Source organism: Platalea leucorodia (assembly GCF_965183815.1).
Source record: "Platalea leucorodia genome assembly, chromosome: 17".
NCBI lineage: Eukaryota > Metazoa > Chordata > Aves > Pelecaniformes > Threskiornithidae > Platalea > Platalea leucorodia.
In genome coordinates, this window is record NC_138839.1 from 2,418,730 (window position 1) to 2,529,390 (window position 110,661).

The following is a 110,661-nucleotide window of genomic DNA, read 5'->3' on the forward strand; positions in this document are numbered from 1 at the left end:
ATCCTGCAAGATTCAGAATATTATTTGCACGATAAGCTGAGAAATTAGGTTTGAAGTCTTTCCTGTGTTTAAGCCTAAAAAGAAAAGTTTAGTAAGATACAGAAATGCCAAGTTTAGTCTTCCTACACACAGAAAACTAACAGTCTGTTTGGATCAGTGCAGATTGTTTTGTGCCGGCCTACAGAAGCTCCATGGGGAGCACATCCAGGTTAAAGAAAACATGTAAAACAGAGGTATATGATACAGATTTATACTGCCTTTCATTTTTTGTTCATACCTAAAAGAGCTCAATGACTAACAATATCAATAATAATGCTTTCTTTGAAATGTTCAGTCTTACCCACATTGGACTTTTGTATGTTCAGGATTCACCTGCAATTTATCCATATGTAATCTTTTTATGCTTCCCTTCCCTACTTGCTGCCTTGGATCATTGACATTTTTATCAGTTGCAAACAATTAGAAAGACACGTGGCATGATGGACTTAAGAAACTTCAGAATTGAATCTCTGATTCTTCCCCAGGTTGGCAAGGCAATTTTCAGCAAGTGAATTCTCCCTTCTTTCTTCCATAAAGTGGAAATGCACGAGAGGGCTTCCTTTGTTAGAGCTTTACATGGGGCCATGTAAAGAGCTGTGTATTACAAGAGGAAACAGTCTACTGGATCATGTTTAGCACTAGAAATAAGAGGACAGCTTTGTTGTGACCTACTGTGTTACCTACCTTAAGCAAGTTTTTGCGCCATGTTTTTATTCCTTCTCAAACCCATCATCAAAAGGAGCTACCCACTTAAATTGCCTCTGTGAAGAGAGACTCTTCTCACTCAGCAGCAAAACCAGTGAGGTCCCTAGAAGGGCTGGCTAGAAAAACTCAACAAGTTCACATAGATGCTTTGCCATTTTTGCCCATTACCCAATGCTTTTCCTTATATAATTGATTAATAAAGTCTCTGAAATTCTCCTGGAGATATGCCAGACCACAGACCCTGTTCTCATTTTATTTCAGTTCTAGGAAAAGCAAGCAAGAAAAAATTGCTTCTAAAAAGTTTCAGCTACTATTCCTGACATTTTGTTCCCACAGACATCTACCAATAACTGAGTGACCAGAAGGTCTGATTGCCTGGTTTTCAGAGGTGGGCGATGAGTTGAGTTTGTTTGCACTGGTCTCAGTCACCTCGGTGAACAGCTGTCCAGACCTTTTTTTAATGGATTTTGCTGCTGCACGTTTAAGCAAATAGGAATATGCACTGTTTGTGCAATTTCAAAATCTTATTTGAAAGCACTTCATATGCACTACAAACATTTCCTTATACCTCCATGTTTCCCTTCCTTTCCAGTGCTATGCACTGCAGTGCACTGGAACGCTGGCTTCCTAAGGCATCTGAAGTGCCTGTGAATCTGTCTAAACAAATACATGGGCAGATAATCTAAACCAGAGCATTCCCATCTGTTGAATCTCTCCAAAGCTGACATTTGGTAATGACCATCACCTCCTAAAGTGCAGACTGCACCTCCGACTGAAGACAGTGCCAAGCATATTCTAATTTTCATTTGCAATATTTAACTTGGAAAGGCTCGGTGACAACTGCAGAGTAGAAGTTAACAGCCAGTTAGAATCGCTATTAGCATGCCCGAAGGAGGGGGCAGGGAGGGAAATAAGACCAAGTTAGCTGTGGTTTGTGAGCAAGGGAGGTCGTCTCTGAAAAAAATAACATGATCCCAGTGGGATAAACAGTCCAGGAGATAAATCAGTAACCGGGCCAATCATGAAATACAGGTTCTGCAAATATTTCACAGAGTAATGGAAGGGGAGCTAAGGAGCAAAACTGTATTGCCTGGTTAGGTACAACATACTCAGAGGAGCATACAGTCTCTAGAAACATGACACTGGCACAGGGTTGGTGGTCAACTAACTCCAAGGGATTGCTAAACTGAACACAAATCAGCTAATGAAAGAGTTCACACAAAGTTATGCTTGTTATTGTGTTGTCAGCGGCTGAGCAAAGGCCTCTGCACCTCAGCAGAGGAGGTTGTGTTGCTGATGCTCTATAGTAAGTCGAAGGTTACCTGCTTTATCTTGTAGAATCGAATCTTGTGTTCACTAAACCCATGCTAATTGTCTTTCCTAACATTTGGATTTTTAAGATGATGTTTCACAGACACTGGATTTGGTATAACAAGTGATGCTATTTGAAAAGCATAACAATTTGCCTCAGATGTTCTCAACAATGGGCTCTGTTACTTAGCGCTCCCAGGTATCACTCACTAGAAATCTAAAGTGCAGAAAGAAATCCAGAAGGTCAACATAATCAGTAGGATTCTGAAAACTTTCTTCAAAAAGTAAGAGAACTTTGAAAACAGCACACACTCAAGCACATAAACGGATCATTTTCAATATACCTTTCATTACACTAAAAAGATTCAAAGACTCTCTCCTTCTTCTTTATTTTCTGCATGAAAAATGAGTCAGAGAACAGATAAAACCAGCACATTTTCATCATGAAGAGCTGCTCTGACTTGTAGTTTATATTAACTGACTCGGGGAAAGAAGGGGAAAATTTCCTAAAAACATAAGAAAGTAGTAACTGTTAAGTTCAGTATAAATAAGTAATCAGTTTAGTATTAAAAAATATCTAGAAATATTTAGGACACAGGCTTCAACATGTCACAAGTGGAATCATACAATCAACATAAGCTACCCATTTTTCCCCTATATTCCAGATACTGTGCATAGATCTGTATTACTAATTTAAACAAGTCTGAGCTTGTTCTGTGGGAGTGTTTCATGCCATGTGGCCACAACACATGTCCACAACATCAAGTTACCCACCTCTAAAACAGGATGGCTGAATGCAAAATGCCTTGTAGAAATGGGCTTTGGCTCACAACAGCTCTTGAACCACAATCAGAAACTGGGGAAGTGCTAGCTGGCCCAGCCAAAACCATGCAAAAGCTCTTTCAACAACCTGTCCGTGTACAGTGAAGTTTCAGAGCCCAGAACCCTTTCCCTGAACTGGTGATTTACCAGCATACCTGTAGCTTCTGATTTCTTTCTCTATTGCTTGCAGAAGTTTTAAGTTTGGAAGCCACTATGCATATTGGCCATTTCCTGTTGACACAAGCAGTCAGAAGAGGGGAAACATCTGTAGATGTTGCTGTAACTTAAAGCTAGTGCTACACAGCCTGGAAAGACAGAACTGCTTCTCCTGTGCTTTAGCTCAAGGGAAACCTCTGGTGCCACCCTGCTTGACGTGGCTTAGCTCAAAGCGGAGGACTAGGTCTAAACTGTCACAGACATCTTACAACATTCCACAAAATCTTTAAAAAAGTACTGGAAACAGAAAAAGTACCAATTTACTGAAAGAACAATGAAGTGGGTTCTACGAATGAAAGGCAAGGTAGAATATTTCCAGTTCTGAGTACTGAGGTTATTTACCAGCTCAATAAAGAAGCACCTGGTAGAATATAATGTATAAACTCCATCTAAGGATTTCAACAAGTCCTCCATCAGGGTTTCAAAGCACTTACAGAAGTTACACGGTACTGACAAACTGAGGCAAAAGAAAGAAATGAAGTCATTCTCTCAAAAACCATACTGGATAGAAGCGCAGATTTCCTGTGCTTTTAACCAGTCGTGAGCGCACTGCCTCATCAAGCCTACGCATGTGATGGAAACTCATCAGAATCAAGGATCATTATGCAAGAAAGGGGACAGAAGAATGGCAAGACACATTCATCCAGCAGCTCACTCAAGCCACAACTCAGAACAGGAAGTTTCACAGTCAGACTTTCAATTCCCACACCAAGTTAAATCAATCTAAATCAAATACATTTGAAAGAAAAGCTTTGAATGGAAAAAACAGTCTCTTTATGCCACCCACTACCAGAAAGATTATTGTTCTTGCTTCAAAACTATTTCTGATTTAAAAGCTACTTGAATTTAGAAATCCAGGGATTGGATTATTTTCTCTCTGTTTGAATTTCTACACAGGAAAACTGAGTAATTTGTACAGTTAGCTAAGCCAGGGGAAGAAAAAAAAAAAAAAAAAAAAAAAAAAAGCCAGGAGAAGGATGGCCACTACTGGATTAAAATAAATTTATGCTGATAGAATAACACTGTCAAAAATCACACAGGAACAAGCATTTTTAAAAAGTCTTAAATCAGACCTTACATTCCTTTTTTTTTTTCCTCCACTCTCAAAAGCTTACTTCTCTGATCCAAAATAATTTTGGGAGCAAGCCGTTGTATCTTGACATCAAAGGTTGTTGGTGATATTTTCAGCACAGGAATTGCTGGAATGTATCACATATAGTGTCCACCATCCTCTTCCTGACATTGGCCACGACTAGCTGCTTCACAGAAAAGTTTAAGACACTTCAAGAGGCACCAATCCAAAAAAGAAGTCCCTCCTTCACCACCAAGAGTTAAAAGGGTTCTCGTTTCCTCTCTGATGTTGCTGTATTTTGTTTTAAAGATCATTACTGTAACAAATCTGGGTGTTCTTGCTAGCCATACAAACATCCCATCATTTCTGAATCCTTCCACTCTCAACTGTATATCCAGCAGTACACAGTTAAATATATATATACACACACATATATAAATATATATATGTATGTATTTGTGCTTCATGGTACGTGTTACAAGCTCCACTCTGTGCTTCCACATAGAAAGGGAGCTGAAGCAGGAAGGGTCCACTTCTGCCCTCTCTTTTTTTCTGTGCATTTATTACCAGTGAAGGTTATCAGACATGACAGCCCTGGAGACTGAAGTCCTTTGTCTACACAAAAGGTCCAGTTCTGTCAGCAAGAGGGTGGGACTTCACTTTTACACTATTTCAACAGATGTTTCAATCAACAATGCCCTGAGAAACTTCCAAGAACCACCAGCAAAAGTCAAAGGAATGAGCAATATTAAGACCAACTAGTCAAGGTTCTCTCTGAGAACTCTTTCTGAGAACTACCAAGGAAACCAATTAAGACCAATTGCATTTGTCATTTAGGCTGGAACACATCTGAGACCATGTAACTGCTTATTTACGGGTCACTTAAAAATAACCCTATAGAAAACAACCATTAAGTTGCTACTAGCACATACTGGATTTGAAACAGCAATTAAAGTTTCTCATTTCATTAGCAAAGCAGTCTGTTAGCAAAGCACACCAGTCCTCACCGAAAGTAAGCTTACAAAAGTTAGGGTAGGAAAAGGATTACCAACATACATGTTAAAATGGCAACAAGATATGCTGTGCACTCTGCTCCCTAGAGTGATTTTATTATTATTTTTCCACTAGCAGCAATTCCACAAGTACACAGGAGTCAGAAAAAGAAATCGAATGGAAGCAGTTGTGAAACTGTCCCATCTACTTTTACCATCCACATGGAAAAACACAGAAAAAGAATAATAGGCATACACTGGGAAAAAAACAACCAACCAACCAAACAACTAGATTAAGTCCTTAAACTTCTTTTTTTCATAGTTTTTAAGGAGATAGAGTACATTCTGAATGTGTAAGTTCTCCAGAAGCACTGTCTCTTTAAAGTCGGAATGTGACTTTTTTTCACCCACAAGAAAAAGTGCAGTTTCCCAGGTTCTTACTGGAAAGTTTTCTTGGGAAAATATTCATTTCCAAAGCGTTGTTTTTACACTTTTGGTTCACTGGTTGTATGGCTCTTATAATGCTTTAATAGTGTTTTTACTTCACGAATGTTTGTAATGACTTAATCCATCCTATTTCCTACAGTATCTCCTTTTAAGGATAATTATATCAATATGCTTCTGACATTCTGGAATCCAAATAATTTCTTTTTTCTATAGTTTGTTCTCAGTCGGGTGATTCAAAACAAGACTTAATTGTACGTTCCTGGTCCTCACAATTTTCTGAAAAAGCTGCTGCACAATAAAACTCAATAAATGACCCAAAAAACACTGGAAACATGGATAGTTCTGCGGAGCATTTTCTTAAATTCTCACAGCTTTCTTTTCTAATAGGAGAGTTCAAGATTAGCTATAATCTGCTGCATTTTCCAAGACAAGAAACTCATGTATACCTTTTGTGTACACCTGCTGTAAGGAAGCTTTGTTTTTGTTTTTTTTCCTTAAAAAAAGCTGCAATGGGATGTGTTCTGTGACAGGCTAAAAATATATACCCATAATTAAATGCTCTTGCATATGGCATTTAATAAAGACCCTAACCGTATCTATTTACAACAGTAAACTATCCAAGAATCGAAGCAGATTGAATAAGCTTCCACAAGTCTTTCCCAAAGGCTACATGCGCTCTTCTGCAGAAGAGATACATTGCTCAACTCAATTCTTCCCAAACTTCTGCACTATGTTGCCACAGTCAAGCCTCAAAACTTTCCACAGATTCTTGGACCTCAGGAATTAAGATACTTTATGGTTCCACAGACTGGTTTGGGAACTACTAGTTTATCACTTCAGAGTTTAGCTCCTCCTGTCTACACTAAGGCAAAAATCAGGCCTCCTCTGCTGCCTTTTCTGATGCTCCATTTAATAATATAAGCTAGCAAAATAGCTTTAACAGGTCTGTTGCACTTGATCCTTATTTAAAACATTCTGACTTTAAATTTCTGTAAATTATTAAATTTAATGACAGTGATATCTAATCATGTCAAACAAGATCTGGTCTTTATCGCGTAAGGTACAACACTGCCAGTAAGCAGTCCTTCTGCTGATGAGTTTGCAAAGTATGGGAGCGATGTAGAGATGAAATGACTCACACAGAGTTAGTCAAAAGGCCAGCTTCAGGACTAGTGACAAAAGCAGGTTTCTCAAAGCAAAGATCAGACTCCATTGTACTTTTCTGTCTCCACATCAGATTAAAAGACAACATTACAGACTAACTAGAAACATCTGGCTTTAACACAGCACTAGCTTTTATAGCTACTTAGACTACGGAAACGTTCTAGGACAGTCAGAATTTTGGTAGGTCTAACATCTATTGTCCTCTCAAAGGTCCTTTGCTTAATACTGAGTGGGGGAAGCGGTAAAGCTGCTTCTTAGCTGTTTATAAAGGAAACCAGAAGATCCTCCGATAAGATGCTGTCTTCTTTCCTTCCTCTCACTGCATTCACTGTGCAACAGGGGAATTTTAGCCTTGTGTTCCCTGTCCCATACAGCAATCAAAGGCTCTAAAGGGGACCCCTCTAGCACACAAGATCAGACTATTACCCATTAAGTCTCTTGTTCTTTGTAACATTAGAGATGCTTCTATAACACATCCAATATGTATCTGGTGAAAATTGTCACCAGAATGTTTCAATCTCAAGCTCCCTCTTTCTGTAAAAAAATTACAGAAAGAAGCCAACTGACAGCACTTGACAACATGAAGCATGGTGCCAGAATGCAAACCGATAAAGTTTCTTCTTTTCGAATGTGACAAAACACTTATTTTAAGCATACTGAGACAATAAAGTGCTGATTAACAAGCAGCATGTTAATAAATAGAGAAGATGCCGAAGGTGTGCAGTCACAAGTATGAGAACAGCTCCACATAAACATACTGAAAGTTAGCTTTGAACTAACTCACCTTAATACCAGTAACAGAGTATCTTCAGCTACATGGAGGACTGACCCAGTGTCATGGACATATTTTTCTGAACTCATTAAGTGTAAATACATGTGTAAGGTTTATTTCTCAACTAGCTAGCTTATAGTTGTCTCAGATATATCTACACCATCTGTAGTCATGTCTTTGCTACCTTATCCTGGTACAAATGGGTATATTGAATCTTCAGGGATTGCTAGTGAGTGATTACTTAGCTAGAAATTACGATACTCTATTCGTAGATGGCCTAATCACACGTTAACACTGTGTTCTCAGAAATTAGTATAGACAAAGCTGAAAATACTACTCACCCACAGAGTCTAAAAATAAGCACCAAAATTTCCCCTCCTCGCATCTGTCTGATTTTTGTTTCCCCTCAGGTGATGACACCATTCTCCTTTCCGGCTCTCCTGAAATGCAGCATGTGCTCTGGGTCACAGACTGTTCCGGGGAACTTTTTTTTTTTTAATGTGGGGTTATAGTTTTGGGATGTACTGTGTGAGGCAAACCAAGGGTCTGTTTATTAGACCAGAATAAACAACAGAAGACACTGGTTTAACACGGCCTCCAAGAATCAGACCCCTAGAAACATATTTAAGTATATATAAATAAGATAGGAAGCATAGGCATAAGCATGATATGCACTAATTACAGTAAATGTGGCATTTTCAGCTGCACTACCATGAAGAAGTACACTCCTTCAGAGTATTTTTGGTATGACAGACTCTGTTTAGTTTAGCCCTGCAGCTCAGCCCATTTCAGACTTCCAAAAACAACCCAATTAAAATACCAGAAGCTTATTGAATATTGATTGCTTTAGACCATGCAATTTAATGCAGCCTTGTTTCATGCAAACACAGGAATTCTGAGAGCACAAGATCCTTAAAATCAGTAAAAAGGGTAATAATTTAACAGGAGCACTGCAGAAAATACTTGCAGTTCCCGCCAAGCAGACAAGCTTTCCAACAAGAGGAGAAACGGAGGGAAGTCCAAATGAAACTACCTGACAACGAGAAGTAACAATCCTAGTTTTGGGGCAGCTTCATACGTACTCCTGTAGTACTGATATGTCCTCATACATATACTTTATGAACTAATAAATTCTCCAAAAACGTCTTATGAGGCAAATACAACAAGCTTCCATCTCCCAGATGAAAAAAGTGAGGTCAGTAGGTGTGAATACAGATGGAGCTGATTCTAGGAGTGGGATGAAAAAACTGGAGTTCTGGCATTATGCTCCAGGCTTGCTACTTTTGTGGTATGAGAATTTGGTGAAGGGAAGGGAGAATAATCAGGTTTTCATTACACATTATGTATATATGCATGCAATCCCTGACATAACATGTCCCCAACCTGGTCTAAGACCTACCTCAGTGCACACAGTAGAACTCCTCATGCCTAGAGGACTGCAGCAGAAGTCCATGGTGGCGGTTCTCTGCATGGAGGGCACACCATAGGAATAATGTCATGCTGCCAGATGCATGCTCCATTACATTCTTCTAGTCCTGAAGGAAAAACACTTTAAATTCAGTAATATATAATATTCCTGTTAATGTGAGACAGGAGACTGGCAACATGCCACTAACAGAGCCAAGCAATGGAAAAAACAGAGAACTAGTACAGTCTCACAACGTGAGGCAGACAGACCTATTGTAAGCTGTCTCCATCCTTGGGGCTGGATGGTCCGGGCTGATTTACGAGCACAATATTTACAACTAACACACATGAAATACATTATGAGTAGAAATAAATCTCCCAACATGCACAGAGAACAGCTAAGATAAAAGAATGCATATGGTAAACTAGGTGAATGTTTGTCATTAGAAGTGTGGTACTAAAGCCAGAGCATGTCTTTGGGGCAAAGGAGACTGTATATTTGCACTCCTGTTTATCAATACTTTGGAAGATGCGAGCTATGACGCAAAGACTTCCAGAAAGATGTCCCATCTTTTTATTTTTTCTAGTGAATTCAAAGCTGATGAAAGACACTGTTGAAAGCCCTTGGGAGTAAAACGCTGCTTGAAAGGAAGATCAGTCTTATGCCTATGCAAAGACCCAGTGAACAACAGGCCAGAGTTCAGTTCTCAGGTCTTGCATTATCTCAGGCAATATCCTTAATTTTTGTGCACCTGTGTTCCATCTCATAAGCGGGTATAAGTATGAAATAAGATAAGAAAGGGCTACTTTATTCTGACTTACTGCATCACACGACAGGCCGTAGAAATTCCCTGAATTAATTCCTAAATTAAATCATCATTGAACAGATAAAACTCTTCAGAAAAACAACCATCCCTTACTAAATAATGTGACTAGGAAATGGGGATGTCAATTCTAGTTTCTCTGTAATTGAAAAAACAAAACCCACTCCCAAAAGAACCGATGACAATTTCCTGCTGATCACTCCTGTCTTTTGAACCCTGTACAGCCGACTACTCCAAGCAGGCTTCTCTAAATCTCATTTGGTTTTAGAGGGAACGTGAGGCAGCTATCACTTAAATGCATTTATATTTGATGTTTCTGCCTGCAAAGCTGCATTCATCATATCTCATCATGTCCAGCCAATCCAATTAGGCCAAAACCGCTTCTTATAAGGACCTGGATTCAGCTCTTCATTTGACACTAAGGTTTAACAGTGCCATTTTTTTGCAGCTCTTTGTGATGTTGACTCTTGCCTGGTGAGATCTGGATAGAAGCTAACCAACTCATTTTAGGCAGGGCACACGACAGCCACAGAGAGCTGTGAAGCTGCTACTTTTCCTCACAATCTTCTGATAAAGCATCTGATTCCAGTATGGTATGGCATACCAACAAAAAACAGGCTAATAATGGAACCAGTCTAGTACAAACCAGAGTGACTACTTCAGCTAACTAAACATACTTCCTGTCCTAAACCAGCATCCTAACACGTTGTTTCAGTTACTACACATCTCTCTCCGAGTACTTTCCACTGATGAATTGAAGGAACAGCAGAGTGGATTTGGGGAACGAGAGAGGTCATCTGGGGAAAATACTCCACAATCAGCCCAATTTTAAATTCACTCATGAAAAGAACAGTAGCATGAAGTTACGGTTTGATAGCAGTACTGCTCAGATGTGGCAGGAAAGTATCGTCTTTTTTTTCTTTAAGTAGTCTAAATTGATTTGATTTACAGATGCTGGGAGCTGTGAAGTGACAGCCAAGGAAGGCAAACACCTACTTTAGTATCTCTAACTAGGTGTCGCAGTTCTGTCATAACAAGATATATTCCAGGCAGAATGACCTTTCACATTGACAATGTCACAAGATAGTTTCAGTTCAGTGGATATAAGACAATGTAAATAAACCAAACTCAGCCTATGTCTGATACAATTAAATAACTGACATATGGAAAAAAAGAAACTACAGCTCTACTGTATTTTACTGTCAGGTCTCCTAAATTAGTCCCATTTTGTATTTCTTTTATCAAGTTAAGCACTGATGAAGGACAGAGGGAGAATGAATATGAAAAAGGAAAGCATTTAGGAAGGGTAGCAGAGACATACCGTGTATTTCCAAGACATTTCCATAATGCAACAAAATTATTGCACCGTTAGATTGGAACTAAAATACACTCCTCTCAGTGAAAAGATTTATACTTGCCTCCACAGCTTTGATTATACCTTCAGATTTACTAGATTTTCTTTCTAAAACACTAGCTAGTCCTTAAAAAAAATTGCAAAACTAACTAAACCTACTATCCACATTTGTTGAAACAATAAGTAAATACTCGTCTGTCGAATTACATTCTATTTTAAGTTGATTTTACACACCATTCTAGTTATGGATACCATCACACCACATTAACTACTATGGGTAATTCTGCCCCAGTTTTGCGGTTTCATGCCCCTAAACAAGACATGTGATCTTCTGTAATTACTACAGCTATTACTTATAGATTTTCTTTTTTTTTTGTGGAGCCCTTTAGTATGTTGGTTTCAAATGAAGGAATGATACACAGCAAACAGGAGGAACTCAAACTGCTATAGGCTATAATACCGTGAGACACGTTGAAAAAAAAACCAAAAAACAAAAAAACCCCAACATAACAACAAAAAAACACCAAGAAAGCAAGAAAGCAAGCAAGAAAGAAATATGAAAACCTCAAGCCATATTTGATCCTAAATTCAGAGCCAAAATCCTTTAAAGTATGGGGAGATTATACAACTCCCTCAGCAGAATTCTAGGCTGGGCCACAGAACCCACAGCTTCATGCCATCAAACCTAATCTTTGTTTGAGATCTGAAACATTCTCTCCAATAGTTTTCAGTCACATTGCAAAATTGTGAGAGGAAGATGAAAGGCAGATTCTCCCCGCCTCTCTTACACTAACCCCAGGGCCTAGAAACATCAGGACTTGATTTAACCAAACACACACTGGGCCAGAAAAATGATGAGTGATACTAGGACTTGACTTACACACGAAAGACTTCATCTGATTCACGGTTTTCCAACACAATCATTGGATCACCTCAAACCCTTGAGCTGATTGTGCCCAAATTAGATAGCCAGCCAAAAAGCATCCCCTTGCTGGCCAAAAGGACACCAAAGTCAGCAGAGTCTCCATCAGTCAAAACGCTTCCTCACTGAGGAAAAGCACACACATTACCAAATAAACAGCAACTTCACAGCTTCAAACAGGCAACATCTTCAAGAAGCTAAGCCCCTGGGGCCTCCTCCCTATAAAGCAGCTCATCCTTGCAGAGCTACTGCTCAGCTGAACTCCTCTCCACTCTGTCTCTCTTCCAGCAAATTTACTGTCTCAGTCTGTACCACATAAAGGCTGAACCAAGCTAAATCTGCTGGTTCCCAAACAGGCTCCTTAAGCCTCTAGCAAATCAAGAGTAGGGTATTTGTTTCTAAATCTCCAAAGGAGGATTAGGCAGGGAGATTATAATCCTAACCAGTCTCACACTCATTCTCAGTGAAGGAGAGATGCATTTTACTATCTGGAAATTACTAGCAGATGAACCCCTTTGTCTAAGGTTAGGATATCACAGATTACAGATGCTCGCTCCCTTGTTTCGTGGCTGCATAGGAAAAAAGTTTTCTTTCTGTGAAACAAAAGAGTGGATATAATTGTCTTAGTTCCAGTGACACTCTTCCTTTCCTTCGTCATCCTTTTTTGCTGGTACCATCTCTCAATAATTGTGTCTGATCTGAGGAAGAACTAGAGCAGTTGGGCTATCTTCTGAAAATTTCTCCCTTCATCTCCCTCTACTTAAGTGCCCCAAACAAAAAATAAGGTCAGTGAGAGACTTTTTCATATATGCTGTCCAACTTGCTTTGATCATAAACTCTGTATTTTACATGATGTTTACATATAAATCCTATCGTAATGACATCAGAGCCTCCAAATAGAATCTTAGCACAAATTAAAGTGGTAATGTTCAGAGAACCATTTATCTTTATACGACTGTAGGAGTTTCAGCAGTGCTGCTGTTATTTTTGAGGGGGAATTGTGCAGGCTTCTTGTCAATTTGGTTTAGGTTGCCTAAACGAAGCCAGATTACTCTTACCATCTCCAGCTGCTGCTGCTGCTGCTGCCTGCACACACTGCTTTCTCTACGTTTACTTTAATCCATTGGCCAAGAGCAAAACAATATTCCTTCGGTGCACCTCCTACGAATAGGGTATGGGAAGGAAAAAAAACCACAGAAGAAAGAAAACCATCACTTGCGGCATCTTTACATGTAATAGTAACAGTCTCTTGGTGCCATCATCAGCCATGGCATTTCATTCACGCACAACACTTGTGGGCACATCACATATGCTTTTCCATTCAATGTATTTTTAAATGTTTCCCAGGCAACTGTTTCAATACAATATGCCTCCCTGGCAACCTGGTACCCACAAATGCCATGCCAGTCTCCCCAGTCCTCTTTTTAGGTCTTCCCATCTTGGCATATAAATGTCACAAGGCTTGATTTTCCTTATACAGCCACACAGGTACCGATCTGTCCTTATACTTGAAAAGGGAAGGATGAATTGAAAAGATGAGTTGTGCACTGGACTCTGCAGATTAACAAATTCAGGCTCTGGTAAGCTACCAGAGAAAGCAGATTTCAAAGGCAATGACTTTTCATTGAAAACACTATGTCACCTACAACTAAAATTAGGAAGAACCTACAAAACTGTCTCCACTCAGCTGACCTCTCTGGAAACAGCAACGAGCCTGCACTTCTCAAACTGAAACTGCATGTCATCTTTATTCTCCTGACTATGCTAAAGGAAGTCTTACACAGCTTTCATAATTTTGTGGCTTGAACCGTAATACATCATGTTGATGAAAATAGTCAGACTTTCCCATTTCAGTACCGACAGTGATTAGCACTATACTGAGTGAGCCAATACGATTGAGTTACTCTTTCCCATGCTACATTTGCTGAAACTAGGCTGCAGAGGAGACATGCCGTAAAGTCCATTTGCTGCAGAAGCTTTCACCGATGCTCTACTATACACACTGCCATCTCCTGTGGCATCTTTGGAGACATTTTCCTTTATGACATTTAGCAGAATGGACACACTAATCCTTAAGTGAAGTCACAGACTATTTGACAAGGACAAAAAATTATCAACATATATGCCTAAACCAAGCACTGATTAGACAAAATAATTAAAACATAACAACGTTTCCATTTTCTAGCAAGGCACCATGTATTTTGAACATTTTTATCTGATACAGGAGCTATCACTACAGAACCAAAAACACTTCAGAAGGAATAAGACTATCGGCAAGCATCAGTCACCATCAAAAAAAAGTTTTAATAAAAACTGCATATGCTTTAGCCTCAAAGTGGTACATTCAAAAAAATAATAGCTCATGCATGCAATTACATCAGGCTCTGAGAGAAACATAGCAGAAACTATGGCATCTCTTCTTCATTGATTACTCCATAACAACAGCTGAAAATTACGATTTTTCCAGGCTATAAAATGCCTAGCACTCCAAATTCTACACCGGCAGCAAAAACCTCCTCCCTGTCTGTGAGTTGTTGTATCTGTAATAGAGACCCTGCATTACCAGGCTTTCTAATTCTTCCCAAATGCAGAAGCTCTCATTCAATGTTGCAGCTGTTGGGTAGGAAATCAGAAATAGCAGAAGGCGGATTAGTTGATAATGTACCAGTTCTTCCCCAGCAAATGCTGGCACCTGCGTTTTACACTCTCCTCTTTCCCTCAGCCCAGGAAAAGATCACTTGGTTTGTTTGGCAGGCAATTTATAGGCTTTAGTGATTGTGGAATTGCGAAAGGATTAGAATATGTTATAATAGCCCTTTCTTCCTGAGAGCAAAAGTTAAAACTGAGGCCCACTTTACAGCAAGAATCAGGGACCATGTAAGTAAAGATTAAGTGTGTGCAGCTTGATGAGACTCTACAGGGAATAGATAACTACACATGCTGGCACTCCATTTACAAGGAAATCCCTAAAGATAATCTGTAGAAGCATTCTGGCTTCCAAAAGCTCAAATCCCTTGACCACTGGCTCAAATCCAGTCAAGGCTGCTGATGATAAAGACTACTCTTTGCATTTCTATGAGAATTTTTTTCTAAGATCACAAACGATTCTAATTATTAAATTATGGAAGACCCAAAGTCAAGCAAGAAGTAATAGGATTTCCGTGTCAGTGGAAGAAACAGTAGATGCGATCATGTACAGCATGGCAGAATCAAGAACAGGCCCTCTTCTACACTTCACCTTCATGCTGTAAGTACATTATTAATTCTGGAAAGATGCAGATGAAAAATACTGAGTACACATAATGGACAAAGATCTAGAATGCCAGTTTCAAATCTACAGGTAGTTACAGAAGCAGACAGAGCAAGAGTGACAACATTCACTGACATGCCTGCCCTCGCAGGTTATAATGGGTATGCATTAAAGAGATAACAATTAAAAAAAAAAAAAAAAATCTTACAGCATCAAGTTTTCAGTTAAATCCACAAAATACAAAAACACCTACAAGCTAGAGTTGCTACAGAAGCAAGGTTTTTCCCTTTTGCTTTTTACAATCAGCAGCTGCAGTAATAATTTTCACTATTCTTTTTATTATATTCTTTCATCTGTGGCCCTTATTGCACAATAACCATTTTTATGCTCACCCATAATAAAGCTTTTGCAAATGCTATAATGCATGACTCACAGTACTAACAGTACCACACAGCAACACCTTCAGCATGAAAAACAGACTACACTTCTGATTGCTGTTTCAGAAGTCGTATCTAACAAAATAAATCTATTGGTACAATGCATGATTTAGGAGCAGAGGATTGTCAAAGTAGTATCCAAGGGGTCATAACACATATAAACCACTAACACATCACAGAACAAAAGAAAAAAACCCTGTGGCATAAACAATCATTAACATAGATGATACACCTAGAAGTAGGTACAGAGGCCTGCAGACATTAGCTCAATCTGATAGCTTTCACTGCCCCTCAGATTTTTTTAAAGCAAGTTTTTTATATTGTTTGCTGCCGCCAAGTGGCGATAATCAGTGCTGTGTCTTATAATTCATAGCAGTCATTAGGGCCAGCAAGTAAAAAACCCCAAAATGAAATACTTCTTGGTTTGTCTTCTTCAATTAGCATCAGGAGTTGTGAAATCAAATTTCTACATAGCTGATGCCCTCTTTCAATCTACACTTTTGCTTTATTTATATACACTTCCTCTTGCTATTCTTTGCTCTGTGTCTGCTGCCATCACCATCCTTCCTTCTACAGCAGGCCTAAAATCTTCCGATTCAAATTCGCCCCTTGCCTCTGTTCAGCTTACCTTGTTCCGCCCGGAACTTTTGGGAGAATGCCTCTCCCACCAAAGAGGGAAAGGAGGACCTATTTCCTGGAATCTCATTTCATCTCACTGGGAAACAGCTTCTAAATGGCAACAAAAATGAAAGGCAGAACACTCTTTGTAACCGTCCCGGTATTTCTTGGGTATTGAAGTAGCTGTAACAAATATTAATAGGGGAAAATGTTAGTCTGCATGACAGTGATAGGCTTTTCCATTGTCATTCCTTTCTTCCTGAACTTCATTCTCATTTTAATCTGCCTATCACATAGAAGAAATGCTAGCACTCTAGTATGACTATTGTTTTTTATTATTTTTATTTTTCAGCTGGACTATCTATTGCAGAAACGTACACAGTTCTCATTAGTAACCAAACACTTTACACTTCTAAGATTTTTATTCTCACACCGACAAAAAAGGAAACCCATTAACACTTTTTTTAATGTTATAAAATTAGCTATTACATATGGTAAAAGACAATACCTCACTACAGATATGGACTCACAGAAACACAAATTACCTGAATTAGCATAGAAAAGCTGTAAGCTGGTTTGAGCCTCCCAGATCTCTGGCTGCAGTCTAACTGGATCATCTTCAGCCTAGAACACCGTTGGAGGTGGCTCTCTGGCTGTACCTGTCACTTCTCAGGTTAAATCTACCAATCCAGTTCAGACGTGAATCTATGAACTCTGGTATCTGAATGCCATTTTCCTGGTTCAGATCTGTTCAAGACATGTAGAAACTCAGGTCAACTGTTACTGAATGCATTTTTGGTGCTCTGTGTGCCCAACACAATAATTCACAGGCATAACTTTTAATACAGTGCTGCAGTCAACACTGACATCTCCTTGTTAGTCTAAAGAGGGTGAAACAGTCCACAAGACATTCAGCACCGCAGAAACACAATTACAAAAAAGGAACATGAATTTGGATTAATCTTTTACCAATTATTAATAAATTGGTTTTACGAAAAAGAGTGCTCTGTACCTGCTCTCCCTCATAAACACGTTATCAGACAAACAGAATTTTTTATTTCCTTGTACAATTATTCTCATATTGATTGTGAACAATTAAATCAGCAGTTACCTTCTGATCCTTCTATCTACTCTTGGAGAATTATGAAGTATGTCATCATTTCTCTATTATGTCTGTTTTTGAAAAGGCTGCAGCCTGCTTAGTGTGTCTATCCATTTCAAAAATTACCAGTGATGGCTCCGCTCTAATAAGGGCTTTATTTCAAGTCACCCAGCAACATTCCTGCCAAAAAAGACAAACTGCATCACTTCAACAGATCCTTTCCTGAAAGAGATATTAGATCAAAGATGCACTCCCTATCTACTTCACTACTGGGACTAACAATCTTTGGCTTCAGCCTCACACTGCAGTGAACAGATCCTGGGTACGCGTACAAAAACCAGTTGAGCGACGACGAGAACTGAGCCCGCCGCCATTTTGTCCCACTCGACCAAAGCCCAGAACGTTCTGCGCGCCCCGGCGGGCCCAGCCCGAGGGCCACCCGATGGACCGCAGCGACCCTGCACCAACGGGGCTCGCTGCACTGCCACGGCGGCCGCTCCCCATCCAAGCCCCGCATACACCAAAACCCTAAAAATACGTAAAGTTTAAGGAGTATACGTAATACAAAAAGGACGGCTTTCGAGGCAGACAGGCCCCTAGCAGCTCAGGGCACTACGGGCCCCGTCCAGCTCAGGGCGGCGCTGACCGCAGCGGAGGGGCCGGGGAAGGGCGGGTTTCCCCTCAGGCCGCGGCCGGCGACCGCCCGCTGCCCTCCCGCCGCGCCGTTCGGCCAGGGCGGCTCTGAGGGGCGGAGCGGGAGCTGGCGGCGCCGCGGCCGGCCCGCCCAGAGGCGCTGCCCTGGCAGCGGGCCAGCCGGCAGGAGGAGGAGGAGGAGGAGGAGGAGGAGGAAGAGCCGGCGGCCCGCTCCGCCCGCGCCGTGCGCCGGGGAGGCGAGGCGAGCTCTGAGGCGGCGCCGTTCCCGCCCAGGCGCGCGCAGCACCGCCCCTCGGCGCCGCCCGCCCGGAGCGGCGCTGCAGGAGGAGGCCGCGGCGGGGCGGGCCCCGCGCCGCAGCCATGTCTGAGGAAGGAGCCGCCAAGCTGCGCCTGAAGCCCAGGAAGGCGCCGCCAGCCTGCAGCCGGGAGCCCAGCCCTGGCCGGGAGTCCCCCCGGCGGCGCCAGTGAGTCCGGGCCGGGTGGGGGAATGGCTCCCTCGGCGGGGCCGGAGCAGCGCCGCCTCAGCCGCCCCGAGCCTCCGCCCCGAGGCTTCCCCGCCGGGGCCCGGGCGGCCGCTGGAGGCCGGAGGGCCTCGCCCCAGGCGGGCCGGGGTCGGGGTCGGGCCGCAGCCGCTCCCGCCTGTGCCCGGCCCCTCAGACGAGGGACCGCCCTGCCCTCCCTCGGCGCCCGTGCCGTAAAAATGCCCCTGGGTCTTCAAACGCAGCTGCGGCCCGAAGCGTCGGTAGTCGCGCCCTGGCGCGTTGCTGATTGTGTTAAAGGCTACCTCGTAAAACACCGCCTGCAGCACCTTTACAAAAATGAGAAGGCAACTGCAAAACAAAGTGCACTGGGCCCTGCGCCTTCTGCATGCTCTTTGGCACAGGACGGGGCCCATGAGAAATGTTAATGTATGAAAATTAAGGTTTGTTTTCTTCAGAACAAGGCTCACAGAAGACCAGAAAAAATTCCTGTTTTTTCCAGCCCTCGGGTAAGGGAGGATTGAAGAAAGGTTGGGTGAAGAGGCAGTGAGTGGTTCAGTTCTTGTTTCAGCCTGTTAGGATGAGCAAGCGTGCCGTCAGCTGTGCCCCTTCCAAAAACAGGCTTCGAAAGGCCGACTGCTCTGCGTTTTGAGGGCTTGTAAGACTTCTCTCTAGTTTCTTCTCAGTGCAGCGTCATTCCTGGACAGTGACTCAAGAAAATGCATCAGTAAGGAGTGGGAACACTGGAAATAGTATTCTGACATTAACAATCTATCCTTCTCTTGAAATTGTCTTTATACAGCATTTCTAGTATAAAAACCTTTTAATGCTTACTTTGTAGTTAAACCTTCCTAATGACTTCCTTCCTAGGATGAATTCGATCCAGTTGTTCAGAAGGATAATCAGTAATTTCAAATGGCAGTATGGGAATGGCCAAGCATACGTGGGAACCAATGCAATTGCCATCCTCAGTGCAAACACTTCAATGATTTCTGTGCTCAGCAGGTGTCAAGTTGGGTATTTGAGAAGAAAAAACAGTGGCTACACTTAACTGTTCCACTTGGAAGTGAAGACAGTAATAAATACCTACATCTCATTTGTTACAAGTAGAAAGCATGGCTTTTAGACATTCTTTTAAAAAAATTGGATAATTTTTTGATAGCTCTACAAGTTACGTAAGTCCTGGTAGACTAAAAATTAGTTTACGGGCTAAATAGGGTCTCTGTGTTCTAGAAAAATCTTGCTGTAAGCTAGATGGAGGTTCGCCTGGTAAACAAATAGTATAAGCAGCTAAATCTTTTTTCCTCCACAGGCTGTCTTGCCTCTCTTTTAAACTCAAAAATCTGCATTTGCATACTTGCACCTACTGACAAATGCTTTTTACCTGCCTGTTTGTGGGTTGACACAGCAAAGTTGTCAAATATTATTCTTGATTTAGCACGTATAGTGCTACTCGATCGAGAGAAAATAGGTAAGAATGGAGTTTTATGTTGTACAAATGAAAAAGTTATACATATTTTAAATCATAAAATCCCTACCTTGTGCTTAGCTGTTAACAAAAGGAAAGGGGTCACCACAGTTAGCCATTGAACTGGGCTGAAAGAGGCTGATGCACTGTCAGCTGCTGGAAGTGTTTAATTTTAAAACTTTTGCTTTGCTAAATCACAGTTAAGGATAGCTACATTTTTTGAAACATCAGTGTTACAGGAGGAGTAAATCAAGTTAATTAAGAGGCAAACAATAGCAATGCAGAGTATTTTCTTCCCTCGCTCCCACCCTCAAACTATTGGACTGTCTCTCTCTTTACAGGACATTGGCTGACAGATGTTCCTGGTTTGAAAAAGAAGACTTAAATGAGTGTGAAAAAACATGGATTTTGTTACTGAAAGACATCAGTCAAGATTTACAATGCACAAGTGGGCAAACAGTGCCCAGTTTTCCAGAGTTCTTTGGAAAGGTAGCGTGCTGTATCCTCGTTGTTTGCGCTTTGTGTGCTGCTTACAATAGCGATGGTCTGAATGATGTTAGCAGGGGAAATAATCTGAAATAGCTTTTAAACAGATGTTGGTTTTCAGCTCTTTAGCCGCTACATGCAGTGGTGTGACTTAGCATTGTGTTGCAGGTAGCATAAGGACAACTTACGAGGGGCTTTTTTTTCAGTATGGTAAATTCTTTGGAACGTTTTGCTGAAAAGGGGTAACCTGTGTGAGTGACTGCTCATAAGCACTAGCATCTCCCTAACGGGATGGAGCTGGAAAAGGCAAACTAACGAGGTTAATTACACAGAAACAACCATTACAATGCTCCCATAGTGTTAGGCAGTGTCATAACACAAACACCACAGGCCTCCTAAAGTAGATTTTTTTTCCCCTGAACAGCAGTAGGTTGTTTTTATCATCCTTAGTCTCCACGGGTCATATTAAAAGAGTACCCTATTGTATCAATTTAGAAATGTTAAGGGAATACACATATTGCATAAACTCCAGGAAGTTCTTGATTGCTTTACAAGCGCTGGAGATGGATGTAAATAAAATGTTCTTTTTCTCAATGTAGTTTAGCCTTCTCAGTATTTGTAATATGTTCAGCCTTGGTTTTATGTATTGATTGAACTGCATTTGTTTGAAGACATTGTGTATGTGTGTGTGTGTCATAGAGTTCTGAGGAAGAGAGTCTACAAAAACAAGAAGTCTTTACAATTGGAATGAAAGACTTTCAGTGGGTATCATTCCCATCTTTTTGCAAAGAAAAATGTCTAAAACCAAAGGATCTTAGCTCCCATCAGCTAACACAGAGCCAGATCGACCATTTACATAAAGGATGGGGCCAAGCAGATAAACTGAAAAGTTTACCTTCTACAGCTGAGAAAACATGCTGCGTAACTATTAAAGATCACGCCAAAAATATGGTTGGGGAAGACACAAAAGGTATTTCAGAACTGGATGCAAGTCCTAAATCAGGTAAACCCACTCAACACAGAGGGTCTACACACCACTTGGCATCGTCGCAAAGCTCTGCAAAAGCTTTTAGCTTTCAACAGCACTGCAGAGGGACTGTACAGAACAGCAGGGAAAACAGAAAAGAAAATGATAGGGAAGAGCTTCAAATACAAACACATCAAGGGAATATTTCATTTGGGGAGGCCAGATATGTGCCTGCAGAAAAGAAGCCACCTCTTGCGAGTGTACCTGGAACTGAAAGCTGCAAGAAGACCGAAAATCAGAGTGAAGGATCTTCAACTCTTGACAGTTGTCCGATGTGTCTGATTCATTTTGGTGGAACGTAAGTTTGGGGTTTTTTTTTTAAGTAACTTCACAGTATACAAAACTCAAAATGGTTCGGGATGCATTCTCTGTATACAAAATAATGAAAATAGACAAAACTTCTACTGTAAAGTACTTTTTAAATGTCAGAATTACCTACTTGTAATTCAGTTTAGAAGTTCATAATTACTAGATTATACTGGTTGAAAAAGAAAGCCCAGTTTGAGCTCTCTGGTAAACCTTGCTAGTGTACGTGGAATTAGCATTTTTAAACACTTGAGTCTGAAAAGACTTTTTTGTGGCATTTGTATCGTAACCCAAAAACCATTCCAGTGCAGCATTCTTGATAGTTCAAAGCTAACTTTAGAGCTAGATGGATTAATCTCGTACCTGTCACTTTCTCTTCAAGATCTAGACTTTACTGTTGCAGCTATATTGGTACCTGTTCAGTAAGTACCTGGGTGCCTTTGGCTGAGCAACTGTGCGCTTCATTTTAGATTTAGCTTTCAAAGTATGGGCAAGATGGAAGGGAGCTTATTTTCCTTAGGCAAGCCCTGATCAGTGCAACTAAATGAGACTTCAGTCCTCTGTTGCTGTCAGGCTACCTTTATAAAAAAAAAAAAATTAAACCCTCCCAGCAATTGAATATCTACTCTACAGTAAGAATAATGTTGTCTCTTGAACTTAACACCACTTAATAGTATTTAGGCTGTCATAGTTGCTGGAAACATGGTTTTGAACAGGTCCTCAAACACTGTGAGATTTACTGGCTGCAACTTTGTTTTGTTTCATTTGGAGGCTGAACAAGGAGACAAAAGGATGGCTTCATTAATATTTACAAAATTGTTGTCATTATATCAAAATATTTAGACAGAAAAGCTAAACATACTTCAGGTCTTCAGTTCTGTGCTGCTGGTAACTCTGTGCTGATTAGGATTAGTTTCAATTGTTACAGAAGCCACTTTACAAAAAATTATTGTAATGAGGGCAGCGGGGAGGGTCACCTCACAGTCACAGAAATGGCCCTCCAAAAAAGGAAACTAAAAGCAGACATAGAAAGCATCCTTCCTCTATCAGAAATCTCTTGTATCCTCGAGTTGGAGCTGGATGTGGAATAAGGTAATGATTTTTCTATCCTGTACGAATAGCCTCGTGTTCCCAAGGATAGCATTACTTGTCCTGACCATATGGAGTGTGAGCGTCGTTTTCTAGTAAATGACATTATCAAACTATCTAGCAGTAGGTAACGGCAACTACAAGTGTTTGTGGCAGATCGGGGGAATGACTTACCCATTAAGCTACTAGAACACTTCTGCGATTGCTTAGGAAATGAGAGAGTGAAGGTGAAGAATAGTGTAAATAAAAGGATTTGACTTTGTTTCTCACTGCAGAAATTCTCTGTCTTTGCAGACTGTCACAACTGGATATTGATGGCCATCTTGCGAGGTGTCTGTCTGAAAGTGCAGACGATGTCATGTGGTAAATCCAGAAGAACAAACAGCAAAGGAACAAGGCCAAGGATGAACCTTTCTCAAAGGAAAAGGAAAAATGTGTCAAGGAAGCACGTCCTTGTCTCAAACTTGCGTAAGGATCACAAACCAACAACTCAATAGAAGGTCAAGTGCCACCTGCCTGTTTGGGGCCTTTTTATTTTAAATCCTCTCAAATGCATGTACAGTAGTTCTGGTTCTGAAAATGGTGCTATAGGATGTCCCAGAGACCCCCAGGGAAATCAGTCTTGGCACTCCTGCAATCTGGGTACTTCTGAAAAAACATACCATTGTAAATCCCTGAAGAACCTGTTTTGTCTGATGCACCATTGTTGTTCTGAATCTCTAAGTGTAGAAGAAAGCAGCTGAACAAAAGATAACTATTATTTAATCTAATCCAAAAGTTTACTGACCTCTTTTTCTTGTCAACAGGTAATCTGTGAAAATAAGATTAAAAAGTCACTCAAGCTTAGCATTTTCCACTACTTTAATATCTAAGTAAGAACTTACACGATTGTACAGTTGATTCTGTGAGTATATCTATGTTAAAAGAAAACACAACCCAGACCAAATAAAGGGGCTGTTTGGTTTTTTATCTTTCTGAAGGAACACAGCTGAATTCATAACCTGACTTTGTAGGTTTCTAAGTCAGTATCCGCTGGATCAACATGACTAGTCTCAAGGAACTAGGCTCCAGAAAGAACATTTCTCCTTCCAGTTTCACAGGATTTAATGCAGTCAGTCAGCCAGAACAGCTGCTTTTTCTCTCAGCTCCAACCCTCCCCCTTAGAAACCATCACTGTTTGAGAGTGAAGAACACCTGAGTTTGTTTTGGCTAGAAGATATTCAGAAGACTCATCTACTATTTTGGTAACTTCTTAATAGCAGCAGGTAAACACTTTGTAAGCTTGAGGAAAGCAACCTTTTCCATGAATGACAATAAATGACATTTAGTGATAGCTTAGCAACAACAAATGGAAGGGATGAAGTAACCCAGAGCAGGTTGTTCATTCCCCCCAAGTGCAGTTAATTGTGTACTGCTCAGGGTACCCTGTTCATGCAGCGCACCGTGGCTCCAGCCACGGCCTTCCAGCGCGAGGGAGTTTCCTGTCAAAGGGCTGTACGCGAGGGTAGTACAGTTGTGCCTGTTTCGGCTGTTTTGATCACAACTGCCTTCACATACTGTGAAGAGCGCGACTCAGATTAACAAACTTCAGTATCTGAATGGTTTTCTATCTCAGCAAACCCCTGCCCTGGACCTCAAAAACATACAGTTCAGGTGCGATCCAAAGATACAGAATAAACATAGAATACAGTATCAAAATACAGGAAGAATCCTATAGATTTAATTTACAATGGGGTCTCTTTAAAAAGCATAAGCTGGACATAGCTCAGTTTACTGATAAATAATAACAGTCTATTAACTTTTTCATTAAAGTCTTTAATAGATGTGCAAGAATATAAATGATCTTAGCTGTTATGGATTAGTATACCATCTTCTGCACAATTAAAACTGGTCAGCAAAGATCCCAACTAATTAATTATACAAAACTACAAGAACATATTTACTGTTTTACAATCATTAAATTAGCTAGAATTTTTATTTACTATTTCAAATAAGACAACTATATATCATTACCAGATCCATTTGTAATATATTAGGATTTTTTTTTTTCCAAACCACACATTTAATTACATCCTTCATTTTCTTTTATTTATAAAACAAGTACTTTATATAAAAAATTTCCCCTTCATCAGGAACAGAACATTATTCAAACACTTGCACATGAGCAACCAAACTTGTATCCAGCAAACTATTTGGCAACACAGCAACATTGTAAATGCCTGTAAAGTTTTAAATAAAATTGAGTAGTCTTTACAATGTTTGTTTAGCAAATGTGTCTTTCTGTTCTTCCTTCCCTCCCTCCCAAAATGTTCCGAAACCTAGAAAAAAGGTTAAAAAAAACCAACCCCAACCCACACTTCTAATATTTCCATTTAAAGTCCTATGCCCTGGCATGTCAAAGGACAGCTTAATCTGTCATATTTCCATTCATGAGCTGCCTGCAGTCACTCTGATAACTATTGATTAGTTTTATTACCAGGGGAGTTGAAAACACTGAAAGCAACATTATTCAGGGTAAATAAAGTAATTGCCAGGGAGAAGGGAAAAAAAGGAGTAATTAAAAAATGTCAGATTATGTTTAAAAGGTAAATGTTTCCTTTAGTAGATAATAAAGTATCTAAAGTCCAGGCATTTGAGGCAAGTACTTCTTACTGGTTAAATTATTTAATGCTGATTAAAACACATTTTGCTTAATATGAAAAGCTACAGTCCAACGGAGAGAAACCCACAACTTAAATCTGAATGGGATTAATATAACTAAATAACCACAGGTCTGCATAATTGTGGCTAATGAGGGGATACAAAATGTAGATTGTTAATCAATGATTAATTCAAAAATTTTAAACAATGTTTTGGCAGTCTCGTCCTAGCACCTCATGACTTGGATGTGAATCCGAAAGATGTCATGTTCAGCACCTAATGCAATGCTGTACCCTGAGAAAACCATATGTTAAATGTAAAGAAAGTGAGAGCGTTGCAATTTATCCTGCATTTTACACCAAATTAGGTGAGATGTCATGGCACAGGGTTTCTCATTTTTTCCTTCCCACATAGTTTTTTTTTCCTATCTCTACAGCCCACACAATATAGTGAAACCAAAACCTAGCAAAAAGAAATACTGCCTCTGCTGTTGTTACTCCGAGAGGCGGGTAAATCTTCACAAGCATCTGAAGGTTCAGATAGCAATGCACACTTACTAATTCTCAAATGCAGCAACATGAGCTTTTCTAAGCTGATAAATCGTTAACTTTTTTGATGTAATATATCCTTTCCCTGCCCCCCCCCCCTTTCCACGAGAAGGGATTTGATAGTTATCTTTTGCTTTATCCAATTTCTTAGGTATTCATTTTTCTTCCATAAAAAAAATTTACTACTTTGATGCAAATCATTTTACCAAAACATCCCATTCTCTTATGCAGAATGATTAGTTGTTAATATACATTGAGTAATTGTAAGCAGACAGTTTATCATAAGTAGGAGGTGTGCTTTATCAGGAAAATGTATTTTATATTATGGTAATTCTAGATTTACTATTTAAACTTTAAGGCTACGCTTTATTACGCTTTTGCTCTATTTCTGAATATTTGTATTGTTGATAAAAATACTTTTCAAAAATCTAATATACAACACAACATCATTGTAGGTGTAGGCACTGCTTAAGTAATTTCAGAAATCCTTTGTGTGCAAATTTAGTTTTCTTCAATCTATACATTTTGGTAAATTTGGAGCTTAAAACAACAGATTTTGAAACTAATACTGTAAAATCTAATTTGGAATTAATATTGCTGAGTCACTCTATTTCAAATTCTATAAAGATGCGAATGAACATTAGGCTGCAGCTGTGACCTGTATGTTTCCCATGTAAATGGTTACTTAGTATTAACAAGCAGAACTTACCAGGTTTAAGAATGTTCCAAATATGTAATAATTCTTCAATGCAGTTTATCCATTTAGGCACTTAAATCTTGTACCCAAATTTATGTTTTGATTGCTAATAAAACACAACTCCTTTTAAATACATCTGAGACGTTTAGACAGGTACCACTTGTGAAAAAAGGCATCAAAAATAAGCTTCAACACCACCGTAATATATTTTATTCTTCAGGATGTTACACTGTAATATTCTTCAATTGGTAGCTCATTGCATCAAATGTTTGTAGAAAGTGTGTAGATCTCAAAGTCGTTCAGAATCTCCTTTTCCAGGGATGCAATGAACGTTTCAGTCCTTCATGAAACAGGCACAAAATGCAAATTCCTTCATTAATGAAGCCAGTTGTGTCAGTGCCCAGAACTTAAGAATCACTAAGTGGCAGAAGACACCCACCAAAATCATTATTCTCTTCTTTGATTTTCAGCAGCAATTTTTTTTTTAATCATTGGTCTCCATCCAAAATCTTAACAGTTCCCCAGCCTCGCATGCATATACTGTAGTTAAGGATAAATTTAAAGGTCATTCACATTGTCCACAACGAAGATGTCATTCCTTCATACCGTTTCTTCTGTTGACAGCAACAATGGATTAATATATTCAAATCCTTCAAATTCTGACTGATCTATTCGCTTTATTATATCCCTGAAAAACAAATAAAAAGCATTTTTAGTTTTATCAATGGCAAATACTATTTTTGTCGCTGTACTTTTTCTTCAAATAGTAACAAAATACCTTACAGAAATGTATGCATACGAAGTTGTGCAGAAGCAACAAAAAATGGGGAGAAAAGTAAGTCTCTGAACACACAAATACTTAACACTGAAGCGATATGACTGGAAATTTTGAAACATCTGATAAAAAGTTTCTTCTGCCCTTCCAGTCAGGCAACGTGCATACTTAGAGGGCCCAAAAAGAAGCATATAATAAATGACTGTTGTTTTATAATACCAATTTACAAAGAAGATAAGACATTTTGCTGCCAGCAAGGGCTGCTAATGTTATATGTAAGATAAATACTATGAAAGAGTCAAGCACAAAGCTAATACTTTTTAAAAAATACATATTGTATGCACAGGAAATCCAAGGAAACACTTATAAATGGATGTATATAAGAGAGACAGAATTTCTTCTAAGATGTGTTGCTCAAAACTTCCCACTATAGGTGCGCATACACTCGTAGCGGTGATTCTGTCGCCAAGCAGAACCTGTAAAGCACAACTATGCCTTGCAATTCTGTGGTGTCACACAGAAACCATGACTGAAGCACTTCACACTTGGGTTTCCACTCAGCTATGCACTTCATATACGCTGGACTCTTGAGAAGGAGAGAATAGGTTGTGAACTATGGATATATAGGTAACACTTCTACAAAATTCAAGCTTGAGCACCTAGGCACACCAATATCCACAGCGAAATCTCCAAATACATGATTACATGAGGGCGAACAGCCGCTACCCCAGAGTGCAGCAAGAGAAAGACCCTGCAAGCGTGAATTTCGTGCCACTGGAGCAGGCTCAACAGATTGCTAGTTACAGCGTTCAGTTTCACAATCACAAATTTAATCAATGTAACATTTATTTGTACAAATAAAAACTCCCTGACCGACCAGCTAATCCTGAGGGCTGACCTCGGATTAGCAGGCACTTTATGAAAGAGGCTTTGAAATGGTATTGTCTTTCAGAGCAGTTTAGCTTTCTTGTATAGCAACAAAGAGGGAAAACTGATAGAGGCGCATAGGCTGGAATGTGACAGTCTCGTGCCTTTAATTATGAAAGCCTTTGGGTAGCATGCAGCAGCCTCTGCTTGCCAACATGGCATCCAACTATATGCAGTACTTCAGACAGTATCTAAGAAGGCAGAAATCATAAATCCATTATTAAAATCCCAGTTCCAAAAGCAACACTTTAGAATCAGCTTTATTAGTCATCTGATCAGACCCAAATACTCCCTCTAGAACACCATCCATCAGTAGCTTTACAGACTTCAGTTAGAAATTGTAAAGAATGCAAAGCACTGGAAATTCGTGAAACACTTTTTCTTCAAACATGAAACCAACGAACAGGACAACAGGCTGAAAGCATTTGGAAAAGAACGCATCACAGTTTTCAGCAGAGGACACCTAGGCAGATAAGGAAAACCAAACAGAGATAAATGAAATATACTGGCAAAATATAAGTGTATAACATGCAAGCAAATCTTTGCTGCTCTCACAGTAAAGCTCACCGAAAAATCCTAGCGGCACAGATTTCAGGATTCTGAGTCTTAGAACTCAAAATCTCCCTCGATTCATTTTACTTCTGTATCAAAGTGCTAAATAAGCAGCAGAAAGTTTCTTTGTATTTTTGACAGAATAGCACAAAAATTTCAAAACAAGACACACATTACTATGCTCTTTAACGAGAAACAATATTGTAAAGTTCTTAAAAAGGTGTATTCTAGGTGCCATCTGGCATTAGCGTCACACACTCAAGCCTTGAAAGAAAAATGCACCTTGGGAAAAAAAAAGCTCCCGCCCCCAACAGTTGCATCCCTGAGCAACGAGACGCTGCAATGCTCACACCGATGGGGTTCGCCCCCCCGCTCTGGTAACGCGTTCATCGTCAGACACATGCTAAAGGCTGCACACACAAATGAAGTCGGCCAGACTTTCTTCTCCGACATTTTCCCCCAGTGCATAGAGCTTCCTCTTCTTTTTCAAAAGCAAGTTAAACTTCCAATTTTAAATTTTTACGCTTCGGTAAACCCTCAGAACTGTGTACAATTATCCTCCTAAAGAGTTTGGGCAAGCTAAGTCTCCCATCTAACTCCCACACCTATAGCCTGTCTTCTTACATGCCACCTTGTATCTGAAGGAACTTTCTTCCTTTGTGTACAGCAATCACTCCTCAGCCTTCAAATTCCTTTATTAAAGCACGCTTTTTCATCATGCAAAATTTCCCCATAGCACATTTAAACAGCTTCCTGTAAGATTTTCCTGCTATCTCGAGCTTACCCCGAGACCCAAGGAGTTGTGCATCCGTTGTTTCTCCCGAGTACAGAAATGCAAGCTGCCTGGGTCAGGAATCAAACTTCCATCTCTTCTTTCAGTGCCAAGCACAAGCTCAACAGCAAATCAATGCTGCATTCTCAACTTTTATTAGAATTAGGCAGTCTCCTAATATATAACTATGGTAAGTTATGCAAGGTATGTAGGATACAAAGAATTTCAAATTTACTTTAACTTGACTATGTTCTAATGCTAAGTACATAGTCTCTTCTTAGTAATTTTCAAGTAATTTATAAATTCATTTCTTAATATGCAGTTGTATTTGAGGAAAAAGAAAAACATACTCATCATCTGGGGTTAGCTGCACAGGTTCGCTGGTGAACTGTGTATCAAAGTTATCCAAACCATAATCATCTGTGATCTGAGGCTGAAATGGAGGGGTTGCTTGCTTCTTTTCCAGCTAAGAAAAAAAAAAAATACAATGGGGGAGGGGAAAAATTAAAATATTGAATATTTACAAGATCCCCATAGAACATCAACATACATTGGCTCTAGAGTACATGCACAGAAAAGTCACTATATTGAGTTTAATATTGGTGGAAGACAAACACATTACATACAATCTGACACTAAGTTTTAGACTAGTAGCTTTTGACATTAAATGGTATATGCTCATCCCGCTTGTCCTATTGCTGTATTTTAAACACAAAACCTTGAATGATTAATCAGAAATTAATAAAATTTTAAGACTATAGAAAAAGCTGTTTCCCAAGTCTCTTGCCTATATTTTAAGAAAAAACATTGTTGCTATATACATCTGGCTCAACAGTTTTTAAACTGAGAACATACTCCAGAAGCTTCCCATTCAAGCCAGGATGCTTTCCCAGAATATAATTCATTTTTCCCTTTTATAAGCTCCTCTAAAGTTGCCTCTTGTAAAGGCAGCCTCTTAGATTACGTCAAATCAACAGAACCAGACTTGTTTGTTAATGTTAATACCAGCACAGAACAAAAGTAAGCAATATTTATGTCCTGATCAATCACTAGCCACATGGGTAAGCAATCACTAAAAGCAAGTAGTGCTAATCAACAAAATAGCTAAAGCAGCCCAGAATTTTATTCTGCAATTAAAATCTAACCAGGAATACATTCACATACAATATTTCCCGCTACAGGAACTAGAAATCCATATTTATCTTCCTCACCAGGGACAGTCAGTAAAACATAAGATTTTTTTTTTTTTTAAACTCAAACAATGCTGTTGCAGTCCTTAAGAGCCTTTTCTCACTTGCTGCACCAGCAGCACGTTCAACACTATCTATAGCTTTCTGATTAAGGCAAATCCCTACTACCCTCCGCAGTCATTCGATCGCTTTGATCACAGGTCTGAGAGATACAGGAGCTGGTGACAGATTAAGCGTTATTATTTGTTTAAATCCCTACCCATGGCAGTTCCAAAGAAGGTGCAAGAACAACTCCACCTTTTTAAGCTTCTTTTCAAGTAGTCATAGTTCCAGCCCAGTGGAAATCACAGACAGGAGTTTTAACTTTTGGAAGTTGGTGGAAGCCTGAGCAACGGATCCAGCTGATATACTGGAAACCAGTATATCAAAACCAGTCAATAATCATGTTTTGCCATTTTGCATGGCCAGCTAAGTTCTTGCCAGATAAATCACTTTTTACCACAAATGACAAGTAATACCACTATGTTTTCTATATGTTACATCTATCATATTACCGAGTCTCCCAGTTGAAATATTATAGAATATGAAGTATCTTAAATTACAATAAACCAATGGAGCTCTTGTAGAATTGATTAAGGATTATTCAAATGGATTCATACTTATCACATTTTTCCTGAAGTTACTAATTATACACTACTCACTTTTGTGAACAATCCTCTTTGTCATGACTTGCAATTTCACACTGCACCCTAATATAAATACCGTCTAACAAACCAAAGAAAGCTCTCTTCTGCTTCACAAAGCGAAAGAGGGAAGAAAAAAAAATCTGCAGTGCAACATACTACTTCAGTTGGTGCTTAAACTCGCGGGCTACTGACCAGCATTAGCGGCCTCTCTCCTGTCCAGTGTCTGGGGAACACCGAAACCCGTTCTTTTACGTGCTAAGCAGAGCACGCAACAGCCAAGTGACAGCCGCTGCTCAACCCCTTCGTACGAGCAAACAAGCTGCTTCAAAGCATTATATTCTGGAAAATCAGTCATAGGTAAACAATACTGCCTAACACCAAAGACAGGAACTTAAATAATAAAAACAGTGTGAACTGAACTGCATTGATAACACACAACCAAACAGCTAATTTTTCAAACACTTTTTAGTCCAATTAGAAATCCACGGCATTTCAAAGGCATTACGTTGCTTAACACAAATGATTTTAGTTAAGTTTGTTCTACAAACATCTGTGTGTTTTATGGAAAGATGGTTGACCAAATAGTAATGTCCATAGTTGTCAATATGCTGAGGTAATGCCTTATACTAAAAATCTGTAATTCAGGGTGGAATATGACAAAGGTAACAACCAATGCATTAACGCTAGAGAAGAATTATGTATGAAAAAGCATAGTGTTTTACAAAGCGTAAACTGTACCTTTAGGCATTTCTAATGCCTCACTAGTTAGAAACCGTAAGAAAACCAAAATGTCTCTGTGCTACAATAAGCAATGACAGAAAAATAGTAGAATTAAAAACAATTAATAGTATCTTTCATTCTAACGAATCATCATATTCACTAAGCATTTAAGAAGAAAATGTCATACACTGAAATTGAAAATTTGCGCACAAATTGACATTAAAAATTCATAGAATCATAGAATATCTCAAATTGGAAGGGAGCCATAAGGATCACTGTGTCCAAAATCACAAGCAACCAATTAAGTTCTCCTGAATACTCGAGATTTACTCGATACTGCATGGCCATTTGGCCTCAGAAAACCTATTTATTTAAAGAAGCTACTTCAATGACTTTGGACACTCACCTGGATTGGACTGAAATTAGTACTTTAGAAATAAGCAACCCTGAGTTCTGTCCTTGGCTTTCCCAAATCCCACACAATACTGACCGCAATACTGCCAGAGTGCTCACATCCAACATCCTACACCTCCTCCGCCTCCTCTCCCACGAGCACATGTCCTTCTCTGTGCTTTTTTTTTTTGTTGCTGTTTTTTTGGCTACTCAAGAAACATAGGTTGTTGACCACCAACTAAGACAAGTGTCCTGATTAGACAGATGCTTTTAAGAGACAGAACAGATAAAAGCTGAATTCCCCCGTCTTCCCCCACTAGGGAACCAAATTGGTCTCACCTACCAAGATGTTTCATGTGTCACATGAAACAATGTAGTGTCTGTGAGACCTCCCTGCCTTCAAAATAAGCAAAACCTGATGAAATGGCTCAAAACTTATTAGGGTCATAACTGGCCAATGCACACTACAGTGTGGAAGTCCCTCTTCCTTCACAATTATATTAACAATACCATTGCTGTAACATAAGCATTTGAAGGGAGTTCCAGTAAACCTTTCAAACGGAGGCTCCATTTGATTTAACGGAACCGAGGCTAGTTTTAACCTATACACAGCCACAGAAGCATCATCAATTTCCCTTTCACAACCTATAATCTTTCTTCCATAGCTCAATAAGGAATACTCAGAAGGTATCACCGGAAGTTTAGTTCCCAAGCCATATATAATGTCATATATTCCAAAGAGTAAGACACATGCATCGATACAGTAAAAGGCAGGAAGATAAAGCAGACATTTTCAACTTGCCATTCAAAAAGTTTAATTAAAAGAATTTTAAATGGCAAAATCCTACAAACCAACTGGCTTATATATTTACTTTCATACCAGTGAACTCTCAGGCGTAAACACCAAGTCTTAGGAATTTGGAGGATCAGGCACAATTGCAACACACTGACCTTGGGAGTACTGCGAGAAACATTAAGATTACCCAGAAAATTCACCTTTGTCTCCAAAATGTCAATGCTTATTATTTATTTTTTTAAATATTTGATTGAATCTCCTAATTTTTCTATTCAAAAATTCTGCCATTGACTCTCATGCTCCAAAATTATTTTAGGACCCAACTGTGGCACTTCTTGTTAGCCACACATCAGACTGAGAAAACGTAGTTTCATTAGAAACCCAACCTCGAAAGGATAACCAGCATGCTAGTTACAGAGCAAGGCATGGCAAATGATTAAACTGGCATTCAACATACCACCTCAATGACGATGCTGGCATGTATTGCCTCATAAAACATGCCTTTTTTATCAATTGTAGTTCTACTTTTTTATAATTATTTATAGGTGCTACTAAATTTTGTATATTTTGTAAAAAGAATGCAATTCTTGCAGCAACACTTCAAGAGCAGTTATTGAATGTTAAAGAAAGTGAAAATTTTAATTTGGCCCCAGATTGCCAATTCAGCAATTGTTATAATCATAGTTGTTATACATAATAGATAACCATATATTTTCACAATTCTTCTATTTATGACCATCTAAAATGCCAATTCTGCAAACCGTTTGCTTAATTAGTATGCTGCATTCATACAAAGTTCCTTTAATTTAAGGAAGCTCTGACTACGTACGCTAATCTTGAACCCATAAAGGGATTCAAGTCATTACTTTGCCTGTGGAAGAAAATGATAGAAAAGCCTGAGATAAGAATGCAAAAAAAATTGTGTGAATCCTGTTTTTCAGTGTTGGCACATCTCTCTCTCAACATCCTTTCTGAATAATGCTTATAACACACCTGTCAGCACTGCTATTTTGAGTGGAGCTTTCAAGCGACATGCTTTGCTTCCATAGTTGTTTGAAATGGTCTAACAAAATACTAGGGATTTCTTATGTATGATACAGTTAGTTTTTCCCATTTAATGTCAGTGAATTAAACATTAATTAGAAGAACAAAGGAAAACTTAAGGTAAATAAATCCAGGCTTCCAATACTAAGAGAGTGTGCTTGTCACTATTGTATGGCTTTTTTGCTCAATGTGTCACCTAAACAGAAATTACAGGACCTTAAAGAGGATCAGCATCCCACTGTTACAGGCTTTGTCCAGAAAAATCTCACAGAGCTATCAGAAGGGAGGTACGAAACTTCGCGCATGGGTCCCCTTGCAGTAGAGGGGGGGGAATGCTCAGGCAGAGCTGAAGGTGAGACAGCAGACGGAAGGAAGGACAGCTGTAAACTCTGGGTGACAGAATCACTCGGAGGCACCTGCGAATGCCTGGCGTAACTTACGACGGGTGATGTTCCTGTTCTTGCTGGAGGGAAGCCTTTGGCCAGAGCATAAAGGGACAAAGACGCCATAGCAACAGTTTATTTTTCTCCCCTCAAAAATCGGTGTGGCTTAAAGATATGAACACATACCCTCAACCAGAATACTTGTGTAACAGAGTTTACACTGTAATATTAAAGATGCTCAAACTTCCAGATAGGCCACAGACTATTTCACAAATATTGTCTAGAAACTTGCCTCTGCAAAATCAAGAGCTTAGCCTTCCCCAATTATAGCAAGTCAGACTATGTAACTACTAAGCTTAATAACTTTAAGATACTTCTTAAGTTCCTTGACAATTCAATATAAAACCTTAAATTTAACCTAGTGGAAAACTGTGGTTTTATGTATGGGCAGGAACAATGTTTTCAGGGAGAGTGAGAATAACATTTCAAATTATGTTTTGTAACTCATTCACCACTGAAAATTTTCCTTTTGGTAATGATACCAATAGGCATGCAATTGATTGAAGAATAAATTGCTAATTATTTCAGAATGAAGTTCTGGTTAAATGAATTCTTCCTGCCTTCTCTGAATTGTGGAGGTTTTTTTTTTTATCATAGGAAGTATAATCCACTTACATTCCCTGTGTTATATTAAGGAATTTATCACCACAGAAGTTTTTACTTAAAAACTGTGGTTAAAATAAAAAATGTGACAAAATTTTCTGACCATTACTTTTGAGCTATACATCTATACAATCTATATCAATATTCATACTACAGGGCATAAAATTGACCACTATGTGAATCAGAAGGAAGTTAGTTATCTGTATGAGAGACATGGTAGGCTAGGAGCGTTTGGAACCATTTTTACCTTCCTCTGAAGCTGCTGGTATTGGCTTTGCCAGAGACAGGCTATCAGACTCGATCATTATTCTGATCTGTTAGGGCCTACGTGGTACGTACAGTTTGGGTTAGCCTTGCTGGCCACTGGAGGTCACCGTTCCTCTAGAGAAATATCAGATAGAAAACCAACATTCACTAGGTCTCTTCCAAGGGAGTTTTGACACTAATGGAAAACTGAAAATCACAATCAGTTTTCATGCAACACATCCTCAGTGATAACAATAGTAAATGACAAAGCAACAAGCCTGTTTTAATATGTGGTTTTGTACGAAGACTGAACTTCCTTACAAAGTTTTGTTTTCGATAGTTTTAATGTAAAAATTAAAGTACGTTAATCAGGCTATTAGCCAGCCACTGGCTTTTGCTGGGAAAGCAGCACATAGTCTTCTCTTTGCTTCACAATTTTAGTACCAGTTGTAATTCTTAATTTTGGAACATTGTTTGCTATCTGCTCATGCAAAAGCAAACCCCAACTTTCTGTTAATGTTCATTACTGTGAAGCTGCCAGTAAGGCGAGATCCATTTTAAAGAAACGGTAGCTCTGCAGTTTGCACTGTGTCTGCATTCTCTTCCACTGACTAAAGCTAACCTGTCTCATCAGCCACGTCGAACATAACTCTTTCTTCTAAGATTTAAACAATTCACCACACTGCTTAGGTTTCCATTCATTTCCTACACTAGTATTTCCAGCAATCTGCCAGCAATTTCCAGACTTTTTCTACTTTTGAGCCAAATGCATACTAAGGCACCCTAGCAATAAAAAAAAAAAATCTCCTATAGATACACATCCTCACCCCCTCTTTTTTTTTTTTTAATAAATTAGTGAATTTCCAACACAGACACAGGTTAAAACTTCTCATTGGACATCTGTCTCGCCAAGTCACAATATTTACTTTGGTTTATGGAAAGTACTAAATTTTCTGCAGTGAGAAATTTCATATTTTCATGTTGGCATATTGAGCCTTCTTTGGTCCCAGTTCCGAGTACAGGAAATTCAATAACAAATTCAGAGATCATGAGGGTCATCAGGTATCACCGATAATGAACAGGTTACACAGCCAGATCATTCGGTAATCTCTCTTCTGAGGTGAGAAAGGAAAGGTACACTTTCAATTCAGACCCACATACTCTTTCAGTAACGCTTTTGTTACGCTTTCTGCTTTTATAGTATATATCTATTTTGCTACAAACCAAGAGTGATTAATCTGTCCCAGCATATGTGCTTTATTGTTCAGGGTGCCTAGGAAGAAAGACAACTCTGTAAGGAATCTAACCCTTTAATCTGTAGGGAGGTAACAGGGATTTTCCTGGATACACTTCAGAAAAGGCTGAACTCTCGTACTCCCTTATTTAGGCTGGTTTTTCCTACAGATCCAAATCATAGTCCTGCTTCCTTTCAAGAAATGGTATCTGCTTCGGTGCGGCCCAACAAATGTGGAACTGCCATGAAAGCACTTCCAACGCAGCAGTGGTTTTTCACTGCAGGCATAAGAGAGGTGGTGACAAGAAGATGGAGCAATTTCATACTTTTCTGCAGAGGACAGAAAACTAGCTTATTTTCCTATCATTACTTAAAGGAGTATTATCACAGGCAAGATCACCCCATTTGTACGATTTTACAGTTGTGAAAACACATTCAGTAAAATGTATACAAGATAAACAGCTGGCATAGATTTTAACCATAATTAAATTAAAAATAGCTCCAAAACCTTTTGATAAGCCACCTCAATTAGGGATCTAGCTCTCTGTCTCACTTCATTCCTGGCTTAAATTCCATCCTTACGGTATTCACATGTGGATCACTTTCATCATATCCTATCAGCAATTACAACAAATTCAGTAAAATACATTTTTACAGTGATTGATGGTACTTAAGCCATCTGCTTAACTGCAGTTCAGTGTTTTATTGTCCATTAAATGAAGAGATAGGAGATTAAAAAAATGTTGTTTAACTTCAGTAAAGAGACAAAGTTAGTAGGATAACTAAATTTCCAAATATAATAATACAGGGCAATAGTAATAACATTTCAAAAGCCCTCAAAGCTATAAGAAAATGTAATGTTTATGATGAGTAAATTTAAACAGTTTTGTTGTAATAAAAAGAGTAATGTATATTTTGTCAGAACTCCTGTAGAAGGAAGGATCTGGAAAGACATCTATGATCTTTGAATCTGATAAACTGATCCAAAACCTGCACACACACCCACACACACACCCACACACACCCCCAGTGTAAGTAAAGATCTTTTTGGTCCAGCCTTCTGAGTCTAGAGGTAGCGGTCTTAGGTAAGAGATGATGGTCAATTGCTATCCAACACCACCTCTGATGCGAAAAGCCTTGCTCCCTTTTCTAGATTTATTCCTGACCAGAGGCTGTTTGTCCTGTGAATTCATGGTGTACTCGGCCACCTTCTCCCTGTCTCCAACTTCTTCCCAGGTCTGGGTGGAACACACTGAAAAGAGGGATCTTCTACACCAAGATCTGCAAATTCTCTTAAAGGTCTTGCAGATCCTTCATACTCTTGCCTTGTCCCTGTCTAACGCTGACAAGTATTAAATTTCATGAATAACCTTTTGCAGACTTTTTCTGAAGAAGGTTCTCAGCTACAATGAGGAATGCACGACTCCTATCACGCCTGTACGTTACGAAGTTAACTGCCATTTGCAGAGGCCTCTGTGCTGCACACCAGTAACACCGACACCGAGCTACCAAGGCCCTGTGTCATTCACGTCCGTTCTCCCCAGAACGGGCCAAGTAAAACGGGCAAATTGCACATCTCCCAGAAAATCCTTTCGCCACCATTCAATGTGAGATTTTTCTTAATCTTCCTGGTCATTCTTACGGACTGTATATAAATTATTGTCACTTTCAAGATAAAATTGTTCAAAATGGAAACAGTAGATTTTTCCCACTTAAAACTGAAGTTTATACAAACTGTATTGGCTCCCAAATTCTTAGTTTGATGTATTTTATAGGTCGGTTTCATAGGAAAAAAGGGAAGGCCTCTGTGTGTTTCAAAACAATATTAACAACAAAAGCCAACTTTACACAAATAACAAAATTGTGTACTCAAAACAGAAATAAGTTACTATGGTAACATTTTCTGTAATAATTAATAAGAGAACTCTACAAATTCAACTACATTAAATGTTGTTGGAGAGAAATGTCAAAATACCTAACTAATATACATTACAAGCCAGGCAGACACCAATATAATTCGTGCTCTGCATTTGAAAACAGAAGTCCATAAATAATTCAGCCATTTAAGTTCTCTAACTTGGTGGATTACACCCAGGACTGAAAAATTCCCAGACAGATGCTTACTGCTGCAATACAAGAGTTAGCACAATATATTTACTTTTTGTCCTGAGGAACAGCATTTGTGTGCAATTAGAGGAGACTTATTTCTGATATCATAAGTCATAAATAAAAGTTGCAGTTGTAATTTAGATCTTAAGACTCAAATTTCTAGTTTAACCCTACAGAGTTGCAGAGGACATAAGACTGCAATAAGTAAAACTTGCAATTTAGGAATATAAGCATGCAAGTATGGGAAAGCTACTGATTAGATTTAGCAGGAAGGGAAACTCATGCCAGATTAACTACAACACATTTATAGAGAGTAAATAACTCACTTGAACTAGCCTTTAACCTGAAAGTCTCACCACCACAGCAGTGGAGAGAACAATCTGTCGTATAGTCAAATCTGTAGTATTACAGATACCAACATTCTAATTTTGGTATTTATCTTCAGTTAAAAAAAGCCAAAGCTACAATCTCCATAATCTAACTTAAAAAAAAAAAAAAAAAAACCAAACAGGTAAGCATAATGTAAGTGAAAAGTAGTTACCACTGACCAAAATGATTACTCACATTACCAACATGGGTAGGAAACCTGGTTTTAGGCCAGGACATCTCTCTACGCTTGGCACAAATTAAACAACAAAAAGGTGATCAATCACAGAAAACTCTTGCGTGCCAGGTTTAAGACAAGAGCCTGACGAGTACAGATGGAGATATGAGGAAATCGTGAAATTGTAACTGGGCAGTGAATCTCAATACATCAACATCCCATCAGCTATAAGGTCTTCGGAAGCATCGTGAAATGCAAGTTGTAAGGGAGACAAAACTAGCTCCTCCCAAACACGACTGGCAGCATGAAAGAAACAGCAAAATGAATATTTAAAAATTGATGTAGGGTGATAAGATTGTCACTACGAGTCAGTCGTAGCTATGCATTAACATTTCAACAGCAAGGCATTCAACTATGTTATACTCAGTAAAGCATAGCAGCACTCTTAAATAAACCATATAGTAAACTTGCAGCCTTTAACTTGAGAAAATAAGTGAAAAAAAAAAATGTTGGTACAGCTCAAGGAAAAAGCCTTACTGCTTCTTTACACAGCTAACAGTAGCCATGGCTTTCTAGTTCTTTTTTTAGCATATAATGGATAAATACCATAAAAACAGGCACTAGGATAAGAATAGACTTTGTGTACTGAAACAATAAAAAAAAAGTTTATCTTGGTACTTCCCTGAATGCTGTTAAGCCATATTATACACAGAGAGAGTAATATAAAACATTCTTAGCTGTGCCACACACAACTCAGATGACTAATGCTACAAAAAAAAAAAAATGTTTATATGTATTCACTTTACCATTATTTATTTTTCCATTTCACTCAAGCTTCACACAGAAAAAAGTTTTAGTCAGCATTAGACTCGTTTCCTTGTGTTTCAACTTGAAAAGATTTAGAAAAGCTTTTAAGATACATCTTTTCTACTCATCACCTGCATTTCAAAGAAAATTCTAATAATTAAATAAGCTTTCCAAATTTTTTTTCATTTTCTCCTGAATATATTTCCCAACACTCTTATTAGAAATTTAGCTTAAAATTTAGCTGACATTTTAGATCCTCCTGAACAGCATCGTCCTAATCATATTACAAAACAGCACAGGCAACCACCTAAGTCTTTCCATTAGGTTTGGGGTTTTTTTAAATAGATATTTAATATCGAAGCTTTCAGTCAAAAAAAGGTAAAAAAAAATTCAAATCAGCATAAACATTGACCAAGAAGTACCAAATGCAATTAAGAGTTTCTTACATGAATATACAAATTTAACAGTCTTCTCTCTAAAACAACTCTGCAAAACAGAAGAGAAACACTGCAGTACTTGACGCTTATGCTCTACCACAAACTCAAGCAAGCTGCATTATAGCACCAGCAGGTAGCCAACATAAAGAAAAATAACACTTGGGCTTAAGGGAGAACACAAACCAAGGGATGTCTGACAAAATTAAAGACAACCTTCACTATAGGAATAATTTTGTGAACACCAGGTATTTTAAAATACTGGCTCCTTACGTAGTGAATGTCTTCTCTGAAGAACGTTAACAAAGCAGCTCTGAACAGCAGGCTTCAAAGTAAAAATGTAATCGTGCAGTTTGCTCTCCTTCGCCGAGCCTCTTTCATGTTATTCCAGGCACTGCTGCCTGCCTGCTTCTACGCTTCCTGCAGGCTTCCTAGGACTATGAAAATACTATGTGCATATTTTTCCACTGTTCAACTAGGTATTAAAAAATGTAATGCTGATAAGGCAGTGTTCCTGACTTCATTGTTTTATTGCTCAAGTGTCAATAAATGTAACAATGTCATTTCTGTGATGGTTTTCTATGATGAAGACAGAAGTAGACACAACTACCAAGTAGCAGAAGCTTTTAAAAAGAAGCTACAATTTCAATAAAATTTTATGCCTGTAAAACCACTGAAATGCAAGTTATCTACTCCACCATGAACTAAAAACTTCCCTCACACCAGCAGTAATAAAGAAAACCTGAAAGTAATAATCAGAGAGTAATTTTAAACAACCACACTGCTTTCAAGCCACATCCTTAAAAAAAAGCACCTGATCCTACTGATGCCTGCTCATGTTACTGAACCCTGTTACCTACCTGAATAATCCTACTGATTTAAAAAATTGTATCATTCGTAAATCCAAGCTTTTTTGTTTTTTAAATGTTCTACAAGTACACTACAAATGCTTCATGTATCTGAAGCACCTCAGCTTCCACGGTTGTATCTAAACCGGTTTCAGGACACTTTACCCCGTCTGTTGGCTGTGTTCATCAACCACCAACCTTCCTGTCAAGGCAGAAAGGTTTCTAATCAACAAGAGAAATGAAGTTGCGGAATAGCATTCCAATATGCTGTCTTGGCCAGTCCACACTTCCTTTTTCAATGGAGCTCGAAATGTTTACTAACAGGACCACATGAAATGACCATCCAGAACAGTAAGGCACTGATTTCTGATACTGGCAATCTCTGCGGTCCTTCACGCTACAATTGCGGGCACACTGCGCAAATTTTATAGCAGCAGAACCCAGTGCGTGAATTCGCAGAATCTACAAACAGAAGCCAAAGAATAAGTGGTTCCACCAATGCTTTAATATGTTTTTTGAAATGTTTTCTAACATTCATCACATATGTTAAAAATGACACCCACAAGTTGTAACCTTTCTTAGAGTTTGGAAACAAGCCAGATTTTTGGTCATGAAATAAAGCTTGTTTCCATTACGTCATGTCACCTGGAGAAAGCAAAATATTTTTTACATTTATGGAATTGAATTTCACTGTTTTTAAGGAGGTTGTTACATAAACACACAATTAATAAACTAAAAGAATCTATTCCTTTTGAACACATAAAAACAGAAGTAATTTTTTTTACCAGATCCCAGTCTATGCTGCGGAAAAATGTATGAGACTTGATATCAGAAAATCCTGTCTGTGGCTGACAACCAAGCCTTTCTTTGGGATCCTGCGGAAGACACAGAAACTCGTATTATATACTCTAAGCCAGTTACAGTCCATGTTTGTCAAAAGCCCACATACATGACTCCAGCATTCCCTATTCCTACATAAACTGCTGCTAAGATACACATATTATGGCTATCAAGGGATTTTTGTTCTTTTTTTTTTTCATGAAGTTTGTTTCACATTTCATTTTTAAATAATATTTTACAACTTTGTAAAATAAAAAAAAAAATCTAGATTTACTTAGTCATGTATAATACATATCCTTCTTTTCTCCATTAAAAATTATAATGGTTCTACAGCTTTCAATCAGCTTAATTAAATGAGTAGTAAGTATTACAGAAAAGAGTTTATAAACAAGTCTATAGCTATTTTTCTCCACTAGGTGTAGGCTTTAAATCAAGTCTGTGCTGTGGAATTCCCTCAGTAAATTAGCAACTAAGAAGTAGGTTTTTTTAACATACAGGATACCAAGGTTTTATAGATATTCTTAATAGTAAGCAGATTAACTTCTTAACTGTATTGCTTTCAACAGGAAGCTCTGACTTCCAGATCTCAGATGCTAAAAATAAGAGAATGTTATTTACCTTGTTTAAAAATCCTTTTAACACATGGGAAGCCTTGACAGAAAGAAACCTTGGAATCCGGATTGGCTTCTCAAGAATAACTGTGACAGGTTTAAAAACAGCAATATTGTTTTTTGGTTTATGATGTTGACCATAATTTCAATACAAACACTATATTATTTAAATATGTTACCATTTGGAAAATGGGAAGAGAGAGTAATTATTTACAGTAATGCAAACAAAAGGAGGTACAGTAATTCAAGGCACTATTATATTGACATTTCAAGATTTCCTTAAAGAAATGTTAGCTTCATTATCTTTTTCTATTGTTTGTAGTATAGACAGCGAATAAAACTTTTTCAGTGTCCTCAGTATATGGAAAAGTGTGATTTTAAACAGTAATTGGTTTAATAACCACCTTGTCAAGACGACCCTGGCAGATTCTGTTACATAATTGCAGTAACTAGTTTAATGAATGGTTCTGCATATTAGGGAGTAGGCAACTTTGCAATTCCCCAAAGTGTTACAGAGTTTCTATTGTAATAAATATGGCAAGTATTACTGATTTTATTTAGAAAAATTCATACATCACTATTCCTGAAGGGTAAAACTATGAAAGAAAAAAAATAGTTATATTGATTTCATCAGAAGTAAAAAACAAAAAAATTAAAAGTTATCATCTGGAGCAAAACTAGGTTGATGTGTTTCTGTCAAGAAAGATCCTCCTATCCTCTCATGTAGCACTGAATTTTGAAATTCATTCTTGGCCTGTGGACTGCCTTCTAACAAAGATACTATTCCATACAATTGCTGTCTGTTATTTCTGAACTGTGGACATTTTTAAAAAAAAAAAAAAAAAAAAAAAAAAGTCTTGTCTGAAGAAGGTTTCCTAATACCAGACCATTTTATCTGAGTTCAACAAAATAAATTTCCTGGGATGAAGAACTGGAAATATTAGGGCCCTTTATCTACAGTAGGTCTACAGGCACCTATGGGATAACAATGGAAAAGGAAAACCTAACTGTCCTACTGGAACTGCTAATTTTCATTATTTCTCCCCCAAGAAAGAAAAAATCAAAATGACTATACCTTGGAAGAGGTAATCTTCAGTGTTCATGTCTGGATTGTCAGTAATAATATCAAACGGAGACCTTCCTGCCATCATTTCAAACATCAACACACCCAGAGCCCACCAGTCCACACTGAACCCTGTAAATATTCAGAGCAGATTTTCAGACAGGACTCCTTGAATTTAGGTGTTCTCTCTCATATAAATGAAGATTAATGGCCTGGTTCTACGAAGTACTGACATTCTTTGTTTTCACTGAAGCCACAGAGATCACGACTTACACTGTCACTGGATGAGACTTGAGAGAGTTGAGGGTTGAGAACTGGGATTACAAAGGTAATCTGTATAGGAGTTTGTAGGTGTCTGCCAGACAGCAAGCTTCAATGAAAATGCAGTGTATTTAAGCTGAAAATTTTCAGATTTTTTTTTTTTTTTTTTTTTTTTTAAGTTGAACATTATAGTATCTTATAACTAAATGACATATTCAATCATTGATCAGATCAGTTCACAAATAACAACACTGGTTAAAAAGACTATTATACTTTTGACTTCTGCATGAGTAATAACTTTTTGTTACAGCATTCTATGGGCTTGTCTGGAGGACAACAGTAGCTGGGATGTTAAGCTCTTCAAGGAGTGGGCTTGGTTTTGCTACAGTATCATTTAAGAGCTATTTTTCAGGAAAGTATGATTTAAAAGAAACTGAAATGAGTGATTGCAAGAGAAAAAACAAGTAACCTTATTTCAGAAAAAAATTAAACTGTAAAATAAGCATTCCATTTTCTCAACATATAATGGAATAAAAATGTGGAAATCTAAAAATAATTGTATTCAAACCAACCTAAAACTACAACTTTGCTTTGTGATTTATTATAACTACAAATTGTTTAGTCACAGCTTACCATATTCTTCTCCTCTGAGGATCTCTGGTGCAATATAATTTGGTGTCCCACAGAAAGTGCTTGTAGTGTCGCCAGGGCCCAAACCTTCCTACGTGCATAAATCATTTCATAAATTAAAAGCGGACCTCCTTTTTCCGGGAATTTCCCTTAATTAGACTTATAAAGCCAAGTTACTTAGGGAGTCTAAAGACCTTCCTTTCAAAAAAGGCAACGCTAGAGCGAAATAAATAGTGCTCAGAGCTGGCTTATGACTTTACAGCTTATCTTCAGCAAATCAATTGATTAAAACTGAGTCACAACACATTCATAACAACATTTTGCTTACTATTTACAGATACATTCAAAAAAATTTCAGATCAAAACCAATTTGGAAGTCCTTTTCAAATCAAAAAACTTCTATTTTTAGGAATGAAGGAATCAAACTTTTAGATTGCCAGTTGCAATTTTGGCTTCAGAAACTTATTCTCACCAAGGAACAGGCTGGACTCTAATCTCATTTCACATACTAGCCAGAAACAGTGTGGCAATAACAAGGAGACTGGAGGTCAAGTCAACAGCTCTAAGGGGACAGCGGACTTCTGGTCAGATTACAGCCACTTCACTCATGTCTGGCATTCCAACTTCACACACAAGTTTTAAATTTAGCATTTTCTATACTGTATTTTCTATTGACATTTGCTTGCTTTCCTCTGCATCACGTTAAGTACATGCTACACTTGACCAGGTGCTTTGAAAGCAACGCTCTCTAAATTGCTTCTCTGTGCCAAAGATTGCAGCCGAAGAACTGAGACACCAGCGAGCCCCTGTTGGTTAACAATCCGTACAGCCCAACCACAGAGAATGACGAATGCAATTCATATTCACAGGAGCACGGTTACTAAGAGACTGAAAAGACCCTTTTAAAAAAATACTTGTCTTAAAGATCAATTTTCTAACTTGGGTCACATAGGAAACCAAAATAAATAAGAGAAATGAACTTGGCCAATAGGCCAAACTTCTTGAAAGGAAAAAGTTACAAATGTGGTTCTATTCTTCAACAGCCAGTTTTCCGAATAAAGTTCCTATTCCACAACCAAATTCTGGGCTCAGTAATACTAGTCTTAACATAAGGATAACTTCTCTCAGTTTTCTCTTAATATCACTGGATGCAGTATTTGACTTAAAAGCATAACCGGAGAGGTACACTACTGAATGACAGAGTGACAAAAGAAAGGTAAGAAAAATCCTACCTTGCACATGCCATAATCTGTTAATTTGATATGACCCTCTGCATCTAAAAGAACATTGTCTAGTTTTAAATCTCTATAGATTATGCCTCTTTCATGTAGGAAGTTTAGAGCAATACAAATTTCAGCAGCATAAAACCTGAAATTAAAAAGGAGAAAATTCATATTAGCATTAAGACTGTACAAGAGTTAGTGCAATTAAAAAAACCTGTTCTTAAAACATAACTTTACAGTCAGCTTTTCTCTATCAATAGTATACCAAAAAGAAGCTATACTTATTCATAAGGACACTGATCTCATATATTGTAAAACCATTCCTTAAATTAAATATGGGAAGTTATTTTTTTCATTTTACTAATTAAGAAAATAGTTACTCTTTATCCTACAGATTTTTTTTCTGAAAATTCCAAGTATGACACAGAAGATCTGTATTTTCAGCTTATTAAGAGTTACAATGAGACTTTATGTAATGCAAAGCCATGTAAAATAGATTTTTGTCTTCTCCTACCAATACTGTATTAATTCAACATAAGATCAAAATAAGTAGAATAGTTACACCTTCTATCAACAGATCAAAGAAGCGTTACCTAAATATGAAGCAATAAACAAAAAGTAAATAGGAGTAACTATTACTACTTATCAAATGCTTGCTCTCTTTAAAAAAAACACACATTTCCTTCGAAAAAATAAAATTAACATTTCTTCCCAAGGTAGTACATTCTAAACTTAAGAATCAACCTTTCGTTCTTTCTTTGCTATTCATATTCTTTTATGGAATAAAGTTTGGAAAGCATTTCATACCACATTAAACAACTGCAATACAAAAACCCCACCATAACTGTGTTAGTAAAATACCTTGCATGTTCTTCAGGAAGTTTTCTTTGCCGTTGCATATGAAACATAAGATCTCCCCCATTTACATACTCTATGACAAGAAACAATCTGAAAGTATATAACACAATTAATGGATTCCAAGGAAACCCTCAAGAAAAACTATTCTTATCCTTCCAATTTGAGCCATTTTCACTTCCACTCTTGAATTAGAATTCTAGATTTCTTATAGTTACAGAAACTATTTAAGAGAAAAAAAAGAGAGTATTTATTTGATCTGTATTATGTAGGATCACATCCTTTATTTAAATGCCAGACCAAATGTAAAGGAGCGGCAGCTGCATACAACAGGCTACTGTTTGGCGTGAAACCTGCAGAACTATTTCAACAGCAGAGAAGACAACAGCATTTGCCTGAAATAATGAGGTACTCGCTCAGCGACAGATGTAAAAAAAACCCTAAGCATATAATGATATATAGACTTCTTTAAAAATTACTTCAAAATAGTAGCAAAATTATGGAAGTATGCTAGAAGATGACACATGGCAAAAATGAAAGTTTATCCAAAAAAGGTAAAATTGTCATTCATTTCAAAAAGACATAACAACAACAACATGGTTACATGACTATCTCTTATTCAAAGACGTTGATTCTTTGTACTTTTATGGGACAAAATTCCACAGTATAAAGTTTGCTCAGTGAGTGCACTGCTTTGAATAACAACATCTGATTGACTGAAAAAAAACAACCCTGCCTGAAACTGCTGTTTATTTAAAATAAAGGTTTTAAGATTAAAAAATACTTTAAAAGGTAGATCAATTTCAACTCAAACCTTTCTTAAATCTGACACAGATTTACCCTGATGTAATAATTAATTGTTACGCTGCTTGACTAAATATTCTTTTTTAATAGCCAAGCTGCAGCATCAAATCTGAAGAGCTTTGTAGATGAAACGTAGTTTATATACACCTAAGTCAACAAGGTTTCTGCATAGGCAAAAATCCAAAAATTCTGATTTGTATTTGTGATATAGTTTTTCCACTAAAGGGTCACCATCTTTTAAAAATTACTTCACCATTAACTATAATTAATGAGTATCTGGCATTATTACAGAGATCAATATGTTTTGTAGGATTTGTGATATTAAAGATAACTATGAAGCTTGCTGTTTGTGCTGGTTCAGTTCCTGAAAAGCTCAAACAGATCTATTGAAAGCAAAATGACATAAGACGCCCTTAGAGGAACGTAACCCAAATTTACTTTCAAAAAAACCGCAAGTTTTATCTGAATAGCATATGACACAATAATCTTTTTTCCAATTAAAGCTACACGATCGAGCATATTATTAATACACACATATGAAAGTATTTCTATTAAACCCTATGATCATCACCGAACTCTTCCTGATACACTGTTAAGAAACATACCATCATTCCTAGAAGAAGAAAAAAAAAAAAAAGTTCGGTTTTATTTGTATAGACTGAGACTAAAGAATTTGAGGACTGAGACACTCAGTTCACATATGTCCATTATTTATCAGAGACGAAAACTAAATTCGGTGAGCTAGCAGGACAGATGATGAAATCCCACCCTCCCTTGGCTTTGCCAAGACCTTTATCTGTTGAAAAATGTGAATTAAAAGGAAGTGTAACGGACCCACTTCTGATACCCTCTACATAGCATATCCACTAAATAGAAGATGTGGGCACAGAAAGGCTGCAGCGTCAAGGCTTATTAGTTCCTCTGTACAGCAAGTTCTTGAAACAGTCTTCTCAAAACAAACGAGAAAAAGTCAGTATGGGAAAGAAATATAGGAGGAATCAGCCATATAAAAAGACTTGTATTACAGTTTGCAGGAAAGGTTTCATCCTTGGGAAAATACGCTGCAGGCAATGCTGCCAAGGGCAGGGGGACCTACAGGACAGAAACACGCCGAGTCAGAGTTTCTTACAAAGGCTGCGGCTGTCCCGGGAGGCAGTATCTCTTTATACACCTAATTTTCCATGAGTTGAAAACTCCTTTCCATACATTCACACACTGGAAAACATTCCATTTGGAAAACACATGCTCCAGTCTCTCAGACCATTCTAATTGGTAACAAGACTTTTTTTTTTTTTTCCCCCTTTGAAAAGGATTCTTCATTTGAAACACTTGAAGTGTTAAAAACTTAAAAGGTGAACCAGGAAAAATTATTGGACACAACCCAGCTTGCAAGTCTTTCAGTGGCTCCCCACATGAATATAAACACTAAACTACAATTAAATGAACAATAAATAAAATAGATAACAATGCCATGAGTATTTTATTACAGCATTCCTGATATTTTCTGCTTCCGACTTTCCTATCCTATTTAGAAGCTTCCAAAGCTTTATCACCATTCAGAACCCGTGATGTAAAGCTGCTTGTGTCAAGTCATGTTCAAGCACGAAAGCGCGTGGGCACTGGCAGTCCTCGCTGCTTTTAGCAGGATTGACTCAAACACCAATGGTTTTGCAGGATGGGGGTTTCAGATCGTTGCCATCCTTGGAAGACACTTATCTGGCAATTCTGGGCAAGCCCAAGGCATGTGTTTTATTACGATAATAAAACAAGCATCACTAGTATCTGAAAATGTGAACAGCTACGCTTAGCATCAATTAGCACCTTTAAGTACACACTTCTTTTACCTTAAAAATTTATTTAAAATTTTATTTAAGAGAAAGAACATGTTCCTTTGGAACTCCCCCCCCACCCCCATTAGTACACTTATACACAAACTGTTCTCATATTACAGCTTGTTTTCTTTGGGCCAGTTAACACAATCTGATGTTGACGAATTTATTGATTTGAAATCAGTTTCGTGCTTTTCTTTCTTCCTGTAATGAGGTCATAATTGTGATTTTATAACATTACAGCCATAACCAAATTGTGAATTCATGACATTATGGCTATATCCATGGCAAATGGCTGAAGTTATAAAGAAAAAAACCTATAGTTTCACTGCAAGGAGAAGCTAGGCTGGAAAAACAGGACTCCTGAAGATACAACAGGAATACAGAAAGCTTTGACTACGTTCAGCATATTTTTTTCTTCTTCTATTTCTGCTCCTCAGCTATGTCAGCGTAACGACCAAAGCGGCATGCAAAGGATCTTTCTATTGCTGGCTTCAGCCTTTTTCTTGTTCCCAATATTTACAAGAAACCTCATTCTCAGTACTTCACCCTGCCTGACCACTTGAATTTTTATATTAGATGTTCAACACTGCGTAGTATTTGGTGAGAAGGTGCTTATGAATGTTGATTTAACTTAAAGGGCCTTTCACAACTGTTTGTTAGTTGTCTAAAGACTTTTTTTTTTTGTCTGCAAGAAAAATTTCTTTTGTCACCTTTGGAGATTATTCTTTCTCCCTGCTCCAAAATACTCCCTGTACCTTCAGAACGCTCTTCATACAGCTTCTTTACTTCCTTTATCTTAGCTATGTTTTCCCTGCTAGGAAAATGCTATTTCCTACGACTATAACCATTAAGTGGTTGAAAGTTTGAGGACTGAAGAAATGGTACAGTGCATGCCTTTGTATTTTAAAAATCGATAATACCCATTGTAATGAACAAGTGATTATTCTTAAGGATAAATGAGTAGATAATCCATGAAAACTTCCTAGAACTGTTTGTACGCTGCACTGCATGCCATTCAAATAAGCCAGATACAATAACTTTTATGTTCTGACTATGATACATACAGCACTAGGCATTATAAAAGTGGAACAGTAAACAGGTGCCTGTGAGAACAAAAAAACCCCAACCACGAAATCCCCACACATCCAAATTCCCCAGTGACATACATAAGCATGGGCATAACAGTTCCCCTTGATTTTCTTCATATTCCAATTGCAAAATAAGAAGCAAATAATCCACTTCGGATTGTGCACACAAGGACAAAAAACTAGTATTTCAAAGTAGCTAAGAGTTTATTAAGCACTTTTTCAAATGAAATCACATACTTCATCAATACGTGCTAAGGACTCATAAGCCTCATATAGGTAAAAAATACTTCATACACATGTAGGTTTTTAAGTTATTATTAAAAACTATCATTACTGAGCAGCCCAACTCTTACACTATTTTGAAGAACAGTGAACTACAGTTTGGCCCTCTGAGAACTGATTCTCCTCAGCAGAATCAGGTATTATAAACTACCTCTTACAAAGCTCTGTTATACCCTGGTACCATCCTCCCGTTCCTGAAGGCACACGGCCTGTGCTCAGGCAGACAGCGCACGGCTCCTCCTCGTTCTCATTCGTCTTCCCCCGTCAGATCTGGACCTGGAAAACACTGCCTTTTCCTCCACACCACACTGGCTAAGCTACCCCGCTAGAACTGGCTTTGCTGTAGGAGTGAACCCCTGGCGATACTAATGCTTCCTTCCCAAAATTACTATGTGATGGCAGTGGTTATGTTTGCTTTATGAGAAGCAGTTAGTACAATGATTAAGATTTTCAAAACAAAATAATTTCAGATCTTTCTTACCGACTTGTTGTTTGAAAGCATGAATGTAAACCAACTAGGAATGGGTTACTGGATGCCTGTTCAAACACATGTTTCTCTGTCTGTACCCAATCAATATCCTGAAATAGAGTAATCGAACAATCAGATCTCCTGCTGGATAACCACTGTGGGTATTCCCAGAAAAGAAATTGCAAACATCTATGCTCCCTTACATATACCGTCATTGTTACATATGTTCTTCAGAAAGACAAAACCCCCTAAAATCTGGAGGAAGTTATAAAACATTTTAATTAATTACATTTTCAGAAGTTTCTTAACCATTTAGAAAGGTCTGCACAAAATTTAAGCCATTTAAAAATATCACACATCTGCAATATTTGATAGACTGCTCATATTGCTTCATAGAAATAAATTCCATTATCTTAGATAAATGATCCTAAGGCTGACAAAGCAACTCATGGCAGTAACACAAGCAATGTGAATCTCCACTTTTTAAAAGGTTCAAATAAACTGAATTTCATTTTCTCATCTGAAACTCAAAATGAATTCAATGAAACTACAAAAACCTGATCAGTTTGTCCAAACAAAATAATTCTTAGAAGTATCACAAACTACCTTTAATACTTCAACAGAGAGAAGACCTGAATACCCAGTACGATACCATATAATAAAAACCTATCAAAATTTGAATACTAGCATTAGTATTGCAAAATTCAGATCAGTAATAACAAAGCATTTAATCATTTTTCATATAACCACACAAAATTTAAACCTTACAGACAACTGGTTTTTGCAGTAGATATTCACCCTTCAGGCAATACACTGACCACGTTCCGCCCTGCGAACGCTCAGTACCCTGCCAACAAACTGGAAATAATTGTTCTAAAAATTGTCCATTTCCAACAGATACTTCCAGCTTTCCAACCGATCCAGAGACAGGCCTTCCTGCCAAGGCTAGTCAGCGAAACCAAAGTCCCAAAGGAAATGAAGAAACGTCCGCCTCAAACTAAGTAAATCCGTTAGGTTGAGTGTTCGGACACTCCTGAAGATGGAACACCTTGGAAGGGTAAATCTGGGTCCAAATATGAGCCAGAAATCCAGTTTTGAATAAAACAATAAACATGTCCACTTCCTTTTGTTTTTACTGAATGAACTTCCCTTTAAGAGTCTTTAACCCCTTCGCTATTGCACTTGGGCACTAGGACGTTAGCATTATACTAGTGCACTACTCTTAACAAGATTAAGCTTAGAAAAATTTAATAGCAGAAGCCCAGGTATTTAATTTGCTTCAATCTCACTTAGAAAAGAATCTTTACTTCTCTCCAATATCAACCATTACCTGGAAAGCACTAGCTGACTTAAACCTACTGATACTTGCTACATAATTAATTTTCTTTCTCCATGAAACACTTACTAGGTGAAGCTTCCATTATTTGCAGTATCTCCTGCATTCACAGAGTTCAGTGAATTTCCTATCAATTCCCAGAATTTCATTATACAGCCTATCTTACAGAAAAGAAAAACCAATTAGCTCAATCTTCTATGTAGTTATCTATGAGAGCCACTATTCAAGACAGACTTTCCTCATCTGCCTCCGATTCTCAGGAACAGCTGCAAAACTCATTAAATAATACTTCTCTTTACTTTCAACCTTCTTGGAAAAACACATGCTAAAAAGGAAACAGTAAATAAACCACACAACAGTCTAATCTTCAGTCCTAAAAAGACATCAAATAAATGAGCAAGCCAAAGTATTTTACAAGAACTTCACAACTTTACTCTCTTAACCCTAGCCTCTGGAGTAATGACAAAAATGGCAGCCAGAGAAACTGATTGAAACTACCAGCACGAGCAGTACTTAAAACAATGTGTTTTCGTTTTTTCCCCCAACATTCTACTTCCAAGAAATCCAGTCTTCCTAACAGCATAAAATTAGTATAACATCATCAGCTTAAAAATTGCATTCTGTTTGAAAAATTCACTGTCTATTTTAAGAACAGCTATACGTGAAATTCCCTATGAGGTGAGACTGATTGTCCATCTCTTTTTTATTTTATTGGAGTTTGGGATTCCACCCACAAGCATGACACAGTACTTCTTTACTCGTCAAATACGTAATGGTGTCATACTTTACGTACCCCGTCACGCACACTGCCACTCCTGCAGGAGCACTTCGCACCGCCGCGTTCCAGTGAAGCTGGTAGCCTGACGACACTTGTTATCGGTCTGTCAGGGCTCTCGGCTGTTTTATCAGGGCTGGGGTCTGACCACATGCATCCCAGTTACCCCACTCCCTGTTCCATTACTTAACACAGCAGGTTCCAGTCTAATGGCACTGTAGACGGTTCAAATCTGCCTTCCTTGCTTGCTGTGATTGGTTCATCACATTTAAGAAAAAAATAGAATGGATATAAAACTATACCTTTCCAGAGGTGTGAATGTTATAGGAAAAAAATGAAGGGTTGGGGTTTTTTTCTATTTTTCTTTTTTTCCCCCCAAACCTGTGCATTTCAGATCCTGTATTAAAAAATTTCAACACGATTTTGAAAATAATTGAGAAATGGCAGCTCTGATTTCAGTGGCAGACAATTCTCTTACATGGCAGTTAAACCATAGTGACCTGAAATGGTAGTAGCATAATTTTTTTAAACCCATGGAAAAAAAATACTCCAGAGTACTGTGTCACTTGCACATAAGCTCTATAATCGTGACTGCAGGAACACAGTTTCTGCTCCTATTTTGAAATACAGACAATACTTTGCACCTACATTCATTTGCCTTGGAAAACATTTTTGTCTTCTTTCAAAACTAAGCACCCCAATTCCATCCTATTTATCTCATCACTTATAGATTAGCACATCCAGGTTGGAATATTTTTCACGTGCATTCTATTAAGACTATTAATAATTGTTAATTGTTATTAAAATAAGGGACGTTTCTCTCAGATTCAATCTTGGTGCTTCATGCAGACAGTTGATGACAAATGAGTTCAAAAGTCAGTAAAACTTCTATTACAGAAATCTTGTCTAAAACCTTAGCTGCTTTCCTAGTTGAATGATTTTGCTAAGTTTTTTTAACTAAGTTTTTACAGTATGTAACAGAATGCAATTAACACAGACTTTTACCTCATCATCATGGACCAATTCTTTTTTCACTACTTTCATAGCATAAATTTGATCATTCTTTTTTAACCGAACTAAAAGAACTTTGGCATAACTTCCACGTCCGATAACTCTGATTAAATCAAAGTCCTGTAGTCCAAGCCCCTGAGAAATCTTAATTCCATCCATTCCATCAATGACTGGTTTGATATCCTGTATAAAAAGAAACAGATGCTAGAAACAGAAGACATTTTCATAACAAGTAACTATTAAAGCAAAAAGGTCTTTAACCACTGGACAGAATTTGCTGAGTTTGCTTGCCATTGTCACTGGCACACAGATCTGAATGGCTGATTATAACATGTGTTTAAAAATGTTTGGCTGGTATTGGTTTTGCTCTTACTGAAAGTTACTGTGTTCTTCAAGACAGTACTTTGTTTAATGAATCATTTAAATATTCCCTACTGGAAAACAAAAGGCAATGTCTTGAGAAATGAGGTTTTATTCAAATTCTTGAACCACAGGCCATATAGAATTACCCTTAGCACTAACTGAAAAGCATCTTTCATATCTGACAGATATTGTAGATATCTCAATATATAATATATTGAAATATATTTCAATATCTGACAGATATTGTAGTACAAATTAATAAAGGCTATCCAAAAAGAGGACGGATAAGGAAACAATGATTTGCTAATGAATATACCTGTCTTGGTTTCAGTTTAGGCAACAGCTGTCTGTATCAAGTTCACTACAGTTTTAATGAAAAAGATTTCTAATAGGTGCCTAGGAACATACAGGAGCAGACACCAATTTCTCAAATGTGAGAATCTGCAGGAAATATTCCACTATGAAGAATGTTATTTTAAAATTCATTATTTAAAAAGATAAAATTTATCTGGACTGTTTGCTGAAATTAGATGTGAACATGTGAGACTGAAGATCAAGCAGTTGAACTAGACAAGTGCAGCATGTACTTCTGACCCTTCATGTTTTACCAATATATACAATGCTTTGACATACTTTGTGGCCTATTTTTATCTGACCTCATGCTACTGTACTTGTAGACAGATCAGCATTCTGCTGAACTATGGACAGTATTTATATAAAGAATCTTGATCTAGGATTGACTGCTATTAGAAGAGATTGCTCTGAGCTTAAAGATTCTAGCCAACAAAGCTCCCAGAATGCCGCTTCCTCTCTCTAGGATACCTTAATTATTTTAGTGAAGCTCAAAAGCAAGGTGGGAAAATCAGAGCAGCATAATTCAGGACAGCTGAGCAAACAGCACCTACCAAAATTTAAACACAAACAGTATCTACCTGAGCACTAACCACAGCAGAAGTCAGCAACTCTAGATAGCAATTAAAATTCTCTACCATGTTTTAAATTTATACCCTTCCATCTCTGAATTTGAGATCAAATCTAAAGACATGTGACTGAAAATAAGGCAGTCACTTACCCAAGAGCAGGAACTACTCAAGTGTGACATAATGGCAGTGACAAGTATTGTAGTGGAGATGGAGGAAAAAAGGCGCAGGCTTGTTAGAAGTGGGATATAAAACTAACGGCTAGTGTTCTGCAGAGTGTATCCTATTTATTAAATAGGCCAGAAGCATTTTTAAAAGAAATGTCTTGAAGCCCTTTAGAATTAAAGCATATTAGGATTTTTCAAACTGCTTTAAGGAAATAACGTTCTTGGTATGCAGAGATTGTGTCAGACCATCTACAAAAGAGCTGAAAAATGGAGTTTAAGTGTATGTTATTCTACTTGTATTTCCATAGGAGCTGTCTATAAATTATCAGGTATTATTTATATGAAACATCTCAGAGAGTTGGATAGTTAATGTATTATCAGACTGAACAAACTTTCATAATGATAGCCTGTAGAAATAGCCTGAGGGTGAAAAAGGGTGTACATCCATTAGAGAGCAGACCAATGTCAAAGCCACCATTTGTTGCAAGGACCAATAAAGTCAAACCCTCCGCTAAATCACTGTTGTTCCAACATGAATGGAGGGGAGAAAAAAACAAAACAAAACAGAAAAAAAGTCTCTCAACATCATGATTGGGATAACAAGAGCTATATACAGAAGAAATCTGAAAAATCCAGCAAAAATGCTTAAAAAAAAATATAAATTTTCAGAAAGAAAACCCAGACTTCTTTTTTTAAAAGGTAGCAGAAAAAAAGAGGAGAAATAATTAGCTATTTTACAAAAAGCTGTATGATTAAGAGTGTGTAAATGTGAATTTAAAAAGTATTTTTAAAACATACCTCAGAGTCATCTTTAATGTTGTCATGTTTCCGGTTTGAAGGAATGTAGGGAACTGGAAAAGAAATCAAACAAGCAGTGTGGTTACTAAGGCTTTCAATAGAAATAATTTTAAAAATTGATAAATGGAAAGATGATTTAGTAGCTTAGGGTCAGCGGTTTGCTTTAAATACTATGGGACAGTTGATCAAATTTTTCCACTTTGTTCTTGTAATCCTGACAGCAGATCCCAAGGGCACTGCAGAAACAACCAACTGAGAGACACTAAGGAATTCATCAATGAATTTTTGAGCTCATAATAATATCTGACAAAGGCCAGAGTAATTTTGGAGAATGGGTATGATAAACGGGCCCTTAAAACAAGACAGGTTAAACCACCAAAAATATTAACCTAGAAAGAGTACTCCAAATCACACACAATTAAGAAATACTTAAGAGTCCGAGGGTGCACACATATTAGCATCATAGTTTGGATCTGAAGTGCAGGTTTTTTGTTTGTTTCAAAAAGCAAATCTTTGCTTAACTTCAAATTCTGGAGTGGTTTCAGAGCATAGGAATTTAGGATGAAACGGAACCAGACGACACACTTCAAAAGTACATTTACTATAATTGAGCCCCTAATGAGCATTTAGTCCATGGGACTAAGCTAGACCTCGTCCAAAGTAAACTTTAAAAAAAACACCAAACAGGTAGAGTGGAAACGGGGCCTCCAAGTGGGGAAACACACGAATTCCAACTTAACAAGAAAAGTACTCACTTCCATCAGTTTCTTCTGAAGGGAGGTCAACTTCATCATTTTTATCATCTAACTGAGGTTCCTGGGAAGGCATGACCGAATCCTTGCAAAATACGTAAGTTATATAGGAAAAAAAAACATCGGTTTACAGAGTCTCTTAAGTGAGTATGTCTTGTCATGTAACTACAACACAATGAGAACCTTACATTTCTATCTGCCTGGATTAAAACTGCATTTTGTAGAAAGTATTTCCAAATGTTAACGTTTTGTTATCCATTATAAAACCAGCCTACCAAAAGCCTAAATGCTTTGTCAACCGTTCTCTGCAACTACCACAGATGGTTAGTTGTCTTTTAAACATAAGATTAGTGTATTTTCTTGCAAAGTTCAAACTTTAATTCTATTTAAGACTTCTGTTTCACATGGAACTGCAACAAAGTGAACGCTTCAGCATGATGTTACACACTCAGTTTAGAGCAGTGGCATATTCCTTTCCTGTTTAGAAAACACGAATTGTTACTCATTGTGCAAGGATATTGCCTAAATTGGTAGAGATCACAATACCGAACAGTTTCATAGGACATTTGGACCCTGGTCTCATTCACAACTCAATGAGATATGTAGGACTATTCCAGCAGGTATAGCAACACGCATAAATAAATTGGCAAAGAATCTAGTAATGTCAAGGCAAGTCCTATGCAATACCAATAAAGAAAAATACTGGTTTAAGTTCTGAGTTAGAGACAACATGATCCAACAACCAGTGAGATACCGGTTATAGTCTGTGATAAGCATGGGGAGGGGCTAAAATTCAGGGATACAGGTGAATGTTTAAAGTCTAGGAAAGACACTAGAGTTGCTGCTGGAATATATGAGGGGAATGGAGAGGATGAGAACAGCACCGGAGAAACTGAGATGGCAAGAACATGACAGCACCAAGTCTTTTTGCAAGCAGTAGTGCAAAAACCACACTAGTGCCTTAGTTCTCAAAACCCTCCCATAGGCTAAGAGGAACAAACGCTAAGATTGTCAATGAGAACTCTCTATCTACGTGTAAAATACACCAGGTTGACTGGGGAATTCAGACTCAAGCTTGCTCATACTTAAGTCATATCACAAGTTTTCTTTCCTCACTTTGTTTCTACTGTTCACAATCCAAAGGCTTGTCCTCCATAGATATTTCAGAAACTGAAAACCAAATACCACCAAGTATTATAAATCTACAACCATGCACAGCATTTAGTTACTTCGGGTGCACATGTAGAAACTCAACACAGGACACAACGAAACACCTTAGCTTTAGACAGAAGGCAAACTTACCATATGCCTTTTGCAGGTCAGTGGAACAAGTATATGACAACGTTTATGGACCAACAATTTGCAGTTGATACACTTGTAGCCTTGCCTTCCGAGACCCCATATCCTTTCACTGCACTGGCCACAATACGCTCTCTAAAAGGCAGAATGCAGATTATCAATTCAACTATCAACTCCTTTCTGTAAGTGGGTAGTTATTTAGCAGCAAGAATCCACCCTACAAGAACCCATCCTAGTCACCTCCTAAGAGATGTTCAATAATAATGCTTTTAGAATATCCAGGGTTTCCCTAATAACTGAAGGTTATACTTCATACTTAGAATGCAGCTAAATGCAGTCCTTTTTAAATGAATTTTAAAAAAAACAAATATCATTACAGCCCAACATTAGCAAATCATTCCTAGAGAATAAGTCTGTTTTGAATTTCAGGTTCTGACAGAGGTTACCCAAATAAACTGACAGGAATTTGTACTACACAACTAAGCATAAAAAGCACCCAAACTGACTGCTTCAGAGAACACCGGCACAAAATGTTACAGAAGACAAGTTAGAATATGAAGAATGTTCTATATCTGCACCTATATACTTTAACAGTGGTAGAACATTAGCAGGAACTTCGCATAATTAAAACTCATCTATCAAGTCTGATGTAAAACCTCTGTATGTTGCACTATTTAATATCAAAAACATATGGCCTTTTTTATACATGCAACAAAATGGCATCTGAATAAATTAAATCAAAATGAGGACAAATTAAGAAGCCAGACATTCTACTGCTGACTGTAACAGGGCAGGTCTGTAAATAATTTTTCCAGTCTGCGTGTGCTGTGGTCATTTTATCCACTTTATCCCAAGTGCCAAGTAGCAATCGGAGATTCTCGCATGCCAAGAAGTCACCCAGTCTCAGTTACCCCTCCAGACAGTGCACAGGTTGCCAGCAGAAGACTTGCTCATTATTCCCTATCTGCAAATGTTCTCCAGTAATTACTGTAGCAGGCTAGGGCACGGCCTGTCATTCTGCAAGCTGCACATGAAGTCCCGCACTCACCCCCCGTTTCAGGCTCCGACAGAACTCTGCAACTGTCCCAAAGCCACAGAACAGTGCAAGTCTGTTCCTCCCAGCAAACTGCAAGTTAGAGTGCGGTTATTCAGATCCTCAGACTAATGAATCACACACGGTGTCCTGCCCAAAAGCACTAAGCTATAAATCCTTACTAGTAGTATTAGAAAAAAAAATTTAAAAAATTAAAAAAGAAATAATGATCAAAGAACGGATCATTTTTAAAAAATATTTTCTGTATTGACCTTCTCACATTTTGATAGTTGTAGAAAACAAAACTGAACTACATCCCGTTCATCTGTACAGCCAGTCCTCCTTGATCAGGAGAAACCCAGACTGCACTGCCCAGGGGAAAAAAAAACAACTGCAAAAAACCAAACCATACTCCCTAATAAGAGAAGCAGCCTTGGACATCTATAGCCGCTTCTTTCAAAATTCCTGGTCCATCAGACTTCCTTCAATATTCTTGTCTAGGTTTGGTAGCAGTAATATTAAGACTAAGTAAAATGTCTTAGACCCTGGAAACAACATACAAGAAAATAATCTCGTTTACTTCAGTCAGATGCAGGGAAGCAAGGGAGGAAAAAAACAAGGATGCAGGGACAGCTACCAAATTCCTTCAGTAATCCCTCTCATACCTCTCCAAAATGCATACAAACACAGCAATAACAGAGAGTTAACCTTTACATCATGTTCAACAAGATTAAAGTTTAGATTCTTGCATGTGTTCATGTACCTGAATTATCTGAAAAGGTTTTAAAAGGTTATTTTGAAAAAGGAATGAATGCATAAGGTAATACTCCAGTCTTAAAAATTCAGTCAACATTCAAATTTGGTATCTAATTCAGTAATACATATATGACCATAATTTATTATTAATTTATACATTTTAATGTCACATTTTACAGTTCATGTCAACTTTGTTACTACCTTCAGTCAGATATGGTTTGTGTTCTGGCTTTATATGATTTCATTTGTATACAGACAGTTATAACAGAGCAGTCTTGTTTAGGATTGTTGACAAATGGGCATGCTAATGAGGTTTCAAAATCTTTATGTATATATTCCCTATTTGCCTCATTTAAATTAAAACATCATTATCTATAACACTATGGATTATTAATGTGGCAGGTACGCATTTACAATGTTTCAAAGAAATATGTTTTAACTGTAGCAAATAAGCACAAAAAAGTATACATTTCATATTATAAATTAAAAAAATTGAGCTGGTACACCACATTATACAAATGCATGTTATAATTCAGATGTATGACTTATTTTTCACATATCTAGTGATAAGATACTGAGTTTTAAGGGGCTTTCCTTCTTTCAATGCAGTTTTGGGGTGGGGAGCATTAGGGAAAAAACCTGCTAATTAAAAAAAAAAAAGTTACTGCTGAATCAAAGAGTTAACTTACCTCACTGTACTCAGTTTTGTATGGAATTCCCAAAAGTGTATACTACATTTGTATATATGCTGCAATACTTAGGCATAATGGGATAAGTGAAGGAGGTGTCTCAGCCTTAAAGCTACATTCACTTGCTTATGTGGATTAAGTCAGATTCTTAACGCAGTTGTGTTTTAGCTCAATAAACCTGGTATTTTTTCTTAATTAGCTTATGTAATACCTGAGATTCAAAACAGTTAAGCTAACAACAAGAGCTCTAATATTTAAGAATGATACAAAGTCCCGAAGGTAAAAGATTATGCTAATAAGCCATCAAGATCACATGGAGTGGAGAGGAGAAAAACTGCTCTAAGCATGCATCAGTTTAAATAGTCACAAAACCAGGCTTTCAGAGACTTTAAAAATAATTAATTTCCATCAATCATATATTATTAACTCCACCCCAGATTCAAAGACTTTCAAGTTTTTCTGATTGTTATGACCTGAATAAGACTGCATAGACTAAGAAGTCACATGAATAAGCATCTTGCTTTTCCTTTCTTTTTCAACACTCAAATACAGAAAAAGCACAGGCTGAGAAAACAATTACCACAGAACATTACCAAACCCCAACGTTTCATGCAACAGTACTTACTCTGTTAAAACGTTTGGCTTGAAACAAATGCCCATTCACTCGGTACAGCTTCCTCCATCTTCTGGCTCCACGTCGGTAGATTGATTCTGAGAAAGAAATTAAAAAGGTGTAAAGAAGCAGCATGGTAGCACAGCAATACCAGACACACTATGTTAAGCAAGTTGTGACTTAAAACAATCTTGCTTTTCCAAATATCAACGCACAGCGAAAATCCCTGCTGATTTTTTTTTTTTTTTTAAAGGCAGCCGTAAGTGGCAGCTTCTGCAGGATGTGCTTTCACCACTGCCTCTCCCTTTTCTCTACCCCTGTCTCTTTTTCCTCACATGATCATAATCTCGTTACAGTTTCTTGCCTGCTTGCTGTTCGAGCTCAGGTGAGAGGGACAGATAACTGTTAAAGAAACAGCTTCCTCTGGGAGAATAACAATGCTGATCTCACCACGTCACCTTCGTATGGAAACACGTAAAGGCTGTTTGGTGCTAATAATGCTTTAGATACGCAATGTTAAAAGACGTTACAAGCCTTGGGAGTTACGTTATTTGACCTCATTTTTATCTTGCCGATAAACATTACCAAAATATTTCTTCTGTTAGGGAAACACTTCAAGTGCAGGTCTGCAATTTTTTCTAATATGTTCTAAACATTACAGGCAGTCATTTAATCTGTTTAAGCCAGACTTTCCAAGAGGCCATACATGACCGTATGTAGCATCTACTCCAAGCTACTTTTGTTGTCACTTTTCACGTACAGATGTGCAATTTCTGCATGACAAAAAACCGCACACAGCTGTAACGGTGACAGAGCAGAGCCAGCCCCTGCCACATAACCAGGACCCCGAGCTTCCCGCAGCAGGCAACACAAGCGGGCGCTGGGCGGAGTGGGGAGTGCAGGGGGAAAGAAGAAGGGGTGGGTTAAGCAAAAATGCAGCAGTGATGTTAAAACTGACAACATACTCCGCCTAAAAAATAATTTTTAAAAAGTCAGATTTTGCAAGATTTTAATTGCTGAATAATTAGTTCTAATTACACCTATTAAGAGATTCAAATTTAGGAGTTCTCAAAGTTTACTGTAATACTTAAAGTTAACAAGTATATTTCAGACAGTGAGACAAGTCTGACACATCCCCTTAAACACTTCCAGGAATAGTATTTTACAGTGGTTTTATGGGTATTATAATATCCTTTTACTTGAAAAAAAAATGTGAAAGACTAGAATAATTGTTTCAATATCATTATTTTAAAGCTATCTTCAGTTAACATGATGAGTAAGATTTTCCAATACAAAGTTTTAACTGTATGCCTTTTTAAAAACAAATTATTTATACTAGTTGTAATACAACTTAACACAGTTAGCAGCTTGTACAAAATATATTTCACGTATTTTGAACAGAAAAATTAGTAATTACGGCAGTTTCACAGGGAATGGAGAACTAACCAGCACAGGAAGTATAAATAACGCCATCGGAGAAGACAGCAGTAAAATACATGCTTTTATGATACCTTATGGATGACTACATATATGCTACGTTTGGTACCTAGGCACACTGGTTCTGCCAACCAAAACCACTCAGGTTCATAATAAGCAATTGTACTTGGTCAATATAAAGCCATCCTTGCTTCTCCCCTGGCGCCTTAACAGGGTCTATCATATTGCTTTATTTTACTCTTTCAGAAAAATTGCAACTTCTAAGAATCTCCACGAGGAAGCTGAACAGGGGAGAGGGGTTGTGTTGGGGTTTAGTTTGTTTTTAAACCAAATCCAATATTATATTAGCCATTAAAGCTGTCCTTTAATCAGTCTAATACAAACGAACCAATCTATAACAACCAATCTTGTATGTAGAAAAGTATGTAATGTTAATTAAAATGCCCCAGACAATGCAGCAAAGAACATTTAATATAAAAAACTGATAGACTTGATTGATAAACATCGCTACATTCTGACAAGGTATTAAACTGTAAATTTATAATGCAAAACCATCTTAAGTTTTCATCTGTAATGTTTCTGTCTTCCAAGTTTTAAACAGTTAACTTTTAAATATCCATACCTTCCAAAGGTGAAGTCTTTTTTTTTAATAAAAAACCCAAACATTTTCACTGTCAAAAGACAATGCAAGTAGTAAATAGTTTCTTTATTGAAAAATTATTTTAACTTAATATTGAGCAAGCCAAAATCAGACTACTGACATACCATGCACGAACACTGATTATAATACTGGGCCCGATTTTAGATACTCTATTTTTGTCCTTCAGAAGCAAGACACATAAAAGTATTGAAGTTTCTGTGACTCCACCAATCTACAGTGCCAAATCCACAAACATTCATCTGTTACTCTATTTGCATGTGCAAATGTTTACTTTGCATGCATTTGAAACAGACATTGCACTATTAAATGAATTGTTAACAATTTGGAAAAAACCCAGCTTCTCAAAGAAGCTGAAAGACTGCGTGCCATGGAAGTGGCAAAGATGCAGTTACTAGAATAGAGGTGTATCACTCAATATATTTATTTGACTCAAATAGCTCTTCAAAACCTGTCAGATATAAACTTCAAAGCAAACAAAAACCCCCTGCTTTTCCTGAGTGCAAAGAAATTTTAAATGAGAACCTAGCAAAACTATTGCAAAGTTTTTGCCTAAAAATATGCTCAAACACAAACACCAATGAAAAACTGTTCCACCATTTGCAGGATGACTTTTCACCACAGAAAAAACCAACTTCACAAGGATTTTTTCCAAAATAGCTAATTGATTCATTAGACAAAGCACCATATGGAGGCAACCTAATACATCTGTGTTCTGAACATTAGCTTATCGCTGACATGAGGAATATTAAGTGAATGATAAGTTAACGAGCAGCTTGTGCTGATGAAGTCTGTAAATAAAGGAGCAAGTCACTTCCCTAATTAATGATAAATATTAAATCAAAGTCAGGGGTTTATATCATATACTTGTGAGGAAACAGTCTAACAAAAACTGAACTTAATATAGCATAGCTTTAGAAAGCAGGAATCCCTACAGTTCACCGCTACGACTGCCACCGATTCAGTGTAGGGTCTACAGTAAACCAATTCCTATTCCCCACCTCTAAAAGCGGCCAAGGTAAAAAATGAGAAAACAGCAATCATTGTTAAGACACACCTTCACACCACAAGTTCTATTATTATTACACAATAAGATTAAATTTATAGGACAGAATAATATGTTCTTAGTATTATCAATAATAGTATTCATTTTTGCAATCCTCATTCAGTCAGTGGCACAAAGTCTGGCTGGAGCCCAGTGACTACCAGCGCACCCCAGGGGACAACACTGGCTCCCATCCCGTTCAACCACCTCCTCAGAGATCCGGACGGGGCACAGCGCACCCTCAGCAAGTTCGCTGACCAAACAAAACCCGGGAGGAGCGGCCGCTCCACCACAGGGCTGTGCTGCCAGAGAGACCTCAACCCCTGCAGCACTGAGCAGGCAGGAACCTCATGAAGTGCAAAGTCCCGCACCCAGGGAGGAACAACCCCATGCACCAGTGTATGCTAGGGGCTGACCAGCTGGAAAGCAGCTCTGAAGCAAAGGAGCTGGTGGGCACCAAGCTGACCACGAGCCAGCAATGTGCCCCTGTGGCAAAGGCGGCTGTGTTAGGAGGAACGCGGCCAGCAGGCCAAGGGGGGTGATCCTTCCCCTCTGCTCAGCACTGGGGAGGCCGGATCTGGAGCGGTGCCCAGTACAAGAGAGGCATGGCGCTATCGGAGAGAGTCCCAAGAAGGGCCACAAAGATGATTAAGGGACTAGAGCATCTCTCATATGAGGAAAGGCTGAGAGAGCTGGGACTGTTGAGTCTAGAGGAAAGAAGAGACATCTCAGCAATGCATACAGACACCTGAAGGGAAGGTGTAATTTAGACTGAGTCAGGCTCTTTTCAGTGGTGCCCAGTGACAGGACGAGGCAATGGGCACAAGCTGAAACACGGGAGGTTCCACCTGAGCATCAGGAACCACTTCTTCACAGTGAGGTGACCGAGCACTGGGACAGGTTCCCAGAGAGGTTGTATTCAAAAGCCATCTGGACAGGATCCTGGGCAACCTGCTTAGAATAACCTCCAGAACTGGACTAAAATGTGTATTCTACGTACCTAGAATCGCACTCATGAAAGAGGACATCCTCCCTAAAAATTCACTTAAGGATAATGGCAAATTACAAAAACAAATTGGGTTTTTAATATCATCATTATTTTGAAGCATTATCAGCTTCAAAAATCCTAACTAGAGCTATACTAAATCAAAGACACCATCTTGAACACTAAACAGATGCTTAAAATGGCAGTAAGTATACAACCTGAAACAAGAAACAAGCAATTTATTGCCAGTGTTCTGTGTGAACAAAGCTCTAATCTTAGTATGCATTTCACCCCTACACTTCATATGGGAAAAGGATACTTCTGAACCTGAAACAAAGTGTTTTGGTACATGTTTCTAGAACACTTTCAAATAAAACAAGGAAGGGATTCAGTGATTCTTGATAACCAAGAACTAAAACAAGTTTTCACAGCCATGATTGATCCCAGTCACCTAGAAAAAGGAATGCCATCACAAAAGCATGAGTATTTAATCACTGTGTTTAGTGAAAAGGGCTACTTTTTCATTTATTTTATAGTACACAACAGTTAACTCATTAAGGACTTTGAGCTAACTGCTTGGAGGCTGAAGGAGATGTCATACCCCTAATTAAACAAAGTAATCCTTCCTCTCTGATGGATATTAAAGACAAGCCTTTGCCTAACAAAAAAAATTTTTGAATATTAATTTTGTATGTGAATGAGTTTACAGGAAAACTCAAAAGATATTTTAAGCTGCTAACAGGGATAAATTTTTACTGGGGAACACAAATATATATTCTAATTACAATGAATGTACTGAACTTTATCTACTTCCAAGATTGGAAAATTGGAGGGGAAAAAAAGAGACTCTTTTTCAAGTTAAGATTACAAGGGAAATAAAAATACTCAAACTGAATGCCTGAAACAAAATTAGCCAGCTGTCTCTATGTAAAAAGCAGTGTGAAACAACTGACTGTTGCTGTTGTGCAATTCTTCCCTCTGTTGTCAAGCTGTGCAACTACATCACTAACAGTAATGCACAATGAACCTTGCAAATATATTTAATATTGTTTTTTCAAAGACATTCCCTAGGGTTAGTTTTTTCATCTTTTAAAAACATTGCAGAAAAAAAACTTTTGAAGAAAAATAAATACACAAAAAATTTAATTGTGGATATAAGTGGATTATTTGTCTGTTGTTCAATGTTCATTCCAAATTAACTCATCTACAGAAGATACTCCCCCAATTCAATAATCACCTCAGAAGTTAGCAGAAAGGATGTGAATCTTGCCTTCGAAAATGTAACTTGCTAAAGGAGAGAAGGTGGCACAATTATTTTTTCAAATGGCAACTTGCCCTCCCAGCACTGGAGAAGAGAAACAATTAAAAAAAACAGGTCTAACCTGTCCCCAAGCCCAAAATACTACTTTTCTATTTGAAAGTTTAGAAATGCTTGTATTTTCCAGAATATGTAGGAGAATTCATCCGTTGTCTGAAAAGCGTGGTGTACACCAATGAATGGCAGTAAGATAGCCACAAAAAAATGATTTCCTCTGCATTTGGATTTACAAATGCAATTCCAAAGTCTGCTTTCATGTGACCAAACTATAATGAAATCTTTTACTATACTAAGCACAGAGATAATTTGCTATTGCTGCAAATCACTTCTCAGAGATTAATGCAACTTGTTTACAGGCCAATTACATTGCCTGCCAGCTGGACAGTATGAGAATGCCCAGTTTTTGTTTTGTTCTTTTAATGTTTTGCTGAGCAGACAAGTGAGCATTCTTTCAAAACCAACTGATGAATTACAAGTAGGAAATTGATATTGGTATTTCAGATAGACTCTGAACTAGATAAAAAGATAACATATAAAAATAATTACATATAAAGATAGAACAAATTTTTGGAAAGTAGATTCTGAAGAACTGAGAGTATGTTGTTCCACATATCTGTTACTTAATGCATCCCAAATAGTTAAACTGAAACAATAAAACTGCTTTCTGAAGCATGTAACAGACATACATTGTATGGGATGTTAATTGGCCCTTCTTTTTTATTATGAATAAGCTGCTATGTACTATGACCATTTCTTTTCAGAAGTTAGGAAAGACAGTATCCTTAACAATAGATAGGTATTAAGCGCTTTCACCTCTTGCAGTTATTAAAATGGTCAGGAGACAGCATTTTATTTTTTACTTAATTTAAAACTGATTAGCAGTTGGGGAACCATCTGCCTATCCTTTTTTTTTCCAACAGACACTAAAATTAACTACAAAGTCAGATCAACCTCTATGAAAAAAATTAAGCACAATTAAGACAGCAATAATGACAAAGGAAGTGTACTACATATAGTATCAGCAGAGAACCCACAAGGAAAAAACCTATCTCATAAAACAGTAATATTTACCCAGCATTTACTGCAACACAGCTAGAATACTGTTTGAATATCCTATTCCCCACTGACTTAAAATGTGGTCAACTGACTCCCACTTCAGGACTGCTAGGTGGAAAACCTGTCCTCCATACACACTGTTTTCTCATGCATGATCTCTTGGTTGCTCATATTCATATCCTTCTGTTAAAATGGCTCCATGCCATTGCAAGGTGATAAGTCACATTTACAAAGAAAATGCCATCCAATAAAACCAGAGCTAACATCTCATTTTGAAAAAGTCTCTGCTGCACTGGTGCTGTACACCCCTTTACATCAATCACACCCGTTAACGCCTTCTGCTCTTTCTTGGTCTCCAAGTTAAAAAGCTCATTATGAATGGCAATTAGAAAATCTGGATTGCCTTGTCATTAAAAATTCTGATTGCATTCAAAATATATGAGAAGATTAAAAAACAAAGGCATCTAAAAACTATTTTTAAAAAAATACAGGCTTTCACTTTCAAACAAAAAAATACCACCTTATATTCACAGAAACACAAGAAATAAAACATTACGAGAATATGTAAGTTGTCCTTAAAAGTTCCCTTTACATGTGATCAGAGGGGCTGATGAATCAGGTAAATTCTGCAGATGAGGCCTCAGAGATGCACCTCACAGACACGCAGTGTGCAAGACGGCAACGCATCCTGCCAGAGTAACAAGGAAAGTTACTTCAGCTATCAAACAAACAGGAGACGTCCAAGGATTTGACTTATCTAGTGCTGGTTTTGGCAGGGATAGAGTTAATTTTCTTTATAGTAGCTAGTATGGGGCTGTGTTTTGGATTTGTGCTGGAAACAGTGTTGGTAAGGCAGGGGTGGTTTCCGTACTGCTGAGCAGTGCTTACACAGAGTCAAGCCATCCTGGAGACGGCTGAGCACCTGCCTGCCCATGGGAAGGAGTGAATGGATTCCTTGTTCGGTTTTGCTTGTGTGCACAGCTTTTGCTTTACCTAGTAAACTGTCTTTATCTCAACTCATGAGTTTTCTCACTTTTACCCTTCTGATTCTCTCCCCCATCCCACCAGGGGAAAGGGAGCAAGCAGCTGGGTGGTGCTTAGTTGCTGGCTGGGATTAAACCACAACATATCTCTTGAGCAAAAGAAAAATAATCAACTGATAACTTTAAAAGAGCTATCTAAACATTTAGTAGCAAACCGTTTACAGAATTATTTCTTGAAAGTTGTAATGGAAATGTAACCCTCCAACAATCATGGCAAACAAATGCATGAGATAATTGGCATGTTTCCAGCAAACAAAAATAAAGACTTAATAAGATATAGCAAAACCCACATTTTTTGTTGACCCAGATTGCCTTAACATCACATATAAGAACTGTAATTGTTGTGGTTAGGCTGCTGAGTGCAGTAAGTCCCATGGCTAAAGCAGCCATCTGTCTGGCTTGCATACAAGTTGGGCGATGCACAGGAACCAACAGTTACTACTTGAGCCTCATGCAAAACTGAACATCACCTTCAGCAAAGAAGGACTGCACAACTTAACATATCTACATCATATTCAACAATTTGTTCCTTTTCATTAAAGACTGCTGTGCATGTTAGAGTCGAACAGCTGAATACACTTGCAATGTTACCAAGACGGATAAATCTGGTATTAAACTAGGATAAGAGTCGGATTCTCCCAGTTACCCGGTGGAGAAATTGTAGCAAGTCTGGGTGATCCACTTATTTCCATATTGAATTCTAGAACACCAACTGTGAAGTCAATAACAGAATCTGAACTCTCTTTTTTCTGGTGAGACTAAACATTTCTTAACTAATCCATAAGAACTGTTAAGAATACAACTCGGTGACTAACAGCTCAGAGTTTACTTATATTATCTAGTCAAAGCAAAAATGTTTGTCAATTAAGTGAAAACAAGTTTGGTATTCATGCATCAAGACAGTTGTTTGCTGAAAAGTGTTGATTTGTTTTAAATATACAATGATACACTGATCTGTATACAGGGTCTATAGAAGTTTTTGTAATCTTTCGGGCATACACTAATGAACTTAAATGTTCATGTTCTTTGGAAGGAAGATAATTATTTTGGAACTAATCACCAAAGTATGACAGCATTACAGGACAAAATAATAGAAGAGAGCATTATTTTACTAGCATTATTTAAAAATCCTTCTTAACCAACCCCCCCAAGAATTTAAGATGGCAGATATATAGGAAAACCAGTATCATTTAAAATACTTTACAGTGGCTGAAGGTATTTATGCTTTCAGTGTCCAAAAGACACTTCATGACTTCACAATTTTGCAATCCGAGATCAGAATTTTATGATTTTGTGAAGTTTCAGACATATTTGAAAATAACATAGCAAAGTACACAAAGTGTTACTCAAGAAATCCTCACTAAATTCAGTTACAGGATGCTACTCCAGAAGTGACGATGTTCTGATGATGAGGATCTCTGTGCACGTCGGTGATCACGATCTGCTGTATGTCCTCAGCGTCTCTTGCTGAGATGTATGCGTTTTGCAAGGCTGTCTCAGACACAGGATAAAATGATGCTGTATTTGCTGTTCTAATTTCAAAGAACATGTTATGAAAAGGGATTTAAGACAACTGGTGGTGGATCCATACTTCTGAGTGTGATTAACATTTTTGTTTAGGAAAGAAAAAAGTTCAAATTTTCCCTTCTCCAACTTGGCCTTCTCTGCAATTTTAAGCTTTACACCCTTTCATGATGTGTAGCTGGCTCCTCTATTTACAAAACCACAGTGGTTACATGCACCACAAAACCAAGCTTGCGTTGCACTGTTAATACAAGTCCAAAAGGCTTCTTTTGATGACTGCATCATATTCTCCCAAAATAAAAATCACTTTCATTAAAAGATTTAGTACAATGAAAACTGAATTTAATGTTCTATTAACATGAATTAAGATCCACATTAAAATATTTTTAATCAAGCTCAAAGAGTAGTGAACCAGTACTTATTTAAATTATTTAATTCTTTAATTTACCTTAGTATTGAATTAAATCAAAATTAACTTCTGAATATCTAAGCAATCTGTAGGAAAATAACTTCAGCAGGAGATGAAGCATTTCTTTAGTATTAAACTCCATTTATGCAACAGAGACGCCGAGCAGTATCCTACTTGCGTGAACTAATAAAGTGGCACCTTTATTTAGGTATATTTATATCCACACATTGCTCATTTTTCACATTTACAAATTTCACAGCTTCAACTAAACCTCATTAATTTGTATTTAGCAAGCACTTAATGCAACAAAGCCCAGATTACTGAAGCAGAACACATTCGTCTTTTCTAGTCTACATCTGCATCCACTTTGTAGGCCACTTTTTTTAATAGACTTCTATGTCTTAGTACATACATGAAGCACTACTTTCTATTACAAAGAAGAGCCTGGTAACAGAAAGCCCGCCTTCTATACAAACTGAAATTACTGAAGGTGGCAAATAAAGAAGTGAGGAACAACACAAGGAAGTTTCCTGCAGGAATTTGGGTCTACTTTGTTATCAGTAGCCTGCATGATTTAAGACTTGCTGGGGAATCTTAATCTAGACTTGACACCACACTTTTTTCTAGAAAAAGTTAATCCTTTGAGTACGCACAATTCACATCTATCAGTAGTTGAAAGAGGCAAGAATTCCAGTTCTTTTTGTGACTGAGCTAGACAGCAATCAGAAGGAACTGAATCCAGTTTGTTGAAGCATGATCAGCTAAAACTTGGTCAGATCAAATTTTCACCTAGTCTCATTTTTTATCTTAAATGGCAAGTTATAACGTGTCTGTCAAAAAGGTCAGAGGAAAAACAAAAACTAACTACTGACAAATGCCCTAGAAAACATTTCAGAAGACTTAATTTTAAGAGCCCCACTTCTTGTCCTGTACGAAATGGTTAACTGATTTCACTTAATCCGTGTCATACATGATTTTTAAATTAACTGTATAATATTTCCTCAGTTGTCTTTTTCCAAGTTAAAATCTTAGTCTTGTTCTCCTTGCATTGAAACCCTTCCATAGATTTGGCTGCGGCCCATCTTGTACACCTGATTTTCCCCTTATTTCATAGTTACCTGTACAATTCTATTTGCATTTCCAACTGCTATTGAACATGAAGCTGATGATCACAAAATTACCAAAAGTTTCCAGAACCTGTGCTCAGAATGAAATTGAAATTAAAATTAGCTAACCCCCAACTTAAGCAATGCATTTACCATGGGCTGTTCATGCCTATTTCTCATGGAAAGCATGGAGTTCCTATTTTTTAGATTGTTCCCATTTGTATTAAATTGATGTTATTGCTTAGGTTTTTTTCCAGTGCATATCGAATTACTTGATTTGCCCTGAAGTGATAGGCATCAACACCTGTTTGATTACATCATCACTAAAAACGCAAAACTGTTCAAAAAACCCACCAGCTATTAAAAAACGGATTTAACATTTATTTCAAATTCATAAAGCTTTTATAAGGTGGCCTTCACAATGCCCTTGAGACCATTATTTGGTTCCTACAGTCTCCGTGTTCGGACACATGTTCTGAGTCAAGCTGTTTTCCTTCACAGCATGGTTCCATTACTTCAGCTTACGATCCACTCTAAAACAGTTCCATTTCCCTTCCCAATGTTTACATTATTCCAGTATTAGTAGAATGACAGAGACTCAGTTTAGCTATTACTTCACAAAGGTGTACTTTATCTTTCCTAAGAAATCAGACTCTTGAGCATATTTTTCTGAATTCTTTCCAATTTAATCACTTGTCTGCCAATATTATACCCAGAAAAGTATGCAATACCTCGGTATGACAGAGGACACTGTTACCTTGCAGCAGGACTAACTCTCCAGATCTATCGCTTTTCAGTCCGGCAGTTTTGACACATCTGTACCTCACAGTACCTTATTCTGCTTTGTATTAGGAGGAAAGCAAGCTGAGATTAAGTGTACATGGTGTCAATTCTTATTATGTCACAATTTGAGCTCTATGAATTGTGCTCAGTTTTTATCATTAAATAAATAAAACTAATCTCAGATTCTCCCATTCATACTTTTACTCCTTCTAAGCTTCCTCCCATACTGTATGGATACAGCATTTATACAATTCACAAGTATAACAGAAGAAGTAGAGTTTGCAGCAATATAAAATATCACTAAACTTATTATTTAGTGACAGTAGCTAAATAAAAAAATCTGAATAGTTTCAGTAGTTACTCATCACACCTGTTATATTTGGATTAAATTATTATACGCTAATTCTAACAGCAAACTAAGTAAGTCTTCCAGCTTAGTTAATTCTTTTATGAGGCAGAGAATTATTGTTTCCCAAGAAAGTGACCTTCCATCCTAAAGCTTCTCATCCTTAAGACTACCATGTGCAATTTTTTCCCCTTAGGTACCTGCCCTTTCATCTGGTCTGCTAATGGAAAGCTATAGTGTTTAACATGTTAAAGAAAGCATGTTTAAATCTTTCAAATTAATGATGGTATTTGTCTTTCAGCTTTTGGAAGGGGGCTTTCATCTTACCCCACAGAGGAAAGAAGATAATTATACCAGATCTGCAAAGTTTACACACTGCTTCCCACCTAAAACCCTTTTGATTTCTACTGTGCTCTCCATCATCTGTGTATGAGATCTGCTGTATAAAATCATTTTATGATAGCTATTCCTTCCAACAAGTTTAAAGTAACATTGAGATAGCTTGTAGTGCTATTGTTAAAAACAATGATTGCACCTGGAAATTAATGGATCAGTTCCAATCCCAGATCTATTGTTTCAGGCTCTACAAAATCAATTTTATCCCTGCCTGAGGTTTTCCTTTCTTTGCAATTCCTATGGGTAAGAATAGTTTTTATGAGAGTTAACAATCTAAAGAACAAGGAGTCCTGTGCCAGTCACAGGGCATCTGTACCTGCTTTCCTGAATAATGCAGTAGATAACCTAAATTATTGGAAGAAGCATATAATAGCATTATTATTAGAATGCGCGTGTTATTGTAAAAGTAAAGAGGACCATACTATATATAAAATCTTTAAGTTCTGCCTTCAAATAGTTTCTGGTTTCCTTTTAAATGTTTCCCCAGCTAATAATTCAAGGACAAGCACTTACACATGCAGAAGAATTAGTAATGGAACTTCAGAATTACAAGTGAGGTGCTTTCTAGTCAATAGTGAGAGCCTCAGTTTTTCATTTTTCCACTACCCGAGTCACTACCTTCCCCCTGTGGTTTAAGGACAGAACTGCACAGTCTGTTCAACACAACTCTTGCACTGACAGTGATGAGGACTCTCACATGCCTCTTCTGAAAACCACCCTTTCAGCATGCCTGAAGGTAGCTGCTTTTTGCTTTTTTCCTTCAGGAGATTTATTTACCCTCCAGATTTGCACTGACAACAAGTCTTCAGTGGCTAGCCAACTGCTATCGCTACTTCGTCTTACAAGGCTTCACTCCTGAAGTGCTCTCCATTTCAAATTAGCAGCACCTGAGATTTCTCACAAAATCTGGTTTCTCACACAGCAACTCAAAAATCCAAGAGAGAAATGTTGAAGAGCCCATTGATCTGCCCTGCAGGCCCCTGCTGCTATTTCTGTGGCTCAGTTAAACATTAAAAACTAACTTGCATAGAACAACTAATTTTAAGAAGTATTACACAGAATCCCAAGTATAATAATAATTAACCTTGACCATATCATTTAAGAGGTTACACATTAAATAGCTCCTCCAAGCTACTGAAACAGACAGGCCTAACACATGTCCCCCGATTCCAACAAATAACACCAAAAGCTTCATCACCTTCTTGCCAATTTAGTTACCCCAAATGCCTGTATATCAGACATGGATTTACCAACTTATGAGAAGTATATAGAAGTATGAGAGAACACAGGGGGATGGAGCTAGACATTACATTCAAGAGAAGTTTTCTGAAACCAGGTGACATCTTTCCTGCATGATTATACTACATTCTGAGCAATAGCTAAGAGGAGGGGGTGGAATAAATAAAAAAAGAACACAAGCTATTTGTTATGACACCTTAAAAACCAGCCCAAGCATTCCTTATTCCACTGTATTTTTAGTTTATAGTTTACGAATTGGTATACAAACATCTGCTAAGACATCCAGTATCTCAAAGAAAGGGAAGATATCAAACCCCACAATCAAATGCATGCTTGGTAATTTCACGCCTCAATTATCAAAAGGGAGGCCTAGCTCTTTATTCTTCATTGGCTGTTTCATAGCTAAGAAAATTGTTGAAATTATTTTAGAATTAAAAACATTAAATGATAAGCAAAATAGACCTTTAACTACAATGCTGCTTTCAGTAACTTACACTGTCTCATAATCTGTATGTATATTTTTCAAATATGCCATGTATAAAAAAACCACGGTAAACAGTTAAGACAGAGGAAGAGATTTCAGGTATTCTTGAGAAACTATGACACAGCTATTTTCAATTCCTAAGCAACAATATTCCTTACATTAAAAATAGTACAATTTTCCCCTCTGTCAGTTCAATTACTAAAAACCAGGAGAGGGTTACTAGCAGTTTCAAAACTGCCTAATTATCCAGTGCAATCCAATCTATGTCTTCAGAATAGTCTCTATGGTCGCAATAGTTCCTTTCTTCATTGGGGGATGAAATTGGTTCACGTGCTCTGAATAACCTAATCACTGCTGCCAATACAGTAACAAATGAAGGGAAAAACCTGCCTTATGAGCTAGAAAAATATTTACAGGCCACACTACTGTAGCAAGAAGCCTTTTAGAGCTGTTTCGTAGTATCAGGTAGAACATAAAGCAAAACCAAGTATCTATAGCTAAAATAAAATAGCTCACAACAATAATTAGGTTCGTAAGATACCTTTACTCAGCCCTATGATGAAATTTTCAAGAAAGATGGCTTGGGGAAAAAATTAAGTCCAAGCACCTAATGCTAAAATCCTGAGCAGATAAACAAAGAGCATAAGAGACATCCACAACACAGTGTAATCATTAAAAATAAGGCAGCAAAATCAGCCAGAAATGTTAGATAATAAAAACATTAGTCTACTGTCACACTAATGCCATAAGCACTTACACATTAAAAACGTATTCATTCTCTTTTGTGAAATTTTTTAAACGTTTCCTAGTCTGCATTCTTCTATTTAATGAAGCCAACAGCAAAACAACCCTAAAATTTGTTAGCACTAGCTACCCAAATCCAAGCTTAATTTTAACATTACATGCACATATCTATTTGTTCAGATGTAAAAATGCAGAAAAGTGTATAGCACAGTTTATTCTGACATTATTAGAAACTAAGTAAACCTTAATTCAAAACAAGTATTTCACAATTAAAAAACATCCATCTAAGACAATCCACTAAACACAATTCAACAAAAAGGCCTTAGAAAATGATGCTTCTAAATCGTTAATCTTTACATCAGCAATCTTACAATAAACAGGCCCTGAACACATACCGTCAGGGTTTTTTGGATACATTTCTTTCATTAATCTCCAACATTAGCGGCAGCAGCATCACTCACTCTTCTGTTCTTTTCCTCCTAAAATACATTCCCCAAGAGTCCTTTCAGTGCAATTTTATCAGCATTTCTGAGAGGTCTCTCAGCCACATCCCTACGCACAAGAGGCAGCAGGAATCTCTCTGCATTTGTAACAATCTATGGCTGCAAGGGAGGGTGGTAGGCAAAGCAACTGTATCATAACCAAAATGCTGAGTTCTATTATCTACTGCACCACACGTACACACATACTGCATCAATGGCCTCAATTCATAACAGCAATCACAATGATGATACATAAAATCTACAGAAAAAGCATGCATTACTCACTGGGTTTTATTCTTTAGCTTCTTCAGCATGTAATTCTTTATGCTTTACAACGTAGTAGGTATGAAACGAAACATTTTCCCTTTATTCCACTGATGCCGCTGTTTGAATACCATTAGATACCAAGGACAATAGGCAGGATCAGCTCGAACATTAAGAGCAAATATTTAATGGAAGACTGGTTACCCCCGTCTCTCCCTTTCACATCTCTGCCTCATGTATCCAGGCACGGGTGGTACTGGCTCCCTTGAGAGGCTGTAGCTAGCAGCTGAGGCACAAACTAAAACATGGCATGGATGTCAAGGAGCTGATGTCACAAAAACAAGTATTTCTCTGATAAAACCGGCAATTCTGTTAGGGAAGTCCTACAAATCGACAGAAATTGTTCAGCTGAACATGCTTTGTTATACAATGCACTGCAGCACCAAGGGCGATAAATCAGAACAAGATCTGTCAGTGTAAATAAGCTGAGGCTACAATAACTAAGTTATAAAACTGCCAATCAGATACCACGCTTTGTATCAGGCTATCAGGAAGGCTATCACTTGCAAGCACAGAAGAGAAATACCCACCTAAACATTTCAGAAACAACTTGTTTAATACCAACTCCAAAAGAATAGCCAATCTACTAAAAAAGTAAAAATATTTTTAAGTACAAAAGACTGGCCTAAAAGTCTGCCATCTTTATCAGGAAACATTGCGATAAAGTATCCAAGGCTGCAGGCCAGCAGATGCTGGAAACGCCTATGAGAGGTCACATTCAGTATCTGGGAAGAGACGCAAGATGTTTTAGAAATCCTGCCGCCTCCTCCACATCGCAGCACTGCCACTCCAGTCTGCGGGGATGGGTCAGCTGTCTTGCTGAAGGTAAAGGTACTGTTTCTACAACAGCAGCCTTATATTTATAGCGGGAGCTGGGTCTGGCACAAAAAAAAGTTCAAAATTCAAGAGCAAAAAGAATACAGAGGCAATACAAGTTCAGATGCTGGAGACTGTGCAAAGTCTATCTTGCAGAGAGCATCGCATCATTTAAGGAGGTAGGCTCTTCACGCACGAAAAGAACTTTTCTTAAGGGATGCAAATAGAATTGAAATATTAGTCACGTGGTTTATTCCATTAATGGATTATGTGTATTTATTTCAAGCTTTGCTGGTACAATCTCAAACCCATATCAATTTCACAAAGGTCCAGGACAGCTACCAATTACATTATTAGATTTCAACATAAATGCGAAACATTCAGTATTTATTTCTGCACTGTTCTTCCAAAGCATTGGTTTGAAGGAATTGGAAAGAAAACCCTACAGTTCTACAGAAATTCATTGCAAAATATTTGCAATTCAGAAGATCATATACTATTAGAAATAGTCATTCCATGACCTAATATGAACAAGTCTGAGCAATATATTGCGAATGAAATTATTTAGCAATTCAATAGTTTTGTTTAAAAATTCCATTTCAAACTCTGCAGTTCTGTAGCAAACTAGAACTCCACACTTACAGACTGCTAATTTAAGTAGAAGCCCATCTCGGACTGAGCGACTAGTTACCTGTTTATTCGTCTCTGGAAACAACTGGAGGCAAACTCATATGCTCCTTTAGAGCATAAGCATGATGCTCTAGAAAAGCACATATGTAATACTGTCATTTTTTAAAAGTATTTCCTATGAATGTGACTACAGTGATAAAGCCACATAAAACAAGAATTTGAAACATACTGAATCCTTTCTGAACAAAGGGCAATATTTTAGTCCTGTCAAAATAAATAGTCCGTTAAATAAACTATATCACCACTATCAATAACATTTCCATCCAGTCTAAGTGCAATGCAGATGTTTGTTGTATGCCTTCAGCTAAGAAGCAATAACGCTGAATGCATTAGTTTATGCTAAATTAGCACCAATACAATTTAATAGGTCTGTTGTAAAACAATTTGAAAATAGTTACAACTAGGCCACAATAGCAGATTTCCATGCAGGCCCCATGGATGCAAAGAGGCAATATGCACTGAATTAATTAATTTACAAGAAACCTGACCACAAATCACTTACTGCGCACATCCTACTAAACAAGATTTTTAAGCAATCAAAGTGTGATTCAACATGACCTGTAAAACCACACAGGGAGAAATACCCTACAGACAGAATAACCAGGTCATCCGAGCCACACTAATCTATGTGCTTCTGTAGTTCATCTCACGGCTTGAGATAACTAACACACCTAACAAATTAACACAAAAAACTTTTGTACTAAAATATCTACACTTTTAATGAGATCATTAAACCGCAGTGAACTTTATTATGCCACACTATACCCCTTTAAGCAACAGCCTTTTCTCTCCTCCAGTTAGCTTACTTTTCTTGACAGTATTTTGTATTAGTTTGCTTTGTGTTTTCACAACCTAGGGCAAATAATTCCATTTGGGACTAGCATCAGCCTAGGTTGGTATAACACAAGTATTTCCTCCTTCCCTTTTTAAACATCCATGGGCATGGAAGCAGAGCCACAGTCAGCTGGTTCTTTCAGTGCTTATATTGGGAAAGCAGAGTGGCACAGATGCCCATGAGTTCACTCCCTACGATTTTCATCCAACAAGTTAGAAGCACGATAGAAAAAGAAAACAAAATAGATTTCAGCACATTGTGAAATAGCTCTGAATACTGTAGTGATGCCAGACTTGGTTGTTCCATTCTTAGTTGCAGAATTAAGGGTGGGAGGCACCCCAAAGTTAGAAATTTAAATAAAATCAACCGTTCTGTCTTCACTGAAAGACAGTTGTTTCACAGAACACAGTCAAAAGACTTATGATGGAGTATTAACACTTATATTTACCTTTGGCAAAATCTGCCCTGGGAGAGCATTGCAAGCATCCTAAGGCTAGCTAATCCCCAAATCCATCACCTTCTCTTTTACTGTCATTCTCACAAAAGCCAAAGGCCCACAAGACACTGAACTACCCAGACACCCTAAAGCATTCAGTTTAGGACCTAACACCTTCTATACCTCAGGGCCCAGAGTAAAGCAGTGTTCCCTGTATACTATTCCCATCAAGAACGTATTTAAATCTACAGAACTAAGACCACTCTTTCCAGAATGATCACGAAAATTGAGCCTGAAAATATTTTCCCATAGATATTTTCAACCTATTAAGCTAAGCTGGGAAGCGACAGCATAGTAAAGCCCACACATTTTCAACATACAGTAAAATAAACTACACAGTCTTCACTTGAATTTGAACTCATGGACAAGCAAGTATTGAAATTCAGTCTTATTTGCTTGCACGTTCAGTAGAAGTACTGTACATCATGTGATATAACAAGATGGACTGGTTGTCCATTTCTTTGTTGAAACTTCAGCAAAATTAATAAGAAACCCACTGAGCTACTATTTTGATAGATACAAGAAAGTACACAAACCAGAACATTAAACAAGGCACAAAAAAACCCTCAGATGTATGGAAAATAGTATATTGGAAACAGCTACACAAATGATTGCTCGGCTCATCCTAAAAATAAACTGGGTAGACCATGTAAATATCTTCTTTTTCCTTCCAAAAAAAAAAAAAGTGAAGTGTCTCAAGGAAAATCATTTCCTTAACACTTCAGCATAGAAAATGGTCTTTATTTTCTCTAATTGTCTGAACAAGGACAGCAGATAGCATTGCACATTTACTCTTTTTTCTTTCTATAAGGCAACTTTAAGAACCTAGTCACAACATGAAAACTTGTCTGCTTTTCACATTTAACCTTTCATCTACTATAGCTTAAATATAAAAATCATATTTGAACTGTAATATTTTGGTATTTATTCCATCTCACTCCATCTTCTAAATTTCAGTAAAAGTTCTCAATAGAGCAATTATTAGCATATTAGTATTATTTCTCCAACTAAAAATATTATTCACAAGTACTGACCACGGCACTACACATTTTTAGCCAGTTTGTCAGTGTAGATCCTGATCAACTAAGTAGTCTTTGCCCAGTATGCATGATTTGCCTTTATCAGCAATTAATATTACCTGCTCTTGTATCTTCCAAAGAGAAGAGGAAAGGTCCTTCAATTCTTCAGTTAGCTTTTACTCATACTACTGTGACAGGCCAAGCATCATCTGGTAACTGTCACCCAATTATTCACATTCCTTTCCTTAACATTTACAGAGATATGAACTAACGTACTGATGACATCCCTCCATAATGAAAAGTGACTATACAGCTATTTAATCCTTTTATTCCTGTGCAGTTTAAGTTACTGAAATATAGGTAAACCATATCAATCATGTATGCTGCTTCTGGAGGTTTATCTACCTTTCACAGGATTTTTTTGAAGAGATTAATAACCTTTTCATAAAAAAAGGCTGTATCTCCTTTTTCAGTACATCACTTCTTTTCCCTGCAAGTTAAGAAACCAAAGAACCACAAAAGCAAAGGACAATGTTCAAATATGCATCTAAAATCTTGACCTCTTTTCCTCCCAACGTACCAGCTACTGGAAACCAGTATTAATCCTCAGAAACATAAAAACAGTACTACAATGCTGATTTATATAATTTCTCTGTTGATAAAATAGCAAACATTTTACATTCTATTAAGAAACCACAAAACAGATATACATATATGTAACACTAGCTTATGAAAATCTTTCGATATATTTCTTTTCCATGTGACTGAAAAAAATTAAGCTAAAGTTTGATAACATTTTAGTACTCACTGTCTTCTCCTGGACAAGGCATGCCGGGTTTCTCTGGAATACTTGGGAAAACTAAAACAAAAACATTAGACTTCTAAGTGAAAAGATTCTCAGTAGTACTTTTTCCTTCATTCTTGAATATATTTACACAAAGAGAGTTTCTGGAAGCCTTTAAATAATTCTGCATGAGAAATAACATAATCAAAATTCGGGTCCATACTGGCAAGATCTCACACTTGACTACAGCATTAACAAATCTGTGCAGTTTAGAACCTGAAGCCCCCCCAAAGCTTACTGCATAGTTTCAGCTTTGGGCTCCACCCCCAAAAGAACACGTTCCTTCTTACAACATCAAACAATAGGGCACCAGCTACATAAATAAGCAGGTTATTTGACAGGCAAAGGAGTTGTTCCAGTCTCACATTTAAGCAGCTGTTAGGATTATCAACAAATGCATGCAGGTTCTTGAACTGTATAATACTTGCCATGAATAATCAGCCCTTCATCTCTGTTTTGACAATACAAACGGAAGGCTTCTTCCAGTTCCATCTGAGATGAGATGGTACATGGGTCACCTAACAAAAAAGCAATATATAGGCAAATTTATGACTGAAGAATTAAGTGGAGAATTTCAACTAGTCAGTAAGAAATGTACCAGCCTCTGGGATTGCTTTTCTTTCAGTCATTTGATATTAAGCTGGCATTTTGATCAAAGCCAAATATATCAAAGCAATTTTTTTTCTTCTAGTTTTACCAAAACTGAGTAGATAGAAACATTATGTTGGTTGGCGAGGGGACAACAAAATACAAAAGTGAATAGATACACTTAAAGATCTTTAACACACAGCAGAAAAAAGCAAGATCACTTCCTAGTAACCTGAAAAGTTAAGTTTCATTCAAAATTAATTTACCATTTGTTAAAAGGCCCATTATCTTACTTACTACCTTAACTTCACTGACTGCAGAACCATAACTTAGAAGTTACGAAGGTACACACATTCTAGTTGAGTCTCTCTTAATAGACTGACAGAAAAGCAATCTATGATTAAAAAGTGTAAAAAAAAATAAGATACACAGATGAAAGTCATGGATGGGATATAAATATGCCAACTGTGATGTAGAGATATAATTAATTAAAATTAATTTCTCTCTAAAAGTATCTAAAATTTTCAGGGCTGGCTTGTATGTTTTGAGGAAAATAGGTTCACATTTCCTTTTAACTTAGAAGAAAAGCAAACAGAAGGAAAAAACCATGAAACCTGCCTAGCCACAAACAACCCTCTGTCTTTCAGAACAAGATATATCAAGCCTTAGTTTCTATCACTTTGTCTTCTGTACTCACATTCTGTAGTAGCAGATTCAACAAACAGAGCTTTTAAAAGTTCTCAAAAAGGCAATATGCCAGCTGCAATTTAAAGCAGATTCTAAAGAGCCTAAGTACTGAAATAGATAAAACAGAAAAACCCCCACACCCCAAACTACAAGATATCATTCAGGGTGAAATTCACAGGGAAAAGAATAAAATAAATGGAGACACGAGCATTAACACACTCCGACCAGGCTCAAGTACCATGCCTTATCCACACCATGTTACCATTTATTGTGACATATACCATTAGCTCCATATTAATAATACATTCAGGAATGCAAGTATTTAGTCAGACCAGAGCACCCCAAATAACTAGTTATATTTGGAAGACTAAAACTACCTGTGGTATGGACATTAGCCTTTAAGCAGTGAAAATAAAGAACTCAATTTCTCTGAAGCTCTGAAGGAGAGACAGCTCAAAGACGGCTCCTCAGCTAACAGAACGGACTTCAGTATGATTTGGAAGTCATGATATGACACATCGGTGATGTGCCATAAAAAACACACCAAATTCATTTGTTGGTGCCAGAGAAAAAGCACTGGAAAAGCTTCTTGAAGAACTGGAAGCTAAGCCAGAACACATGCACCACTGAGACCAGTATTTCAGAAGATGACCTTTCCAAGGTATGAATCCTAATGAGTTTAAGCAAGGACATTTTTACTTAAACATCTGAATTGGAAGATAATACAGGAATACCTCTCTGGTAGACAGAAATACTGTCTTAACAGCCCATCCCATCATTAACATTTTTTGAGCACAAACCCCCAATATGTATATTTATAATTTTATATATATTATAAAAACATACACAAAGGTAGAAATTTTAGATGGATGAGATAAATATAAAAAATTAAAATATTTTTATTAGCAGTACAAAAACTTACCTCAAAATATTAGAAATTAAAAATATTTTTGGGTAGAGCTATGTGATTAAACATGCTTCACAACTTTTGAAAGTCTTGGTTTAACATTTTATGATAGAGTGATTCAAAGGTCTGGTTCTAAGCTCAGTTTATTTCAACACTAAGTTTTAATGGTGTCATAGCTAAAAAGATACCTCACCAAGATACATAGATCCAAATGACAGAAGTGCATCATTGGTTGTGCTTACTAAATCATAATACTCATTCTTCAATCCCATCCACCATTTATGCAAAGGTTTTGTTGGCATTCAGTTAGTAACTTTTCATCCTCCCCGATGTCAACTGGCTGTTGTGGCAAACTAATCTGAACATGTCACATTTTTAACTAATGGGTTCAAAACCCCCTAAAACTGTTAGGAAGAGTTTTTAACAGGTTAGAAAAATCTGTTTCCAAGTTTAAGTGTACTGATGGAACAACAGAAATATCTCCAAACAGCCATTTTCAAAATGCTCTCTCCATATAGCACGAGTTCCTTTTGAAAAGCAGTTTCTTTGTCAGTCATCGGATTGAGTGTTCATTTTTCTTTTTTCTTTAAATAACTGCTGGGTAGCATACTACTGACAGCCACTTGTCATCACAGATAATGTCCACATATTTGGAATATGTATCTTTTTGTAAAAGAAGAATGCATAACTCAGCTTTAAGTTTAACAACTCTTAAGCACTTCACTGCAAGATAACAAGTTAACCTCTGCGAGGTACGAAAGTTTCATGGTCACTCCCCAACGTATTACTAAGCACTGTAAACACTGTACACCTAAAGCTCTTGGTTTTATAAAATTAATCAGACTGATAACATCCTGTAGCAGCCAGTGCACTTCTGGCTCCAAATCCTTTGCTGCAACAGCTTGGCTATGAATGCTGCAGTGGATGAATTTCATGTGCGGTGCTCTCTGCAATCTTACCCCAGAATCCTTTTTTTTATTCCAGTCAAATCAGCCCCTCCATCAGTGGAGACTTAAGACAGTTTTTCTGTAACACATTGTTTTTATTGAAGTCGCTTACTGTTCAGATTGTATCTTTTCCAGTACACCTTTCTTTCCTTCCTTCAGTGACTCACAAAAACCTACATCTTCACGTATCTCATTACTGAAACAAAATCCAGCAAATACCATAAGCTGAGACATGTTAGAAACATCTGTACTTTCATCCAACCATATAGCAAGCTTCCCACTCTGCATAGTTTGTTTTAATACTTGTTTCTTCAGACCTTCAGCAGTATCTTCTATGCATCTTCCAACAGTATTTTTTGACAAAGGAATGCATTTCAGTTTGTCCCCATCTTGTTTTTTGTACATTATTCCAGCCATATTTACCAGGACAGGAAGAACAAGTGTTTCCCCAATGGTATGTGGCTTTTTGTCTTCTGCTATTAAGTAAGAAGCCTCAAAACTGGCTTCTAAAAATTTAACATCAAGTTTACTGAAGTTTTGTAAAGTACCAAGTTGAGTATCACAGGACTTAAAACATTGGTGAAAAAAAGAGGTAGAGGTTTGTCTTGTTCTGGATACTTAGTTCTTAAATGTCTTGCTAATCATGATGGCTTCACACTACCATTACTATCTCAAAATACAACATACACTTAGGGTGAGGTTCAGCATTAAAAATAGTGCATGTAAATACATTTCAAATATTGTTCTCGATACTTCTGAATCTTTTTGACTGACTTCTTGTCAGATCTGATTAGGTAGTCATTGTTTTTACCTGGTAGTGTGGCTGACAAAGTTCATACTTAGGAGAAATGTCAGCTCCACCATTTTCTTGTTGCCTGCTTGCGCTCACATTATTACTATTACCTTATGAGGGTTATTTTAGTTAAAGCTAGCCCATTAGTCCATAAATCCACTTACACAGGCACACATGAACTGCAGTACATCACAATACACTGAAAGCGAGCAAATGAGTGAGGGTATCGCTCTCAACCCCTGCAACTTTGTGGAGCGCCCACTCTTCCCTCAGCACACCTTGCCCACCATATGTGACACATGACCATATGATATACAGGCCAAGCGATGACACCACTGTCGACCCACATATTACATCAAGTAAAGCTTAATTTCTTACTTTTTAAAAATATGCACCCCAGAGTGCATATACCCCTCTTTGAAGGCCACTGCTCTTCATGATCTAGAAATACTGCAATAATGCAACACGAAAGACAAAAGAATCATTTGTACTGCAAATCAACAATCCATATTCCTTATGTGTTTATGAGATTTTATTATGAGTGAGTTATTCATAGTTCAAACATTTTGGATCCTGTCAAAACCAGAGAAACACTAAAAAAGCCCAAGAGAAAATTAATTTTCTTCAACTCTTTGGTAGGTTTTCTTTAATCCATTAAGCCATCAGCAATTGTTTGCTTTAAGTTAGTTCAAAGAGAACATCTGTTTGTGCAATCAGTTAAATGAATTTACATTACCTGTGGCAATAAGTGCAAACACTCACTCATATGCAGAAATAGGATAACTCAAAACCTGTGAGGATTGCGGGCAGCCAGAACAGCAGACTGGTTGAAACTTAGCAGCTTAGAATCAGGAATTAGAAAAAGGGTTGTACAGGTATGTATTTAACCAAGACTAGAAGAAAATGCTTATTAGAACTGTAACTAAAAAGAAATTTGTTGTTTTAACCTCAAAAAGCCAATGCAACAGATATCCAAACCAAGAAACAGTTAACAGGAATCATGTCTTAAAATTCTCCAACTCAAAACTCGTGAGGTTTTCTTCTTTCCTACAATAATCTTCCTTTTATTAGCAGTCATGCAGTTCAAATAACTAAGCACATGCAATGTAATTATTCTCCACACACTTCTGATCAGGTTACTTTTTATTAGACTGCCATGAAACTGAGAGTTAGGAAACTGAAGTCAGTACAGTTGCCTCTGTCCTTCTTGGTAATCAGAAGAGCAAAATTTAAAAGTACTTGATACTAGTCCTTGGTATCTTAAAAGGACTGAATCTTCTTTGACTACCTCCTTCCTCAGTCATTATTTTGAAATTCCATTCACCCACCAAAACACACTGCTTGGCTAAGAGAGTAGTACAGGCTATTATTAAAAAAAAAAGAAAGAGAAACACAATTACAAATGTTAGCCAAACCAATTTAGTATTTTTATATCTTTCTGCATTCAGTTCTAGAAGTTCCACTGCAGACCATGGCTTTGGCAAGGTGCAACAGGAAAATAACCAGGCACCTGCGCAGTTGTACAATTGCACGGTAGCTGTTCTCAACCTACTAGGCCAAGAGTTCTGCCCATCGTGAGTTACAGATCCACTACACTCCTGTTAAATCATAAGCAGACATGTACATTCCAAAAGGAAGCAAAAAAGTAGCAAAGGTACTCAGTGCCAAGTATGCCCATTCCACTACTACTCACAACAACCAGAAGGCTCTAACTTAAGGCTTCAGAGAACTGTCACATTTTACAGCAGAAAGAAATAGGCAAACCCATCTCATCTCACATCATGCCATTATTTCAGAGCCTATAGGAAGGGTAAAGAAAAGGTAAGTTTCTCTCACACACAACTGTTTGTGGAAGAACCATGATAAACTGCTTTACATCTGAAGATAACTTAGAACAATGAGATCTGGCAACATCAACCTTTCCTGCAGGAACAGCATAAGAAACAGACTTTCACACCAAATCATTTTTTCATTATTTTATCAACCCCACATTCCACAAAAGTAAAAGTTTACACTGTTTTGTCCACATGTAACACCCCCCGCTCCTCCCCCTTTTCTTTTTCTGGACATGACTTACTTTAGATATACTGGGCATTTTTCCCCACCACGATGGGGAAACAACTTATTTCTGACATGTTGTTATTTAATGCCTATTATCTTTGAAAAATGGTACTCTGAAGTATCAGTCAAGTGGAAAAAACAAAACCAAATTCAAGTCACCTTTATTTCATGTTTGGTCTTTGTATTTTACATCAAGAGGATATTAACAACCAGTTTAGTAGAATGCTCATTTAAATACAGACAACATCTACCCTCTAATTCTTGAAGAGGTTATGTTAGACCATTAATATAATCAACACTACAATCAGTGACAATCATGCAGTTGCCAGGGACAGCCACCATAAACAGAGAAAAATCAGTTATCATTACTGGAATTCTTGCATAAAATACAAAAATCATAGAAGAATTCAGAACAGTCTTCTGATATTACAGGTGCATTGCTTCTCAGAAACACACTCATTCAAGAGATAAATCACAAACCAGAAGACACAAATGCCTATGTCATTCTGGAAGCTGACAGGGTTAAAACCATCAAAAAGTGATCTTGCCAAGAGTTTGAAATTGAGAATTTTGAGGGGTACAGCATTAAGCCTACGAAACTCTGAAATTAAAACAAACTTTGCACTCAGCATAGGAGTATGGAATAGTAAAATATTAAAATTCTGCAAAGCCTTCACTTCTGTAGAAGTGAATTCAAGTGTTGCTGCAATCAACCTTCATGTTTTGAGGCTCATTTCTCCAAGCTCCCTGCTTTATAAGACAGGATTATGTACCCTGGTATTTAGAAACAAAAATTAACTCCACAATATGAAACTTGTTTATGCAAGTTTCCTCAACGCCCCTTCTTTGTACCACAATGAACAATAAACCCAAGAATGCCCGAGTTGTATTTCAGTACAATACCTTCATCATCAATCCACTTAAGGGTAATTGGCTGTTCCTGTTGTAAATTACACATCTCATGCACTTCATCACAAAGTTCATCATAGCTCATTGATGCATCCAAGTTTGTTATCAGGATGTCCCTGCACGAGATGAAAACATAAGCTTTTATCAGAAAATATCTGCATTAGCCTGCATATTACAACAATTCCATCTGTGGACTCTAAGCTGCAAAAATCATACTTAGAGAAGCACCATTCCTCACATAAAATGCTCCCACTAATGTAAATTAGTTGCCAGAAGCCAACAGGATTACATCAGTGTTTAACTCTTTAAAAATACTTTAGTATGGAGGAATTAACTGTGTTAATGATCTATCTTTAATACATGTTTACCTGGGTGACTCGTGTTCCCTTATTATAACTATCAGCATTTGAAGTGGTATAAAAACATAAGATTTTGTAGGAATTAAATTTTATCCAGGTACTTCTTGAATCAGGAGACAAGTAAAATCTCCATTATTGTAAAATCCTTTTAAAATGTAGGTTTTTCCTCACATCCACTATGACTGCACAAGTGCAGGAAGAAAGAGGAGATGTACTTAAGTCATCTCAGTGCTTTCAAAACCTTCTAGGGGATAATTAGGAAAAAGTTTTGTAATTAATGGCTACTGGTATATGTAATTCCTTCCCCTCTTAGTTTAATACAGTAAGTATATCAGAAGTTTCCCAACATGACTGAGATAGTTTTCCTATTTTCATACTGTGACAAGTCATTTTAGAAAACATGTTATATTACATATTTTGCATACTTATGTCTTTCAAGCTGAAGGTACTACACTGAACTAAGAACCTTAAATTCTACAACTTAAATTTTAAATTATATGCACTAATAACTTTGCATTTTGCCTTTGCTGAGAAAAATTACAGTAAGCAAAGCTCTAAAACAATCACTTTAAAGACCTGTACTAAGTTTCAAATTCAGACTAAAAGCACTGCTACCTTTTCAAGTGTACCTTTAATCTACAATCTGTCAAGTTCTCAAAGAACAGCAACTTAATTCTCCATAATAAAATGGAAAAAGAAATATGTATGCTAACTGCCAACTTGTAAATCCATATTCTTGTACAATACTGAGAGCTGTCAGGTGAGGTTGAGTTTCAGAACATCTCCCTGTCAAAAAAGTCATATTTTATGCACTTATGAAAGTAAGAGACAAAACCAGTTCTCAAAGTAGTGTTTGAGGCCTGGTGCAATGCCTTGCACCAAGAGAAGGTCACTAACAAATGCAGCTCGTTACTTAACACACTGCCACCACAAGCTACCCATGAAATCAAGTAGCTATAGATCTGGGGTAACTCTGGACAATCACGCTTTCACAAGTATCTAAATAATACTCAGAAACTGAAACCATGCAGTAAAGGCAATGCTCTACCATGCACACTACAAACTCCAAGTAAAGCTGACAAATACTAATCAGCCTTAAATTGTTAAAATTATTATAACAGATGGCACTACCATTCTACAGGTAAATTAATAAACTTCATATTTGACAAAACACAGCTAAAGTACACTAAATAGCACCTACTGCAGATGCAAACATTAATGATATTTATTCAAATTATTATTATCTCAGTGATGTCCATGTTTCTTTGAGATTTACTGTGTTTAATCTTAATGTCTGTATAGCCACATTAGGCAATCAGGGCACAGATAAATGAAAATCACTCACTGTTTAACACTAAAGAATCCCACAGGAAACTTTTGTCAGGTATTGAAACCGGACACCACAAAGTAACATGAAGAACTAATGACCAGTAAGCTATGTATGAGCAGTTATAGCAAGAGAATCATTCACATTGATAGATTACATTGCAAATGTAATCTAAGTGTCACCATTTAGAACCAAGGTCACATACAGCAAATAATACCACATCACTGCTCTATTTAAATGAGGTGATTTCAAGTAACCAGGTTTAAACCAGAAAAACTAAGCAACCGAAATAATGAAATGAGAATTACATAAGTTTACTTTCTTCTGCAATCTACTTATGCAGTTATTTATACTATGCTATGTTAGGAACTCTGTCACACCCAGAAACGCGAATACCTAAGATACTAGGACTCCACAGAGATAGACTCAACATTCCCATGTTTTAGAACTTCCTCATGCTTTGATTTTTAACTGGGATTTCAAAAGGATATATTGTACTATTACTTTAATTTTTTAGCAGCTACCTGAATGAGCCTGTCCTTAATTATGAAGCTGTCCAGCATCAATGATTTCCTGCAGTTTGTCAAATTTGTTCAAAAGATGAGTATAGTATTTTAATGGAGATATGGAGATAATCAGTTACACAGTCTATAATGCCAAAAATAGTCAGCTCTTACTCACAGAATTTGATCAGTAGATCAAAAGCAAAATTCACTGACTTTAGAACCCTTGTTTTGTAAACTGACATATTATAGACTTCACAGCTACTGGAAATTACTGAATATAGTGTTCCAGGAGAAACTACAGTAGTAGTTTATTGTAAAACATCATAATAATTAAACATGAATTCTAATAGTGACACAAGTATTATCACCTCCTCCATTTCTGTGCAGACAAGTTTAGACACACTCCCTTCACTTTGAATCAACACTATCTGCCAGCAAGCTATCCCAAACTGTTAATCCCAAACTAAGCTCTATTTGTGTTTATAGTGCCTTCCCTTACAGAGCTAAGGAAGCTCTCCTACTGCTGTTTCGGAGAAGCATGCATATCCATGCATCTCAGAGGAGTGCATCACACAAGCATTTGAAGTTCAGATGTTCTTTTCAACTTAAGCCTATGTATGACGTGATTCGGAGGTGTAGGATAAAACCATGGAGCAGAAAATTATTAGTAATGGCAAATATATGATACGAATCTTTCACGCAGAACCCATAAAGCAGTTTACATACATCTATTAAATAACCAAAACAAAACCATGGTGCAGATGAACGATAACAAAACCCAGCTGACCTGCATTAACTATTATGAACACATTTCAGAAATTACTGAGCAGCAGTAACAGTGAGCCACAGCACACAGCCCCATTTACTTTCATACATGGATTTCTTGTAAAGTAAATTTTAGCAGCAAGTTTCTGTATTTTGTTAAGACATAAGCTTTGACATGAATTCTCACCACTAAAAGCTTATCTATGTTTTTACAAGCACGTTCTCATATGAAAATTTAAGCTGTAAATAGATGAACTGTAAACTAACAGATTCTGCTAGACTTTCAATTTACAGGTGGAAAAATGAAGACAAAAACCAAATGACTAGGCATAAGGAAAGAATTAAAGTCAGCAGCACAGCTAGAAATTGAAGGCAGCTAAAATAAAAAGCTACATTTTCATACTAATTTATGAGAACACTGGCATTTACAAAATTAATACAATTGCTCTAGAATTCTGAACTCGGGACCTCAAACTACTTGGCATTGACCTGGTAGGTAAATTTAACAAGAAAGCATTTTGTTTTCAACAAAATTTGGTGGAGTGACTTTCATAATTACATTACATTAAATTCAAAATAGCATTTTTCTATACCACAATGTAAGAACCACAGTAGTAGCAGTATTTACTTATTTAGCAGTAAAACATCAGAAAAGACGACTCAGGTCAGTTATCAAATCCCAGTAAGTGCAGCCTAAATACTTCAAGTCTAAGGATTTACTTAGGCCAAATATTTAACTCCTCAAATGACTTAAAACTTAAGCCTTGGAGGAAGACAGGAGAGACCAAAGCAACATGAATTTACAAGGTCCTCACAGTAGCAGCAAACAGATTAAACATGTCTGAAAAACCTAATTTCATGCTGAAGTAATAAAAATCTTCCTGCCTGTACTGACAACTTACTGAAGTCATAAAGGACCATGACTTTTTTTTTATTATTGTCTTAAATCAGAGCTGCAAAAATAAACATTGTGAAGATAACTGAAGCAGCTGTGTTAACATTTCATTGCCCCTCAAGCTGCATTAGTCAAATTACTGGGAGGGGAGCAGAGCGATCAGCTATCAAAAATTAGAGGGCAAACTATACCAGCATTTAGTACACAATACTTTTAGTAGTTATTCACAACAGGAAAACAAACATTGTGGGTTTGATTTACTTTTTAATCACTTAAAACCGAGTCTTCAAGCAGCTCGCATAGGTTCAAATTTACTGATAATTTGCAATCTACGCAAAATTCCCTCATTTTTTATATTTACTTAAGTAATTCCAATAATAATTCCCTCTAAAAATTCTATAATACAAACAAAAGGACAAAACCAATGGCACTCACTTCTTATTTCAAGACTTACATATCTAGCCACAAAGAAACACCTCCTCTAAGTTTCCAAGACAGAAAGTGGTGTAAGTTAAAATAGTATCTAAAAACCCCCACGAGAGAAGGACTCGTATTAAACATTACACGTTTTGTCCCAAGGAGCACACAGTCACAAACTGGTATCTGAAACTGGAAACCTGCACTTCATAGTCTCCTGCTAATTTCAGCAGTAACTTGTAGAGTTCGTTATGTAAGATTTATCATATCTTTACTATAAAGTAGATACAATAAAACGTAGTAACTGCATCTGGATGCAAGAGATGGATCTATACCTGTCTGTGACCACAAACACTTGTAACAAAACAGAAATCAATAACCCATCAACCCAAAATAACCGTATGCCAGTTTTCTTCACATTTTCCCACCTTTTGAGAGTAGAATAAACTATTAACTCTCTTCCACAATCAGCATGCTGCAGGAGTCTGGATGGTATTCTAATAGCCCAGAAGTTTACCTACCTGATCTGACATTAATTACAAATCCACCGATGCCCTGATTACTCTATCACTAGGTCAGACTATGAACTCCTGCGCAACGTGCTTCAAAATTACAGGACACAATACAGAGGAGAGAACATGCTGACTTACCCACTATAGTGTGTTTTTACTCTGATGAAGTCTTTGTTCAAATCAATTTTGGAGCCCATTCTGATAGGCATGGTCTGTATTAAGCAGTCTAAATGAAATTATATAGAAATAAGTTCATTCAAGACAGATAACTCATTTCATTCTGAAGTGAACAGCTTCACATGTGAAATGTGTTTCTCCTCCAGATGATTTTCAATCCAGCTGCATAGAAAGAAAACCAGAATACAGATAAATATACACACACTCTACTAAACAATAAGTTGTGTCAAATTTTATAAACACAAATAGCTTTACATAGAACAGCAAGAAATTAAAAGGAAAACATACAAGACCATAGACCTGCACAGAAATTAAGTGAGATCAGTTAAAAACACCCTGTACAATTTAGTTTTACAGGAAAAATCCCAAGCAATTAAGGATGTTCTTTAATAAAACATCCAACAGTTCCCTCTTGGCCAAAAATACTCCAAAGAAATCTTTACTTGTTCATCAACACAGCTTCTGGCCCTTTTCTTCTAAAGAGTAGAGTATTTTAATTCAAAAAAGTTTTTATATACATGGAAGACTACTATCAATTAACGTTGGTGACAAGCTTACCCAAGAAAAGCAGAAGAGGAACTCCAAGGGGCAATTTAAGTTACCTTTAGGACTGGAGACTGAGAAACATCCTGTTTATTCAAAATTACCACCACCTTCCCTCACACACACACATATATTCAGCCAGCTCCCGGGCCCCACTGCCTGGGGAAGCAGGGCCACAGGTAGCAGGGAGGGACCCCAGAACTCGGCCTCCCGACCCCTCCTCTCCCGTGGGGTCAGGGGGAGCGCGCAGCCCCGCCCTGTCCGACGCCAGGGACCCCCCTCAGCGCCCACCGGCCCGGAGAGGCGGGCTGCGCACAACGCGGGAGGGGAGCGACCGGGAGGCTCCGTGCCGGGAGCTGCTCTCCCCGCCTCCCCACCCAGCGCCTTCGGGACGGCCCCTTCCTCCTACCTGCTCGGACCGAGGGAGGACCCACCACAGGGACCGCGGCCCCCACGGGTCCGGCTTCCCTCCCGCTCCGCGAACCCGCCGAGGGCAGGGGAAGCTCCGTGCCCGGGGCCCGCCTCTCCGGCCGCGTCCCAGCGCTGCTCGGCTACACCTCCACGGCCTGAAGTTGCTCAAAGTCCCGCGAGGAAGTCGAGGATCGAACTTCGACTCCCCTTCGCCCTCCCTGCCAGAGGGTCCCCGGGGAAGAACGGCGGCAGCCGCGGCGGGAAAGGCAGCGCGCAGCGGCAGAAGCCGCCGGTTCCCCCTCAGCGCCCGCCCGCCTCAGCGCCCCTCGCCCGCCAGCTCCAGTGGCAACGGCGCCACCGCGCCGAACATGGCGGACTAAGAAGGTTAGTGCCCGCAGCCAATAGAACACCGCCTACACTACCTGTCGGCCAATAGCAAGCTCCGACTCACCTGGAGCCAATCCCCAAAAGGATCCCGCTCACCCTCGACCAATCATAGGCCGGGAACCGTTACCTGGAGAGCAGGAGCGTCTCCGACAATCAAAAGCGAGCGAGGAAGCGGCAGGAGAGCACCTGCAGCCAATCAGAGAGGGCAGCGCGCCGCTCCCGCCAGGGCGGCGGGTGAGGTGACAGGGGCAGGGGCAGGGGCGGGCTGCCCTCCTCCTCCTCCTCTTCCTCCTCGCCCTGGGGCCCTGCCGCCGGCCGCGCTCCGGGGTCGCGCCGCTGCCGCGATTCGCTTCGGTCCCGCCGGAGAGTTTCGGTGCCTTGCCGTGCCCGCGCAGCGCCTCCGCGCTCCGAGACGCGGTAGCGCCGTGGCGGAAGGAGGCCCCAGGCCTGAGAGGAGAAGCGCGTGCGACCGTTACGGCGCTGTGGGGACAGCGAGCTTGCGCCTCTGCCCTCTTCCGAGCCCTCTGGCGAGGTAGCGCGTCGTCCCGCCCGCCGCAGCCTTGTGGCTTCCCGATGTGGCCTCGCCCTCGGCGGGAGGAGCGGGGTAGTCTGGGTGGCAGCGGCGGTCTCCCCCGGGCTCCCCGGCCAGCGGCGCTCCGCGCCGGGCGGGCGACAGGGGGCGCGGGGCCGCCTCAGGGCTGGGCCGGGGCGGTGCTGAGGGGAGGGGAGGGGCGGAGCGCGGCGGCCGCGGCCCGGGGAGCGCTGCGGGGCGGCCTGGCGGAGGGGGGGGTTTTCCGTGGTCGTCCACAGGCCCAGCTCTCGCTCGCTCTCCAGAAAAACCCCCACCCTCCAACAAAAAAGAAGCCCACCCCCAAAAACAAATACCTGCCCTCACACACACCCCTACACCGACCCAGTGGCCTGGCTGCCTCACCCCAACCTGTCAGAATTGCTTCCCGGGAAAACTCACTCCCACAGGAGTATTGTCTCCCATGAGTGTAAATAGAGCATCCAACCTTAAGAGGTTTCATTCAAAACTGTTAAAGCAGGAAAACCGCGTCCAGGATAATAAAGAGGAAATAAAATAACAAAGATAAACAATATTAGACTTCTGAGTGGCCAGACCAGAGGGGAAAGAGAAAAACAACAGAATACATTGTATTAGTGTTGTTGAATTAACCACAATTTCACAAAAGCAAGTCTGTGAAATGGTCAATGCCCTTAGCTTTATAGAGTTGGTTTGGGTTTTGTTTTTTTTCTAATGATACTTTGATCTTTTGATCTCAAACTGTGAATCAGCTGTGATTGAAGCAAAGCCGACTCCTGTGTAAAGGAGATCGGGGCTTTGCCTGTTCTTCAGATGAAGGCGTGGGATAGTTAACTCAGAGAGTCCCCTAGTGGAAATGCTGCTTATACTGGCCAGACAGCTATTTTCCTTGTGTATCTTAAAAGGATTTTCCAGGCAAATAAGCTATCCAAGCAAAAGGTTTGCTTTGGGGCTTTTGTTGACCTATTTATATCCACCATTGGGCAACAATAACCCACCAAATTTGAAAAATAAACCAAAACAAGTTGTCACAACTATTAGAATTTTTTTGACTACCTGGAGCTGAGCAGTTATAATCAGTATTTTGAAAACGGGAAAAAAAAAATCGATCCTTAGTCTCCTGCTATTACCTTGTGTACATCTACATCAAGTTCTTTTTAGACACCACTTAGCACTTTCACAATATCTTTATGGGGGTTTGTGGGTGTGAGTGTGTGTGTATGTGTTGGTGAGTTTGCATCAGTGTAGCCCTGAGCCGCCTTTTGGCATTTCTACAATCCTCCAAAATACAAATAAATAATAGTTAACACTAGTTTAAGTAGCAGTAAAGTGGCAAAACTTATTCCCATCAGTCTAGATGTTTTCTCTGACACCAAGGAAATGCACCAAATTATTTCATTTATCAGTCTTTAATCTGAATTATTCATGTATCCACTGTTAATTTTATCTTAGTGGGAGCTGTCAATACGGTTTCAAAATGGGCCCTTGAATCTTCATGTGTTCCAAATTTCCTCTGCTTAAAATGGAGAACATTATGTAAGATACGTCTACAAACATAGTTCTTTCAGGGCAAGCTAGACTTTGATCTCCCTGTTACGTCAGTTTGATGACTTCAGCTCCTTGAGTTGTTGGATTGGGAGATAAAAGGTAGTGCAGTTCTTCAGAACTGTAAGTTGAGGTTTTGTGTGGTTTATTGTTATTTTTTCCTAGCACAGCTTACTGAGGGCAAGGGCACTACATTTTCAGTGCTTGAAGAAAATCTCAACAATAATATTTTTACATCTTACAGAGGTTATTTTGTAGTTGATCACTTAGTACTGATGCTGTTATTTTAGAAGTCTTATTTTGAGTTGGTTTGTATTTTCTTATATTACAAGACTGTTTAAACACTTGAATTTCTTAATAGATGCTTCCCACTTCTGGGCAGATGGCATTTTTTGGAGAGGATGTCAGTTTTGCTCTGTGCATTAGCTAACAAGGTCGTAACTGGTTTGAAAACACAATATATTGTATGATCATCGTTTCTGGCATACTGTTTTTGAAACACAATCAACTTCTATTGTCCTAGAGCTGTAAATCCTGAGTGTATTCCTGAGCTTTCTTTTTTTCTTTCTTTTTTTTTTTGTTTTCCAGATGGCAGGGCATTGCACTTTTATCTCCTACTAAACCATCCTCAGCTTAATAAAAAGTTGTGATATTGCTGTCCACTACACCTAGATTTGAAACATGACAGATTGAAGACCTGACAGGCTCCTACAGGTAATTTAATTATGTTTTATTCCACGTTTAAATAAGGTATTTATTGCATCTAAAGTTTTAGTTCTTTTTTTAATTATTATTATCTCTTGATATCAGATTTTTTACTCTGAAGAGCAGACTATGAAGTGAACTGATGTGTCTGAGAAAGAGAAAGCTTAAAAAAAGTTTTTTTCCAGTATTTCAGTTCTGTTTTGAAAATAAGTTCTATCATATCCAGCACAACAAAATGGGAATTTCCCATTCTTGCATTCCTTTCTTTATATGATGTGCTTTGGCAAATCACAAATCTCTGTCACGTGGCCTAAAAGAATTTTTTTAAGAGGTGGGATAATAGTGATTTCCTTACCACTATCGGTAATTAATTTCTGTAAGAAAGAAGGAGAAGTTCCCTCCTGCTGGAAACAGCCATGCAGATTTGCTTTTCTATTTTTCTATTTTTTCTATTTTTCTATTTTTTTTTTTTTTAAAGTCAGTGTGGCTTATTAGCAACCAGGATCAATAGCAGCCAATACTAGCCAGGAGCTGCTGGAGGACATACCTGGCTTGCAGAGAGTTCTTAGTGAAATGTGTCAGGATCTCAGGTTCTGTGTTAGCCTGTGTTACTACCCCATCACCTCATCTACAGTGGAGCTACCCCTGTTTTATACAGGCATGGCCATGGTGATCATCTGGCTTCACACAGGTAACACTACATTCAACCTCAGCATCTGGTTGCCACAGATTTATAGTGGCAGTGGAGAACACTGATTTGCTAAGGAATCTAATGTTGGTATTTCAACTGCTGCAGCCTAGTAGTCTGATCTTACCTCGTTATTGAATTGTCTTTTTGATGAAAAGTTATGAACATTCAGAGTGTTGGTTTCCGATCTTAATGTCTCCTTCATCATTTCATTGTACTATTGTCTCTGACAGTAACTTTGAAGCCTGCCTTTAAGCATGTATATCTGCACATTTCCAGCAGATGGCAAGATATTCCTAGGCAACTGACTGGGAAACACAGCTGTATATACAATGCTTCTAAGTCCTAGTTCTTTATTTTAATGCTACAGGCTGTTGAGAACTGTTCTTTAAAATTTAGTTTAAAGGGAAAAAAATGATTTGGGGTTAATGATAGCATTAATCTAAAGTACTGCTTCAGGCATCAGATATTTATATTAATGTCTATTAATTTCACTACAGTGAAAAGGTTTTTCTGGCTCTATTTTCCTTTTTAAAATTCTAAAAAACATTGCTACTTAATGAGCTTGGAAACTCTTAGACTACGCAGTACAACTATTCTAGTACCTCTGACAAGAATGTAGTAAGCTTCCTTACCTCCTTGTTTAGTTGGTGTCTTGAAAGAAACAGGCTGTGGTTGCAAAGGAAAACTGTGTTGTAGGGATATACATTCCTTGCTGTCCTGGGCCATTATTCAGAGAATAATTTGTCCTGCATGCTTAAAAAAAATGAAGCACCTAAATACCTCACTGAATCCACAGAATGAAACAAAAATAATTTATTCCAGGCTTCACATGAAGAAAGTAGTGTCTTTTAACCTTTTCAGTGAAAGGAATAATATTCCAAAATCTCTCAGAGCATTTTCTCTACATGCACCACATAAAAGAAACAAGTAATAATCAAATATAATTTTATACACTACAGCCAGGAGGAAATGAGAATACTTCTCGATTGAAAAGTTATCTAGCTTGGTGAATACTGTAAAAATAATTTGATATTGCAGGTGTAGTGCTTGTAACTAGTATTCGGCACAAATATCTACGAAACCAGGAGAAAAAATGAAAAATGTACAATATTTTTCTGTTTATGTTTAGGTCAGAGGGAACCATTTTCTCTTCAAGCTGGACTTCAGCATAACCAAGAGACAGAAACAAATTTTCTCTTGTCGTCTTTACTCATCCTGCTTAAAATCTGTAAGTAATGCGTGTTTTTGGAAGCTACCTACTGCATCTGAAACTGATTGTGTGTATTGAATTTTATTATATTTTAACTGTTGTGCCTATTGTTTCCACTGTGCATTTGCCTCTTTCTGATCTACTGATAGATGCATTTGTCTAACAGAAAAGCATTTTAACTTTTCCAAATAGCTTTGACCTCCCTTTGCAAATAATCTCAGCAGTTCTTTTTTCACATTTTGATGTACAGATCTGTTTGAGTGCTTGTGCTTTATGTTAACCTATTGTTATTCTGCCAGCGACAGCTGCTGCGGAAAGAAAGAAAAAAAGGAGTACCCTAATGCTTACCCATTCATACTATGTGCTTCCACTTGTACAAGTTGGTATTGTAAAGATAAGTACAGATCCAAAAAAAGTGAGTCTGTGAATCCAGGCTACAAACAATGGGAGAGAGATTTAAAGATGGTGCTGGGTGTTTTGGTTGCATAAAAGAAAGCTTAGCCAATTTATAGCCATTAAAAAGAATGTTTTTGCTTAGTAGAATACAGTAAGCCATGTTTTGTATTTCAGCATATGAAGTTCATGCAGTTGGGTTAGTAAACAAATATGGTGGCTTATTCTTGTGAACAGTACTTTTGGTTAAAACAAGTCAAGTTACAAGTGGGGCAACTCTTTAAATATTTATGAAGCACTTATGCAACATCGGCATTGGGATATTTACCATATTAAAATGTTCATTTATTGGAGAAAGGGTTATAAAATCAGATGAAGAATGGTCTGAAACAAGATATCACATAAAAATAATTGAGAATCATCACAGAAAGAAGATTTAGGGACTAGCAAGGTTTATTTTTTCTGTAGCTCAGATCACACAATTGTTTTTGACTGATAACTCTTGAAGCCCAGCGTTTGAGGAACCAAAGGATCTTGACTGAAAGGGATACTCGCACTCACTAGGGAACCGTTATGGTAATAAATGAGAATTTTTCAAGGAAACCTAATGATACACGTAAAAATCTGCTAGAATGTCTCAAGTTAGTTCAAAGTTAGTTTTGCCAATGAACCATCAGATGATCAGTGTTTGACTAAAACAAGCATGCTCATAGATTGCTCATTGTTTTGAGATTTTCATGTTGAAGTGCTTTGTCTTCACCTTTAAGACTTAATTACACATTAGTTTAGAAAGTCTGTCCGATAACTGTTATCCTCATGTCTCCCAGATCCTAAAGGGAAAAAGCTGTGCTATTTAACCCAGTGAGGACTACAGAGTTTAATGTTTAACGTGCTATTGCTTAGTGCTCATTGCAGGAGTAGGAGACTTGCGGATTACTGAAGAGAAACACTCCAGGTCTGCTGGTTAAGATGTGAGTGGGAGGCAAAGGCGTGATTGGACTGAAAGCATAACATGAATTATCAATCGTAGCTAGGAGGCTCTTAGCTCACTGTCACTGCCAGTTGATCCGTCTCATCTCCAGAGCACTCTCTCTGGCTTACAAAAGGCTTTCCTTTGAAAGAAATGTATCTCTTTAGAAACAAAGATCAAAGGATACATATTTGTTATGGTTCATTTTATTTCACCGGTGAGGAATTCAGCAGAGATGAAGACCCCATCCTTGTAGTTTGTATATCGTTGCTATATTGATGTTTACATCTCCCCTTTCCACTGGTGTAAGAAACAGGGAGGAAAAGCTCTCTGTTTTAATTTTGATAGTTCAGTGAACACATAAAGTTGTGTAATTAATTAGCAAGTGGCTCAGCTAGGACTTTCATTGCTTAAATGACTAAAACTATTGCTATTGGGAATGTTCCTGCTACTGAAGGTTGTTGAAGAATCATTGCACTATACGGACTCCTCACAGAATAGATGATGTACAAAGTTATTCTTACAAATTTAGGCAGAAAGATATAGAGTTGTAAGTTTTTAAACCTGATAACTGGGTGGCAGGACTTGCAGATTTTTCTACCAGTCATTTATTGGGAATGTTCCTGCTACTTCATCCTAAATGCTTCAATTAAGACATCATTATGATAACTAGTTCTTAAAGACAATTGTGGGGAAAAAAGGGGCAATTAGTACTAGTTTTACCTAAGTAGAAGGAGAAAACAGGTATCCTGTTATTATTTGAATTAGTGACTTAAGATCTTCAGCTATATTAGGACCTGTCGACTTTCCAAGGTTTTAAAGATTTAGTAGGGATTAGAGTGATGATTTGAGACTATGAACTAAACAACAGATAAATGGAGATGGCTGCTGTCTTCAAATATACGTGAAATGTGTGTAACCAGTTCTGTGTGGCTCTGGAATGAAAACGCATCCCCATAGAATGTCTTCTTTAGCAGATCAAACCAGCAACATGTGCAGACGTGCAGGCTGCTCTTCAGCCTGCTTACTCTTTTTTTGCCAGGCAAGAGACAAGCTATTGTTTCTATTGAAATCAATGGCAGTGAAATCATTGAATCCAGTGGGAACAAATTTGGGCCAAATGCCACTAAGTTTGGATAAAAATTATAAGGCAAAGCATTAACATATTTGAACATAAAGTGGAGTAAAGAATATATCCTACATAACATCAGAAATCACCATGGTAATTCTCTGCAGATTTTCTTGCTGGATTGAATATTAGTGTTTTTCTAGCCCATGTTAAAACAGACGAAATGAATAATGTTTCAAGACTATTTTAAGTCAACACCTCCCTTACTTGTCTCTCTTATGTAAGATAGAAGCACCCAGAAGCTAACTCATTTTTGTTGACACTACATTAGCCAGGAGGATGAAGAATTCTATGGGTAGCATAAGCTACATATGTTTAAAAGCAACCCCCTATGCTTCTGCATTTATTTTTTCAGGATATTTAAACAACCTGACTCTGTAGAAACACAGTTTTTGCCTGCTTTTCTTTTTTATGTGTTCACCAGCACACGATACACTGTAAATCACAGGGGCTCCTTTCTTCCTGCTCTATAACCTGGTCCTAATCCTTTAGGAAGCAACGATCCCTCTTCTGAAAGGTAACAGTGAAAGAAACTATGGAAGAAAGAAAATGGGTGCTTCTACCATTAAAGACATGCAATTGTCATTTCAGAGGATGGAAGAAAATGGTGAAAATTTTAAACAAAAAAGAATTAATCCTGAGGATCAAGTTTTCACCTTGGTTCCTCAAGAATCCTCTTTTTATTGCTTTCCCTAGACCAGACTTCATTGTGCTGTCCTAAATTCTCATTATTGGTCGAGCCAGCATTCAGTTTGATTGAAAGACAGGCATTCTTAGTTCAAAATATTCCAAATCCAAGAAGTGCCTGGTGGATCCTTCAATAAGTATGCACAGAAACACCACTGTAGGCAATCTGAAAATAATCATAGCTGATATATTAAATGTTTCTTCTTTATAAAGTACAGGTTCAATTTTAAAATACTATAAGCACTATGCTTTGTAAGCAATATCTAGAATCCTCCTGTCTTTTATATATATACACCTATGAGCTTGTATGTACGAAAGTTGCACACACAACCTGGAAAGATGAGGATAGGATAATCTTAAATATATCTGTAAAAACGTGGTAAGTTTGGGATGTACAGAAATAGATCTTTTGTGTTTGTCTAACTCTGAAAGAAATGTAGCAATAAAGGAAGAACAGTCTGAATGGGCTATTACACCAGGTGTTTTACAGATTACTCTGTATTTCATCACTCAAACTTTATTTAATCTTAAGACTGTAGTAATTGTAATACTGGAATAGCTCAATGGCCTCTGTATTATTTTGCTACTTCCAGCTATGCCTGTTCCACATACCTAGCCCTTAAAGCTGGCCAATTATTATTACTATGTAAAGAAAAATGTCCTCCTTACCCCATCTGGTGACCCAATGCATGAAAACTGAGAGTTTTGTGATAATTTGTGCTAGCAAAGGTAATTCCCAGTGCTGCTCTTGTTCAGATTACTTACCCAATAAGCAACGGGTGCAAACCTGTATTTGTTAGTAACTTATGTTACCCAGTGACTATGCTAAAGGTGTTTGGGCCAAAATTATGATCTTCGGAAGAGTCTGTTTAAGAGTGTGGAGAATTTGAGGAATGCCTTAAACTATCTTTTTCTCTCTATTGCGTATATGGGGTTATCAGTGTGTGGTGCAAGAGAATGAAAGAGTGTGTTTGGATGGGAGCGTGCTGGTTAACTTATGAAATGATCACAGGGTTGGGTTTCTTGCCTTCTATGTAATACCCATGGGAAGGTACAAAGGTTTGTAAACCGAGACTTTTAGTGTCACTGTTTTTCATACCTGTGTGACGAGATTATATTAGTTTTGCCTGATATGTTCTAGTGCCAACGAGAAAGAAAATTTCCTCTTTTTTCCAAAGTGTGAAATACTTTTCAAGTGTACAAAAGGGAAAGATAACTGAGTATCAAATGAAATAGAAGTATTGCAAGAGTTAAAGAGAGGGATACATTTCCAGAGGTTGGGTTCCTTTCACAGCTGTTCAATTTCCAAAGCTACTCTGGATTCAACTCTATCTGACCAGCTTGCTACGATGTCTCCTCCTTACTTACGCAGCAGGGATATACAATTTATTTCTGCTACTCCTTTGCCAGTTGAGTTTTTAAAGTTGTTGGGATAAGTATTATCTCTCAAACGTATCTTTAGAATCCCCGTAAGCTAGGAACTGTAATATTACTTGGGACCTTTTGTAATAAATAATGGTATTAATGTATTATTAGTTACATGGTAGGAACCTGATCCCACTGGCTCTTTACATGCCAGGCTTTCTGCTGAAGTTGTTATGGACCCTGTGAACATCAACATTTGAGCTTGTGACTCTCAGGTCTTGAAAGACTGGTTTTCCTTACCTTTATTTCTTCTTATATCAAGTAGTTAAAAAAACAAAAAAAAAAAACCCCAACAATGACAAAAAAACCCAACAACCCATCTATTTGCAATAAAGTAAACTGAGCCAACAAATTAAGGAACATAACTGTAGAGGTAACTTTCTATTCAATAACATAGTGCATCCTAATGCAAAGGAGGCATAGAAGGCAGTATTTTCTTTATGAAAGTTCCTAAGGAGCACAAGCTGTATGAGGAATCTTCTTAACTTAACCAGAAAATAATTGTTCTCTGTTGGTTAACGTTTGATGGTTACTGCAGGAATATAAAAACCGTTTAAAAGCAATCAGGAAATAAAGAATGCCCGCTCAGTTTTATAATATAAATATTTGTTTAGATCCCCTGTCCCTTAATGCATCTGTAGGACACTATCAGAAATCCTCTTCTTATCAGGTGAAATCTGGACTAGTTGCAGGGCTAATTATTGTTGAACAACTTAGTTTCAAGGCCTGAAAAATATTTGTTACCTATTTCAAATATTCTTTACCTTTCTGAGCACTTTTCTCCTTACTATCTTAAAGTATTCCCATTAAGCATTTAAACAGTTCTGAAAAGAGAAGTTAAAATATTTTTGGTAAATCCCCTCATGGAACTTTCATAGGCTTTGTCTACACAAGGGAGTTCTACCATTAGTTTGGGTGCTCTTTTCTGTGTGAGCTGAAATGACGGTACTGACAAAAGGAGCTTGTGAAACTAATTTGTGTAGATGAGATCTACAAGTACAAAAGCACTTTTCTTTGGTTTGTAATATTGTCTGTCTTTGCCCCGCTTGAGAACACAAAGAGCAATGCTGGTAAGTGCTGAGCATTACTGATCTCAGTAAAAGATGCACATACTCAGCAACTTCGTGACAGACTTTATACCAAAAGGTGGAGTTTGGACACTGGGCTAGAGGGATCTTCTGCTCAGTGGAGTTAGTCCTATGTATTGGTTGGTCCTAAAGGTAGAGTGATCTAGAGTGAATCTAGAGGTTTCAGATACCTCAGAAATGAGGGATGTTTGGATTTCTTTTTTTGGACCGATCTTTTTGCGGAACAGTGAGCTCCCAACAAAATCTGATTAGTTCTGTTGGTGCTATATTTTCTGACAGCCTGGGCTCGACTGTCTTCTCGGATTTGTTTTTACTGTGCAGGACTTAGTAAAAGGAATAACCATGACATAAAGCTGGTATAAGGAGAGAACAGATCCCTAATGCATTATGTAACGATGGGCTTAGATCCTCAAATGCATTTCATTTAAGACACAAGCTATGAAGGCAGGAAGAGACACTGCCTTTCTCATTTCAGCTACCAAATCCATCCAAATGGACATGTTCATTGCCAAATTTGTATTCGGTTTTCATTACGAAGAATTAGCTATGTATGTTTGTAACATATATTGCACACAGTATTATCATAACATTAAACAAGCTTTCAACCATTGCAAGCGTTTTAAGCTGCTATAATAAAGAAGGCACGAGGGAGTTGCTTCAGATTTTTTTTTTTTAAGGAAAATATTCTCGGTAACTTTCAATAAGCTTTTTGTTATCTATTCTGCTTCATAGACGAATATGCAGGGGTGCTGTTTTCCTCCTGATGTGAAGTGCTTTCTTAGGTTAATGACTCTGAGTATTTAAAATCAGAGCAATCGTTTTAAGTGTTTTGTTGCACCAACAGCAGAAGCCTCATTGAGTTAAATTGGTTTCGCTACATTATCTGTTGGATTAGCAAACCAGTTAAGAACTGATGTGAGAGCTTTTACTTTAACTTGGATAAATGCTTTCGTTTTTACCCAGAAATAGGACAGACATTTCTGTGTATTAACCTCTTAATAGTGCTGTCACTGCTAGCATTACTTTCAAACAAATCATGCGGTATCTTGCTCTTCTTCATCTTGTGCTTTCTGATTCTTTGCAACCTCTTGAGGCAGCAACAGCTATTTTTTAACGTAAATACAGTAGTCTGCATAAGTGCCCCACAGAAAGCACTCATGAATACAGAATGGTACTTTCTCTTCTGTTGTCAGGGCCAAAGTAGAGTTTTACAAGCCCTTGGGCACTGAATAGGCAGGATTTCATTATGGGATGAAATCTCTGAGTTTATTTTGATTGTCCTTCTAATGCATTTTATCTTCCAGTTCAATAGTTGGAGTGTCTATTTTGTCCGTTTATAGAAGCTCCAATTTCTGTATATCTACATTTTATTAACACTTCACATTTAGAATGATTACATTAACACCTATCCCACTCTTTTTATCACAGACATGCCAGTCCATAGAGCAGTACTCTAAATTGCTGAAAGGAATACAAATGCTTTCAGGTACAGCACAGGAAAAGTGCCTTCTGATCTGTCACATAGTTTTGGTTTTTTTTTTTTTGCCTCCCCTTGACGCTAGTACAACCCATCCAAAGTCAGCATTCGACTGACATCAAATTTGTTTATTTCTGTTTATTAAGGGCATCGTGAAATCAGAGTTGAACAGGGCATTGTCTTTAGACATTAATACATCTAAAGTATTAATGTCTGATGATCTTTAAGTATGACGATTTTAAAAGGAAAAAAAAAAGTAAAGCACATCCAGAAGTACAGAAGATTCAAATTTCTGCAAAACTCCAATGGTTACACCATACTCCTGTACTGAAGTTTCTCCTTAAAAGAGTTTGAATGGCATCTGACTTTTCTATTTCTGGCTCTGGCAACAGCTTTAAGAAAATCCCACTCTTCATGATGGAGCTGTTTTGCCTTGTGCTGCTCATGCAAGTGCAGTAACAGGAGCTGAAACACCTGTCCTCCCCTCTGAGTCACCTCCTTCCTGGAATGGACACAATTGCCATATGTTTGCTCACACTGCACATTTCTGACTGCCTGCAATGGTTTGAGGGGGTTTTTTTCCTCTTTATTTATGCTTCTGTCTGCAACATTGTGATAGTCTAGCATTCTAGCTTTGGGCTTTTTTGAGGAAAAGATTGCTGCCACCTTTTACTTTGATCATCAGAACCGAGCTGTGCACCTGGAAGATCTGCAGTCAAACTACAGAAAAATTCATTGAATAAGTCTTTTGAAGAAGTCAGCAGGGCATGCAGCCTATGACTGTCTCGCAGATGGAGACGCAACTAATTTTGTCCAATAACCCCATGTGATTACTCGGTTGGCTTCAGTGTAAGGAGTTACGTCAGGTGCACAATTACAAACTATTACTGCTGAAGTAATTAGATTAGACACTGCCTTTATAGTATCTGCAGCCACCTTCTTGCTAATTACTCTAAATAACCAGCCACTGCACACTAAAGGGACTAGCTCAATGCTTTGTTCTCTGCTCTTTAATAACTTTAATTCCAAAATCATGGATTATTTTCTTATGATTTACACTCCACAGGAACTTGCTGTGAGTAGTTCTTCCGATGGATTTAGTCAATAATTTCACTCTTAGCAGTAGATACTGACCCTGACAGGCAATGTAATAAACTAATAGCTAGAGAAACCAGGAGGATACAAAAAGGTTAGACTCTGCTTTCACTGCAGTAGTTAATCTACTGATTTTAAACCAAAGATTATTTCTGATTTATGCAAGTGTAACAGAGAAGAATAAGGCACTATGGCCTTTCTAAAGGGTGTAGTACTGTTCAAAGTGCTGAGCAGAATATTTCAGACTTGCCTACCATCTTGCCTTGCCCATGAAAGTGCATCATCCAAGAGTTACATTCAAACTTCCAATGCTTCTGAGGCCAGACAACAATTAGATCAGGTGTAAATTGAAAAAGCTCTGTTTTAAGCTGAAAGGAGAGGTAGAAAGGGGAGTTAAGATATGCCAAGGACCTGACACAGGATCATGGAAAAAGCAACAACTTAGTAAGGAAAAGGCATTATAAAGTCATGCTTCTGCTGTTTTTATTCCACTCTGCACTTAATCATAGTATAAAACAGTAAGAATGATTCAGAAGAGAGCAGGAGGGGTTGAACTTCCTTTGGGAGAAAGTGATTATGACCAAAAACACACTTAGAAAAAAAATGGTGTATTTCTGTAATGTAGCATTTCATCAACATCAGGAACAAACGCCAAGAAAAATAAAATAGGAAGAGGAGAAGCAGAAGGAAAAAGAGAAGCCTGATTACCTGCATGTATTGAAGGAGATGCCGAATTTCATTAGCTTTCTGGATTAGGTGAAAGTTGAGTAATACTTTGCTTTAATTCGGTATGTGAGAGTCTCAGAAACTATGGTGAATAGCACCACTTCATAAGTACTAGTTGGATGCACTTACCTAGTTGGAGGATAAGAGTTTCTGTCTCTCCTGAAGGGTTTTTCTTCTGTAAAACTCAAAGATATAGGAAAGAAATCATTATCATTATACCAATTTTGCAGATGATGCAGTGAAATGACTTAACTAAGATTGCCCAACAAGTCAGTGGCAAGACCTTGGAGCAGAATCCGGGTGTCTCAGTCCACAGCTAGAGTGGTGAGAACTTTGTGGAACAGTTACAGCTTGCTGTCGGTTTGCGCTTTCCAGCACACTGTTGACAAATAGTTTTTCCGCTATAACAGAAACTAAAGATTGAGGTGAACCTAAGCCTGACTTAGGATGGGAGCATATTTCCTATTATAGCTCGGTTCAGGATCATTATTTTTTCTTCAGAGCATTCCCTTACTTCACTGATATTGAACAAATCTTGTTTGAAGTTATAAATCTGTGTTAAAATGCTCTGTCTTTCAGCGCTGGTCATATGAAATCAAACCATATGTCACAGATAAGTAAGGCAGGAGGAATGTGTGCACACTCCACTGTGATTAAATGCTCGTTTCATCCTCATTGGAATTGCAACTATTAAGCATCAGCCACTATGTTCAAGATCCTCATAAAGCCCAGCGCAACTCTTCTCTTATCTACATCTTTTGGCTTGTTTAATCTCGCACCTCCCCATGCTCCCTTCCATCATCGCTTTCAGCCACATCTTTGCTTCCTTCTTTCTCTCCCTCTCTCATTTCATATTTTCTTTTGTGTCAGTCTCTATATTTGAAACCACCTCTCACTCTCAATGCAACAAAATCCTCAAAAAATATTTCCCTTTTGAAGTGTCTTACATTGGTTTCCTAAACTAACAATATTTCAGTTGTTTTAATCCATATCCCAATATATTTGCTGTGGAGTTTTTCAGAGATTAATTATGAAAATCATATTTGTTGTGACTACTGCATTCATATGCTGAGTTCACTGGAATTATTTAGAGAACAAAGTGTTATTTTGCATGAGTTGCGTGAGAGGATCTAGTCCTGAATTAAGGAGTGTATGAGTACCCACAAATTTCATTGTCAAATAATGGAAGTGAAGAGGCCTAACATATCAGGTCGGCCTCTGAATGAAAATGGCAAAAATATCCAAAGCAACTGAGTAACTTA

The 110,661-nt window shown here is 37.9% G+C and overlaps 2 protein-coding genes across 5 annotated transcripts; one reads left to right on the forward strand and one right to left on the reverse strand.

Annotated features, from left to right (window-relative positions):
- The first annotated feature begins 18,452 nt into the window (after positions 1-18,452).
- Positions 18,453-25,676, forward strand: FAAP20 (FA core complex associated protein 20). 2 transcript variants are annotated; one of them, XM_082329129.1, is made up of 5 exons: positions 18,462-18,572; positions 19,046-19,096; positions 20,397-20,544; positions 21,241-21,866; positions 23,258-25,676. In XM_082329129.1, the coding sequence occupies exons 1-5, from the start codon at positions 18,469-18,471 to the stop codon at positions 23,328-23,330; spliced, it is 1,002 nt and encodes a 333-aa protein (XP_082185255.1). In that variant the 5' UTR covers positions 18,462-18,468; the 3' UTR covers positions 23,331-25,676. The 2 variants fall into 2 exon arrangements, with proteins under 2 accessions (XP_082185256.1, XP_082185255.1); XM_082329130.1 differs by lacking the exon at positions 19,046-19,096 and having other exon boundaries at positions 18,453-18,572.
- A 762-nt stretch (positions 25,677-26,438) lies between these two features.
- On the reverse strand, positions 26,439-96,349 carry PRKCZ (protein kinase C zeta). 3 transcript variants are annotated; one of them, XM_082328733.1, is made up of 19 exons: positions 95,776-96,349; positions 94,332-94,532; positions 89,407-89,528; positions 82,949-83,038; positions 82,485-82,535; positions 62,454-62,539; positions 59,354-59,485; positions 58,055-58,136; positions 57,300-57,352; positions 55,046-55,234; positions 51,942-52,039; positions 47,461-47,547; positions 46,609-46,744; positions 45,380-45,467; positions 44,498-44,617; positions 43,430-43,509; positions 42,757-42,846; positions 30,225-30,340; positions 26,439-27,536 (listed from the first exon to the last, which is right to left on the reverse strand). In XM_082328733.1, the coding sequence occupies exons 2-19, from the start codon at positions 94,400-94,402 to the stop codon at positions 27,449-27,451; spliced, it is 1,779 nt and encodes a 592-aa protein (XP_082184859.1). In that variant the 5' UTR covers positions 94,403-94,532; positions 95,776-96,349; the 3' UTR covers positions 26,439-27,448. The 3 variants fall into 3 exon arrangements, with proteins under 3 accessions (XP_082184859.1, XP_082184858.1, XP_082184860.1); XM_082328732.1 differs by having other exon boundaries at positions 95,323-96,349; XM_082328734.1 differs by lacking the exon at positions 95,776-96,349 and having other exon boundaries at positions 94,332-94,637.
- Positions 96,350-110,661: the final 14,312 nt, after the last annotated feature.

Coding starts and splice junctions, on each gene's coding strand:
- FAAP20 (XM_082329129.1), top strand. CDS start 18,469: ATGTCTGAGGAAGGAGCCGCCAAGCTGCGCCTGAAGCCCAGGAAGGCG. Junction 18,573..19,045: donor GAGTCCCCCCGGCGGCGCCA/GTGAGTCCGGGC, acceptor TGTTTTCTTCAG/AACAAGGCTCACAGAAGACC. Junction 20,545..21,240: donor TTCCAGAGTTCTTTGGAAAG/GTAGCGTGCTGT, acceptor TGTGTGTCATAG/AGTTCTGAGGAAGAGAGTCT.
- PRKCZ (XM_082328733.1), bottom strand. CDS start 94,402: ATGCCTATCAGAATGGGCTCCAAAATTGATTTGAACAAAGACTTCATC. Junction 62,540..82,484: donor GCCTTGTCCAGGAGAAGACA/GTGAGTACTAAA, acceptor TTTCTTTCTCAG/AATCAATCTACCGACGTGGA. Junction 57,353..58,054: donor TTCAGAAGAAACTGATGGAA/GTGAGTACTTTT, acceptor TTTCTTTTCCAG/TTCCCTACATTCCTTCAAAC.